Raw genomic sequence first — 131,355 nt, 5'->3', positions numbered from 1 at the left:
TTTCTTTCTTTCTTTCTTTCTTTCTTTCTTTCTTTCTTTCTTTCTTTCTTCCTTTCACAGAGAGAGAGAGCCAGCGAGAGAGGGAACACAGGCAGGGGGAGTGGGAGAGGAAGAAGCAGGCTCCCAGCTGAGGAGCCCGATATGAGGCTCGATCCCAGGACTCTGGGATCACGCCCTGAGCCGAAGGCAGACACTTAACAACTGAGCCACCCACGCGCCCCTCAGGTATTTTTCTTAAAATCAGTGAACACATATACCTGAACAAAGACTTTTATTCAAATAGTCACAGCAACTTTTTTCATAAGTAGTCAAAAGCTGAGGGGCGCCTGGGCGGCTCAGTTGGTTGAGTGTCTTCCTTCGGCTCAGGTCACGATCTCGGGGTCCTGGGATCAAGCCCTGTGTTGGGCTCCCTGCTCAGCGAGGAGTCTGCTTCTCCCTCTCTCTCTGCCTCTCCCCACCTGCTCGTGTTCTCTCTCTCTCTCTCAAAAATAAATTTAAAAAAATTTTTAAATAAGCAGAGAAACCTTGGATTTAGGGTTTTTTTCCCCTCACATCTAGGAGTATTGGCCTTTAATGATTAATGAAAGATTACTGGAGTTGCTCTCACTATACCTTTATATAGATAGAGATAGATAGATACCTTTTTCTACCTACCTTTTTTTTTCTTAAAAAAATCACTTTGTTTTTCTTTTGCCTTCCTCGTTCTCTTGATCTGCATTGTTATATGCTGTTATCCCATGATTTTTTTAAAGGTTTTTTTTTTTTAAGATTTTATTTATTTATTTGACAGAGAGAGAGACAGCCAGAGAGAGAGGGAACACATGCAGGGGGAGTGGGAGAGGAAGAAGCAGGCTCATAGCGGAGGAGCCTGATGCGGGGCTCGATCCCAGAGCGCCGGGATCACGCCCTGAGCCGAAGGCAGACGCTTAACGACTGAGCCACCCAGGTGCCCCTATCCCATGATTTTAATAGAAATAATTTCTTTCAAATATTTTAATCTTTTGATGTCAGTTTGACAAGATATTCGCTACCATTGGTCAGACTTATTTCAATGCAATCAAGTGGTCTCACTGCTTCCTATAAGTTCTTATCTGCCATCCTTACATTTCCTCCCTATGGGACACCTCTTTGGAGGACTTATTTTTCAGAGAGAATACATGCATTTGTGTAATTAATTCCCATGGCCTGCACATATAAATAGTTTGATTGTATATAAAATTCTTGAATCCCATGTTTTTCTTTCAAAGCTTTGCAAATGTTGTATTATATTCTTGGCATAGAATATTTTTATTTTCCTATATTTTTCCTTATAGTATGTTCTGGGGAAAATAAACTGTAAAAGATGCTTCAGGGGGAAAGATTCTGTGATCACATAACTATGGGAAATGTTCCATACACTTGGAAGTGTGCCAGACAAAGCAGCATAGTAAAGGCCAGGAGACACGCTGAGGTAATGAAGATGGTCTAACTTTCTTTTCAGTGTATCCAAGCTATTTGACCATAGTAATATCAAGAAAAAAACAAATGACCAATAATACAGTAATAGCTAAGATTTGTTGAGAGCATCCTATGAGCCAGGCCCTGTTCTAGGACTTAGTCTATGTATATCAGCTCCTTGGATTCTCACAGCAGCTCTATGTGGCTGATCGAATTTTTCAACCCATCCTAACAGATGAGCAAACTGAGGCAAAATGAACTTAAGCAAATAAGCTAGAACATGGTGAATTCAAACCCAACCGGTCAGCTCTGCGTTACAGCCTTAAGAGTCGTCAAGTAAGCGCACAATCAAGGCAACTTCTCTACCTTGTCCAAGTCTGAAACACACAACAAAACGTCTCATTGCACCAAAAAGAAGAGGGAACTTTCCACCCACCAGCCTCTAACAGAATTTGCCGCTGCCTTTCGGCAAAGGTACTTCGGAGGGTAATCTGATTATCGTCAGCGCAAGTACTCAAACTCGGCTGTTGGCCCCCGTCCAGGACCCATCACTGAATACTCGTCACCTCATCAATTCAGCCTCCTCGACTGACGGGCAAAACAACATCCAAATATTCATCGCACATCTGTGCCGGCAGATTATACATTAGCAATTCAAATCTGGCCGGCGCCCCGGCCATTCCTGCAAATGCGTCTGTTTGGGTGAGATGCCTCGTTGTCTGGGACGGATAATAAGGCAACTCGGTCTAATCTTGAAGAACAATCAACCCATCTTGCGAAGGTGACCGGCCGTGTGTGTGCTTGCCCTGGCAGCGTCAGAACAATGGCCCCCCAACGCACTCGACTCAGCTGGCGATGAAGTCCCGTCCTGATTAGTAGCCGTGGCTGGTGTCAATCATCACGGGCTGCACCATTGTCCTCTGGTCCCCAACACAGTTTATTTACAGGAAAACAAAGGCTTTGGGGGGCTATGGCTGCTTCCCAGAGATTGCAAAATAGATTGAGCTGTCAAGCGCACAAAGTAGATGAAGATTAATGAGTCGTGTGGACAATAAGTGGGACGAGATGACCATGAATATGCTAATGGGCATTATCCAGATACACCGTAATTGCTACCAAAATTAAAAGGTGGCAGGAAGACGATGGGTCATGAGGTGACAGGGAGATAATCTTGGATGCTCAAGACACTCACCCCAGATAAGATTCTCCACAGGTTTCCTTCCCCCGATTAAACCATCCCGGAGCATCATTGTTCACAAGCCGTCTGAATAGGCTCCTTTTAAACAGGATGTAAGGGGTGGGGTAAGGGGTGAAGCTGCAAAAGTTACTTTTGGGAAAGGTGTCATTAGAAGGAAGGTGCTGATCAAAGGCGAGAAGCGATCAGCGGCCGGGCTCCCTCCTCCTCTCCCAGGGACAGAATGAGGGACACCACTTCAAACTTGGGAACCCCCCCCCCCCAGCCAGAGCCGCAGGGATTATTACAACTATAAGAATGCTATTTAGATCACCTTTCAGGGAGGAGTGGGTGAGTTTTCAAAGTATTCCAATACTTCCATGATTTTTTTGGAAATAAACATGATAGAGAAATTTGAAGAATATAACGTGTAAAAAGCAAGTGAAATCTTGTTTCCATGAATGATTTGATTTTGGAAAATCCTTATCCTGTAGAATGGTGGCATGACTGATTCCCAGCCAGCCCTGCAGCATAGCCCACAGTCTGCCACGTGGCGGGCTGCTGTTGTCTGTCTCTATTCACCCCTTCCTTCTTTTCCATCCTCACGTCTGTGGATTGCAAGTTTGAAAAATAACATACTGAAGCAATGCTCTGAGAGGCCGTGAAAGCTAGGAAGAGAAAAATTTTCTTGTTTCATAGTTTCTATCCTCCGGGGGACCTGGGACCCTGAGCCTCATTCCCGGGAGGTCTATGGAGCACACCCCTTGACTGTTCAGAACTCCCTTTGCTCCCTCAGGGTAGAGACGAAGCCTGTACTCCCTGGTCTACCCCAGGGAAAGGGCTGGCAGGAGGAAAGCAGGTTTTGGGAAGAAGGCAGAGGGTAGAAGAGAGGAAGCGAGGTCAGGAGAAAGAAGGGGCCCGGGCACTATCTCAGGCTGACTCCGTATGGGCTGAAATCTGCCTCACATTGGGAAGAAAAGGGATTTTGCACAAATGTATGAAGCAACCTCACCAAGAGGGGGTAGAGAAGAAGGCGCCGCCTGAAGTCACTTTGGAAATTCGTGGTTTCTGTAACACTAAAGGCAAAAGGAATGACACGGAAGCCTTTCACTCTAGTTGACAGAGTGGTTTCCCATGGGGTGAAGGTTAGTTCTGAAACTACTCTGTGTGCACTGGAATCGGACAGTTGCGTAAACGGGCAACAGATGGTGGGAGGAGGTTTCTCACTATGGTCATGAGGGTCACAGGTGAGCCTGAGGAGGGCGGAAGGGATCGAGGCTGGAGATAACAGTATGAACTCCTGTTTCACTTAATATAGACACAGACAGTCACACAGAGAAATACGTATAGGGCCGCCCGGGTGGCTTGGTCGGTTGAGCATTGGACTCTTGATTTCTGCTGGGGTTATGAGCTCAGGGTCGTGGGATCGAGCCCCACCTTGGGCTCTGCGCTCAGCAGGGAGTCTGCTTAAGATTCTCTCCCTCTCCCTCTGTCCCTCCCCTGGCTCTCTCTCTCAAATACATAAATAAAATCTTTTTAAAAGTTGTTTTAAAAATGAAGACATACATATAGACATGCATATACACACAGGTTGATATACACACTGCGTGTCCTTGTCTTCTCAGCGGAGAGGCCTCGAAAACGGCCAGAACACTTTGGCAGCAACAAGCCCACAGAGCACCTGAACCATGATGTCTAATTCCATCCACCAATAGAAGGAACCAAAGCTCCATAGAGTAATGGCTGATCCCAGGATGGCACAGAAAATACGCGAGCTGAGCCTAGGGCAACGAGTAATGCCAAAAACGAAGAAAGTGTTAAAAAAAAAAAAAAAAGTTTAAAATCCACATTGACGGAGTGGGAGCTAGGTCATTGAGACACAGGAGCGACAAAATAAATAAAATAGTACCAGATTATAATCCAAAATATAAAGTAAATATCCATGAGTCCATAGTGATCGAATATTGACAAACAAATAAATGGAGGCAGGAAACCAATTTTTCTGGCAGAAGATATCCCCACGTCAAGGAGGTGAATCATAACTCCCTATTTGTTAATTTGGGGGCTATGCATGGTGACTTCCTTCCAAAGGCGACACTATGGAGAGAGGGAACAAGAGTTACTTGATAGTGGGGCAATCTGACCGACACCACTTGGGCCAACTGACCAAGGTCAACAGCAACAGTGACCAGGCATGTTGACGGGATGTATCTTTGATATGCTCTGTCCTCCCCCAAACCCAGAACCCCAATCTCATCAAGAGGAATAGATTGGAAAGTCCCAAAAGAAAGACATTCTACAAAACCTCTGATGAGCACTCCTCCAAACTAATCCTCGAACATGGGGCGAGTCTGAGGACCTGTCCCGGACAAGAGGAGCCCAAGGAGCCGTGACGACTAGATGTAATGTATCATGGATGGGGTCCTGGGACAGAAGACGGACATGGAGTAAAACAGGTAAAAACAAAGAAATCCGAATAATGTTTGGGCTTTAGTTAATTATAACATATCACCAAAGGCTTATTAACTGTGACAACGGAACCACACTAACAGCAGGAGTTAATCGCAGAGATAACGGTGAGGAGTACACAAGAACACTCTATCATCTTAGCAAGTTTTCTGTGTGTCTAAAATTGTTCTAAGATAAAAAGTCTATTTGGAAAAAGAAGTTTGCAGCATCGTTTGTGCTTAGTCATAAGCTAATAGCAAGGCTATTCCTTTCAGTTTTTTAAAAAATATTTTCCTTATTTATTTCAGAGAGAGAGAGAGAGCATGGGGGAGAGGGGAAGCAGATGCCCTGCTGAGCAGAGAGCCCGACGCGGGGCTCGAGCCCAGGACGCTGGGATCATGACCCAAGCCAAAGGCAGATACTTAACCAACTGAGCCACCCAGGCGCCCCAAGGCTACTCCTCGTAGTAATGGGTTGTGCTTGCATGGCCTTCCAAAGGTCAAGCAGGAAGCAGCCCGAGTTCCTAGCTGCAAGTGACAGAAATCTACTCCGGGTGACTGACGCAGACGAGGACTTTGCTGTAGAACATTGGGGAGCACGCAGAGTATGCGAGACGGCCTCAGAGGCCATGCAGCTGGGACAGGGTTGGAAACCACATTCAGAACGGGCCCCGTGGAGACCCCACTGCTGCTGCCATGCCCCCTCCCAGGAGTTCACGCTGCGTAGTTTACACTGTCGGCCCTCGGATGCAGCCCCCAGCCCTGCCCCCTCAGGGACACTGTGGAGCTGCTGTTGCTGCCGTGACCTTGCCAGCAGGGCTTCTGCAGGGTCCCTCCTCCGCTTCAGTAGCTCGCAGTTCAAATCAGGGGTACGAGTCTGCCTTGGCCAAGCCGCGGTCACGGTCCCGCTTGATGCAAGGGAGCCGCGGCCGTGAGTGTTTGGCATTTTCAGTTCCTACAGTGGGAGGCTGTGAGGAGAAGCCTTCAAGAGGAAACTGAGGGCTGAGCTGGGTTTTACTACCAGGCGCGATAAATTGGCGTTTCCTTTCCCTGGGTCTACGGGCAAAGCCAAGGGCAACCAGATAAGATGAGGAAACGGTCACCAATGAAAAGAAGTAAGGACCTTGGCTCTAGACGACCCTGATGGCCCGCCACACCTCGCTAAATGCAACTGAGGTGGGACCAGAATACTTGTGTTTAGTCAAAGCACTGAACAGGTGTTATGGACTGCGTTGTATTCCCCCAAATCCACATGTTGAAGCCCTAAGCTCTAACTATATTTGGAGACAGGGCCTTTAAGGAGGTAATTGAGGTTAACTGAGGCTGTAGCAGTCAGGCCCTAATCCAATAAGGACTGTGTCCTTATCAGAAGAGGAAGAGACACAATAGCTCGCTCTCTCTCTCAGTGCGCATAGAGGAAAGGCCATGTGAGGACACAACAAGAAGCAGATGTCTATAAGCCAAAAAGAAAAGTCTCACCAGGAACCAACGCTGTTGGCACCTTGACCATGGACTTCCAGCCCCCGGAACTTTGAGAGAGTAGATGGCTGTTGTCTGAGCCCCCCATCTTTGTGTTTGTTAGGGCAGCCCGAGCTAAGGGAACAGGTGTTCAGGGGGAGTTATCCTAGAGCTGGCCGTGCTCTTGTTTTCTTGAAGCTCTCATCATGGGTTCTGCAGAATGCTATGAGGAGAATCCCCGTTGTACAGACATCGCCTCCACTGAGCAGAGTCCACTTCCTGCCTCGGTGTCAGCGTTTTTCTCTCCAGTGGTCCCTGCACACAGCAGAAGGGGCAAGGGCAGAGGGCAGAGCTCTTGCTATGTAGTTAGACAAGTCAGATCCAGAGTCCCTGCTCTGCCACTTCCCAGGTGGTGACATTGGGCGAGGTACGTCTCTGAGCCTTTGCTCTGGGGTGAGAGCCTGAGCTCCTCCTGGTGCGGCTGGAAAGGGGAGTCCAAAGGGGCCAGCTTTTCTTACAAAACACGGTATTTGTTCCCACATAAAGGCGAGCCCCGCAGAGCCTGTGACTTCCTTTCAAACAGGACCTTGAGACGCCAGCAAATGCTATAGGAAGAACACAGTGCCATTGGCTATCCTGAGCAAAGGTCATCTTCACTCCAGGCAATTAAAAATACAGCATCAGGGCAGATTACAACAAAACAGCTTTAAAAAGGAGAGAGAGAGAGAGACATTTGAATATAGACAATATTAGACATTTTAGAATTTTTATTGATTTTCTTAGTAATAACAGTATACGGTGATACAGAACTATGTTCTTACCCTTGGAGATTTACGCTGAAGTATATAGGGATAAGGAGTCGTGATGTCTGGAATTTGCTTTCAAATGGTTTTGCAAAACAATTTTAAAAGAAGTAGAAGGCGAGATAGAGCAAATATGGGGAAATGTTAAAGTAGATAATGAGCTCATAGAAATTGGTGACCTTGACTGATCCGTTTTTCTTCCTCCAATCACCATCTCCTCTCCACTCACTGCCCAGATCCGTTCTCCAGTCTACCGGGCACATGGTGGGCACTCGATACATTTGGTGAATTCATATTAAAAATAAAATTCGCTTTACCTGCTAACATTTGCACAGCTAAGCAAAGACGCAGTTTCAAGCCATTTGCAAAGAAATACCCACAACTAATGACTTTCATAAGTAAACATAATCTCCTTAAAATCACAATCGAACATTGATTTTTCCTCCCAGAGTCTAGTGTCAAGCAAGAGCCCACTTGTCCTCTGTCCGAGGATGCTCCCGCTGGACCCCACATTCTCAGGAGACCCGGATTCCGGCACCCCACGCACTTCTCCCAGTGCTGCACGCCCCACTAGGGTCCCTTCCGCGGCAAGGTCTTGGGAGCAAACCATGTGGGCAAAAGCAGTCCCATGGAAAAATGTGCACGTGCAGTACATTTTTTAAAAAATGATTTAAACCAACTGGCATTGGAAAACATTTATTTGCAACCAGCTTGTAAAAATTAAAGTAATGGAAACATTACCCAAGAGGCAATGAACTCTATCTAGTTTCTTGTTTGAGAATGAATCAGACATTTAAAAAAAACAACAATTTTCAGATTCTTTCATTGTTTCAATTCACCTTCTATTGCTCTTTCTTTTGTTACAAAGGAAATTTTGTGCATGATAGAAAAATTGGAAATCAAGGGCAAGAAAAATAAAGTCATCCTTACCTTGAGATGACTGTCACATTGTTGTAGGTCCTTTTGTGTCATCGTCATAGTAATAATAATAATGGTAATAATAATAATAATAATAGATATTACCATGTAGTGGGTGCTTACTGTGCACTGGGCATATTTCAGTCCCCACAGCAGGAATATGAGAATGGTGTATTAGTCAGCTGTTGCCACACTCTTGCTGCCTAACGAACCACAGAACTCGGTGGCATCCAATGATAAGCATCGATTTTTTTTCACTTACACGTCTGTGCTTGGGCTGGGGCACAGGAGGGCGGCTAGGGTTGGCTCCAGGTTCCAGCTGAATTCACATTTGCTCCACAAGACTCCATATTCTCCTCAGAACAGCAGCTGTCAGAGACACATTCTTCCTGTCGAACATCAAAGAAGCACCAGAGAACATGAAAACACATCGTCTCTTAAGGCCTTAGCTCTGCTGTTCACATTCCCACTGGTTTAATCAAGCCTCTTGGCCAAGTCCAACACCAGTGAGGTGGGGAAATCTGTTCTGTCATTCTGGGAAGAGCAAGGTCATAAGATGTTCCAGGTTTAGGAGAAACTGGAAAGAGGGAGAAACTACCTCTTCCCAGGAGCCTTTAAGAAGGCGTCAAAGATGACCTTCACGAAGTTTTGTAAAAATTGCAGTTTTTTGGGGCACCTGGGTGGCACAGCGGTTAAGCATCTGCCTTCAGCTCAGGGCGTGATCCCGGTGTTATGGGATCGAGCCCCACATCGGGCTCCCTGCTCCGCTGGGAGCCTGCTTCTTCCTCTCCCACTCCCCCTGCTTGTGTTCCCTCTCTCGCTGGCTGTCTCTCTCTCTCTGTCAAATAAACAAATAAAATCTTTAAAAAAAAAATAGCAGTTTTTTACCAAATGGCTCACAGAGGAGGGATATTCTGGGTAGAAGTTGCAGGTTAAGGGACCAAGGCGTGGGGAGAACGTACTGAGTCCTGAAAGCCTGGTATGAGGGGAAGAGAGCCAGGAGAGAGGGGCAGAGTCAAATCTCAGAGGATTTTATGAGCCAGGCTAGGGATTCTGAGGGTTGCACTTTGTTCTAGAAACCATGAGGAGTCCGTGATGGGTTTTAAACAAAGAAGAGGCCTGACCAGCCCCGCACAAGGGCCAACAAGGGGCGGGGAGGTTCATGTGGGTCTCCTCACTCCCAAAGCAGCAGTCTTCCCAGGAGGACCCCTACTTCCGGTCACCCAAGGCCCCAAATGCTGGTGTGGCTTCCTCGCCCCCACACCCCCACACTGAGCAGCACCACCAGGGCCTCACCCTCACGGTGAAAGAGGGCTGACGAGGATCTTTCAATGATCCTAGGAACGGGCACTGCCCTGTTTCACGTGACCTACGTACGAAACTTGGATGGCTGTAGACCACTGATATAAATTCCCAGTCTCTATAATATTTATTTTAGTTGGTGACTAGGAATGTTTGAACAGCATACAAATTTACGGTCAGAAAATATTAGCTCCTAAACATGCAACCCTGCACCCCAAATCACGTCTTTAAATTCAGATTGTTTTCCCATTCCATCATTTGCAATCAGTGTTCATCTTGGACAGATTTTTACAGGTCAGCCCTACACCAGGGATTTATTTACGCCCATAAACAAAACCCCGATATTAATCGCAAACTATTTCTGATTCTCGGTTAACATTCTTAAACATCTTGTGTCCCAGGGGACTCTTTGCCCTGTCATATGAAGATGATGTTTCAAGATTTATATTTCCCCAAAGAAGCGAGGAGATCATAAAACCTAATGTATTCCGTGGTGCGGAATGATAATATCGCGAAGAGGTGAGGGAATATTTCACCGCGGATCATTACAACATCCATGTAAGTTGTTAATATACTACTTACTACTTCCCTTTAAATATTCATCCAGCTCCTGTTTACGGACTAGCTCCTAAGCCCCCAGTGTGGGCTGTGGGTGGCTCGGGCACCGGGGACGGGGACGATTAGGACAAAGCTGCAGACTCTGGGTAGGAGGGCTGTGGATGGACATCGAAGGGAAGAAGCTGCCGGAGACAGAATGACCAGTTGTGAAGGCTGGAGAGCAAGAGGGGAGAGAGTTTTGGCAAGGAGAAGGGGCTGGGATGGGGGAACATCAGGGTCTAGGACTGACACTGTACGTGGCCGTGGGACATGGCCAGGGTGGGCAAAGGAGCATGTGTGTTTGTTTCATGGAACCAGAATTAGGACGTTTTAGCACCAATATGGACTCTGTATTTGTTGAGACAGGGTGAGGAGGAGATAATGGTTAGAGATCACCTAGTACGACCTGCCCATTCCACAGATGAGAAAATCAAGGCCCCAGGAGTGTCCCCAGGTTCCAGGTGCATCAGAGGCTCTTCTTCACCTCCCCCCCCCAACCATCACAGCTGTGATCTTTCCCTCTCAGAACCGCTCAGAGGACCACAGGCTGGGAGACGCCCCGAGAGATCCCAACTCCTGACCACTGGACAGACGGCGAGACGCACCTGAGGTCACACCGTGAGGCCGTGTTAGAACAGGGCCAGAGCCCTCACCCCGTGATCTACCACCTATCCTCTCCCAGCTGCCCTGAGCTCTCAGATGTAGGGACGTGGCTCTGTGCCCCTGACCACAAAGCAGCCACCTGCTGTGATACCCCAAGCACGCGGTGGGCTCCTCGATCCCCCCTCCCTCTCCACTACCGGCAGGGTCCTGGCACAGCCACCAGCAGGAGAAGCTGTGATCAGAACCTCTTGTCTGCACGCATCATGTCCTTTAGAGCCCCCTCACTTCCTTCCCTCCTGTCACGTGAGCCACCCCATTTTACAGACCAGACCACTGAGGCTGGGGAGTGTCAGAGCCCATGTGAGAACCAGTCTTCTGGTCTCCCCGGATCAAGTGCCCGGCTTCCTAAGGTACTATCCCTAAACTAGACTGCTCGCTGGGATTGGAATACACCTCTTTGAAAGCGTTTAAAAGCTCAGGGAGTTGGGCCCGGGGAGGGGGTCCCCACCAACTTTCCTTAACAAAGGCATCTTCCACAGCCTCCCAGATGCACAGGGGATGCCCCGGGTCCCTGCGGAAATATCCCATGTGTGGGCGACTGTCGCCCTCTGGTGGCTGAAGGGCAAAGTGCTTCATCGCCGACTGGGAGAACAAAGACACCATCTCCATGCCTCCTTCACTGGCTTCCGGAGAGTGGGGGGGACAGGTTTTTATCCTGGGGGGCCTGGCCTTTGCTGCCGTGGCTCCACTGACAGAGGAGATGGACATCAGCTCAGGAGAGAGCCGCTGAGGCCTGGCTGCGGGGCTGAGTCTGGGGACTGACGTGAAGACGTGGCTTGCCTGTTGCTTGGGCAGGTGCTCGTCTGGGGGGGTGCTCCAGTGCTCGCCAGGTGTCAGTCCCCCTCAGAACCAAACCTGCCTGCCCCTCATTTGCCACTGAAACCCGACCTGAAGGCCCAGCTCTTGCCGTCCCCTGCAGGAAGCCTCCCCCCCTCCCCCCACACTCTCCCAGAGCAGGTGACAGCTGGTGACACCTCTGTTTCCACCTCTGCCACGGGTCAGGGTGAGCAGGGACTGTAGCTGATGTCTGCTCAACTTTAAACTTCTGACGGCAGGGAGTCGTCTTATTTGGCTCCCAGAATGAGGCCAGGCCCAGCTTGGGGTGAGCAAGCATGTTTGCTGAAAGAGAAAATTTCAGCCCAGTCCCGCTCTGCTACAGGTTTGAGGATGAGGCCACAGAGAGAACATCTGGGGAGGGTGGGGAGGACTGAACAAGCCACCTGCCCTGCATGTCCCCCACTTCTCCAAGGAGTCCTCAGAGCCGCGTATTTGGCAGGTGTCCTCCGGGCCAGCCTCGGGAGAGCGAGTCGGCAGGCCCCGGGATGGATTCGGGGGGTTAGCTCTGTGCCTGTCTTCTCGTCTATACAATAGGAGCAGCTCATACCGACTGACCGTTTCCAAACCTTAAGTGAGACAACGGATGGAAACCCACTGACGGCACGGTCAGTCTTGCTGATAACCACCGGGTTCTGGGCCCTGGGTAGGCCTTTCCCACCTACTCGCTCCCTCGCTGCAACTACGCAGCATGGTGGGCCCGAGTCTGGGTGCGGGAACCAGGCTGCCCCCATCTGAGTTCTTGCTCTGACACTCGCCAGCTCTGGCGCTTTAAACGTGTTATGCCATTTCTCTGTGTCTCCGACAGCCCGTCCAGAAAAGGGTGATAACACCGGCGCTCCCATCACAGGGTTGTTTTGCGGACCCAGTAACCTATGAAGGGGCGAGAACAGTGGCTGGCATGTAGGAACGTAAGAATGGTTTGGAAAAGCGAGCTCTTCCCGCATCACTATGTATAAGTACTTGTCGGGAGCCTGGCTCGGCCCAGAATCGTGTCTCTCAAAGACGGAGCTGAGCTGCCTTTTACATAAAGATTGATCTTTCTAATGCACGCACTGGGGATAAGCTTCTTCAGCCCGCAGCCAGCATGCCATTGGTGTGGGAGGAAAAATATTGTAGGCCTTAAAGACATTTGTGGCTCAACGTGTATTGAATTAATCAATGAATTAAGAGGTTCTTTTTTCCTCTACATAGATGCGCCCTCCCTGCGTGGACTGGTAAAGGCGGCAATAATCTATAACAGCAACACTGGTCGTGATCGCCAAGGTCTGCCGGCACCGAGGAGAGACCAGTGGCCGTCAGAGGAGCCGTCCATCTCCTGAGAACCCTGAACACCGCCGTGTTAACCCAGCACCATTTAATATTTTCATTAATGACTTGAAGGATGGAATCGAGACCCAGCTAATCAGATGTCCGCACGACACAAAGCTGGAAGGGATCTTAGCTACTTTGGAGGACAAGATTAAAATACGATCCAAGCTTGACGAATTGCAGAGATGGGCCTAAATCAATAAGGAGAACGGCAATAAAGATAAACGCGAGCTGCCGCGCACAGAGCCGAGGAAATTATCCAGGTACCAAAGGGCGACGAGAGAAGTGAGTCGGGAGGGGGCCGGGAGGAGCTAGCTGGAGGGAAAGTCATCAAGTCATAGCATTTGTAAAGTGGAGGCTCAGCTCTGTCATCTAGTGGCCCTCAAACATCCGTGAGTTTTGAGAATCACCGGGAGAGCTTGGAAAAAGGCAGAGGTCCAAGCCAGGGCCCAAGATTATGGCTCAGTAGGCCTGGAGTGGGGCGAAGATGATTCTGGTGCGGGCCGTCCCCGGGAGGCCAGAGCCTGGCGGGTAAGCAGGCAGCTTCTGACCACCCTGCTGCTTCCCAAATGTTTACTCTGGAACACTTGTCCCATAGGTGCTCTGCAAGAAGCAGCTCCCGTGATCCCATCAGCTTGGAAAAACTCCCTTTTAGAAAGAAAAACAAAAAAGCACAAAGTAAGTAGAGCATGTTTATGATGCCAAATTTTTCTGCAATTAATTGGCTTAAACCAGAGTCTCCCAAGCTTGTGACCAGGGAGCCATATCTTCACGTGACATGGGGCAACGGCTTGTGGAACACTCTTCAGAAAATGGGATTCCCATTCGAGACCCTCCCTCGTCAAATTCTCCAGGATGTCTCGGTCCTTTTCACTGCCCTGCACTGAAACATATCCAGGGGGCTGGAGCTTGAAATCATTTTGACCGCTGCTCTGTCAGACTTCCCTGGGTCCTCTAACGTTTAAGGGGAGGGTGAAAAAAAACTTGCTAGAGGTTTCTATTGCCTATTAACAGTGCGCCATATCCCAAATTAAAGGGAGGGAAGGAGCTTTTCCTTGTTTGTTCATTGTCTTCCTTGAGCTTGCTAGTTCAGAAACTGCTAGTTGCCTCCCCATGGCCTAGTCTCTTTGCTGTCTTAGTAACAGAATCCCCATAGTGTTGAATGAGGCCATGTGTCTCACTATAAAACCACATTTCTCAGCCTCCTTTGCAAATGAAGTGGTCAATCAGATACACGCAGAAGTCACTGGGGAGATTTCTGGGGAATTACTTTAAAAGGAACTTACACATTTGGAAGGCACCCTTTTTGCTCTTCCTCACTTCCTCTTCTTCCTGCCTGGAACACAGATATAGTAGGAGCACTGGAAGCCATCTTGGGCCATGAGGTGAAATCATGGATGGAAGCCACTCAGTAAGTGAGGATGGTATTGCAGAAGGCAGATTTGGATGGCATTGTGAAGCGACCAGAGTGGCTCTGTGCTACCTAAGAGAAAAAGATGCTCCCCTCTTTGGTTTAAGCCATTGCTTTTCAAGTCTCTTATTACCAGCCGTTAAATGCAATTTTGAATTCACAGAGAGCAGAACCATCAAAACCTTTTTGCCGTTTTCACAAATCTCAGCGATGCTGGGCGGCCATCCTGACCATGTCTCTACGTGTCCTTGCTGTGCCTGCGTGTGTGTGTGTGTGTGTGTGTGTGTGTGTGTGTGTGTGTGTTCTTACCCCATCTTTGGCCGAGGCGGTTAAGTGGCTTGGCCTCAGCTGTCTCCTGTGCAGCCATGCCTGTGTCTTTGTCTGCCTCTCCCTTTTCTCCGCCATTGAAATTAAGTACAGAATGGAATCAACTCAGAATGACATTTCTGAGAGCTTCACATCGTTCTGAACCAAACTTCCCTTTTGGAATCTCTGTCTTTAGAACACCTTTTTCTAGAGTTTTGTAAACTGCATTCCTGTGTAAAACCAGGTGAGTGGCTCCTGAGACGAGGGGGGCTACATAGAAACTCCATCTCAAGCATTCCCTTGTATCACCAATGGGACTTGCTGAAAAGGCAAGGAAAATCAGACAATTGTAAAGAAAATCTAGAGCTGAGCAAACTCAAGAGTCAGATACACAGGCTTCACTCCAGGGATGGATCAGACAGCAGAAGGGTCCCCTCTGCAACCTATGTCCTCTCTCCCACTTAGCTGCCTCCCAGGGCCAGGAGCCCATGGAGCTTCTGGGCTGGGCTGCTCAGCTGTTAGCGCCCCCCGGGCCCTACCACGTGGAGCAGGCTCCCGTTGGCCATATAGGCACCTGCCTAGACAGAAAGGGAGATCCACTGGAGTTCCCCTTTGCCCCTGGCCACGTGACCTCACACAAAAAAAGGTCTTTACTTTTCCTGTCTTGTTCTTTGAAAGTCCATTTGCAAGGAACTTTCTTCAGGATCAGACCTGGTGAGGCTGTTGCACTCTCCAAGAGACGCACATGGGAGACTCCTGAGAGAAGGGACTCGAGTCTGGTGAGTGCCTGGTGGCCGAGAGGTGCACACATCACCAGTCGCCTGCACTCCTGCCTGTTCTCCTCCTCTTCCTGAGCCGGCCTCACTAACTTCGCCGCAAGGCCTCTTCACTGTTCACAGTGTGACCCCAACGTACATTCCAAACCCACACAGAAAGTCTATTTTCTCCCAATAATACAGGCCACCTGCTCGCCCCTAAAGACAGGCAGGAGCCTGGTGTCACACATTCCACATTCCCAGTGGCTCCTGGTGATTGAGGAAATGCACGGACACGTGAATGCACGCTGAATGAACACTGAACACATTAAGTACTTAGAAACCTGGACCAACGGGTTACTGCTGCGGGGAAGTTGAAGGCAAATCTCACAAGGTTTTACTCAAGGATAATCAGAATCTTATCCCTGATACTCGACACCAAAGTGGACCCCACTCTTTCTGCACAGCCCCCAGACGGTAGCCTCTCCTTATCAATAAGCATGGCGCCCCATGCTTCGTCTTCGGCCTCCTTTGGCCAAATAAACCAGTCAGGGCTCAATTCTCCAATTGACTGCATGGCTCAGGGAACAAACCCTCAAATCTGATTACAGGAAAATTCATTACTTGAAGTCTTCCCTCAGGGTTCAGAGCTCATAAAAGAAACCTCCAGAGGCCCTGGCTTAAGGGAAAAGAGGCCCCCCTCGCTGCTGCGAGGGTACAGATTGGCAATAATTAAGCTGAACTAATTATGGTCAGGCCCCCCCCGTCAGTCCTCCCAGAGCAGGGCTGCCTCCGGACGAGCTGGTTTGCAGAGCAAGAACTTTTCACTCACACACAGAAGGAACATCCAGTCGATCTTGGTATTAAAGAGCACCACCCAGATAGGGTCCTCCCGCAGGCAAAGCAGGGACAGTTTGCAGGTGCACCCGCAGGGACGCGGTTAGAGCCCCCGTGAGGCGAATGCGCAAGGACGCTCTCCTGGGGAATCTGCCGCCGCCGGATCCATAAGGATTTCAAGGCAAACACGACCACAAATATCAACACATAAAGACAGACAGCAAGCTAGGATCGATATGCACATTTGATTTAATATGTTAACAGATGACACGGAAAATCAGGGACAAAATGAGCACCCCAAAAGCAAAAATAGTCAATTGTAAGGCAAGATTGTTGGCCGCAGAAACAGCAGCTAGCCAGCGTCATCAACGTGGTCTTTGCAATGCTCAACCTCACTCTAGAAATAAAACATGGGAAAATATATCACACACTCAGAGAATGTCTTGTCTTTTGAGATGGGTAGAGCGGTGTCTGATGGTAAAGCACATATTCACAAGGGGGGTGAATCGGGCACCCCCATCCCCTGTTGGTGAGAATAAATCGTGCAACTTTTCGAAGGCAAGTTGTCAGCAGATAACAAAAGTCTTAAAATATGCATGTCCTTTAACCTTGTCACTTTATCCCGGGGGCAGTGGTTCTCAAGCAGGGGCTGTTTTGTCACCCAGGGGCACTTAGCAATCTGTGGATATTACTTGTCAGGATACGGGGGCGGGGGGCAGCTACTGCCTCTCGTGCATAGAGGCCAAGGATGCTGATCAGCCCAACAGGAATGACTGGTCCCTTCCAGAAGCCCTGCCTTAGGGAACAAGCTCAGGTAAGTACACAGGAACATACATCCAAGGCTATTCGATGCAGCACTTTATACAAAGTTAAAAGATTCAAAACGGTGCATGTCAATAGGGGACTCGCTCAATAAATCGTGCTTGGTGCTTGGTGCACACCAGAACGCCACATGGAAATAGAAACATTCGTCGTATACTGCTAAATAAGAATATCTGGTTTCAAAATCACATACCAGGTAGAACACTGCTTTCTTGCATCTAGAGGCACAGAAAACAGTCTGAAGGCTTGAAACCGGCATGTCACGTTCGACAGTGGTTTTCTCCAGGTGGAAACGGGATCGGTGATTTCAATTGTTGCTTTTAGCCCATCAGTGTTTTCTGTTTTTCTTCCAACAGCATGGCCGAGGGGGGCCTTGCCGTGCAGCATTTGAGACCATTTGGGAGTCCGACGCTGACGGTCCTGGCTGGGTCCTCTCCCAGCCCTGGGAAGACCCGACAGACCTGGTACTGGTAAGCCTCATTCCTAAACGCCCGCACACAGCTGGGCTGTCCCCGGAGACAGGCGCACCCGCAGTCCCCATGAAGTCACCTCAGGGCATAGCAATATTTCCCTTTTCTCTTCCTGGAAACCACCCAAAGCAACAATTTTTATTAAACCTGGAGACATTTAAAATTCTGGAACCAAAATTGTTTGTAAGGGCTGCCCAAAGCGGGGAAATAAGGTGGGAAACTGAACAGGAAGAATGCATGAGGAAGTGGAGAGAAGGCCACCAAATAGAATTCTGCAAACGAGAAACACCCCCACATGCAAAACTGGAGTGGCTTATTTATAGCAGTGGGAAAGAGGGGTCACCGGCTAGCAAAAGGTCGTTTTCTGGACATGGCTGGGTTTGAAGAAACGGAGCAGGTGAGCAAAATGAGAAGTCACCCAAACTCGAGTATGTGCAGGAAGCAGTTTTCCTCTGAAGCAGCCCAGGAGATTAAATTTTGCATGGCAAGAACAAACACCACTCCCCCCAGCGAAAGAAACACAAACAAAAACCAGCTTCTTACCTCCACGGGCTGGGGAGCGGTCAAGGCTTAAAGTCATGTAGCACGCCCTGCATTATTTTTTACAACCTCCTTGTCCTGGGGACCTAGTGGTGAAGCGGTCAGCCATGCTCCCTGCCTCTGCAGAGCTCCCAGTCTGGTGGGGGAGTCAGAGTCAGCCACATAATTCTACAAATTCCAAAGCACTATGGGGCGCGGGGGGGTGGGGTGGGGTAGGAGCCGGGGCTTTGGAGGCAGACAAACCCAGGATCTAGCCTCTACTACTCCATGAACCGTCTCAGAGACTGTCTGCTTACCTGCCCAACGCGGGGAGTACCACAGCCCCTAGCTCGTAGGACTGTGGGGTCTACCGAAGCTAACGGGGCGTGTAAGTCAGCCTGCCTGCGGCCAGCATGGAGCAGGTGCTTACTAGGTGCTTGCTGCTTGCATTAACCTGGCTGACAGCAGCAGTGCGAGTATTATGACGGGCAAGCAGAAGTTGTAGGAAGACTCCTTTAGATGGCCGGTCCTGAAAGCCCGAGGAAACGGAACAGGAGTCTCTGGGAATCCACAAAATCCTGGGGGGGTGATTGGGATTCCAGCAGCGTGAGCGCGTGGCCTAGCTGGATCTCAGGGGCCAGGAGACCCCTGCTGACATCTGCACCTATTATAAAGCAGAAGGCCCCCACCGCCACCCCATCCTGCCTCTCCTGTCAGCAGGTGCGAGCAGCCTGGCAGGAGCTAATGAAATGTTTACTGAAAAGATCAGCTTGTCAGTGGAGCCTGGACAGATGGCTATTGATCCTCCGCTCGTCTGTCACCCCTGTGCCATCTGAGACCACGTGTGAGAGCAGGTTCTCTTGGACCCAGAGCCCAGGGCGGGGGCTCAGGCCCCAGGTACAGTGGCATACAGGAGAAGAGGCTTGCAATGTGAGAAGGTCTCTGACATCTAGGGCATGGTCAGAGTGGTCTCTGAGCCCCTGGAAGCCCCCTCCTCTGGGGTCACGGAAAGAGCACAGGAAATCGCAGACCGGTGTTCAAATCCTGCCTTGATTATTTTGTGACCTTGGGCTGTGTGAGGTGCGATGATTCTCATCTGTAAAACGGGAACAATAACACCTGCCTCATGGAGGTGTTTCAAGACCTAAATCAGGAAGTAGATATCAAAGTTCTAAGAACTAACATTGTTGAAGGGATGTTTGAGCTTAAAACGGTGAGAAGTGAGCCCACAATGAGAACTCTTGTCCTAGTCCCTGAATTCTCCTAACATGAAACTCCATTTGGTGGTCTTGGGGAGTCTGGCTTGTAGGATGTTCTGAAGAATTTGACCTTTGACCTGAGGGCGTTGCTGAGCCACTGAGGGGTGTGACTTGATAAACTATGGGTTTAGCAAGATCATTCTGGCAGTAGGGGAACAAGGCTGGAATTTGTCACCGCTAAAGTAATGGCAGTAGGAATACAGAGGCCCCTTGGAGATCAAAGGTATAGGCCTTGATGATTAATTGACTGGCTGATTGGACATGAGAGATGAGGGGATGGATGACTCCCATGTGCATGGTGACCCTTTCAATGAGACGGGAAGCCCCAGGAAGAAGCAGACAAGGGGAAAACAATGAGCTTATCTGGAACGCTGTGAGCGCCAGATGCCTGTAAGACTCCCAAGTAAGATGGTCTCCCAAGTGGTTGGACGGGAGCCTGATGCTCAGGAGTAGTTCTGGACTCCAAAGGGTTCGGAAGTCCTCGCCATCATCGTCATCACCATCGCTTAGTTGGTAATGGAAGCCACCAGAGTGGACAGGGCTCCCAGGAGGATGCCTGATGAGGAGAGAAAGGGCCGGAGGGGACAGGCAGAAGGGAACGCCTGTAAAGGGAAGAGAGGTTTCATGGAAGCCAAGGGAGAGTGAGTTTCAGGAAGCAGGGAGGCAGTGATCAACGGTAGAAAATTATATAGAAAGATCCTATTTTTTTAAAACCCTAAAACGTGTCTTCTGAATTTAGGAACAAGGAGGTTATTTTGAACTTGGGAAAGCGTTTCTGTGGGGCGAATAGGAGTGGGTGGAAGGCGAGACTCTGTGCAGAGGGTGCAGACGGCACAGCCAGGGAGACGGAGAGGGGGGGCTGGCCCTGTGGGGCGCTGCGGGGCACTTAAGACCAGGACCAGGTCTCCTGGATCACTGGGAGTATTGCAAAGTGGGGGAAGAAACCAGCACAGAGAGAGAGGGTTGAGACAGAGGAGTAAGGAAGGAGATCCCCGAGGGCACGCAGACCCTGGGCCCAGGGAGGGGCCTCAGGACCCCTCTACAACTACAGTGCAGCCTTCAGTTAACAGGGAGGGCAGCTGAGCCCCAGCAGGAGGAAGAGACGCTAAGCAGAAGCCGCACCCCTCCCTGTCTATCCTCTTGGGGCGGGAGGTGAGGCCCTCTGATAAGGACATGGAGGGATGGGGTAGGGAATTAACGCAAGGCAGGAACTTGTAAACAGTCGCTGTGAAGAGGCAGGAGGAAGGGGGGCGCAGGAAAGGCCTGCCAGGCCGGTGGAGGACCCCCTGCATAGAATCCTCCGAAGTGAGCGGTGAGCCGGAAAGAAGAGCTGGGATGGAGAGAGGCTGAGGATTCAGACAGGCGGTACCTGGGAGCTGACGGCGGAGATTTTGGGGAGGAAGGTCTGCAAGGACCCCCAACCCCCCCCAAGATTGCCGGGCCAGGGAGGCAGGGAGAACAGGCTGTCTGCGGACACTGGCGCTGCCGTCCACCGAAGCTTCTCGCTCTGCAGGAACGGCGACACAGCTCTCTCTGTGAACGGTGACACAGCTGGCCCCCAGGCGCAGAGAGGGCGCGGCTGGGCACTTCAGACCGCAGGTGCACCTGGCAGGTGGACCGAGGGGCAGGGCAGGCCGGGGAGCGGCTCACTGTTGACCCCGCGGAGCCACGCAGCCCTCTGCTTTCGTCTCAGCCTCAGTTTCCCCACCCAGCCAATATGCAGAGCGTTTCCAGGAATCCCTTAGGCCCCGGATCACGGCGGGCGTTCTGTTGGAGCGGGGCTCACAGGCTGCGGGCGGTGCCGGCGAGGGGAGGGCAAAGAGGCCAGCCCCGAACACCAGCGCCGTCGCGCCGCGTCCGGTTAATTAACGACAGCGGGTCCCGTTAATTAATGGCTTCTTTCGAGCTTAAGTTAGGCGGGGGAGGTGTGCGGCCTTTCTTTCTACTGCCCTTCCCATTAACCGGCGCTTGGCTCGGTAAATGTGAATTTGGAGGATGGAGGAAGCCAGGCCGGGTAACAATGCTGCCTGGAATGCAGGCTAATTGCTGTTAAGTGTTGAGCCAGCAGCCCTGGCCCCTGACGATTAAGGGCTTTGGAGTCCTGGCTGAAACCACGGAGGGTCAGCTGAGGCTTAACCCCTTGGTGACCGGCAGGAGGGCGGAGAAAAACCCCAGGGGGTCCTCCTGGGTTTATGAGCACGTGTGTGTGCTCAAGGTGCCCTGCTCGCCTGTGAGCCGGTTGGAGCCCTTCCACAGGTTTGTCCTGAGGGTCAGGTATCCGTCAAGAGAACGCTGGCAAAAATGTTTCGTGCCTCCATAGCACCAGCTAGGCCCTCCCGTGACTATCATTTCCTTATGCGGTGAGAAAGGTTAAGACTTACTCTCGTAGCGGCTTTCAAGTACGTCCTACAGTATTACTAGCTGTATCACCATGCTGTACGTTAGACCCTCCAAACCGGAAGTTATGAGATCATTATCTTCCTTTGACAAGTATCTTCCATCCTCCTTTCCCACCCCCTCCACTACCATTCTTGGCTTCTACGAATTTGGTTTTTTAAAATTCCACATACATATGATTTACATATGAAATACATACCATGCAGAATTTGTCTTTCTCTGTCTGGCTTATGTCTCTTAGCATAATGCCCTCAAGTTTCATCCAAGTTTTTGGGAATGGCAGGGTTTCCTCATTTCTCATGGCTGGATAATATAACTCATCAATCTTACATACATATATCATATGTATGTCTCACATCTTCTTTACCCATTCATCTGTTGAAGGACATTCAGGTTGTGTCCACATCTTGCTTATTGTGAATAATGCTGCAATGAATATGGCAGATATCCCCTCGAGAAGAGAGAGAGAGCAAGAGAGCATGAGCAGGGGGAGAGGGAGAAGCAGGCTCCCGGCTGAGCAGGACCCTGGGATCATGACCTGAGCCGAAGGCAGACACTTAACCGACTGAGCCACCTAGGTGCCCCCATTTTCTTCTGATACATACCCAGAAGTGGGGTTGCTGGATCACATGGCAGTTCTAGTTTTAATTTTTTGAGGAAACTCCATGCTGTCTCCCATAGTTGCTGTACTATTTGTGGATTCTTTCAGTGTATTACCTATTTGAAAAATAAAATTTTAAAAAGGATATCCAATCCACAAGAAGTTCCTATGCTCCTAAGCGTCCCTTGTGAGTGGAGGGTGTAGTTGTGAGCTGGGCAGGGTCAGACAGAAGGTGTGAGGAAAAAGAGGAAGACACAAATTTGACAGTTCCGTGGTGGCCAAGGCTGCACAGGAAGCAGCCCCTGCTCTGAGACTGATCCTGTCCACCTCACCCCCCAACCCACAAACCTTTTCTCTTTCCCACCAACCTTGGTGGATTCCTGGCTTCTTCCTTCTTTTCAGAAATGGTAGAAGTAGAAAGTTCAGAGTGGATGCTGTCCCATTTCCAGTGCTTTCTCTCACAAGATGGATTCGGAGCACTGGAACCCAGCACACGAGTGGCAGTGGGGGAGGGGAAGATGGATGGAGGGAAAAGAGCTTTCGAGCAGGCCTTCAAGAGTCAGCTCATTCTTCAGCTGAATCATCGACACTCGGAGCTGCCGTAGGCAGCACCAGGGCTGGGATCACAGGTGGGCCCGCTGGGTGGCCACCGGAGCAACAACTCCTACCACGCAGACTCCAGAAAGACGCAAGATGGGGGAAAACGAATTTACTGGAACTTCTCACAAAGATTATTCTGTGTGGTTACAAGATTTCAATAAACCTCTTTTTTTAGAGCGGAAGGAGTCATGAGTCACCTGAGGGACATGCTTGGGTAAGAAACGGTCTCAGAGTGGGCTGGGTTTGGGTTTCACCAGGGAGGCAGTGTGCACGTTCGCAGGCAGAGAGCTCATTTTGCCAGCACAGAAGAGAAGCCGGGCTGGCGGCGGTCACCAGCAATCCTCCTTCTCAAATGGGGCTCAGCCTCTTCAAAAAGTAGCTGTCTGGGGGACACCTGGGTGGCTCAGTCAGTTGAGTGTCTGACTCTTGGTTTTGGCTCAGGTTGTGATCTCAGGGTCCTGGGATCAAGCCCCGCAGTGGGCTTCATGCTCAGCAGGGAGTCTGCTTGAGATTCTCTCTCTCTCCCTCTTGCATGCCCCCCCCAAATAAATAAATAAATCCTTTTCAAAAAATCAGCTGTTTGGTACAATATCCTTTATATAAAAAAGGACAAGGGGCTATATATACGTATGTCTGTGTGTATGTGTGTGTATATATGCATGCATGTATGTATATACATGTTAGTCCACGCATGAAATATCCCTAGAAGGATCCAGCAATGTGTCCACACTGGGCGCCTCCAGGGGGACCTGAGAAGCCCAGAGACTGTCTCAGTTAGGAGATAGGATAGGCGGTTTTAAGAAGTGACCCCAGGATACAAGGCTTAAACAAAACAGCATTTCATTTCCCTCCCACGAACCAGGGCTGGTCTAATGGCAATGAAGTGTAGGGACTCCCAGGCTCCTTCTGTTTTGTTGTCCTGCCATCCCAAGGGTGTTGCCCAGCTCCACACAGACAAGGACCTCTGCACTCCGGCCATCAGGAAAGGGGGAGTCAAAGAATCAGCAGGCACAGGCACGTCCTTCAGAGGAGCCCGGCGATGTTAAGCACGCTGCTCCACTCACCCGTCGTTGGCCAGAACTCAGTCACTTGGTCACATGAGGCAGTGTCCTCGGCTGAGCCGTCAGAGCCTGGCTAAAATTTGGGGCTTTATTTTTAACAGAAGAAGGAAAGCATAGACAGAAGGGAACAACTAGGCGTCTTTTTTGCACTAGGATGAAGAAGACATTTTCTCTTTATATATCCATCTTCTACCCTTCGAACCATGTGCATTAAGAAAACCTTTCGGTTGGAACAGTACGGCACACTGGAAGTCACAAATTGAGCACATGCATCCACCTCTCCACGGTGCCACGGACTCATTAGATGAAAACAGAAGGTATCTTTCAGAGAATGAAATCGTAGCAATACTAGAAAACAAGACGGCATGGCAGCAGATCAGAAAGTGTGAGAAAACACAGGAAGCTGGGAGCAGATGCGAATGGGTTAACTGAGAAAGAGTAAGGGTAAACCACAGCCCCGAACTCCGGGACCAAGAACTTCCTTCTCAAGGGAGTTCCAGAGAAACTCCCAACTCAGACCCAAGAACTCAAAACCAGAAATGCAGGGCATCATCAGAATAATTGAGCAAGGGACTGAACTCAGTAGGGCCCCCACCTTTCTCCCTTGCCCCTACCCCCAACCCCTAAGGAGAAACCATGTTTCTTGGGTCCCTAAGACTCAAAACTTACTTTCCAAAAACTGTGGGTGCTCTATCCAGGAAGGGATCCTAGCATGGGTGTCAAATCTCAGAAGTAGAATAGAGCTTAAAGTCTCTAGATACTCAGCAGGGACATTTTTGTCAGGGGAAAAGGGTATTGCTCGGTCCAAAAGGAAAACATAGTGAAGTGCTCCCGTCCATTACTGAAAACTCTTCTTACAGTGGCAAGTATGGGCATCCCCAGCTTGCAACCTAGAGGTAAGCCTGCTGACCACACAGCCCAACCGCTGCTAGGAGCCTGTAGCCTGCCCTCCCCTACAAGCAAAAGGCCACCTGGGAAATGGGCCTTGCCAACTACTTAAGCAGATTAATCCAGTCCTTCATTTATGAAAGTGAATGGACACCAAACGTTTGAGGAAAACCCATAGCAGGAAAGCTAAACAAAGAAAACTAAAAGGAGCCACCTTGGAAAAAAACAAGACACAGTAGGGAATGTTCAGGAAGAAAACTCTAAGTACCTTTGGACAGATTTGAATGTTAAATCCCTAAAACAAGAGCTAGCTGCCATTAAAAGGGGAGCCATCAAGAGAACAAGAAATCAATTCTGTACATTTAAAGGGATTATCAAAATTTAAAAATCCAGCAAACAGAAGGAATAATATGGCCAAGACTGAAAAACCAAACCAGTTATCTGGAAGTCAATGAAATCTACAACACAGGAAAAAAACCACAAAGCAATGAAAAATGAAAGAGAAGTCCATAGACAGAGGAAAGACCCAGAAGGTTCACATCCATTCATTCAATAGGAGTTTGAGGAAGAAAGAACCGCCCCCCCCACACACACAAAATAAAGAAAGAAAAAAAGAAGAAAAGAAAAAAAAAGAAAAAGGAAGGGGGGAGATCAAAGACACAACAGAAAATTTTTCTTAGCTCGGGGAAAACACAAATCTTCAGATTGAAAGAGCCCATCAAGTACCAAGCAGGATAAATAAAAACAAGATTCAGACTTAGATACCTACTGAAATTTCAGAACCCCAAGAACAATGATAAAAATCTCAAAGTCTTCCAGAAAGAAAAAAAAAAAAATAGGTCAGCTACAAAGGAGTGCAAAAGTGACTAACATCAGACTTCACATCAGAAATACTTTTAAACAGGTCTTTAAAATTCTAATGACCTATGAATTTGAGCCTAAATTATACTTTCAGCCAAACCAGCAGTCAGCTGTGCTGGGAAATCTTATGATGGCGGCACTCAAATTCACAAATTACTCAAGGGGGTACTGCAGCAAAGCAAAAGGAATGCAAGAGTGAGATTTCAAGGAACGTGAGATTAAAACAAACTAGTAAAGAGCAGTGATAGCTGAGTAAAAGTGAGGAAAGTAAAAATGAAATTAAATGGCAGCTTTGACATAGGAACTATAATAAATAATATGGTAACAACTCTGTACGGTGACAGTTGGTAAGTAGACCTACCACGGTGATCACGTCATCATGTATACAGATATCGAATCACTACGTTGTACACCCGCAACCCATAGGATATTGCACGTCAATTCTAATTCAATTAACTTTAAAAATAAAGTGGGAAATTCCATTAAAAAAAAAGACAGATTTGAACCTTGACAATTTTGTGGTTGTCGTTAAGTACACGGGATTTTCTTTATCTCACTGTAGATCTGATTTCATTTTGTTCTGCTGTGATTGATATTTACATAACCACAGTATGGTAAATGCTATTTTTATTGGGTTTAAGTATTCAGAAGTTCAAGCCTGGAAGACTTGACTACGGTTCTGGAACAGAATGTAAATGTTATAAACCTTCACAGTGGGAAGAATGACGATGGTATGTATTGATGTGGAAGAACGCACACTCTGTGAGGAAGCAAATGTAAGTTGCAGAGTAATACGAATAGTGTGACCCCACTGATGTTTATACACATTGTTATAGACGTATTCTACATGCCCAGTCGAACACCTGGAAAACCTTCACTCACTTTTACTTTCTACACTTCTGTATCTTTTTGAATTTATACAGGCAGGCATAGATTCAAAAAATTTTAAATAGAAATATTAATTTGAAGATTGCTTAATTATTAGCCTGCCCGAGGGACTTAGGGTTTTTGGTAAGGCCCAGATAAAAACCCCTCAGTTAAAGAACGACATGTTGTGGAACCCCGCAATCTAAAGCCAGGCAGAAATGTTGGCTGTTCTAAATTTGTAAAAACAAAACAAAAAAAACTGTCTGCAGACCAAAAACCAGTGAAAGATCAACACTGCCATCTGCTGAGGACTTCTTGGAGAGTAGGCTGAGCTGAGAAGGCTTTCTGTTTTAGTAAATGACGGTACCCCCTGAGACCAGCACAATCCTGAAAGCTGGTTTATCTTCTCCCGGGAGCAAGGACTACTAGCAGGATCATACAGAGAGACGCTCGGGAGGGCATGGGCAACAGTTTCAGAAATGGGGTGTGTTCAACCTAGCAAGCGCTGGCCCAAGGGACAACAGGGTCTCCAATATCCGACACGGCTACACTGGGGCAAAGGTTTGGCGTGTGGGACCAACGATGAGGTGGGATAGCATACCCGAAAGGACCTTTTCATAAGTATTCCTCTCCAAAAATAACTTATACTGTCCTGTGAACTAGTGAATGCATCCCTGGTCACTAAAAATGGGTAGAGAGGCAGGGTAACCCTCCATCCTGAGGTTACAGAAAGAATGTCTGTCTGCATTTCTGAGATGTTAGCTTACATGGCCTTGGTGCTCGGGCGTTTGACAAATCCCTACTGGGTGCCTACTATATGTCAAGTAGTGTGCAAGTCCCCTTACAGCCAGAGACACAGATCCATAGACTGGCTTTTGGAATGACGCCAACAGAGCCAAGGCACCAAAGAGTCCAGAAGGAGTCAAACTAGATCTGGTGAGGCGTCTGCCAAACCCAACTCGTGTTTAGCAAGCACTGGATTTCCATATCGCACTCACCCCGCTTAGGACACATTCCTTAAAAACCTAGGCCCTACAATCTAATAAACAAAAGTCTTGTTCCTTTTTAAAGTGAAGTTTGAAAATATCGACATCCCAATAAGATCAAAGCAGACTTCATTCATTGATTTAAAAAGAAACATAAAGAAAAAACTACATCAGGATCACAAAATATTAGAACTGGAAAGACTTTTCTAAAATCATCCGGTTCACTACATTTATAAGCTGGGCTGAGTTCTGGAACGCTGTAAGTAAGCATTCTGAGTGTTTTTTAATCTGAAGGACAGTGCAAGAATAATAGACATGAATGATATGTACAGAATCTGCTATATTGTCAATGCTCAATAACCATTTAAGTATAAAAAATATTCTTTCACTTTAAATAATTTAAATCAAAAAGCCCCAAACTTCATCGTACTAAAAGGTACTGGGTTCTAAAGACAGCCCACTGTCTTAGGGGAAAAAAAAAAAATCAAGTGTGAGAAAAATACGAAGAAAAGGACATGGGAGTAGCTGATGGAAGAAGTGAACAGAACAGCAAGAGGGAAGCCAGGGATTAGTGGGACCACAAGGAAGGAGGAAGGAAGGGAGGCTGCAGGCTGCAAAGCCTGTAAGAAGAGCTCGCAGGCCCTCCATTTGGGGAGCCCCAGGGTGGAAGACTTTGCTTCTGGAAAGTAAATACACAGCTCCATAGCTGCATTCTGTCAGGTCAGTTCAGATCCATCCCGAATTCCTGAAACTGGATGTTCATTCATTCAACAAGCTCTTCTTGGGGCCTGCTCGGAGCCAAACCCCGCTCTGGGTAAGAGGGTCACAGTGAACCACCTGGTCCTTGCTGCGGGGAGGCTCATTTCCAGCTACAGAGGCCAGCCTTGCAGCCGTTCAAGGACAAGGCCTTAGAGGGAAGTGTGCATACACTGGGATGTGGCTTCATAAACAGAACGTGGCTTGGAGGTCTGCAGAGAAGACAACCCTAACCAGTGGAACTGGGTTTCTGACAGGACACCCCAATCACACCACGCTCCTGAGAATCCAAGGACCCAGCAGAGTGAGCCTCCAAATAATCACTGAACCCGCTACTGCTCAGGTGCTAGGAAAGGGAAATGTATGCGAGCCGTCTGCTTCCTTCAAGGCGAAGAGGGAGAGAAAAGTCCTAAAAATCCTACGGGGGTTAAAATGGGAATGAAACACAATGAGAGGTTGTACAATGACTGGGAAATGTTGCAGGGATCTGTGGTCTCCCAACATGTTGCAGTATATACCGGTAGTCCGTCCCTTTTTATTTTTGAATAGTAAACCACTCCATAAATAGAACACCTTTTTAAAAAAAATCAATCCACCAGTTGGGTGGACATCTCGATTGCTTCAATTTTGGGCTATGATGCTGCTATGAACATTCACCCACAATTCTTTGTGTGGATGTTTTCATTTTTCTTGGATAAGGGTTGCCAGATATAGCAAGTTAAAATGCAGGACACCCAGTTAAATTCAAATTTCAGGTGATTTTTTTTAGTATGTCTCAAGCAATATTTGAGATATTCTTATATAAAAAAATTATTTGTTGTTTACCTGAAATCCATCTTGTATTTTATTTGCCAATCCCATTCTGTGTAGAGATGTAAAAAATGGAATTGTTGGCTCATATAGTAGGCTCATAATTGACTGTCTTAAGAAACTGCCCATCTGGTTTCCAAAGGGACTATACCACTTTACATTCCAGCAATATCGGAGTCTAGTTTTTTCTCATCCTCACCAACACTTGGTGTTTTGTTTGATTATAGCCATTCTAGCGGGTATGGAGTGGTTTTCATTATGGTTCTAATCTCATCAACAGTCTTCAGGAAATTGTGTTTATTAGCCATTCGTAGATTTTCTTGGGAAAATGTCTATCAGACTTTTGACCAATTTTTAATAGGGTCATTTGTCTTCTTGAGTTCTAAGAGTTCTTTATGTATTCTGCATACAAGTCCTTTATCAGATGCGTAATTTGTAAATTCTCTCTCTCCATCTTTTGGCTCATCTTTTCATTGACAAAGATTTTTTAAGCCCAAAAGATTTTAATTTTGATGATGTCCAACTTACGGTTCTGCTTTTTTAATGGCTTTTGCTTATGTCAGTTTAAATCTTTGCCTAACCCAAGTTCACAAAGAGCTTCTCCCGTTTTTTTCTAGAAGTTATATAGCCTTTTACCTTTATCTGTTCGCTTTTATCTTTAGGTCTACAATGAAGTTAGGGCCCAAATAACTTTCTTTCTCCCTTCCTTCCTCTCGTTTTTAATATGGGTGTCCAATTGTTCCAGCGCCATTTATTGAAAAGACCGTCCTTTCTCCAATTGAATTGTCTTGGCACATATGTCAAAGATCACTTGGTCATACATGCAAGAGTTTATTTCTGGATTCTCAATACTGTTCCATTGGTCCATATTGCCTATCTTCACGTCAATAAAACACTGTCTTCATTGCAGCTTCATAGTAAGTTTTGAAATTGGGTAAGTCCTCTAATATTCTTTTTCTGTTCTTTTCAAAAATGATTCTGTTTTAGATACTTTGTATTTCCATATGTTTTAGGATCAGTTTGTCAATTTCTAAACAAAGCATTTTGCTGGAATATTGATACGGATTGAGTTGAACATATGGAATAATTTGGGGAGAACTGCCATTACAATAGTACTGAACCCTCAAATCCACAAACATGGAATATTTCTTTCTGGGTTCTCTTTGTGCTACTGTGAGTGGATTTTTTTTTTAATTTGGGGGGGATTGTTCTTTGCTAATATAGAGGATTTCACTAGATCTTTTGTGTGTGTATTGAACTTGTATTCTATAACCTTGCTAAATTTACTAGTTCTGGTTGGGTTTTTTTGTTTGTTTTGTGGGTTCCATAAAATCTTACAGGGCCATGTCATTTGTGAATAAAGATGGTTTTACTTTTTTTTCCTACTTTAAATGACTCCTTCTTTTGGCAAAGGACAGCAGGAGCTGGATAGAACCTCCATTACAAGGTTGAATAGAAATAATGAGAGCGGTATTCTTGACTTGTTCCTGATTTCAGGAGAAAAGCACTCTCCCCCCATTAACGTTAGACGTGGTTTTTCATAGATTGAAAAGTCCTTCATTAGGTTGAAGAAGTTGCCTTCTATTCCTACTTTGTTGAGTATTTATCACGAATGGGTGCTGAATTCTGTCTCATGCTTTTCCTGTTGTCTATTTAGTTGATCATATGGGTTTTATCCTTTCTTTTATTAATAATGTGTAAAAGATTGATTTGGGGATGGTAAATCAAGCTTGCAGCACTTGCATACACTCCATTTGGTCCTGGTGTATAAAGCTTTTTATTTGTTGCTGGATTCAGTTTGCTAATGTTAAGGATTTTGTATCTATCTTCGTGGGATTTAAATTACTTTTCAAATATAGGTATTTAAAAGTACAAATTTCCCTTTCAGCACCACTTTAGCTGTATATCATGAATTTGGATGTTTTCATTTTCACTTAGTTAAAATTATTTTCTAATTTCCCTTGTGATTTCCTCAATATGAGTTATTTAGAAAATGTGTAAATTTGCATATATTTGGGGATTTCTTTCTGTTGGTGACTTCTAATTTAATTTCAACATGGTTAGAGAAGATACTTCCTATGATTTCATTTTGTTGTTGTTGAGACTTGTTTCATGGCACAGCATATGGTCTTCCCCGGAGAACGTTCCATGGGGACTTGAAAAGAATGTGTGTTCTGCTGCTGGTGGGTGGTGTTCTGCAAATGTCAGGACAAGTTGACTAACAGCGTTCTTTTATATGCTTTTTTGTCAAGTTGTCCTATCAATTATTGAGAGTAGGATATTGAAATCTCCAAATATTATTGTTGAATTGTCTATTTCTCCTTCCAAAACTGTCACTTTTTCTTCATGTATTTTGGGGCTCTGTTGTTAGGTGCATATACATTAATAGTTGTTATATCTCCCTGATATACTGACCCTTTTTAAAAAAAAAGATTTTATTTATTTATGAGAAAGAGAGGGAGAGAGAGAGAAAAAGCACAAGCAAGGGGCGGGAGAGGGAGAAGCAGACTCCCCCTGTTGAGCAGGGAGCCCAACAGAGGACTCCATCCCACGACCTAGAGATCATGACCCAAGCCAAAGGCAGACACTTTAACCGACTGAGCCACCCAGATGCCTCATATATATTGACCCTTTTTAAAATCATTTGGAATGTCCTCTATTTCTATTTCTTGTCTCAAAGCCCACTTTGCCTGATATTAATACATAGATACATATGTATTAACATGTATTATATATATGTGATATATATATGTGATATATGTGATTATATATATCACATATATATAATACATATTAATTCCAGCTTTCTTCTTTTGTATACCATTTTAATTTCTCTTGATTTTTCAACTCTTTTTTTTTGAGCATTGTGTTAGTGCTTGGTCTAGGGACTACAATAATATGCATTTCAATTTATCACAGTCTTCTTCAAATTAATACTAACATAATTCCAATAAAACATAGAAGTTTGTTTCAATACAGCACCATTTCCTACTCCCTCCTTTGTGCTATTATTATAATATACATTGCATCTATGTTAGAGTGTTACCATTATTGCTTTATACCATAACATGCCATTTAAAAAAGAAAAAAATATATTTATTGTGTATGCAAATGTTTCCCCAAGATTCCCATCCTTTGGTTATTCAAAGTACTGCCATGAAAGGACTTTGCAAATGAAATTAAGGTTACTAAATGGGGAAATGATCCTAGATTATCCAGATGGGCCCAATGTAATCACACTGTAATCACATGTAATCTATGAACAATACAAGAGGGAGGTAGAAGAATCCATCAGAGAGAAATGCAGTGGAAGAGAGAACCAAGATGGGGCAGGAGAGGAGATCAGAGAGATGAAGTATGAAAAGGACCCACATTACTGTTCCTGGCTTTGAAGATGGGAGGAAAGGAACCAATAGCCAAGAATTGTGAGTGGCTTCCAGAGGCTGAGAACAACTCCTCTGACGGTCAGCAAGGAAATGGGAGCCTCAGTCTTACAACCGTATGGAGCCGAATTTTACCAAAACTTGAACAAGCCTGCAAGTGAATTTATCCTAAGCCTCCCAAAGGAATGCAGTACAGCCAACACCTTGATTTTGACCTTCTAAAACATGGAGCAGAGAACCAACTCAGGCACATTATGCTTGGACTTCTGAACTACAGAAGTGTGCGATCACAAATGGGTATTGTTGTAAGCCAGTACATTTGTGGCAATTTGTTATGTCAGCAATATATTTATATAATCCTTTATATTTACTCACGTATTTACCATTTCCAGTAGTCTTCCTTCCATCCTGTGGATTCAAGTGACCATCTGGTGTTATTTATTTTCATTCTGAAAGGTTTCTTTAAAAGCAGATCCACAGGCAACAAATGGAGTCTTTTTATCTCTTTAGTTTTTTGCCCTCATTTTTGAAAGCCAGTAGTATCCAAATCCTCCCAGCCAAAAATCCCTGGAGCTTCCTGAAAGTGCAAGCATCACCCATGAACCCACAGTCCCTCCGCTGGTCTTGAGTCAGAGATTCCCAAGGGGACTGTTATCCTAAGCAGGCTTTACGATTAGATGTAGAAATACCAGACACTCTGGGGCCTACTGGGGAGAGTGGCAACTTAATTGGAATCTGCAGGCCCTAAATCTGAGTCATAACCACAGGATGGATGTCCAGCCCTTCTGAGCTGGCTAGAGGGGTTCAGGGTAGCAGGAGTCACCTTCCCTACACTCTTTTGATTCCAAGAGTTGGGAAAGGAAGGAAAGATCTGAGCTTGGTGTACAAAAGTCTACTCTGTTGTACCCAGTGCCCTCCCTGAGCCTCCCCTACTCAGGAACCAGAGAGAGTGTGCCTGTAGGCCCTCCATGGCATATTTTGCCTGTACTGTTTATAACTGCTGTAGCCTGTTCAAATCTAGGTAGGTTCGCTACATATTGAGAACATCTAGAATGTTCAGCTTTCTAAGTTTGGGGGGGGGGTTGTTGTTGCTTTTATGAGAGATTTTTGAGGCCTCTCTCTCCTTGAGACTGAGGTGAGCACTAAGGCTGGCTCTGGGGCTTGCCCAGCTGCCACTGGGCCTCCCAAGCTACAAGGCTTTGAACTCCCAAATCAGACTCCCAGGGAACAAACCAGGAGTGAAAGAAGCTCACAAAGTGGAAGGCCTGTGAAGGAGAGATGGCTACTCCTGAGCCTCTTACACATTAGCTGCCCTCTCTGGCCTCACCCCTAGAAATCCACACCCAGTTCACCTTCACGCATTCCCTAAAGGCTCCTTCCAGCCCTCTGTCCCCTCCTTAGGATACTCAGTTAGCCACCATCTGTCCTAGTTGCAAAAATCAGGTGAGATCATACATATGAAAGCACTTGGAAAAACTCAAACACTAGGTAATGACAAGTGCAATCATCTCTTCATGTCTGGAATTAAGTCTCAAAACTGTATTTAATCCACCCCTGAGTGCCCACATCTATTTCAGCTTATGAATCCAATGACCACCTGACTCCTCCTGTGAGTACCATGGGTGCCAAGCAACAGTTCTACTGTTATTTTATGGTTGGCAATGTCCATAACCTTTCCCACATAGCTTTTCCTTTTAAAATGTCTACCACTGGGGCGCCTGGGTGGCTCAAGCAGTTGAGTGTCTGACTCTTAGTTTTGGCTCAGGTCATGATCTCATACGTCAGTGGATGGAGCCCCCAAGAGAGGCACCTTGCTCAGGCTCAGGAGGGGAGCTGCTTGAAGATTCTCTCCCTCTGCTCCCCCCCCACTTGTGCACACACTCTCTAAAATAAATCTTTAAAAAAAAATAAAAATGCCTAACATTGCCAAATAGTTTCTCAATCACACCTCCCTTTAAACAAAGAAACAGACCTCCCTGTACACCATCTACTACATTCAGATCCCAAGTGTTTTGGTGCTGCCTACCACAGCGCGTGCACATTTTATTATCGGTCTACACCAATACTCCCTTAACTTCCAGTTTTTCTTACCCTCTCTCAATAGATTCTTTCCCCTTTGAAATACTTAAGTTGCCAATCCCCCTTTATGATTCTATTCTTTCTAATAGAAAATAGTTAATTTCTTACCTTTTCCATTTCTCTTTAGCTCTCATAAAGTATCCTTTATTTCTGTAATGATTTTGTGTTCTTTCTTTCCCAATTCTTAAAAATTATGCATGGCTGAACCATGCACAACTGAGCCTTAGCTTTTATAACATCAAGTTTTTCTACTCATCTTTCAGAATAGCTCCATTGTTTTGTAAATCCTCAACTGTAAAACAAACAAAAAGTGCAGAGTTGCAAGATATGCCCATAAGACCACATATGTAAAAACATTTTTTCTAAATTCGAAGAGACCAGTATATAAAGCTGGTTCTGCTGTTTCTCTGAATCTATGTGTTAAAAATAATTTCACTTTTTTTCCATCTTTCAACAAAAGCTCTATATCCTGGTTATGTGTCTTATTATGGAGGAAGGGGAAAAAAAATCCCTAAGTCCAGTCTTTGAATTGAAGTGACAGTCTGTAACGCAAGAGCAAGCCAATCCACAAAACCACTCCCGACTGTTAGTCAAGAGTTTGGGGGCCACACCTCCTTATCCACTATCTGCTCAGTTTTCTCATGAGCCAAGTTCCCACTCCCAGCATACTAACTGTTCAAATCTACTTAAAAAAAAAAAGCAAAGCCTATTTCTACAAATTATGCCAATTCTCATAAATCCTTAAATTAGGAAAGATGAAAACACTCTAAATTTCTTTTGAAAATAACTGCAAAACTTTGAGAATCAAAATAATAACATCACTTTAACACAACCTTAGCAAATCTGCTGAGCAAGAGGCAACATAGTTCACAGGCAGGCAGGTCCCAGCCTGCCCACTGACAGATCAGCAACCCCTGCACACATGGGAAGAAGCTATGACGCCCACGGAGGCACCTTGGGGCAGGTGGGCACTTCTCAACCACGTTACAATGTAACTTGTACTGGGGAATAATTTAAAAATTCTAATGTCTATCTACAGCAACTACTTTTCATAACAGCATGGCTCGGGATCCAATATACACACTTTATTTTAAATTACGCCACTAGCACTTGGGAAAAAAGTCATTTATTTGCATTGCTTCCATTTTTCTACTGTAGTGTTAGGACTTCACATAAGCATCGCTCTTCTACTTCCTATTTACAACTCATTCAGAATATTACTACAAATACAATATACATCTTTTAAAAACTTATGGGGAACTGCAGTTTTTGTTTTTCTTTCCTCTTTACAGGTTTCTCAAAATCATTCAACTTAAATGAAAATTTATATGGACATTCTCTGTACACATCTGAAAGGGCAGAGATCACACTGATAAAGCCAAAAGAATTTTGCACAAATACAATAAAATACAGAAAACAAAAACTATAGAAGATGTTATTTGGGGTACAAATATAAACAATACAGTACCATTTGAGTAATTTAGCAACATAACACTCATACTTTATAGAAATAAAACTGCAAACCTGGAGAATGCTCTGACAAATATTAAACATTATATATACAATGAGGTAAATGTACCTTGGTCTCTTGAGAGGTAATTTAAGTTTAAAGCAATTGACATTTTGAAGCATCTCCTTGACATATAAAGAAATATCAAACACCCCATTCCATTGGCACAATGTGAAAAAGGGATATCAAAACACGGTTCATGATATTCAATTCACAAATCTTGTTAAAAAATAAAAACAAATTCACTTAAGTTCTTTTTTTAAGCTTTAAGAAACAGGTTGAATGTTATTAAATACATTCTTTAAAGTCTACAATTACAAATAAGATTGCATAATGGTGTTGAAAAGTTTAAATGTACTGACAATCCTCAGAATGTCTTAGAATTCCAGCATTTCTAGAGAGAGGGCCCATTGGTAGTCCAGCATTCCAAAACAGACACTAGGAGCTACAGATTACATGTCCAGACCTATTCTTTAGGATCTCAGAAATATCTGAACTGGTGTTTCCTGCCAAGCTGTAACAGAATCTCCACCATTTGGAGCCAGAACACTGCCACAGTCAAGAAACAAAAATCAACAGTTGACTTACAATCCCTCTTTCAGCGCAAGGATAAAAATAAACTCTAGATAGGACATGTCTAATGGGATACGGGTTTTGTTCTGCATTTTAATTAGCACTATGCCATCTTGTTTTATAAAATACTCTATGTGGGACAGTTCTCAGATGTAGCGGCGGAACTAACGGTAGCTCATGCATGAGCTGCAAAATGGCCAAGTGACCACTTAAATTTTGTAACGAGAACTGAAACGTGGAATTCTTGATGTTATTAACCATGTCACTGTGCACGGACTCAAGGCACTTCTTGAGCACTATCACTACGGCAGAATTACAGGCTCAGCTCTCCGGACCGCACCCTGTCCTCTAGAGGGTGGGATGTGCCGCTGCTTCTGGCACAGCTCCTACTGCCATAGCTGCTGCCTTGCTGCCTTCCCACTCCTTGGCCATAGCTTAAGTCACAACAGGGCAGCCAGCAGGGCCATCATCCACCCCACCTCCAAACTCAGAGAACCCTCCCAGCAACATCCAGTGACTCAAGGAAATGGAAGCATGTCCCCCACTTCCATCAACCATTTTACTATAGATTTCAAAAGCAGCTATTCAGTCAAAAGGCTGCTGAGGGGAGATGGGCGGGGAAGCATGGCGGCAAGGCAACTAGTCTCTGAGGCAGAGACCAGCAGGAAGGCAGGTTGAGAGAAACTTAAGGTGAAGTTAGGAAGGAAGGACCAGGGATTCCTGTGCCCCACTGGGTCATACCTCCCTCATCCCCATTCCTCCGGGGAACTGAAAAAATGGATGTGGACAGGTAATTGGTCTGAAGGTATATTTTAAACCAAGTTTAATTTTGGAAGGTGAGCATCTGAAGATAGGCAGTATAAACAAAGGCTTGTGTATCTAAATGACAAAATTAATACTCTAGTCAAACGTATCTGCAGTTATGGCCATAGTAATAATGATCTATTTCATTTTTAAGTGACTTTCATTTTCAATATTAACTAATTGGGGTTTATCAAACTGTCATTAGCCAAAAAAGGAATTTGCTGCAGTAATATGTAAACCGAATTTAGAACTAAACTCCAACTTTTAAAAAAATTCCCTGACTCACCAAAAGTACATTTTAACCACTTAGGCAAAAATAGTATAATTGCAACTCAATCTTTGATTTAATAAAGTGTATCTTCAGTAAAAGTTGATTACCCTACATGAAAGTGAGAAATCATGTATCTCAATTTTAAATCAGACAAGAACTTTTGGTATGTTCTTAAAATTATATAAAAATAGTTTTAGCATTGGTCCCCTGGATTTCATAAAGCAGATCTGGTAGGCTTAGAAATGGCCAAAAAAAAAAACAAAAAAAAACCATATATATATACCTAATCACAGAGCTAGAGATTATTAAACAGGAAATACAACACAATTATAAAACAAACCCCTCAAACTCATTCATTTGCTTTGACAAAATCATGGTAGCTACAAAAAAAAGCCCTCAAATTTGGAGTCAAAATATTAACCTCTAAGCACATTTTCCCCATGATGTTTTTAAACACATGAAATTGACACTAAATTCCTATGCATATGTCATTCATTCTAAAATTACTTTGGCTTTAAGACCAAATAGTCTTTCAAATTTATTCTATGTTTAACAGGTAAGACATAATCAGAATGCAGCTCAGTCAGAGTAAATGGCCACTATCTCTTACCAAATACTATAAAGGTTATTCTGACCCTTTCTTTTGGAAATTGATAGCACTATAAAGTCAATGTCTTGCCTCATTGCTATGATAGTTTTTCTCCCATCAGAATAAGATCACAGTGATAAAGAGAGCTCTGAAAACTGTAAAAGCCCTAAAAGACTTTTAACACTGGAAGTAAAAACCAGTTATTATAAGCTAGTTTCGACTTAGTGTGAAGACCATGACGAGTTTGCTTTAAACACTGAATTTGACTGAAAACATCTGTAAATGGAGAACCTATACTCAGAATGTTCTTTAGCTACCATTCTCCCAAATATCAAGGGTGTACTAAACTTATTACCTAATCATATAAATTAAGCAGTGGCAGTATCTGCACACAGAAGGAAAGACTGAATTAGAAGCTGCCTTCCTCAAAGTGTAGTGAGACCTCAGAACCACGCTAACTCTAACCTTAGTTACAAAGACAGAAAGTCCACTGAACACGGACTCCTACATAACAAATGTGACTCTCTTGCACACCTGTTACCTACTCAAATGATTAACTACCTTTACCTCTAGAAAAGGCCTATTATTTAACATTAACCATACCCTAATTTTAAATGTAATTCATTTCTTAAAAAAATAACACTGTCTTTGATCAGATAAAGAAAAAAATGGCTTATAGAATGCCACAAAACTTTTCACAAGCAGCTAGACAAATTTTCCCTTTTAGAAAAATTAGTCTGTATGCTACAAGTTTTAAATTATTAGAGTACTATAAGCATCTACAGTGCCACTTGAATTTTTTAAGGTATACTGAGACAACACAATTTAGATGCAAAAGCTTGATGTGAGAATATTCAAAAATGACCATAACATTTACCAATTAATGCCACTTCATTTCTTTAGTGGTTTAAGCACATTTTGGTAGGAGAAAGGCATTTTCAAAATGGAATACCAAATGACATACTACAAAAAAACCTTCTAATAAACAAAACAGAAAAAGTCTGGGTTACCCAGATAAATAAACTTTTTGAATTAAAATACTACACCTTTTAAGACACACAGACTGTAAGCAATTCTACTCATTTCCATTAGAAAGACATAGAAGCGGCACTTACTGGTATAGTACAATCCCATTTTGAAGGCATGTAATGTTCTGAATATGTGAAAGAACAGTAATAGTATACAAAATACAATTGCATAAATTATGTTCCTCACTACTATATGAGGTCATTTTTAGACTCAAGATAAGAGTTTTATAAGTATTAGTTTTAAGATCCTGAAAATTATAGAACAGTACATTCAAAGTCTGAATCAAGGAAACTCTTTAGTGGTTCAGAATCCTCTGAGAATGTACTAACCAGGAATAAATCACTTTCTTTAAAAATAAGAAATGTTTCGTATAACTCAACAATCCAGCTCCTTTACCCTTAAAGATGATCTTCAGCACAGCAGAGTTAACCTAAAGTTAAGACCAGCAATCATCTTTAAAAAAAAAAAAAAAAAAAAACCCAAGTTTTGTGTTAATAAAAAATAAAGGTAGACTACACAACATTTTGTAACTGTCCTGGGAAAGAAGTGTTCATAGTGCACAGAAAGGACCCACACTGCTGTTTCCTGGGTCCAAAGAAATCCTGGGGAGTTTCTCGTTGACCTTATTACACTGTTGCAAAAGGAAGCAACATCCTTCTATTCCCTCTCAGTGAGGTAGAACAATTGACCTCCCAAATTAAAACCCAGGAGCAGATCTGAAGGAAAAGTAGAGTTCAGGCAAAGCTGCAGAACTACATTTTGATGCCTTCCTGTTGACTGAGTTGTGACAATGTTTTCTTAATCCGCAAAGCCGTAAGCCTCGCCGCTCCGTTGGCATACCAACATTCTCTCATAATTTTAGCCATTACCCTCAAGGCCTGCAAAAAAAATAGAAGAAAAATAATTAATGAGTGCCAACGAGTGCTTGCCATTCATCTGAATAAGATGTTTACTCTGTACATCTTCTTTCCAAGTGACATATGTCCACGTTTTTTGTTTTGTTATATTTCCACATTATCTGTAATAGCAAATGAATAGAAATGACTTCAATTCCCATCAGGGGGATACTGGTGTCAGCAGCTGGAAAGCAGATGGATGAGGGCCAACTTACTTAGCAGACCTGAAAAAGCTGAATCCTAAACCAGAGCTGTCAAGGCAAAAAAGAACCTGACTCACACAGAAACTCCCCTAGAACCAAGGAATTAACTGCACTGAGTTCCTCTGATGTGAAGTTCAAGCTAAAAACAGGAGGATCAGCCAAAAGAGCTGGAACCCCAGATACCTACCCCACCCCAACCTTCACACGGTTGAGCGCCTGGCCCACTCCCACCCCAGCAAAAGACTAGAGGCTGTATCTGAGAGGGTAAAACAGACTTCTAACTTGGGGAACATGGGGGCAAAGTTCCATATTGACAACTCACTAAATGATAAGACCATAGGTTTTCTCCCCAAAACACAGGCAGCAACTTGTAGATACTCCTCCAGGCAAGAGACTGAGAGAGTCTTCTCTGGGAAATGTGAGCCCAAGAGGAAAGATCTGAAGATACCGACACATCGGTGGCTCCCAACCACTGATGGAAGCAACCCAGTTAGGTCACCCTAAAGGTCACAGTGGATAAGCTCCGTTCACACGCACAAAGCTTCCATCAGCTTCCAGTGTTCTGTCATTAAACATGAAGAGAAGAGGAGTTTGATCAGACATCAGAGAAAGCAGTATGAATGCAGAAGCTGATACAAAGAGACCAAAGTAACTTGGACAAAACAGTTGTACAGAGAAGAAAATATCAACAATTTATTATTAATATCCTCAAAGAGATAAAGAAAATACTCAGATTCATCACTGCCAGTTTTTTCTTCTTGTTTGACTTTGGAAAAATATGACAGAAGAATTGGAAAATAAACCTGATTAAAAAAAGATAAAAGTTGATAAACCTAGCAGAAAGTTTAGAAAAAATCAGGGACAGGTAAGAGGGAAAAGATAAGAAAATAGGAAGGCCTCTTCAAGAGGTCTAACATTCAAAACTAAAGTGGGAGAAAGAGAACGAAGGAAAACAGAAAGGAACAAAATCAAAGAAATACTTAAGGGACATTTCCTAGAAATGAACATTGGTTTCCATATAAAAATGACCAAATGTATGTGATATACATATACTCATTCCACAAAATTATAAATTTATGGAGAGCCTACCATTTACCACATACCATCCTAGGTACTGGGGATACAAAAGAGAACACACAGACAAAATCCCTATCCTCATAAAGCCCATGCTGTAGGGAGCCAAAGCATATCATTAATAAACAAGTGAAATACATGGACTGTCAGTGGTAAGTGCTAAGGAGAAACATCATTTAGGGAAGGAGATAAAATACGCCAAGAAAAGAAGGTGATATTTTAAATGGGTATAATGTCTACTAACAAGGTAACATCTGAGCAGAGACTTAAAAGATGGGGGAAGTTGAATTAACCAAGAAACAGGAAGTCATGAGGTCCAGGAAGGAAGATTCATTGTAACAGAGGCAAAGGGAATCCCAGGACAAAAGGTGAGGGATATCCCAAGATGAAAGCTGCACAGTTGGCCTAGGGAGCTACAAGTCCAGACTGGAAAAGACCAGAAGGTTCTGGAAGATACTTCTTCAGTTATTCTATTCGTTTCATGTTCTTAATGTGTTTCAACTACTGAGAGGAGATTTATAAAACCACAGAAAAGTGAAAGACTGAATTAGTTAAAGTGAAATACAGAACTAACCAAATGGAGAAAAAACAAAAATGACAACAATGGCATTAATTCAGCAAGATGTGACAGTAACTGCAAATTGCATCTGTGCTCTTCATATTTTCTATTAACTTTCCTCATGCTTAAAAAGCCATCTGTTTAATAATGTGCTCTATTTAATGAATGCATGAATACTTTGAGTTTGCACTTTGTAATATCAAGATCAAATTTGTAAAAGACAAAATCTAGCCCAATTTCATTTGTTAAACGTGCAAATTCTCTGAGCACGCTAAGACATATTTTTATCTGGGCCTGGATATTTGATTTTGTTGGAGGTAGCTACGGAGCTCTATTGATGTCTTGACTATTGATGCCTACATTATTTTAAGATGTAAAATCAACTACCTAAGTCACCAGCTTTTTATTCCTCTTAAGCTATAAAACTTCACATCTGGAGGAAAATGCTCTGCCTTGTCAATATTATAATAATGACAGCTAGCAATTACTATAGATTAAATAAAATTTGTCTTATGAATTCTTTAAATTTACAAGTACAAAAACATTTCTAAAATTTTTTTTAAGAGCTGGGGTTGAGAATCTCAGACACTGCTAGAAAGCATTTTCCCCATATTCCTGGTGAATGGTCACACAGGCAATCAGATGAGTAAGATGTCAAATCATCGGAACCATCCTCCCGATCACCTTATCCAACTTCCTCCTTTTAAAAGGCATGTTAGGGTCTGGAAAACTGCAACGATTTGCCCAAACTCTGAAACTGGTGGCCAGGCTGGTTTAGAATACAGGCTTCCTAATTTCCATCCAGCATCCATTCTACTGTTCTGGGCTGCCCTGATGAAAAGGACACATTCATTTAAAATGCAGGTGACTTCTATTTGCAGAAGAAGTGATACTATATATAGAAAACCCTAGAGCCTCCACCAAAAACACTACTGGAACTGATAAATGAATTCAGTAAAGTTGGAGGACACAAAATCAATGTACAGAAATCTGTTGCATTCCTATACACTAATAATGAAACCGCGGAAGTGAAATTAAGAATACAATCCCATTTACTATTGTACCCAAAACAACAAAGTATCTAGGAATAAACTTAACCAAAGAGGTAAAAGATCTGTACTCCAGAAATTATAAAACACCGCTGAAAGAAGTTCAAGACTCTGCAAAGAAACGGAAAGACATTCATTCTATGCTCATGGGTTAGAAGAACAAATATTATGAAAATGTCTATACTACCCAAAGCAATCTACACTTTTAAAGCAATCCCTATCAAAATACCAGCAGCATTTTTCATAGAACTAAAACAATCCTAAAATTTGTATGGAACCACAAAAAGAACCAAAGGAATCTTGGAAAAACAAAACAACAAAACTGGAGGTATCACAACTCCAGACTGTCATACTACCAAGCTGTAGTAATTAAAACAGTATGATACTGGCATAAAAATAGACAAAGAGATCAACAGAACAGAACAGAAAACCCAGAAATGAACCCACGATTATATGGTCAATTAATCTTCAACAAAGGAGGAAGATTAATGGGAAAAAGTCTCTTCAACAGATGGTGCTGGGAAAACTGGACAGCTACATGCAAAAGAGCGAAACAGAACCACTTTCTTACACCACACACAAAAATAAACTCAAAATGGATTAAAGACCTAAATGTAAGACCTGAAACCATAAAAATCCTAGAAGAGAGCACAGGCAGTAATTTCTTTGACATCAGCTATAGCAACATTTTTCAAGATATGTCTCTCCAGGCAAGGGAAATAAAAGCAAAAATAAACTATTGGGACTACATCAAAATAAAAAGCTTCTGCACAGCAAAGGAAACCATCAACAAAACTAAAAGCAACATACTGCATGGGAGAAGATTTTTCTAGAGAAAGAGAGAGAGAGTGGGGGAAGGGGCAGAGGGAGCAGAGAGTCTTAAGCAGACTCCGCACTGAGTGCAGAGCTTGACAGGGGGCTCGATCTCACCACTGTGAGATCATGACCTGAGCCGAAACCAAGAGTGGGATGCTTAACTGAGCTGCACCACCCAGGCGCCCAGAGAAGATATTTTTAAATGACATAGCTGGTAAAGGGTTAGTATCCAAAATACATAAAGAACTGATACAATTCAATACCCAAAAAAACAAAGAATCCAATTAAAAAATGGGCAGAAGATGGGGCGCCTGGGTGGCACAACGATTGGACATCTGCCTTCGGCTCAGGGCGTGATCCTGGCGTTGTGGGATCGAGCCCCGCATCAGGCTCCTCTGCTATGAGCCTGCTTCTTCCTCTCCCACTCCCCCTGCTTGTGTTCCCTCTCTTGCTGACTGTCTCTATCTCTGTCGAATAAATAAATAAAATCTTTAAAAAAAAAAAATGGGCAGAAGACACGAACAGACATTTCTTCAAAGAAGACATCCAAACGGCCAAGAGACACATAAAAAGATGCTCAGCATCGTGCAACATCAGGGAAATGCAAATCAAAACTACAATATCACTTCATACCTGTCAGAATGGCTAAAATCAAAAACACAAGAAACAATAAATGTTGGCAACCACGTGGAGAAAAAAAGAACCCTATTACACTGTTAGTGGGAATGCAAACTGGTGCAGCCATTGTGGAAAACAGTATGGGGGTTCCTCAAAAAATTAAGAGAACTACTCTATGATCCCGGAATCACACTACTGGGTATTTACCCCCCCAAAATACAAAAACATTGAAAGGTTTACGTGCACCCCTATGTTCTCTGCAGCATTATTTTACAATAGCCAACTATGGAAGCAACTGTGTCCACTGATAGATGAATGGATAAAGAAGATGTGATACACACACAACGGAATATTAGCCATAAAAAAGAATGAAATCTTGCCATTGGCAACAACATGCATGAAGCTAGAGGGTAAAATGCTAAGCGAAGTTAGTAAGAGAAAGACAAATACCATATGATCTCACTCATATGTGTAATTTAAGAAACAAAACAAACAAGCAAAGAAAGTGAGAGAGAAAGACACAAACCAAGAAACAGACTCAAAACTACAAAGAACAAACTGATGATTACCAAAGGGGAGATGCATGGGGGGATGGGTTAAATAGGTGATGGGGATTAGGGAGCGCACTTATTTAAAAAAAAAAAAAAAAAAAAGATGGTGAACTTAAATCCATCCATACTGATAAGTGAATTAAATGTAAATGGATTGAACATTCCATGTAAAAGACAGATAAAATGAAAATGTAGGTGCCTTCTTCATTGGTAGATTTAAATACTATTCAGATAAACTGATGGCCACTGCCAATGCTCCATGGCCCTTTTGATGTCCTTGAGTTTGAACATGAAAACCAAATTATTCTGTTTTTCACTCACTGGTTTAACTGCCATGGGAAAAAAAAAAAAAAGAAAAGAAAAGAAAAGAGAAAGGAAAGGAAAAGAAAAGAAGCAAATTTTCCACATACTAAGCAGAAGCAGTTTAGAAAATTGTGTAGTATCCAAAATAAATACTCACTTCACAACTCTGCCATCTGTTTGGAATATTTGGCCTTAACTTCTGTTCACAAACAACTTTTCTCATTTCTTCAACTGACGGATCAGAAGGTACAAGATCATAATAAGGCAGCTGGTAATCTTCATGAATTCCTATATTGGTCAAAAAAAATTTCTTTAGAAGAATTTACTTAGATAATGCCAGACCATTCTTCGCCCAGGAACACCCGAGAGTTCTATTTCAGGGTTCCATTAATTAATTAGCTTAGTGGAACAGGGCTTATAGCTTGCCCTATCTCATCCACATCTGCATCAACCCATCTCTCTGAGTTGGTACTGGGCCCACACCTTGAAACTAAATATCACTATGGGATCAGCAAAGGTTATTTTAATGATGGTTAACTATGAGCTGTAATGACCTGATTGATATTTTCCCAAAGAACCCTCATGTGCAAGAAATGAGAGTTTTTATTCTGTGAGTTCTCAGCCTTGGTACAGGGATGTACACTCTACCATGGAGATGTAAAACTTACAAGCAAATCTGAGGTGCAAGTTCTTTACCTCTACTTGGATCTGTCCTTTTTGCTATAATACAGAGACACGCTCTCCCTCTTACTGCCACATAAACCTGAGACCCTAGTCTCAACCAAGCCTGGGCCCGCAAGGATGAGAAAGTATTGCTCAAGTAAATATCCAAACTGCTCAATCTAAAATAAACTTAAAATAAACTTAGCTTAAAAAGTAGTGTAATGGCAATGTAACTGTATTCTGTATATGTAACTTCCAGCTAAGAAGTTAGACAAAATAACCACACTCTCGGGAGTGGGGGGAGTGGCAGTGGGGGAATGAGTTTGACCCAGGTACATGCTAGAAACAGCTTCCTGGGTGGTCTCTCAAGTAGTCATCCATTCTAAATAACTATATTCCAAGATAACAAGGCCTTGGTTCCCGATGCTTCCCAAGATTCAAATGGAAATAGAAAAAGAATACACTAGAATAAGCGTGTCATGTCATTTCCCCTTACTGCAGGTTTTATCTCCTTTATTTTCTTTGGCACTCTCAGTGATCACCTGGTGAACATAATTTTGGACTGTTGGTGTGTGTAATTTCATTCAATTAAAAAAAAAAAGGCTATTCTGAAACAGCTTCTGTTCATGACAAACTGCTGGGGGAGGGGGAGAAATTTACCACCAATGGAACATCGTCGAGCTATTTCCCAGAATACTAAGCCCATTGCATAGATGTCAGCACGTTTGAAGGATTCAAAGTGTTTCATATTTATGGAATCATCTAGAACTTCAGGGGCCATGTACCTAAAAAAGAAGTCAGCAATTTACTTTATGAAATGGTGATCACATTACTTTTGAACTGTTTCATATATTTGCTTTTTCTCCTGAGAATTTTTTAAAAAATTGGTATGAAGACTTCTCTTTCCTTTCAGCATGGTTCTGTTACTTTTTAAAATGATTCATACTTCGTGGGGCGCCTGGGTGGCACAGCGGTTGTTAAAGCGTCTGCCTTCGGCTCAGGGCGTGATCCCGGTGTTCTGGGATCGAGCCCCACATCAGGCTCCTCCACTATGAGCCTGCTTCTTCCTCTCCCACTCCCCCTGCTTGTGTTCCCTCTCTCGCTGGCTGTCTCTACCTCTGTCAAATAAATAAATAAAATCTTTAAAAAAATAAAATAAAATGATTCATACTTCTTAATTTTCCCAAAGTTCATAAAGTACAAAGTGAAAAATCACTCTATTACTACTACCCAGTGTTAACACTTTGATCAACATTCAGATACCTCTATACATATATAGACATATATACACAATATAACTAAGATCATATTAAACTCAAGAAAAATATTAAATATCCAAACTGATTTGAAAATTAATGATATCAACTAAATAAATGCCATGAAAAGCTGAAACAGCAATTTCATGCTATTTACCTGCCTTAGGATCTTAGTTTCCAATGAAAGACACATCTGTAACAATAATGACTATTATAAATGTCTCAACATACACCACCTACTTTGTCAAGTACTATGCAGGGACCATATATTTTAATCTGGAAGTCTTCTCACTAAAACAGGATGAAAGGAAGGATGAGGACATAATCCAGGGAACAAAATAATAGATAAAAAATGAATGCCAGTCCTCCTCCTGATGCTACATTTTAGGGTTCTGAAGTTTTAAAAACCCTACTGAAGTTATGGATCAGGATTCATGAAGACCTACAGCAACCACTGTCCTGGGTCCCTAAGTCAAGAGTTCTGAGAGTCCTTGCGGTATCCAGAAATCATAAATACGACTGAGATAGAATGAAGCTTGGCTCTATCCAAGGCCGAGGCGGTAACGTGAAGATATGCTGTAGCAACATGCTGTGATAATACACAGAGTAACGCCTTTTGGGTCAGAAAGGCCTAGGTTCAAATCTCAGCTCTTCAGGTTACCATCTGTATGAGGCTGACCCCATTACTTAACTTCTATGGGGCTGTTTCCTCATCTGTGAAATGAGGGCAATGTCACCTATCTAGTCATGTTCTTTAGAAAACTCATGAATTCAAAAATATTTACTGAGGATCTACTGTAATGGATTCTGGGAATACAAGGCTGCTCTCAAGCAGCTTGCAATCCAATGGAATATATCAACAAATAAATGGAGAGTTATAATGTGCTAAGAGCCTGAACGGTCCAGGTTTAGCCTGCTATGAGAGCCCTTGGTAAGGGCACCTCAGTCCAGAAAGAGCTTCCTCTGAGAAAGGAAGGGTGAGTACAAATCGGGAAACAGCAGGGCAAAGTCTGTTCTAGGATACAGTACATGCAGAAATTCTAAGGAAGAAAGAAAGGTGCATTTCCAGACACTAAAAATCAGAAAATAGTTCAGCTACAGTATAGCATTTGAAGAGAGCATTAACTGAGATTATACACACACACACACACACACACACACACACACACACACACACATATGACACATTAAAATGATTGGCACATACTGGGCACCCTATAAACATGAGCTACTATTGTTATTATAATTAATATAACAAATGATAATATTTTCTGGAAGGGCCACCTTTCATCAGCAGGCATCTTTAAAAGTCAGGTAACCTTGGCTTCAGAACAGGCAAGACCATGAGATCTTCTACCTGTGGGCAATCTAATGAAGTACAGGTTTGAGTTTCAGAATATATGTACATACAAACGAGAAGGAAATGAAAAAGAAGTTGATTTCAGAAGATACTGAACACTATTCACAAGCATACCTTTTTGTTCCCACTCTGTGATTTGGAGCAATATCAATCGTATCTGTGGCTGAATCGTGTCTCACTGCCAGTCCTAAGTCTGCAATACAGCAAGTTCCATTCTTCTTTACCAAGATATTCTTGGATTTCAAATCTCTATGAGCAATGGCTGGTTTCCCTAAAGAAACAAAAAGTAAATACAATTGCTTAAAAGGTGATACCAATCACTACTCTCCCCTTTAGGTTCAAAGCCTCTACTCCTGTCCCAGGGTCAGAGCATTTCAGCCCACATCGCCCACAATACCTGGACAATTACTAAACAACCTCAAGTGAATCGGTATACCAAAAGTTGCTGAAATCACATTTCTTCATAGAAAATAGAGAAAATAAGATGCTCCAAAAAATGGTGCTCAAAAAAATGTAAGTCTAACAACTCAAAGACTGGGTGTTAAAGATGTTTGTTTGTTGATATCTCATGAATTATTTATGGAACTCTTGTCACAGACTGAATTTCAGTCCAAGGACCAAGCATCGACACCGCTTCCTTTACCTACCAACTGTAATGTACTCCGTATTAAATTCACAATCTTTAATACTAACAGTGGAAACCCTGAGTCCTCCTACATTGCTGGTAGGAATGTAAAATGGTGCAGCCACTTTGGAAAAAAGAGTCACAGTCTGGTAGTGCCTCAAAAGCATTAATTACTGTATAATCCAGTAATTTCACTGTATAAGAGAACTGAAAACACATACCCCCCCACACACACAAAGAGTGTACACCAATGTTCATAGCAGCATTATCCACAAAAGCCCAAAGTGGAAACAACCCAAGTGTCCATCAACTTGATGGGCAAATGTGGTATATCCACACAGTGGAATATTACTCAGCCATAAAAAGGAAAGAAGTACTGACACATCCTATAACATGGATGAACCGTGAAAACACGCCAAGAGAAAGAAGCCAGTCACAAAAGACCACATGTGATACAATTCCATTTGGAGGAAATGTCCAGAAGAAGCAAATCTATAGAGCCAGAAAGTAGATTAGTGGTTGCCCAGGATTAAGGAGTTTGGGAGGAAATGGGGAGTGACTGCTATGGGCACAGTGTTTCTTCCTGGAGTGATGAAAACATTCTAAAATGGACTGTGGTGATGCACAACTCTGTGAATACACTAAAAGCCAGTGGACTGTACACTTAAAATGGGTGAATTGTATGGTATGTGAATTATAACGCAATACAACTGTTATTATCAACAACAGTAACAATAACAAGATGAGGGAGGCTAAGATGTGAAAGAGCACATGTGTGTAGTAAAGTGGGGAGTGAGGGAGCCACCAGGTGGCAAGGGAATAATCACTAGAGGAGAAAGATATATTGGCACAAAAATCATACCATTAACAATTTCATAACTAAAATTTAGTATATAATTTTTCAACTATAAAATGATCTCATGCAGTCTCCTTATCTCAGGGTCAAATATAATTATTAGATGGCCAGACAACAATAGGTGGCATGTTGATTTTTAAAAAGGATTTTTCACATTACATTTGATAGTATACATAAAAACACACATTCTTTCAGACTTGAATTCTAAAATCGAGACCCTCAAAAATCACAAGACTAGATGCTACTTTTAAGAACTCACACACATATCAGTATTGTTACAATGACTAGAGAATCTCTAAACAAATTCTCATATTCCTAACTCCACCTGAGATTTCCAACAGAAAGATAAAATAATTTCATTAAAAATCTCACCTTTCAAACATCTTCATTTAGGCTGACTTCTTGCAAAAATTTTCTAACAGACATTAGATTCATGGGAATTTAAAGCTTAAATAACATAAGTACTTTGAGTTACCTTGGGTACCAACGATCTCCATGTGGAGATGGGCAAGTCCACTTGCTGTGGACAAAGCAAGTTTTATCATTCCTTCCACAGTAACTGTGTATCTGTTCAAATAATCAAAAAGGGATCCATGCTCATGATAATCTGACACCAACCAGAGCTGAGTCCATGTACCATTGTCTGTAGAGTAGAATAACATGTTTCAGATGGGTTGCAGAACATCGATTTATCTATTCAAAAGTTACCACTTTTTACTCTCAATCCTGAATTCCACAACTGCAACATGACGACGGTACCTTAGGTTTGTATATTATTTCTTTCACATTTTCACTTTGTCTTACACTTTCACCTACGTATCTTTTAGATCCTCTGAGTAAGCCCCCTATTCTTGAGATAAGGCAAAGATAACTAATCCCATTTAAGAGATAAGGAATCATAGTTCAAAGATGGTGATTTTGAAACTACACAGACGGTAGCAGAGCTGGTACTCCTGAGTGGCTAGAGAAATGTCTGGTTCAGGTTGGGTGGTCAGTGGTTGTTTTTGGAAGGAGGAAGGGAAAGCGGAGCGGGAGGAAGATGAGAAGTATCTGGAGCCTAGTGTGGCCACAGTAGGAATGGAATAGTATAGGACAAAACTGAAAGTGAGCTTAAACGAAGAAATGCAAGCTTTAATCACAGACTATACATTCAGTTCACAAAGAAGCCAGAGAAGAGGATTATGATTCCAAGGTTTCTAGCTTAGAAAAAATATAAAAATAGTGGTATCATTGACACATGGGAAAACCGGGACAGGAACTAACATGTCAAAGAGGAAAAAAAGCTAGGGCTGAACCCAGTTTTACACAAGGTGATTCTGAACCTCGACAACTAGGAGTATGTATTCCCAAAATTTGTAAACTAATACGTGGATTTGAAACGTGTTTTCCTATGGGAATCATGGTATAGATTTCGGCCAGGCTGCTGGTTGAGGCTGGTCCACAAAAGCCTATTTAACCGAGGAGTAGCAAGAAAACCACATGCTAGGAAGCAGCACAATTCAGTAAAAGATACACATTTGGAGTCATTCTGACCTGGGGTGAAATCCAGGGCCCAGTTATTATTGACTATGTGACCTCAGATAAACTTCTTAACCAATGAGGCTCTGTTTCTTCTTTTACACAGCAAGAATATCTTACTTTTGCAAAACTGTTAAGAAGATTTAAAAAACAGGACAACTAATTAAGCATTTAGTGGAATGCATGGCTCATAAGAATTTAAATGGGCTGTCTCCTTTCCTATTGGTTGTAAAAACAAAACAAAAAGACTCCACAAGAACAAAAACCCACCCCAATTCACATAAAACAGATTCTTTATTTTGAAGGTTGTTACTTGAAGGAAAGCAACTCTGATTAGATGAGATTAAGAAAGGTATTTTCAGAAGATTCGGGAGGGGATTTCTGGGTACTTTCAAAGAATTTAGATACTCATGACACTAGTTCTTTATAAACTTTATATATAAACAAAGTTTATTCTTCACAAACTTTATAAACTGATTCTATTCAAACTTGTACCTTTTCTTTTCCCTGATACAAATGCATCACCATTTTTATCTGCATGCTTATTAATCATGACTGAATTCTGAAAGGCTGACAGATAAAGAGGAACACAGGCAGATGGAAGAAAAGGAGGTTTTCTGAGGTAATTAACAAGAGAGGCAGAAGAAGGATATGTAAAAGGCTGTCTGATATAAAGGGCTGTCTGAGGTGGAATTAACTAAATCAGGAGAATAAAGATAAAGGAGAAGGGAACTAGGGTGGATGGGCTAGGTTCTGGGAAAAGTCCATTAACCCCTGAAAAAGAAGAAAGAAGAGGGTAGAGAAGACCCAAGAGGGTTGGTCAGCCAGTTCTCATGGTGACCACCAGATGACAGCACCAGCTTGTCTGTTGCCTGAGCAAATGGGAAAAGAAAGTTCAGGGCAGAGCAACAAGGGCATTTTGTGCCAGGGTGAGGTTTGAGCCCCAAAAGACAGATTTAAAAGCAACCACCACAGTGGAGTTTGAATTATGCACGTGGCTAAGTCCTTCAAGGGAACTATTACTGTTTGTAGACTTAGAGCCTTCATACAAATCAGTAAAAAGACTTTTAGAAAACAAACACAACTACTAAGAAATAATAAATGAACGCAGAAAATCTAGAGTCACAGAACATTGTAAGATTTAAGAGTTGGGAGGAAGCCAAATGGTGCCAAAGGCAGAAGAAAATGAAAACTAAGGACTTGGTCAAACTATGGTCACTGCTTTTGTTTATTTGTTTTGTTTTTACATTAAGTAATACTGAATTGGTAATAGCCACTGATAAATCACTGACTATATCCATCACATCCATCACTGCCCCTAAGTCACAAAAAAGAGATAATCAAGGGGCCCCTGGTGGCTCAGTCGGTTAAGTGTCCAACCCTTCCTTTTCGGCTCAGGTCATGATCTCAGGGTTGTGAGATCAAGTCCCAGGTAGGGCTCTGTGCTCAGCAGGGATTCTGCTTGAGATTCTTTTCCCTTCCCCCTCCCTCTCTCTCCTTATCTGCTCCTCCCCCTGCTCATGCTCTCTCTCTAAAACAAAATCTTTAAAAAAGAGAGAGAAATAATAAAATATTATATGGCTCCTAATATAATATTGATATATATAGATATATCAATATATATATCAATATATATCAATATATAATATACAACATGTTGTATACAATATACAAGTATATAATACAAAGTATACAATATATAGGAAGGAATACAATATTTTCAGGAAACCAATAAAATTACTCAGATTTAATCTCTAATCCTAACTACCAGTTTTTAAATACAAGGAGCAAGTTCAGAGATACGAGAGAAATTCAATCAACACAATCCAGAATGTGATAAGCCCTACAGGACAAACAATCCAGTTTTAAGACACTGCAAGAAGAAAAAAAAAAATGAAGAGGAACAAAGGAATTTTAAGGGATTTAAGATAAATATCAACCAAATGCCATGTGTGGACTTTGCATCCTAAAGTGGGTAACAAATTGTTTAAAAAAAAAAGACTATTCAGAGGGGAGAGGGTAGGGGAATGGGATAGGCCGGTGATGGGTAGTAAGGAGGGCACGTATTGCATGGAGCACTGGGTGTTATATGCAAACAATGAATCATGGAACACCACATCAAAAACTAAGGATGTACTGTGTGGTGACTAACATAACATAATAAAAAATTTTAAAAAAAAAAAGAATACACAACTGCAAAAATAGGAAACTGACAGGATACTGATGACATTTCAAAAATTGGCAACAGTAGTGTGGTCACATTGCATTAAGATTCCTTAATCTAAAGATACAAATGAAAAGTGTTTATGGATAAAAAGATATGCTATCATATCTTTGGCTTCAAATAATTCAAACAGAGCAGAGGAGGCGGAATCCGATCAAATATGATTGGCAATAAGCTAATCACTGTTGAAGCTGGGTGACAGGTGTTCATTATAATCTACTCACTCTACTTTTCTAAATATTGGAAATTTTCTGGAAATAAACTCTAAAAAAAAAAAAAGTAATACATGCTAGTGGGAATAAATTTGAAAATACAGAAAAGCGAAGGGGAAAATCATTAAACAATATTCTGAAGAAATAAATTTTGTTGAGAAAAATTGGAAGGGAGAAGAGGAAAAAGAGGACCATGGTTCTGGCCAATCTCAAAGAGAAAATGATAAAATTTTTTAAAAGTAGGAAAGCTGGGAAATGCAAGTGATTGCAGGCAGGGATGATGAGAGTTCTTTTTTTTTTTTTTTTTTTAAAGATTTTATTTATTTATTTGACAGAGATAGAGACAGCCAGCGAGAGAGGGAACACAAGCAGGGGGAGTGGGAGAGGAAGAAGCAGGCTCATAGTGGAAGAGCCTGATGTGGGGCTCGATCCCAGATCGCCGGGATCACGCCCTGAGCCGAAGGCAGACGCTTAACCGCTGTGCCACCCAGGCGCCCCGGGATGATGAGAGTTCTAACACGAGTCTCTGATGAAGCCACAAAAGCAGGAACTGTGGGCACAACCGTAGGAGCCGAAGCCAAGACAGCAGATGAAGTACAGCGTGAAGCCACTGCTCCTCGTCAGTGCTCATTCTGACTCTCCACTGACATGGCTTCCGCGCTTCCTGCAGCATCGGACTGAGCCAGGGCCCCAGGCACCTGTACCACAGGCAAGAAAGTGTCTAGACGGTTGGTTATCAATGGGCACAGTGGTCCTAGAGAAATTATTGCTCTATTTAATGGAATTGATTTAAAAGTTTATTTATTTAAAAGACTACTTAAACCCTGCCAACTTAAAACAGAATACACTGAGAAGTTATTTTTACTCTTCCTATAAATAAGGTCATTAGTATCTATTAGAATGCCCTAATGGTCATGAAGAAATTTAAAGGAAACAGGGCTCTAACTCTGGGCTCTAACTTATCTCAAAATTTTGAGCAACCGGAGTTTATAAAAATTCTACTTTTTCTATGCTATGACTATACTCAAATAACTGCCTAAAACCAAAATAACAAAAGCACATCACTTTTAAATTTAAATATAGCTCTTTTATAAAACAATTAGAGATTTAGAAACTTAGACTCTTGTCAAGAGTCAAGAAAATCTTTTAAGTTCCTGTTTGTAAAGGTTTCTAATATATTCTATTTCACTTAATGGGTCTAATCTATATGACAAACATTTATTTTTCATCAAATCTGACAATGTTTAGTAGCCATATTTGTAGAAAAGCTCAAGTAGATTTCATTATACTCACAGGAGAAGCAGATGTTACTGACCTTTATTGTCTGCTGCTATAAATCCCAAGATGTTTTCATGACGTAACATTACGGTCTGATAAATCTCTGCCTCACGGAACCATGAGCGCTCTTCTCTAGAGGAGAATATTTTAACAGCAACTTCTTCTCCTCTCCACTTTCCTCGCCAAACTTCTCCAAATCGACCTTTGCCAATACTTTCTTGTAACACAATAGTTCTTGCAATTGTTCTCTGAACAAGCAATGGTAAACCTAAAAATAAAAATAGGCATTAAACAGTGACAGAATAACTCCAAAAGCTCTGTCTTTAAGGAACTGAACAATCTCAAGAGCGACAGACTACATTTGCAAAAATAGTAATTCATATAAAATGAAAATAAGATAACAAATATAATAAAAGAATCTAGAAACTCCTGCTAGAGGGTCCAGGTAGGCTTTACAAAGTAAATTGAATTTGACTGTCCTTTACAGAAGGGATAGGATCACAGGAGAAGAGGAGAGAAGGTTTTCAGGTAGGAGGAATATTAAAGCACAGGTAGAAGAGGGAAATGAATGGATGTTTATAGAACCAGCTCAGTTAAACAGAAAGCGATGTGTGTGGTAAAGCAGTGGAAGAGAAGGGAAGCTGTCATCAGACTATGAAGAGTACTGATTGCTGAGCTCAAGATGACTAATGAGAGGGGCGCCTGGGTGGCTCAGTCAGTTAAGTGTGTGCCTTCAGCTCAGATCATGATCCCAGGGTCCTGGAATCAAGCCCTGCATCAGGCTCCCTGTTCAGTGGGGAGCCTGCTTCTCCCTCTGCCTCTGCCTGCCACTCCCCCTGCTTGTGCTCTCTCGCTCTCTCTGTCAAATAAATAAAATCATAAAAAAAAAAAAAGATGACCAATGAGAGCTGTGGATGAAACAGGAACTATTAAAAATGTCTAAAAAGAGTTCATGAATGAGGAGAAGCAATTTAAAAATCTTGTTTTAGGAGGATGAATCTGGTAACGGTTTTATTGATGGGAGGAGAAAAGTATGTGAACACAAGAAACATAAAATCAGTATGTACAGACCACACTGATTTTAATAAATCAGTAAAAATGATCACAGAAACCATTTCAAGACAAGCAATTTACATGCTAGGAACTGGCTGCGTAGGCAACATTAGTATCTTAAAGAATGATGCCAAGTAACTTAACGTTGGTGTGATGGGACACTGGCATTATTTCACTATCTGAACATGCCCTACTCTAAAATATGTATTTTTAAAATATTGCCACACTCACTTGTTTACAGAAAAGGATTTATGACTACCTACAACATTTAAGTATCACTATATGTGGGACTATTCCAATTCACTTAATATCATATCCCCTTATGAACTAAGTAAGCGTCATCTCAAATTATCCTGACCCTGACAATAAAAATACCAGTATAAACCATGTTCTACACTAGCATTTTTTTCATACAATCTATACACATAAATTTGTGTAACTTATAATTTATATTCAGAGTTCCTTGCTAGACCAAATTAACCCAATGCTAGTAAATAAAATTATGTGCTCTTTGGTTTCCTGATGTGAAATGCTTCTATATTCAAATATTAAGTCTTTAAAGTGATCAGAAGTTTTTCCTCTTTTCATCTATAAGTTTCTCAAATGGATCATTTTCCTCTCCTTGCTCTCTATCCTCCCCACCTCCTGCAAAGGAGTTAGCAGTCTAATTATAAACAATTGTTTTTATGTTTATAAGGAGGCTGCTAGCTAAAAATAGATCTGTGAAAAATCCTTATTTAAATCAAGAAGTTCTTATATCTTGAAGATTCTTAATTATGTTGTTTAGTATAGATACTAAGTTGTAAAATTTTCTTACAGCCTTTGAATGGGGTCATACCATATACTTGAAGATTTAAAGTATACCTAAAAGTTAACTTCAGGAGGCTACTCTGGAAGTTAGAAAGGCAAGGAATACAGGAAAAAGGGAAATTATAAATGGGAAGTCTGAAAATGTCTAACACATTCAGGTCGCATGTAAATGATATGGTCAAGAAAGGCTACCAGGACAAGGAAAGTTTCTGTCTCCCCATTATCACTGGACTCTAGATCCCAAACTAAAATTCAAAGTCAAATCTAGATTCATCATATTATCTATATTTAGTTACCATAACCCACATGAATACATGAGTATTTTTAAAAAGTACTAATTTTCTTCTAAAAAGAAAAATAAATAGGCCTAATTCAAATCTCTATGTTCTCTGCTTTCCTCTCCTGTATCCTTAGAACTGCTTGAGAGAAAAACTTCAACAGGGAAACAGGGTCTGAGCAGCTTTGCACGCAGTGAACAATAGAAATAAGACCCGAATAACCCCCATACATTATAAGAGACCTTAAGCATGAACAAGACATAATGAACAGTGGCCTAAAAGGCTCACTCTCTTTCAAAAACTGGCACACGTGCACATGCACGCACATACTTTACAATCTAATGACAGCTTAAATAAGGGCACGCACACACAACCTGTGATTCAAATTTTTGCAATAGAGATTAGGTTAGCTTCAGGCGTAGAACTGCCCACAGTTCCCAAGTTAAAGATACAGTCTTTGAGAAATAGAGATCAGGCCTTTCCTCCACTATGGTCATGGTACTGAATAATAAACATATGAATTCATAACATGAAATGTTTAGTTTTACCTTTTCTCAATGAGCGAAAGTACTAAAAAGGGTATTACATAAAGACATTTTACTTACTCACCGTCATGAGTCCCATGCATGAGACAGCATTAAGGCTTTATAATGAATAGAAAGGAAACAGGTGGCATTTTCTCCTATCATTCAACATTCGAGAGCTTCTGTCTCAATAAATTTGGAGGCCATTCAGCACATAATGAACTATGACAGGGAAAGGAGGCCTTCAACTAAGTTTTTTTGGTACAATGCAGCAAATTGATACCATATGTCAGTTTTTCTTCCAAATATCTTTCCAATAAGAGTAACACCTGTCATTTGGACATAACTACAATTTATCAAAACATCTTGTCTCATTTGAACTTCACAACAATCCAATGACGTGCACAGGGCAGGGTTCATTACTTTCATTTTAAAGATAAAATAACTTGGGCATGAGACATCAGCTAACTGCCTAAAGCCACAGAGCTAGGAAAAAATGTAGACAAGTTTTTGCTGGGTAAGGCATAAAAGGAGAGAGAGAAGCTTTCAGACAACAGAGCTGTGGTTCCTGATGCATCTAAAAATACAGATAAAATGGAAAAAGAGTGATTACATTCTTGACTTCATGTCTGTATCTTAAAAAGTAAATAAATGTATTCTTATTCAGAAATCAGCTGTCAACCAGACGGCAATTTCTTCTAATCCTTTAGGTAGGCTTCTTCCCCTGGAGGCCTGATACAGTACTACTGTGCCACGTGGCACGAGCAGCTGTGATTCCCCTGCGTGTAAGTTTGGTAACAATGGATTCATTCCAAATGATCTGTAGCCACCCTGATTTTCTGTGACTTTGGTCTTTGCTTATCATAGTTTTTTGATCTAGGATGACTTCTAGAAAGAGCCAGATCTCCTTTGGGAACTCTTTAGATTAACTCAGAATCAACTGGAAACCCCAGGGAAGCCCTGAAACAAGCTCTCTCCACTTCTCTACCACTCCGGTCTGAAGATTGTCACATCTTCAGTGCCAAGGCTATTCCATCTCAATCCAACCTCTCGCTGCCTCCCTGCTCACAATGGTCTCAGGGGTCCCTGAAGGCTCCCTTGAGAGACCTGGCTTCCAGTGCAAGCCTGTATGTGTCCTATTGTCATAGACAGAAGTCACTTACTGAATATACATGGCCAAAGTCAACAGATGACTTCAGGCCAAGAAGTCGGTTTCTTCATGCTTACAGGACTCAACAGATACACATATAAATCAATATATATTCATTTCCTTAAAATAAATAGACATTTGTCATTGTGAACTTTATGCACTATCAGATGTGATTTCATGCTTCAGTCATATTCTTCTTCCAGTAACAACTTCTGCTTTAATGTTCGTTTAGTCACTTGATTAAAAAATTAGTGAAATTTTAATTATGTGTATTTTCAAATCTTCATTTTATCCATGAACCTAGGCTTTCTTTGAAGCTGATTTATATTTTTCAAAAGACAGTATATCTCAGTCTCTGTTCCATATCTGTGATGAGGAACCAGAAGCCCAAAAGAAGAAACATGGTTTAACCAAGGTCAGAGCCAACCAATGACAAAACTTGCACTGGAATCTAGATCTCTTGACTCCTAGCCCAGTGTCAAATTACAATATTGTAGAGGACAGGGGTCTTCCTCTCTTAGCATCCTTTCAAAGCACATGTAAGTGAAAAAATAAATCCCTTTCAGTTTAAACATGAAGCACTGCTATATCAAAATCCACTTCGAGGGACGACTCTGGCAATTAGCCAGTCTATTTCTGAAACCACAAGAATCAGCAAATGGAACTGAGAAAAGCAAACATCACAGAGGCCATGGATCCATAAAGCTATATTAAATAACAAGGTGGTTAGACATTTTCTAAAGTGAGAAAATCATTAGTTTAACAAAAAAAACTAGGTCTGAGCTAAAGACAGCAATTTCATATGTTAAAAAAGCAAATAACCTTCACAATTTCAAACATGTTTTCTGTCATGCTTGCTTTCAAATATAAAAATAAAGCTGCTAAACAATCCTGAATAGAATGGGTAGTCATAGATCATTTGAATATCTATGAACTTCAGCCTCATTAAGAAAATAATTATCCTTATTCTTTCTATCTCATGGAATCATAAGAAGGTGAGAAAGCTTTGAAATTTATACAAACATGAAGCTGACTTACAAGTACATTCTAATTTGTCTATGCTAAACTAGTCATAGTCAGACCTTTATTGGGCTTAAAGTTGGAATTAGTATTCACACTACCCCAAGTTTTAAACGCACTAAGCCAAAATGGCTTAGCCAAATAATAAAATAAATACTACAGTTAACTTTTAAAAGACTTCTTAGGAAAAAGGAAAAATAATTCCATTACCTGATCCAGAACCTGATGTCGTCATATCATAAATTAAATCTTTTAATGTAGTGCCCTCCGAAATAAAAGGACGATCTAAGGAAGGATCCTCTTCATTTGGCACTCGATGGTGAATGACAGTACGGTTATGGCAGATATAAACCATCAACATGAGCGAGATGCAGACAAAGCAGACCGGTCCAGCAATGACAGCTGCCAATTCGACGGGACCAAGGCCAGATGATGGCTTTCCTGAAAAAGGGCCTCAAATGAAATAAACATCAACAATAGCAAAAACACTGAAGGTGGGAACCACAATTTCCTAATCCTCCACATTTCCTATACTTGGCCACTACTCCCATTAGTCAGAGAGCCTCGTTCCAGAAGCTCATAGGGCTCAAATCCAGAACAAGTGAATCATCCAGTCTTTACCCACTGGCCCCTCTTTCATGATCACCAGCTCAGTCAACATCCACTTACTCTTCCTCTGCTCTTCAGCCTTCATCTAAGGAAGTTTAACTTTCCCATTCTTGAGATCTTAATTTGGATTTCTTACGACAGAATCCTAATTCTAGTAATTTCTTTTAAGAAGAGTACATGGGTCCTTATACACTGAATACTTAATTATCTACATATGGCTATTGCTTTTATATATGGAAAATCTTGGCTGACCTAAAGAATTTTGGGTAACAATAAACGTTCTACCGCCTTTAGGTATTTAAAAAAAGAAGAAAAATCTGAACTTTTTCTTTTAGAGGTAAGCAGTGTTACCTTGTGCTAAATGCATAAACAATTTTTTTCTTTATTCTTGAAATTGACATTTTATTGTATGTAGTTGGTTAAGTATTTTTCAATAACTTCATTAATTTTGCTAGCATCTTCTTTTCTGTCTGCTTGTATGTCATTTTCTGGAATTTTTGTAGTAAGCATATTGGATCACTTAGATTTATCCTCTATATCTCTTCATTTGCTCACTGTTTTTTCTCCCTGAATTGTAACACAATTTCTCAAGGTTGTCTTGCCTTAAGCTTGTCTCACACTAGGCTGTAAAATCTTGGTCTCCACTCTGCTACTCACTTTCAATATTACATTTTTAAGAATAATTCATCAATTTAGCTTTTCACCTAAGAGTGATCTTTAACTGAAAATGGACTGTGGACTGTCTGAAAGTTCTTCTTTATCATGAGGTAAGTCTTTTTCATAGGACGACATCTACTCTGATTTACCCAGTTCAGTTCACTTCTTTTGAACCACCAAATCTTTCATTTGGTAATTTTTTTTGCTGTTTGCTTAACAGAGACCTGGGAATGAGGGACTTATGTATGTTTAGCATTAGAAATGAAGTAAGTTCTTCACAAGGCTTTATGAGCCTTCATTTAGATACTTCAAGCCCAAACAATGGAAATGGGAAATTCTGGAATTGTAATTTTCTTTGTCATATTAGAATTGCAGATACCCTAAACAGAAGTCAGAAAAATTATAGTCCGATAGAAACTTGCCCTGGGGAAGCTTCCCTATAATGCTGAAGATCTGGTTTTACTTTGCTGTTACCACTTGAATGGAGGACTGCCTCCCTCTGTAACCTACAGAACTGGCCCTTTTCTGCTGGGCCACAGTGGTGCTTCCTACTTCAGTTAGCATGACACCTGGACCAACTGTGAGTGGAGAGTGAGCACTGTGGTCTGCCTCCCTGAGCAATGAAACCAGGTGCTTCCTCCTGAAGGAGAACTGAGCGTTTACTCCTGTAACCTCCTCACCCCAAACCGCTCAGCTTAAGGTTTGGTGGGATTTTGTAAGAGGTCCTTTCACTTACTTCTTTTCATATGGGTAGTCAATCTTCACTAGTCTGAAGTTATCTGCACTATAAATTATAGAAGTTTCTCACAAGTGCAGGCATGAGGGTGGTATTCTTCCATCAATTTGGCTAGCATGAATATGGGTTTCCCGCATTTTTATATTCCTTTGAGTATGACAGTAGAAATGTGGGATTTGAGGAAGGTGATGGAGGAGTTAAATACATGTGCTCAGACCAACATCTCAAACCAGAACCTGAAAATTAAACTAATCCTAAGAGTATATAAAGCCTTCAAATTCCTAGCTCTGCCAGGACATTGTAAAATGTAAACTATGGCAAAGGACCAAAAACCTAGAAATCACATATAATGATTTATACATAAAGATCACAAAGCAAGGTTAAATTGCAAAATGAAGGCATCTGAACTATTTAGTGCTGCTCTCAATTCCTGCCCATTAGCAATTGCTTTAAGAGCCTGAAGCATTATACTAGGAAAAGAAATCCACTCTGAGGACAAAGTAGGGACCCCCTGAGGACGTACTGCTATGGCAGCTTTGTCAGAATTCGCCTTTAAGAGGCTAGCCTTTTAGGCCTAACAGACCTCAGAGAAAGTCTATTATTGGAACCACGTTGTCAAACAACACACAACCAGAAGTCGGGATCTTGACTACTCCTGTGACTCTACAACTATGGACAAGTTCCTTCTTGCCTCAGAACTGAATAAGCTGACAAAGTCTACAGTTAGACAAAGTTCTATAAGACCTCTTTCAGCTCTAAAACATTAGTCGGAATCAGCTTTTCTTGTAGTATTAAGAAAAAAAATCTTATACGACAACTTACCAACAGTTGGGAGTTCTATTTTATTGCAATGGTCCTGGTTGCAGCAATAGGTTGTAGTAACAGACCCAGTTTTTGAAGATGGTGCACATACAAATGGTCTGTCTCGAGGAATTAGGTCAATTTCAGCTATACACATGCTATTGTGTATAACTTTGTCTGTGGTCTCTGTGACAGAGACAAAGCAGAGCCCATCTGTCACACAAGTAAAATTATCTTTTGTACAAAGGTGGCAGAAACACTGTAATGCTGGAAAAAGAGAACAAGATTCTATTAGAAAAAAATTCTCCAGGTTAACAATGTGAAATTATCCCATATTCATTAAAACAATACATTCCTGATCCTATTATAATCATACAATTTATTTGCACTGTTCAAAAAACAAAACTCTTATTACTCTCAGAGGTTCCAAATTCTGTGAGAACCACACATACGTAGGAGCCAGTATGATAAAATCTGGACCCACGTTTTTTTTCTAAAACTTTTTTGCTTCCAAGTATAGAAAATTCTTATAAGTAATTTCATTAAGTTAAGGCAAGCATAAGCCCTCCTATTTGAAACACAGTACATTTAAATTTTTAATGGTTATACTTATTCTTACCAGTTCAAAACTATGTATTCACATACCCCCGTTGGGAACCAACATGTGAAAATACTTCTACCTACTCATGGTAGGTTGGAAACGCCATTTGGGTAGATTTATGGCAATGGAATAAAAAGGAAATAGATTTGTACTAAGCCAGATACTCTCTCCTCTTGTGCAAACCCTAAGAAAGACAAATATCTTCTAGCTAGGATTAGTGTACTTGCTCAGTAAGCCAAGGAGACTGCACCAGTAATAGATGAATGCTCCAATCACACACCCAACCATAGACTGGAGAAACACTAGCTCTATGCCCACTTGTATCTTTTGATCTTTATGACTCAATTCAAGAGGTGACTCCTTTAGGGAAGTCTTCCCCTAATTACCAACACCTTCCATATACACAGACACACACACACTCCACCATGCTCTCCAATGAGGTTAAATGCTGCCCAAAGCACACACTGCTTACCAGAATTGCTAATTTTTTCTCTCCCCTATGAAACTATAAGCTCACTGAGGGCAGAGATACACAGTAATCATTTCTGTAAATCTGTATTTAACACTAGGTCTGGTACATACCAGCATTCAAAAAAATTTTTTTGAATGATAGAACGGGTACTTACATTCCACTACAATCTCATGAAACTGCAAAACACAGATATGTCCTTAAATCCGAACAAACTTGCCTATTACTTGTTGGAGAGGAAAAAGTTACAGTCCAGATATGTAGTACATAGAATGGCTACTTATGATAAGACCAAAGAGGTCCACAGAAACTGTATATCTAGAAAAAGAATAGCTAGGCAGGCAGGATTAACTCAGCAGGCTTGAGTTGCTCAAACCCTGCACATTCCCAAGAAACGCCTCTCTTCAGGCCTGGCCCCTGGCCTGGCCCTAGGAAATGAGCTCTGAGCCCTTGAAATATTCTCCCTGATAAGAATGCTACAAGCCTGTGTGACTGAGCCCCAATAACAACTCTGGACACCACGACTCTGCTGTGCTTCCCAGACTGGCAACACTGAGCACGTGCTGTCACACTGCTGCTGAGCTACAGCACGCACCTGTGCTACTGCACTGGCCGAGGACACCTGGAAGCTGGCATCTGGTTTCTCCTAGGATTTGCCCCATGTGCCTTTTCCTTTTGATAATTTAATATATATCTTTCCCACTGTAATAAACCATAACCATGAGTACAGTAGCTTTTCTAGTCCTATGAGTCCTTCTAGCAAATCACTCAGCCTGAAGGTGGTCTTGAGGACCTCAACTCACTTGCTAAACCCAAACTCAGGAATGTCAGGATCCCCTCAAGCAAGTGCTTCTTGGTTGCTGGCTTAATTAATATACTTGTTTATTACCTTTACAAACCAGCAAAGTTTTACCTTAGTCATTATTAAAAAAAAATTTGTTCTTCTTAGTTAAACTATTTGATTTAACTCCTTCCAACCATAAGAACTCAAAAAGACTATTTAAAGAGACACAATCATACCCTAACATTTAAAAATTATTTTTAAAAATTTAAAAATTTGTTATTTAAATTACATTTAGTTAACATATAGTATTATTAGTTTCTGAGGTAAAATTTAGTGATTCAGGGTGGCTCAGTTGTTAAGCGTCTGCCATTGGCTTGGGTCATGATCCCAGTGTTCTGGGATCGAGCCCCACATCACGCTCCCTGCTCAGCGGGAGGCCTGCTTCTCCCTCTCCCACTCCCCTGTTTGTGTTCCCTCTCTCGCTGCCTCTCTGTCAAATGAATAAATCTTTTAAAAAAAAATTTAGTGATTCATCAGTTGCATATAACACCCAGTGCTCACTATCAAGTGCCCTCCTTAATGCCCATCACTCAATTACCCCAGCCCCCCACCTATCTCTCCTCCAGCAACCCTCAGTTTTTTTCCCAGAGTTAAGAGACTCTTATGGTTTCCCTCCATTTTCACCTTATTTTTCCTTCCCTTCCCCTATGTTCATCTGTTTTGTTTGCTAAATTCCACATGAGTGAAATCATTCTAACATTTAAAGATAATTAAAAGAGATGGTGGTTATTCATGGTGAGGTTTAGGGGTGATTATAGGTTCAATTTCCTAAAGAGGAATTCTGAATAAGAAACCCATGGACTGGTTTCAGGGATATATGAATGCCATGAAACTATCAAATGTTGTATGTATTTACATTTTGGAGGTCATAGCTTTCAATAGAATCACAAAGGGGTCTACCACCCACAAAAGATTAAAACCACCACCATCGGAGATTATCATCATTCTCTCCTGAATCTCCTTTACTCATGGTTAGTTAGTCAACCAATATTTTCTAACCATTAGCTTTATCAGTTATTGTACCAAAAGCGTAGTGTACAAAGATTGATAATTCATAGTCACAGCCCTTGAAGAGTTCCAAGGCCTATAGAAAGAGAACACCATAATACAATGTGGTAATTGTATATATAAAAAATATTGCCATGAATACTATCTCAGTTCTAAGATCTTCACCTTCTCCCTTAGCATATAAGAAATGAGACCTAAACACTTGGTCTAACATTAAGACTTTTACTTTTGGGGCCCAATTGACCACTCACATTACAAACACAATCTAGGGCCACATGCTTCTCACAACAATCATGTCTTTCATGACCATGGTCTTTACACATACTATCTCTCTGCCTAGTCTAAACCACCTCTCATCCTTTAAGACGCTATTCAAACAAAATCTTTTCCATGACAGGCTCTCTAAACTCTCCCCTACCCTTAAGTGGGAGGTCCTTATAATATGTTCCCATAGTCCTCTTTGTATACCTTTAAGATAGAACAAATCAATCAATTTATAGTTTGTTGTAAAAGGGTCTCTCATTACACTAAGAAGGGCCAAGGTTTTTTTTAATTTATTTTCCCACCAGTGAATCCTGGACTCTTAGTGATCACAAAAATATATGCTAAAACAGTGTTTCCTAAAGAGGAGGTCACAAGAATGTTGGGAGAAGAAGGGGAGTCTAAGAATTGTGTACAAAATTTCGTTAATGTTTTCATTTAAAAGATAAACTAAAACGAATGATAGGGGCGCCTGGGTGGCGCAGTCGTTAAGCGTCTGCCTTCGGCTCAGGGCGTGATCCCAGCGTTCTGGGATCGAGCCCCACATCAGGCTCCTCTGCTAGGAGCCTGCTTCTTCCTCTCCCACTCCCCCTGCTTGTGTTCTCTCTCTCGCTGGCTGTCTCTGTCAAATAAATAAATAAAATCTTTAAAAAAAAAAAATAAATAAAACGAATGATAAAAATGCTGAACCATAAGTAACCACAATGTAAATAAGTACTGTCAGTAGGCTTTCACTGATGCTTCTTCAGTTGCGTTAAAATCTCCTTCAGGTGAAATGTCCTGATGGCACACTGTAAAAGCAAAGCTCTCATAGTAACTAACCAACAGTGAAAAATACAGGAAACTAGAATCATCAGAGCATATGACAAAACAGGTATGGTATATTCAAAGCCAAAAGTCTAACAGCTAATACCATATATATGCTACAAGTATTAATGGATCCTATCTTTGTAGTACAACTGCAAAAGCTCATTAGCAGTAAATGTGATTGGAAGTATCCAATGACATTTTTCCATTCTCACTTCCAGCATGAGCTAGTGTAGACAGCCATTTAATAAAGATTTCAGTAATGACATAACATTAACCTCATCTTCAAATGAACACCACAGCTGACATCTCATTAAAATTGGCATTTGAGGAATGTTTGCTGGCAAGTGTTTTGGTTAGATTATGAGGTCTGACTATCCTGAACTTACGAACAAACCTTGAAGTCATTAATAGCACCTTGCACAATATTACTTATGGAGAATGGGTACTTGCAGCTTTTAGTATCACTGAAGATAAAATACAGAAACAGATCTAAAATGGAATGAGACCTAAGGCTACTGTTTTTCTACTGTGAAACCTAAACATCACCTGTCACACTGAATAATTGTATTAATTTGAAATTTGTTAGTTTTGTAGTGTCTTTGTATTTAATTTGCAGGCTTGGTTTATAGTTGTAAATGAGCCAAAAACAAAAATTTTATATCTAGTTTCATAGCTATACAATTTAAGTAACATGAAAAATACATTCTGTATGTTTCCTTCCAAAGGGGTCATTACTTATGGCAAGTTTGAGAAAGTCAGTGCTAAAGGGCTTCTCTTAACAAGTCTTTCAGTAGGAACAGGTAACTGGACAAATATAAACATTACTTAACATAAAGCTTAACCAGGTAAGGGTTTATTTCTTGAGGAAATTTTAAAATTCTATTTTACCACTTTAAATCAGAGTTGAGATGGAATACAAGATTGCTGTTAAATGTATGAGATGCAGCAATATAGTTTAGGGAAAAAATAAGACAATTTAAAAATTCCCAGAATTCATGAACTTTAATTCCCATTTTTAAAAAATTCAAATTTATCTTATCAATAGATAGCTCTGACCCCTAGTTATCTCCCTTTCTTAATTAGGTTGTTGTTTTGTTGATTTTTAAATGCACTTACAGGGCAAAATTTCTACCTAACAAAGGTATACAATGATGTCTTCTTCCCACCCCACAGCTCAAATTTCATGCCCCACCCTGCAGCATCCTTTAACACCTCGTCAACTTCACTCTTTCATTTAATTCTGCCATTTTTCGTTGAGCCTCTCCATATGCCAGATGCTGCGCAGGACTGAAGGAGTTCACTAGGGTGGAAGAGTAAGCCATTAAACAGATCACTGAAATCCAGAGTCTGGAAGAGAATGATCAAAGTGCTTCGAACTCTGCCAAGGTAGAAGGGAAGGCAAGAAAAGCTTCACAGGACATCCAAGTCAGAACCTGGAGAATATGTAAATCTGATCAATAGTTTAAGGTGAGAAAGTTGTCCTGACAGGGTTTTCTTTTCTCAGTGGCAGGATTTCATTCTTGGTGGCTATTATCCCAAGTGTTAATGAGACCATCACATTTAAATAAGTATTCAAGATACTAACCGTAACGGTTTCATTTCATCAACAAAATGAACATAATACCTTCCTGACCTATTTCATCATCTCAATAAGATCGTCAAATGAGATACTGTACATTAGCACATTTTGGAACTACTAATATAAATCGTATGTGACCATACAGAATTATCAAATATAATAAATGGCAGTGTTTATTTGTAGGCCACTAGAGAAACACATCTTCCCAAAAGTAACATGTAAAATTCCACTCTACAATCCTAGACAGACAGGGCCATAGGAAACCTCAAGATCATCTCATTTTAATTCAGTTCTATCATTTTACTAATGAAAAAACCCAAACCTAAGAGTATCAAAATAAGTTATAACAATATTCTACCCATATTACAGGTCGATGTGAATTCCCACTACATTATCATCACAAATGTGATGGTGTTGGTATCTGTATGTTTCTTTTTTTTAATAATAATTTTTTATAATGTTATGTTAGTCACCATACAGTGTATCCTTAGTTTTTCATGTAATGTTCCATGATTCATTATCTGCATATAACACCCAGTGCACCGTGCAGTACGTGCCCTCCTTAATACCCATCACCGGCCTATCCCAATCCCTCCCCCCCAATCTGTATGTTTCTGTGTTGGTATCCATATGTTAAATAACTCAAACCTTTCAAGACTCCCCAGTGGTTCAATAGTACGGCTTCCTGTTCAGACCTCTAGAGTTTGGCTCTTTTGCCTGACACCAAAGATAAGAATCAAACTCCCTGTTCAGGACCTTTCTCCTACCTTGGCCACCTTTTGCTTCTGTGCCCTAGTATCTACCAGCAGCCACAGCTTCTCCATTCTAAAACGCACATTTTCCCACACTTTAACTTCTGAAATCTGCATCTGCATTATAATCAAGGTAAAAAGAAAACTCCAGTTTCTGGACAGAAAGTTAAGACACGACACAACTGTTGGAACCTCTGCACGTGCAAACGTGGCCATGTACGGAAGGGATTATTCACTTAATCACCACTTTACTCATTTGCATTGGTAGCCCTCCTAAAACTAAAATTTAGCTTAACCTTAATCCCTATTAAAGTCTTCATAAAGATTTCACTATGGCTCAGCACTACAATGAAAAACGGCTGTAGTCACAGAAAATTGTCAATCCCGTGCCAGAAAATACAATTACTAGCAATAGAAATTTCCAAAGATTGTAGAATAAATCACAGAATTTTCAAAATTTGAAGATGTTGGTGTGATGTGAAAGACTGTCAGAAACCAAATATCTAGCTATCATCAAAGAAAGTGACAACAGTAACGAGAGAGAGCAGGATCCTTATCATCTTCAGTGATGGTGATAAATCCCAAGTTGAGATTCTGGCTCTTGGTCCCACCTATAAAGGAAATTTCCATCACTGCCTCATTTCAGTGTTTCTGGAGGTCAGTCACACATCAAAACACTATTACTTCTACCTAGTGCTTGGGCCACCAAGGGCTGATTCACAAGCCTACATATCTGGCTAGACAAACGGAAAAGTAGACAGCCGGTGAAGAGTATATGGATCAGACATATATGACCTCTGCTGATTAAATGAAAACTAGTACCAGAAACCTTGTCTTCCCAGGCCAAGAGTGATAGTGTCTATAAAACTTATCCCCCTTTTTATGTATATACTTCAATACTCTTTCCTTTTTCAATGCTTATTTGGTCTCTCAATCCTTCTTCCACTCCATCAAGAACTTGACTGAAACATCTGATGAAATTCACTAGTGAATTCACAATATTTTTTTCTACAATTCTTTAGGATATGAGATGCACTGACACATCTTTATTAGTTTACATGACATCACACTTCCCTAACTCACGTCCACAGTCAGCCCTTTGCTGCATTTCAGATCTACATCTTTACACTTCTTGACCTCATACTTGAGTTCCAGACTCATATTTTTTTTTTAAGATTTTTATTTATTTATTCGACAGAGAGACAGCCAGTGAGAGAGGGAACACAAGCAGGGGGAGTGGGAGAGGAAGAAGCAGGCTCATAGCGGAGGAGCCTGATGTGGGGCTCGATCCTATAACGCCGGGACCACGCCCTGAGCTGACGCAGACGCTTAACGACTGAGCCACCCAGGCGCCCCCAGACTCATATTTTAACTGCCTTCCAAGAAATGCTCTGCCTGGCTTGCTTTTTAGTGCAAAGTCAACACATTTAAAACCAAATACAATATTATTCCTCTAATAGTGGTATTTGTGATAAAAGGGCCTCTGAAAGGACCCCTAGATTCTTTCTTGCTGAGACAGTTCAGCAGTTAAAAAGGAACAGAGGGATGACGATTTCTCTCACCAGAGACTGAATTCCAATTTTTTCACCACTCTGACTTTGCTGGTCATGACCCTTCTTTTCCTTCCCCTTCCCATTATAACACAATTATACTCTACTACATAGTGAGAGTATTTCCAAATATTACAAATATGCACCAATGGGCAGGTGAAGGACATGCACAGTGCCTTTTATTCAGTCTGCTTAGCAACTGTTAAAAACAGAAGCTCATGGGGCGCCTGGGTGGCACAGAGGTTAAGCGTCTGCCTTCGGCTCAGAGCGTGATCCCGCCGTTGTGGGATCGAGCCCCACATCAGGCTCCTCTGCTATGAGCCTGCTTCTTCCTCTCCCACTCCCCCTGCTTGTGTTCCCTCTCTCGCTGGCTGTCTCTATCTCTGTCGAATAAATAAATAAAATCTTAAAAAAAAAAAAAAAACAGAAGCTCATACCGCTGTTGGCAAAGATGAAGGCAAAAGTTAGAAGTTGTAACAAATCCTTTCAGGTACTAATGGCAACCCCATTACAAGCTAGTCTATATCTCTACTCCAGTTCTTCTGCCTTCCCCTCTTCCCACTGCGCCCAATGCCATGCCCTCTCTCAAGGGGACTTGTCCTCTTCTACCTGGTTCCAGCTCTGGGGGAGGCATATGTATGTTCTCTTCCTCTTTAAAAATATGCTGCAAATCTCTGTAAACAAGGCTAAAACCCTGGCCACCAACTGAGTTTTGTTCTGCAAAGCACTCAGTGGTTCTTCTCAACTTCACCCCTAACTTTAAAGTTACCTGGCAGCAGTAATGTCAAAGTCAGCTTGTCAAAACACCAAGTACCATACGATGTGAAAGTGAATTCTCTAGTCTAGTCCAGATAACACTGGACTCTCAAATTAAGGGCTTCAAAACAAAAATATGATTTATCCAGACATTTCTCCAGAAAGTCCAAGCACTTAAGAAACATCATTTCTGATTCAACATACAATTCCAACCTGGAAGACTAGAGGCACACCTAAATTCTCAATCACTTGTTTTTCCACAATAATTTCATTTTCTAGTCTCCTGAGCTCCAAGGAATTAGCTGATATAACGTTAACTGATATCAGAGAAAAGCACACTAAGAACAGGCTGCCTAAACAGCAAGATGAGATTTAATAGGGGCAATTAATACAAAGGCTTTCATTTAGGCTCAAAATAAAATAAACTGTGCAATACAGGATAAAGATTTGCTTAGCAGATTTGGGGAATCTGTTTAACAACAGATTTTAAAAGGGTCAACAGCACTTACTGTTAACTGTAGCCATGGTGATGGGGGAGATAGAGGGAGAACTGGGCACAAAACTCCACAAATGTCCAAATAATAAGTAATCAGTTAAGTGTTACTTGAATATCAATCTGCCGTGTAAATATGAGTCAGAAAATCAAAGAACGAATTCAACAAAGTTCGATCTGAAAGGTGTCCTAGCTGTGGAGACAATCACCTCATTTTATAGATGTAGTGCCAATTTACATTACTCCAATATTAAATCAAATCATGAGCTCAGGATGTGGCAAATTTCGTTTCATAAAAATCACTTCCTAACTACAGCTCCTCCCTACAATGAACCGACTGCCTCACAGAAGATTATGCGTTCTCTGTCATTAGCGGTATTTAAGCAGAGGCTTAATAACCAATAGTCAGAATTTGTGAAGTAGGGATCTCCTACACTAAGTAAAAGGTTAATCTAAAACTCTACAATTCTTTTTTTTTTTTAAGTAGACTCCAAGCCCAGCGTGAGGCCCAGCATGGGCCCAACATGGGGCTTGAACTCACGACCCTTCAATCAAGACCTGAGAGCTGAGATCAAGAGTCGAACACTTAACTGACTGAGCCACCCAAAGGCGCCTCTACAGTTCTATAAGTAGTAAGATTCTATTATTTTACAAGTTACATCAAATATTAAACATTGATGTTTTCATTTTTTTTGACTAATTGAACTTAAGTTGACATCTTCAATGTACAGCGATTACGGCAGTGCATCTCATTTTATGATTGGTTTGTTCATCTATTTCCTTCATTAAACTGTGAACTTCTTTGGACCAGGGCCTGGGTTAGTATCTTATGAGTACTTTATGCATCTCTACATTCCTAGATCCTGGCACATGGGAAAGGATCTAGTAATTTCCTTGAATAAACGTCCCAGGAGTGTCTCTTTAGTATGTGGATGGTCGCTACCACCAAGGTCCTCAATAAAATGGCCAAGCAAGCAAATTTTCTCTTTTACCCTTTACCACCTTCATCTTTGAAGTCCTTTTCCCATCTCTCAATGCTCTCTTTTCAACTGTCAAAAATTCGCACTTAGGTAGCTCCCTTGAGCCCATTTGATGTATCCAGAATAACCTCTTCCTCCATATAAATGGAAGGCAAGCTGACACTTTCAAAATGACACAGGAACATACCCTCTGACCCAGAAGGAATGTACCCTATAGATACACTTTACGTGTGTAAAGTGCCTTACATACATGTTTATTAATTTCCTAAGAGTTTATACTAGATTGTTTCTAATCTTGGCTATGAATCTATCAATAAAACCAGTAAAATAACATGATGATATCACTATAAAATAAAAGACCATAATATCAAAAAAATTGATGTTCTCTACGTATTAATGTAGACTGACCCCTACGATGTATTAAGTAAAAATCTGCATCGTGTAGAATAGTGTGTTTGATATAGCAACATCCGTGCTAAACAGCAAAGGAAGGAAGGGAAGAACGAAGGAAAATGCACACACACAGATACTACAAAGTTCCTCTCTGGAAAAACAAAAGAAATAGGTAACACTGGCCTCCAAGGAAGGGAACTGGGTACCCAGAAGACAGGGGTGGGTGGAGACTTTTCACTATGCCTCATTTTTTCCTTTTGAATTTAGAAAAATGTGAGTGTATTAGATCTATTCAAAGTTACAAAAAAATTAAAAATGCCTTTCATGATCCATCCCTCTCCCCTATACTATCTTCAAAACTCCAACTCAGGGTATTTACTCTATGGAGTATAGACACTTGATGCTGATTTCGAAACTTTAACGTTTTTTCTAGAAAACAATTTGCCAAGATATAGTAAGAGCCTTTAAAGCCTAGTTCTTTTTAATCTAGTAATTCTACTTCTACTTGTTCCTTAGTCTAAAGGAATAACAGGAGATAAGAGCAAAGATAAAAGCACACAGATGTTTGTTACGGTATTTTATGGTTGAAAACAACCTGTATGAATGACAATATGGCAGTGACAAATTATGATACAATCATAAATGGGATACTATAGAGGCATTTAAGCTGATATTTTAGAAGCATTTCTAAGGACAAGGAAATGGTCATACTATTAGGACTATATACAATGTGATTACAATTTCATCGCTATCGAGTGATCATCTTGTTTTATTCAACGACGAGTTGAGGGGGTATGTTGGCATATATAACAGATGTATGCACTGTGCCTTACCCTAGCCTTTAAAAAGAAATGGAGAAACTTTCATTTCTGACAGTTAATGCTAAAACAATAACTGAGTATCTTGTTTTTCCTCAATCTAAACACACTTTTATAGTTTCTCATTATATTTTATGTTGACTAGTGGGTATTACAAGAGTATAGTAGTTAATATAACGGAACTCAGAGACAAAAAGACTTCAGTTCAAATCCTATCTCTGCCAGACAGCCTCTAAGTAATCTTGGGGAAACTGCTTAACTTCTTTGAGTCTGTTTTCTAAATTTATTACAACAGCAATCTCAGAAGGTGAGGAATGAAATAACATATACAGATACAAGAATACTTAGAATAGTACCTGGCACATAAAATGCTCAACAATTCATTTATGCACTCATTCAACAGGTGTTTAATAGCACGCTTACCACATGCCAGTCCCTGCTATATATGCTGGACAGAGAATCAGAGCAAACCTTTACACAACCTTAGAAGACAACACTGACACACAATATACAGTGTGCACATAAAGCAGTGAACACTACGAAGCTATTTCTGTATCTCTCTCCACTCACAGATACCATTACAGAGTTTTCAGCAATATGACTGTTTGAACAGGGTTAGGCCCAAGAGCTTCACTATAGTAGCATGAGATGTACCTACAAGAAAGTTTATCTTCAGTTCCAACCCAAATTAACAAACTGTTGGAACACATCCAGTGTGCACATATCCCTAACTAATAAAGAATCATAACTAGCGGCACCTGGGTGGCTCAGTCGTTTAAGTGTCCAACTCTTGATCTCAGCTCAGGTCTTGATCTTGGGGTCGTGAGTTCAAGCTCCATGTTGGAGCCTACTTTGGAAAAAAAAAAAAACTCATAAAATGTTCATGCTAAGAGCACCCTGATAATTTCTGATCTTAACCTTGTATTTTACAGATGAGGAAACAGAAGTGCCCAAAAAGTTACATCAACATAATGTAGATATATTCTAAAAGCAGAGGAAAAAAAAGATTGTTAGAAAATCTATGGTGATTTCCCCCAAGTAGGATAAGATGGAGGACTCAAGCCTTTCCCTCCGGAAAGCAAGAGTGGCTATAGTTGATGTGACTTGGTTGCACAGGTACTGAGGCACAATGATGAACCTAAATGAAAGCGGCAAATCATTCCGGGCTTGAATGAAGTTGAAACAGCACTGTGGTAAGAGAAGGAAGTGGCAACCACCCACGAGCTGCCTTTGAATTAAAGGAAGAGGAGAGTCACACCTGGGCCTGCAAACAGCAAAAGGCCTACTGGAGCCATCGTTGAAGAAACAAGTTGGGGGCACTATGCAGTTCATAATTTTAGAAGCACAGGGTAAGGCCTACTCATCTTTTACCAGAAAAGAACAGTGTACGCAACCTGTGTGGGAACAAAGAATACAACTTGAGGAGGACAGAGATACCTAGGATGAGATTCCTGCTCTCGAGGAATTCACAATGTAAGGTAGAGAGCAACATGTTACGGACAGAGGGTAACACACACAAAGTGCTGAGAGAGCAGAGAGAAGGGAAACTTCTCTCAAAGATGGCACCTCCCCTGAGGCTTACAGAAGGCTAAAGAAGAAAGGAAATTCGTCCCAGGGAGAAGCTGTACAAAGATATTGTATATAGACTCAGAAATAAGAGACTTAAGTAGTTTAGAAAAATGTAAATAGATCATATAATCATGACATAAACAAAAAAAATTAACAAAATTCAGCACCTGTTCATGATAAAATACAAAAGTCACTATATAAAAAAGTCAGCTTTTCTTAAACCATCAATAACTAGAAAACAAAAATTCGGGACACCTGGGTGGCTCAGTTGGTTAAGTATCTGACTTCGGCTCAGGTCATGATCCCACGGTCCTGGGATCGAGTCCCACATCGGGCTTCTCACTCAGCAGGGAGCCTGCTTCTCCCACTGCCTGCCACTCCTCCTGCTTGTGCTCTCTCTCTGACAAATAAATAAAAATCTTAAAAAAAAAAAGAAGGAAAATATATCATTTACAAAAGCACCCAAAATCAAATACCTAGGAATAAATCTAAGAATATGTAAGACCTGACCTCTAAAGGGAAAGCTTCAAAGCGTTACTTATTTGACATAAATTACGAAGGATATAAAATGAAATTTATGTATTTATACATGGAGGAACATGCCAGCCTCCTCACTGTAAGATTCAATACTATAAGGTATCAATATTCTGCAAAGTGATCTATCTGTAGATTTTAAAAAATCAAGTCAAAATCCTACAGAGTGTGTGTGTGTGTGTGTGTGTGTGTGTGTGTGTATGAATTCACAAGCTGATTCTAAAATCTGTATGGAAAAACATCCCAAGAACAGCGAAAGCAATAGTGGAAAACAATGATTTTGGAAGACTTACACTATAAGATATCAAGACCCATCATAACATCATAATAATTAAGACAGTGTGGTATTGGCAAAAGAACAAATAGACCAAAGGAAAAGAACAGATTCCAGAAACAGATTCTCACATATAAAACTACTTGATTTATAACAGTGACACTGCAGTGCACTGGGAAAAGGAAGGTATTACCAACAAATAGTGCTAGATTAACCAGACATACATATTTTAAAAATAATAAAATACACACACACACACACACACACACACACATATACACACAGAGGAATATTACTCAGCCATAAAAAAGAATGAAATCTTGCCACTTGCAACAACGTAGATGGAGCTAAAGAATATCATGCTAAGTGAAATAAGTCAGAGAAACACAAATACCGTATGATTTCACTCACATGTGGAATTTAAGAAACAGAACAAACGAGCAAAGGGGAAAAGAGAGTGAGGCAAACCAAGAAACAGACTCTTAACTACAGAGAACCAACTACGGTTACCAGAGGGGAGGTGGGGTTGGGAGATGGGCTAGATGGGGGATGGGGGCTTAAGGACTGCACTTGTTGTGATGTGCACCAGGTGCTGCATTTAAGTGCTGAATAACTAAATTCTAAACGTGAAACTATTATTACACTGTATGTTAACTAACTGGAATTTAAGTAAAACTTAAATTAAGAAATTATACACTGGGGCACCTGGGTGGCTCAGTCGTTAAGCATCTGCCTTCGGCTCAGGGCGTGATCCCAGGGTCCTGGAATCGAGTCCCGCATCGGGCTCCCTGCTCCGCTGGGAGCCTGCTTCTTCCTCTCCCATTCCCCCTGTTTGTGTTCCCTCTCTCACTGCCTGACTCTCTCTCCCTGTCAAATAAATAAATAAAATCCTTTTTAAAAAATTATACACTGATTGATATATATATACATATCATCCCATAATGAAAAATCAACTCCAGATGGGCTTTACATCACAGCATTAAAGTTACAGCAAGAAGCCTTTTACATGAAAACATAGGAAACATTTTCAAGACATTAGGTTGAGAAAAAGTAATCAAATAGGATTCAAAAAGCCCTAACCTTTAAGAAAAAATAACAGATGTTGGACTACCACTACTTTAAAATGCATTAAATTTTGTCAAAAAGACACCATTCTCCTTTACCACTTTTCTATTTGTATCTTTTTCTTTTTTAGATTTATCAAGTATTTGTCTATTTTGGTAATGTGCTTAAAAAGAACCAATTTGGTATTTTATAGATCAAATCTGTTTTTCCTTTTTTTCTAAATCCTTATTTCCTTTATACACACTTAGTTGTTCCTTCTCCGGGTTGATCTGTATTTAGTTCCTTCTCCAGCTTGCAATGTTCTTGCTTCCAAATTTCCCTGTGGGTACTGCTTTAGCAAAACTCCCACTAGTTTGGATACATAGAGCTCCTGTTGTTGTTCATTTCTAAATGGTTTGTAATTACAACTCTAACTTCTTCTTTACCCCCGGGATTAGTTAGAAGAATAATTTTATATTTTCAAGTGGATATATTATTTATTTTTACTTTTAGTTGTTGTGAATTTCTAATTTGGGTATTTTTTGTAGACCTTCATATCATCAATTTCCTGAAAAACTCAAGAAGTATTTTAAAAGAATACTGTTCATCATTACAAAATTGGAATGCATGAAATCTTTATTATGTTATTCAAAAATTATTTTCTTCATCTATGCTGAATTTATCAATTTCCTCTTGGATTTTTAACAGTTTTGACCTTATATATTTTGACACTCTTAGTTGCATAAAGATTCATGACATGTCTTGAGAGATAGTACTTCATCAATAGAAAATACACACCTCTTTCTTCCCTTTAATGCTTTTGTAGCTTGGATTTTGTCGGGTATTAATCTTAACTGTATTTACCTTTTTGGGGTCAGATTTGCCTTTTTCGGGGCGCCTGGGTGGCACAGCGGTTAAGCGTCTGCCTTCGGCTCAGGGCGTGGTCCCGGCGATCCGGGATCGAGCCCCACATCAGGCTCCTCTGCTATGAGCCTGCTTCTTCCTCTCCCACTCCCCCTGCTTGTGTTCCCTCTCTCGCTGGCTGTCTCTATCTCTGTCGAATAAATAAATAAAATCTTTAAAAAAAAAAAAAAAAGATTTGCCTTTTTCTATTCTACTATTTTCAACATTTTCACATCATTTTAGGTGTCTTTAAAAAAAAAAAAAAAAGCTATTTTGAAGGCCTCTGTGTACATATTAATCCAACCAACGAATGTGACTTTTCCAACAGGGAAATTCAACTCTTTATTTTTATTAAGCATTAATGGACTTATAACTGCCATACACTTACCACTAATTTTTAAAACTTAGGTTTTATTTTTATTAAAGTTATGTATGTATAGAGTTTAAGGTGTCAAATAGCTCTACAAGACTCTTGCCCCACCCAACAAAAGAAGATAGCAGCTCCCCAACACCCAGCCCTTCCTATTTCCTGCTCCACAGAAGCAATCACACTTTCTATACTTAATTGAGTCTCTTGGTATTTAGCTTTATGTCATTCCCATACCTTTTCAGGACAAAAACTTACTGAATTTAGCTAAAATAGGGATGGTAGACACACTGCTGGAAATTTCAGAAACTTGATGAACCACACATATAGTTACACAAGTTTTAATTTCTTGACTTCCTTAGTCTGAAATGTTCGTCTCCCTTGTCAAACAAAATATCAAAGCAAGCAGCAGTTCAATTCTGGTTGCAGTCTCCTAAAGGAATATGGCTAAATTAAACCATGCAAGGACAGAAAAGGCCAGCCAAAATGGAGGGACTTTTATAATATTTTACAATATTCATGTTTTTATAATATTTTATAATATTTCTAACCATTAAATCCACTACCTCTTTTGGGGCATGAGGATGTGAGCACTACTGTTGTCTGAGCTCCTTCTAGAAGAACCAACCAAAGTTTTCAGATATCACGATACAAACGTCCAGAGGCTTAGCACTGTGAATATGGGTTTCAAACTGCTGTTAGCATTGATGCTACCTAGCATTTTGACTACTGAAGAAGTCCTCTAGTAGGGGGTTGGTTATTAAAAGATAAGGGTTTGCCAGGGCTTGATGATATTTAGCCTTTGGAGAATTGAAGATAACAACCTAGAATTATGCTGTATAGAATTATGCAGCATATGTATAGAATTGATGACATCTCTATAGAAGTCAATCATTACTAGGCCCTAGCAATGGTTTAGAATGGTTCATAGGTGATTGTACCCATTTGCTCCATGAGACTTCTCCAATTCCAGGATCTCTAAGCTAAATTAGATGCAAGCACCCAATTGCTTAGAACAGCTATTTCCTTAGGGTATACCATCTGTTTGCAATGCCCAGCTAATTCTGAGTCTGTTGCTCCTTGAAAACTATCCTCTACAGTTCCTGCCTGACTCCTAAATCCAGATTTATTGAAACTCCTCCCTCCTTCCTCTTTTCCCACCGTAAGGCAAGGGAAGGCTAGATCTGACAAAACTTAAATGATCAGTAAGTAAGGGTGGAAAGTCCGTAGCTAAAAGAATATGTGGCCTTGTTTTTTGGGTTTTTTTTTGTTTTGTTTTGTTTTTAAAGAATAAAGTGGAAGAAACAATTGTGATCTTGGAAGAAAGACTACATGAGGGCAGAGAGAGAACCAAGCTTATAAATGCATTATAAATAAGGAAGAGAACAAAAGTTAAAATTTACCATGGGTAAGGTGAAAGCAAAACAATGGAAAGAAAAAAAATACAGCATTTGTTCACAGGAAAGTGATCTACAGTGGTAACTGTGTTAATTGGTTTGTTTTTTGGTGATTAGGGAATTTCAAATTTGCAACGCACAACTATCCTTTGTAATTTAAAAAAAAAGAGAGAGAGAAAAGAAAGAAAAGGAAAAGAAAAAGTCATGACAGATCTGTGCTTCTCAATCCTTTAAGAATGTCAAAGAAAAGGCCTAGAATGTGTATCCCAGAGGTGCAGGACCCTGGTTGTTTTCTTTCCTTTGGCTATATCAAATACTGATTTGTCTATATTTAGAGAGATCAATGACAGAAACACATCTGGGATGAGGAGCTATTACAGATTTTTTTTTCAATTATCCTCCACCAACTTTTTATTATGAAGATTTTCAAAACATTCAGAAAAACCGACAACTGCGAACACCTATATACCTACCACCTAAATTCTGTAGTTGTTACTATTTTGCTATATAGACTTTATCATTATTTATCCATCTATGTATCCATCTGTGGAGGTCTGATTTGATAGCACTTAAAGAGATCTTGCATAAATTTAGTCAATTAAAAAAAAATCCTTCTCCCTATCGGAGACATGGGTCAGAAAACGGATGCTAAGTGAACTTCTAAGTGAGGAAGATGCTGGATTCCTGTTTAGTCATTAGCTGAATTATTATCCTGGAATTATCCTGACTATCCTGAAATACTAAATACCTTCTGAGCCCCCGTTTCCTCATCTGTAAAATAAAGTGAGACAAAATGATAATCATGATCCCTTTAGTTATGATCCTTTCTAGCCTAAAAATTCTGTTTCTGTGAAAAACAATTTTCTTAATAACTGCCATTTACTTTGTGTTTTTTATGTGGCAGGAAGTATGCTATTATCTCATTTAATCTTCACAGGTCCCTTAAAATTTTTGAGATACCACATTCATGAAAACTACCAACTGTTTTTAGTAGCACATAGCCACTCTGACCTATTTCCAGGTGCACTTCCCTTTCACATTTTCAGTACTTTTTACTGCATCAATTCTGTACTGCTTTGGTGGAACTAGCTGGAACCAGCAAACAGAAATTATCTTTGCTCACTGAGAAACATGAGCAACTCTAGTTCCTGGTTTGCAATCTTTTTTTCCAAATGTAAAATGAGATAAAACAGCTAAAACTACTTTAACTTGTTTATTTTGGTAAAATAATTACGTATAATTATTGTTGAAGAAAATCTACAATACACAATCTTGGTGTTTTTATTTAAATCTGTTGCACATTGAAAAACAAAATTAAAATGTCAGTTTTTCAATTGCAGAAAGTACTCAAATCAACAGCCATGTGCTAAACAAAGAGACTCAATTAGAGCACATTACGGTTTGATCTGGGAATGAATACATCAAGTAAAAAAAAACAACAAAGACCATACATATATCGTCGTGTCTGTATAAATGAAAAGCCATAGTTAACTGACTTTCTACATTCCTCTTCAGGTTTAACTATCTCCTCCATGTTCATTACTCTCAAATATATATATTAGTTCTCCCTTCTAAAACAAAAAAACATTTGTTTTTGCTTTTTTCCATGGGAGCTATTTGTATTTCAATGCATATTTAAAGATCTTATATTGTAGAAATGTAACAGGATGCCTGCACAAGGTGTCCTAGAACTATAAATACACACTATTATGTAATCAGTGAGGTTCACACCTAGGAAATCTGGATGGAATGGTTATCCTGAAGCAAATGAACAAAAATAAGGAGTTCAGCCCTGTTGATTAGAAGAAAGAAACACTGGAACTGCAGAATAAGGAAAGTGAATCTACTCAAGTCATGGACAGTGATAAACCCAAACTCTTCACTTGATTTCCCATGCCCCTTATACAAAGAGTTCTATGATAGATTCTGCTCAAGAGCAGGAAGGAACTTGTTTTTCCCAATGAAATCGGCATGTCTCTAATTAAAGAATACCCTTCATGATGACATATGTGGGTATCTTTGATATGAATATTGGGGTTACTATGCAACCTATGCGTGTAGGGACACACTCTCTGAGTAAGTGTGGTCTCTCCAAAAGGAAGCCATCATTCCCAACATCCATCACCCAGAAAGGAGGCAGCTCTTCAAATAGGAAACCCAAGCAAAGACAGTCTCTGGACCTTGCTGTTTTGGCCCTGTTTGAAGAAAGATAAATGCCTGGTGGCAGCACTCAGATGATGTCTGCCAAATGGAGACAGGCCAAAAGATAAGGACATGAGGAAAATGTCTTTGTAAGCCAGCTTGAACAGTTTCATGTTGCTTTCTCTATTCATTATCCTCCAGCTTTTAGCAAAGCTTGATTTAAACACTGCAGCCTTACATCAGCTGTTCAGTGGCATTAGGCTAAGACCAGTGTGTCCATACTCGGATCACAGCCTTAGCATGAAGAAGAAAAATGGTAGCATGCTCCTCTATACATGTTGAAGAGGAAACCTGAGAAGGAGAACCAGAGCTGAGGTCCAGCAATCCCTTACCACTTAGAGATTCTCCCTGCATTGCATCTTTGTGTCTGGGCTCCTTATTATTAAGGAAGGTGGCAGCCTCCCATAAATGCTCAATAATAGGCAATGAGATGCAAACTATCAGGTTCCCTTATTGCTCCCATTGCTGGAAAACTCAGAGCTGACTATTGTGTTCAACTACAAAAGCTTTCCTCAGCTAAAAGTTATGGATAATTGTTCTTTCTTTTCCCCTTTTATTCGTTGGTTCTTATCTTTCTGATCATTAGTTCTGGTCTTAATGCATATGTTTTTATTTCAAGTTTCCTAAATCCTTTTTCGGAAAACAGCCAGAGTACACAAGCCAATCAGCGAATAAATTTTTCCCATACAAGAAAGTTACAAAATAGGAGCGCCTGGGTGGCGCAGTCATTAAGCGTCTGCCTTCGGCTCAGGGCGTGATCCCAGGGCTCTGGGATCCAGCCCCACATCAGGCTCCTCCGCTGGTAGCCTGCTTCTTCCTCTCCCACTCCCCCTGCTTGTGTTCCCTCTCTCGCTGGCTCTCTCTCTCTCTCTGTCAAATAAATAAATAAAATCTTAAAAAAAAAAAAAAGAAAGAAAGTTACAAAATAGTGTTCATCTCAAAGCTATGAATGCTAGAGAGGTTGAGAGCCTGTTTGCTGGACTCTCTTCTACCCCACCCAGGAACCAGAGCAGATTCCCAAGAGGTCAAAGAGAGCCTGAAGGCTAATGTCAGTACAATCAGATCACAAATAACTCTGAATACATACTTCTTTGGCGTAGGAAGGGGTAAAGGGAACAAATCATGGATCTGCAATCCAGGAGAGAATATATCAGTGAATGGAGCAAGGCTCCATATCTAAGCTAGGAGTTCAGTGTCAAAATAAATACTCCACTTAAGGTGGCTTTTTAGGGCACCAGAAACAAACAGAGAGAGAGAGAATGAAATGGAAAGCAAATGTTGATAACTGGTTCTTTGCCCAAGATTCTCTCCCATTTCCAACCATGTTCCAGTCTTACATCTTTGCTGCCTACTCCTTTTGACTATGCTACCTCTACCTCAAAATCAACATGTTCAAACCAGATTTCATTTCCCCTTAATCTTTCTTTCAGCAAATTAATTACTAGTTAAAGGTATTATCCGGGTGTAAAAATCCTGGTCATTCTTTTTTTATTTCATGCAGTCCTTAATTTTTGTACTTCAACTTTCTACAACTAAGATCTACTGCCATTCAACAAGTATTTACTGAGAGCCTAAGATGCACCAGGTACTTTCTATGCACTATACACTGGTGAACAAAACAAAAATATCCATTATCATAGAGCTCATATTCTAGAAGGAAGGAGGAGACAACAGACATAGTAAATAAGTAAATATGGGTAAGTAAATAAAGGACTTCAGAAGGTAGTAAATGTTACAAAAAAGAAAAAGTAGAGTAAGATAATGACAATTTTTAAAAGGGTGGTCAGGATAAGCCTCATTGAGCAAGAGGTAACATCTGAGCAAAGATGTGGAAGAGGTGAGGAAGGAGGCTGTGCAGGTATGTAGGGAAGAGCATGGAGGCAAAGCGACAGCCATGCAAAGGCCCTACTACCAGCTCCTCCAATTTCTTCGAAATGTCATAGAACCAGCCTTCTACTCCATTCCCAGTGCCATCACACAAAGTCCAAAATCTCCTAGGTAGTCACCCTGCTCCATTTCCTGTGTGGTGCAGTTAGACATTCATTTCGATTATTAAAACTATTCACCTGATTTTCATGGTCCATAATTCTTTGAAGCCACCCCTTATATCATGAACCTCCACTCCTTCCTCTTAAAATTCTTGAAACTTAGCATGTTCCTTCATATGCATCATCCTCCCCTGCCTAGGAGAGCTCTCTCTCTGCCCCTCACCCACTCTAAACTGTATCCATCCCACAAGGCAGGAGATCAATTCCTACCGCTTGTATAAAGCAGTGCCTGTGGTTGCTATTATTGAATCTGTATTTATCATATTTCCCAAGCATCCTATTTCTTGAAAGCAAGTCATCCTCTTTTCTCTACTTCCCATTGTATTGGTCACTACTAAATATTCGTTAAGATTAAATGAGCTATTTCTCCTACAAAGAAGCTCTTTGCCAACTTAAAAACACTTTTTTAGAGGCGCGCCTGGGTGGCTCAGTGTTAAGCGTCTGCCTTCGGCTCAGGGCGTGATCCCGGTGTTCTGAGATCGAGCCCCGCATAAGGCTCCTCTGCTGGGAGCCTGCTTCTTCCTCTCTCACTCCCCTGCGTGTGTTCCCTCTCTCGCTGGCTGTCTCTCTCTCTCCCTGTCAAATAAATAAATAAATAAATAAATAATCTAAAAAAAAAACAAACAAAACACTTTTTTAAGAAGATTTTATTTATTTATTTGACAGACAGAGAGAGAGCACCAGCGAGGTGAGCGGCAAGGGGAGAAGCAGGCTCCCCACTGAGCAGTGAATCCAACGTGGGGCTAGATCTGGAACTCCAGGATCATGACCTGAGCTGAAGGCAGATGCTTAATAAACTGAGCCACCCAGGAGCCCCTTAAAAACACTCTTATTAGTGGGGTGCACCTGGGTGGCTCCTCAGTCCGTTGAACATCTGCCTTCAGCTCAGGTTATGATCCTGAAGTCCTGGGATGGAGACCACATTGGGCTCCCTGCTCAGTGGGGAGTCTGCTTGTCTCTCTCCCTCCCCCTCTGCCTCTGCCCCTCCCCGCTGCTTGTGCCCTCTCTCACTTGCTCCCTCTCAAGTAAATAAATAAAATCTTAAAAAAAAAAAAACAACACTTTTACTAGCTTTGATAAACTACTGAAAGAGAGAGAATCATTAAAAAATGGTTTTACCATATTAAAAAAATGCATGGGGGGTAGAACAAGCCAAAGTGTTCATGATAGACAGTGATAGCTTTTTTCTTTTCTCAATTCAAATTTCCAGTTACTTTCAGATCTGTGCTCATGCTACTTTGAAAAGCAAAGAGTTTGCTATGAAAATATATTAATCAATACAAATAGAGAATGATCAACTACCATTAGACTCATCAGAGAGATTCAAATTACCTAAAAATATAATTCAAAGACTGTAAGCATCTGAGTAACCTGCAGTTGTGAGGAGGCAAACTATAATTTAAACAAGCTGAAGCAAATTCTCATGGTTAAAAAAAAGAAGAAAAAAACCTTCCTCATGGAGTGACCAAAACAAGGTATTTAATGTATATGAAAGCAGCATGATGTACAGGAAAGAGTACATCCTCTGAAATGCTCAAGTGCAGGGTCCACCATTTATTAACATCATGACCTCAATTTCTTGGTCTGTAAAGTGGAAACACAGAAGCTCTTCTTTTCACAAACTTTCATAGTTACAAACTAAGTTCCAACCTGAGCAAAACTCCAGTTAACTCTGCCTACCCAAGCAGATGGAGTTAATGGAAATGCACAATCATTTGAACCTCGGTGGTTAGACTACTGTTAGTCTACAGACCTCTATTCTATCTGAAGCAGTGTCTTTTTTAATAAATATATTTATTATTAAAAGATGAAAGAATATTAACATCTTTGGATAACATCTAAGAGAGCTGAAAAGAATCCTGGGTTGGAACCAATGTCATCAAACCTACAGTTACCTCTTGAGCATTGGTCAGCTGGACCTAGTAACAAATGGACTTAAAAAAAAAAATCTTTTGGAATGGGGCACCTGGGTGATGCAGTCATTTGAGAAGCGACTCTTGGTTTTGGTTCAGATGGTGATCTCCATCCAGTCACAAGATGGAGCCCCACGATGGGCTCCACACTTAGTGAGGAGTCTGCTTGGGATTCTCTCTCTCCTCCTCTGCCCCTCCTGCTTGTGCTCTCTCACATGTGCTCTCTCTCTCTCGCTCTAAAATAAATACATCTTTTAAAAATTTTTTTGGAAATTAACTGGCACATAAGTAAGAAGATTTTGTGCTTTTATACAACTACCATCCAGGGTTGGTTATGAAAATGAAATGACATTTATTTATTTATTTATTTATTTATGAGCACAAAGCAGGGGGAGTAGCAGACAGGGAGGGAGAGAGAATCCCAAGCAGACTCCGCACTGAGTGTGGAGCCCTACGAGGTGCTCCTGCTTCATCTCACAACCCGGACATCATGACCTGAGCCCAAACCAAGAGTCGAGGCTTAACCCACTGAGCCACCCAAGTGCCCCTAGCATGTTTTTATAATATATTCTTTTCAGATTGATAAAATGGTACATGGACCACTGAATCTTCAAGAAATGTCAAAGCAACCTGTGTGTAATATTTTTTTTTAAGTTAAAAATCATTCTTTATAATGTGTATTCTCTTGGAATGCCAAAGTAAGAGAGTGGCTTTACAAAAGGCCAGATCTGATCTATAAAATTGGACCCATACAAATGGAATCCAGACTTACTCCACTTTCACTCTTCATAGTGTTTGAGAAAGTGTTTGTCTAAGGCAAAAAACCTACAAATCAACCAATCATAAGTCCATATAAAAAAAAAGGTAACCGTAAGAAACCTACCTGCATTACCTGGGTCAAAACTATACAGCTAAAACTGGATCTACTGCAAAGTAGGAACAAATCTTAATGTTTATGAATAATGCTTGGATTTGATACTGAGGAAATTCAGTTAAGAAAGGCATTAATTATCCTAAGTATTGGAGTTAGGCTGGGTCAAAATAGACCGTAATTTTTAAGAAAATTCCGAAAGTTTTCTCAAGCCAGTTCTATGGGACAAAGCATGAAAATCCCTGAGAAACATGCCAGCATCTGCCCTCAATTCCAGAAGCAGGAAGCAAAGATGTGACCCAATCACATGATAATAAACCACAGTCCATCTGTTCAGAGAACTTGCATTATGTAAGCCACAACCAAGAAAGAACAGCAAAAGGCAGGCAGTTTGTTGACATGTGCAGAGGGCTCTGTGGTTAGGAGAGACATATTCTCACATCAGAAGGGCCATCCATAAAATAATGGCAAAACCCAAGGCATTAGAAATGAACATATCTGATGCACTACAAAGGTACTACCAGAATCTGAGTTCAGATTAACTGTTTCAACAGGCCTAGAAGAACCTTGCAGCAAAGGTCTTCTCCACATAAGCAGCCCTCCCCAGAGGAACAGATTTATCTCCCTCTCGATTACTTTGATCATGTCAGTTCCCTACTTAATTTCAACAACAAAGGAGATCTAAAATTCTAAACCTAGACCATTGAACTGCAAGGCCTTTCAATTACATCCATTTTAATTAAACCCCAAACCATTTTACCATCTTTTAAACTACTAAAGCCTACTCTTCTCAGTCAATAAGCTCTACACCAGGTCTTTTTATCAACAATATAAAAAAAGATACTGACCTTCTCTTGAGGACTTTTTAACCACCACCACCACCACCCCGCCTCGCCCAGTCCATCAAAAGTCACTTTTCATAAATTCTGTGAAATTCAAGATAACTTCATGTAGGTAAGTCACTCCATTAACCCTGCCCTTCCCCCTCCAAGTCCTTCATACTTTAAAGAGCACAGATTTGGAATGAGATCATCTAAATTCTTGTCTTAGTTCTGCCTGACCCTGAGAAATTCACCTAATCTCGATGTCATTTTTTTCCCTTGTAAACTGAAGTGACTTAGAACTTTCACCAATCGAACGCTTACCCCTGGTGGGCAGCCCATAATACTATTTCCCTTATGCACCCCACTTAGATTACCCTTTTATTTTGTTTCCAGTCACATACTATAGAGTTCTCAGAATCGGGAGAAAGAAAGAGTCGTTAATGCATCCAAACCCCACAGTACAGAATAAGGAACTTAACTCTAAAGAGGAACTTGCCAGCCGGTCAATACAAGTTTTGGTTCTGCCTTGGAGTGGGCCCCAGGACGGCTTACCACTCATCAAATCCTCCTCTGCCCATCTGAATTCGAGCTACCCTTCAAAGTCAGTGTGAGTCCTAAAGTGTCCAGAAAGCCCCCCTCAATCACATCAGCCTGCATTAATCATTTCCCTCTTTGGCTGCTGGTGCCTCTCTGTAAGGGTGATATTAAAAATACTTAACAACTGACTCCACAATGGTACCAACCAATCAGAAAGGATGTCAATCAATCAAAACACACGTGGCCCAGGGGAAAACTGCTGGTTAAACATCAGCCTTACCTATTACTATCAATATAAAATAGCAACCTCAACCTCCAATACAACTTTCTCATTTGGTCTTCAAGACCTCTTGAAAAAGTAGGTACCATCTAGATTTTCTGCATAACTAGAGGTGAGGTTGGGACTAATAATCGAATCTAATAACCAACTGCTTCTTTCTTCAACATCACACAATTTTCCCATATTATATACACAGAATTGTCAATTAAAATTGCATAAACTGTACTTACATAAAACAGTATAAATACTAAAGGAATGCTCAGTCAAATGAAATTCATTTAATCAACAAGCATGTAAGTGGAACAGAATATAAACACAGTGCTAGGTTCTGAGAGCATAAAGGAAAGAAAAGGCCTATCTTTGCCCTGTGGGGACCTATAACACATTCAAACGTAGAGATAAATAGCAGCGCACGATGGCAGAAATAAACAACACAAACTGTAACCCTAAGTGCTACACAGTTCGGAGAAATAAATTCAGGAACTAAACCAGTACATGAAGCCAGAACTGAGAACTTCTCTCCTCATACTCCCAAAAGGGGCAAAATTAAGTATATAGTTAAAAGGCTAAAAAAAATCAGGAGTCAGTGGAAAAACAAAAATCCCTGGAATTGAGGGTTTACAGTAGTAGCAAGAAGCGAGATCTTTGGTTGAATACTCAGAGATGGCTCTAATAAGCCTCTAAGCACCGAATACAAATGGAAAATCTTGTAAACCCTTTGTGAGGATGGCTGAGGAAGATTAGCTTGGCAGTAGCCTATAAAAAAAATCTAGATGAGAGAAACTGGAAAGCAACTAGATTCAAGGCATAACAGGTAGGACTAAACTGACGGCTGCATACAAAGAAAGGAAGAGACATTCAAGAGGCATCTATATAAAGAAGAGTTGGGCTCTAGGTCTGTTTTCAAAGAAAAAACTTACGTGATGGCAGAAAGGAAACAGGATTCTCACATGGGATATATATGTAGACATACTGGTACAGTACTAGCCTGTGTACTAGGGACAGGGAACCAACTTCCCTAGAGAAATCAATATTAGAGGAGAAGCCGGGCAGAGAAACACAAAACTGATACCCAGACAATAAGGAAAAACTGCAAGGTCTTAAAAAGGAAGCCAAATTATAAATTTAAAAGTGCATTTGAGCTTCTTCAGAATGTATGAAAGATCATCATCAACATCACCAACAAGCGTGGGCAGACCAGCTGAGGTAGTCTAGACTTAAGAATAATAGCACCTGGATCAGCTTTGTATTGTATGCATGCCAGTGTAGTCTGTAAGCTTCTCCCCAGCATGGACTGAGCAATGTTCCTTATGTCAATTAAGTCTATTATTGTTACTTCAATACATGAACACTTAGTGTGCCAGGCTAAGTGGAAAAGAGTGAACTATGCTATTCGAATTAAGAGTGGTGCAGAAATGTTACTTTTGCTTGATACATAACTACTGACTCTCCCAATTGTCCACATATTTATCTTGCCCCCACTCCCTAGGCCAATGTCAAAAATCCAGTTTCCTCTAATGTAGGCCCAATATGAAGGGACTCCAGGAATGTACTAGGAGTCAGAAGGAAGCTAACATGACTTTCATATTGTGAGGGTAAAATAAAAAAATGAATAATAAAGACCAAGTGCTCATTAGTGAACTGAAAAGAAATATGAGCTGTGCCAGATAGGGTGTATGTGTATTCACACATATTGGTGTGTGTGTGTGTGTGTGTGTGTGTGTGTGTGTATGTATATGCCATATATATAAAAGCGTGCGGGTTTTGGAAACACTGAACTCTGAGTGCAATCCTAACTCCAATCCTTAGTAATCGAGTACTTAACCTGTTCGAAATTCAGTTTTCTCATCTATAAATGGGGCAAAATGCCAGTAACCCTGAGGGTTTCATCGTGAGCATTAGATAATGTACTTTGGTGTACTTTACGCATCTACATCATAGTAAGCTCTTAACAGACAGTAGCTATTGGCACTCCCATTCTTGAGTTTTTTGCTTTTTAAAACATTTGGTATTCAATTTTAGAGACAGAAATGTACTTTCACTGTAATTTAGCTTCTAACACTAAGTAAGGATCTATATTTCAGTTTCTAGTATTTTAGTCTCTATGTTAACAAAGTTTTTCACTGTTCTTTCCACGGAGATTGGTTATGACCACGTACCCCATCCTGACTTCATATTTTGGAAAACGGAGCAAACATTCTTCCTTGAAAACCAACTACACAGAGACTACTGATTCAAACTATTGTCACTCAAGAAAAGGAACAACACTAGTAATAGTCCTTCGAAGAAATAAAGTGTTTGATCAATTCACAGAGTCATTCCCATTCAAACATTCCAAACCCCGCAGAGTGAGCAAACGTTCAAGTTTCTACTACGAAAACAATCTGTAGCCTTCTGGTTACTGGATTCACTTCAACAGTTCCCAGACGCACGAAAGAAGAAACATTCCGCACATCTTCATGCCTCCTTCTTCTCACACAAAGCTTCCCGGTTCCCCTTCCAAAGCCACCCCTGGCTGGAGAAGCAACCCCTCTTGGCAGGGTCGGGCCGGCGCCCACAGCCAGGGCGGCCCTGTGACCCGGGGGTCTCCGCCACACATCACCCCCTCCCACCGTCCGGCAGGCTCAGAGTTCCTACCCGGCCCGGGAATCCCCCCGCGACCCCAACCCCGCCCCGGGCCCCGGGAGCCTCGGGCACCCTCCCGCTCCGGGTGGGGTGCTCAAACAACGCCACACGCCGCCCCAGCTCCGCCAGGCCCGGCCAGCCGCACACCCCCTGGCCCTCGGTCCGCGCCCCCTCGCTCCCCAGAAGGCAGCCCGGCCCTCGGACCGCTCCGCCCGACGCCACCTCCCCGCTGGGAGCCGGGAGCAGGAGCCGCCGCCGGCTGCTGGGCACGTCCACCCGCGCTCGGACACACGCCCCCGCCCCGCCCCGCCCGCGCTCCCCGCCCGGCGTTCGCGTGGCGGCAGCCAGGCCAGGCCAGCCCGGCCCCGGCTCGGCGCCGCCACCTGCGCCCCCGGCCCCGCGCCATGTTTGAGAAAGAGAGGGAGCGAGCCAGAGGCCGGGCCCGGCCCGCGCGCCCCGCAGCCGCCCGCCAGCCCCGCCGCGCCGCCGCTCACCCGTCGTCCCCGGGACTAGCGTCGCCGCCGCCGCCAGCACGAGGAGGAGCAGCCGGGGACGCGGAGCAGCGGCCGCCGCCTCCATGGTCCCGCCGCCACCGTCTGTGGCCCGGTCCGGCCCGGCCGCCGCCTCGCCTCACCAAGCCTCGCCTCGCCCCACCTCCCGCCGCCGCGGCGGCCTCGCTCCGGCCCTTTGTAACTGCTCGGGGGCTGCGCGTCCATTGGCTGCCGGGCTCCCGCCGGCCCCGCCTCCCGGCTGTCTGCGAGCGGCCGAGCGGGACCCAGCCTGGAGCCCCGCCTACAGGCCCTCTGGGCAGCCAATCCGCAGCTGCAGGCGCCGGCCTCTGGCCACGCCCCCAGACTCCCCAGGGGCAGTGCAGCCAGACCCCTGCCCCAGCCAGAGCCGTTCCCCTCTAGGAGGAGGCCGGATGGGGGCACGGTCTAGCGCACCCCGGCCTGACCTAGCCACCGGCCCCGGAGGGCTAGGGTCACTCTAGGGGTGTGTCTGGGTGTGAGTCGCTTTCGGAAAAAGGCTGTGGCCGCCCTACGCTCTTTTTTTGTAGCCTTCTCCAAGCACCTAGGATCTAGTACTGACCCCAATCCCAAACCGACCCCCATTCACAGCCCTGCACCATCAATCCCCAACATGTTCACCCGGATCCGCGGTATCGTCACGCAGGCTTCAACTTCCACTTCCCGGATCCACGCCTCAACTTTCAACATCCCCCCAAAATCTTTCCTCAGTGCCTTCCATATACGACTCAGTCTTCTGTTTCCTCCCGCTGTCAGTGTCTAACCCCCACCAAATTCCAGGCCCTGAAAGTCCTGAAATCCTGGCCTCAGACTTCATTCAGATCCTGAGCTCCGACACGCCCCCGAATAGCCTCTCTCCCTCTGGAACAAAGAGCAGACCCAGAACGGGGCTCCAAACCACACTCCTTCCTTCTGACCTCTTCCTGATCCAGGTGGGAAAGGGAAGGTGCCCACCCCCACCTCCAAAAGAGTAGGACCCCCCTTCTTAGCTCGCAGCACTCCTCCTTTGGCGAAGGGGGGGCAGTCAATACTTCGACTTGCCTCTGACACGCCTGCACAATAATTCTGAGGTGTCACTAGAAACCCAAATAAACTCAGCTACGTTTTCATTCTGAATTCGTAATTTACTGTGAGACGCTCCACCCACCTTCCCTCTGGGACACCAAAATGAGCTCCAGATTTGTAATTCTTCCTGTCAGACTAGTTCCTCTCTTCAGACACAAACACAGCCGAGGAGGCTGTTACATAGAACAGAGAACATTTTTCCACAGAACCTTTTAAGGAGAAAATTTTATTTTCTGTGTGATCTGAGCTTGAAATTAAATAAACCTCGGTAGCGGGAGTCAGAATCACCCTCTAGCATCGATTTGTAAATCACTTCAGCGCTGCTCCTCCGTGAGCGCTTGACCTGCCTGCGAAGACTTCCCGGCCCGAGCTGTAAAAGGGCAGCGTGGGGGTGTAGGAGCTGGGATCGGACACCTGCCTTGTTCTCCTCCCGGGTAGGACCTTTACTTGAACAAGTCCGTTAACCTTTCTGGGTCTCCATGTCTTCTTCTGTAAAATGGAAATAGTATCTACCTCCCAAGGTCAGTGAGAGGACATAAGATTGGGGGTTCCCCTCCCCCTCTCAAGTTCTACTTCTAGGCCCTCCCTCCAGACACCTCATCAGCTCTTCCCTGGACAGGTAAGGGGGGCGGGGGTATACACTGAACTGCCTACCTAGGGTTCTAGTCGCTACTACCGAAAACACCGCCTGGCCTGCGCTCCTGGGCGCCCTTGGCCGCTGGAGACCATGGGCAACAGGCTCTCGTCTTGCCCCCGGCCTAGGGCCGCCCGAGCAGGCGGAGACTGCTTCCGGCTGGCTCCAGTCCCGATCTGCTCTCTCAGTTCCAGTGTTTTCACTGAGATGTGGAGGGTAAGTCAGGGTCTTACGATACCTGAGGTCTGTAGACTGTTTTTTCACTGCTCTATTCTCAGTGTCTTCCATGAGAGCTCAGGAGGTATTTATTGTATGTATGAATGAATGAATGAATGAATGAATGAATGAATGAATCACTTCAGATGAGTGAAGTGTCCTTCTCTCATTAGATTCTTCATCGCTAAATGAAATATTATACCTACTCTATTTATAAATAAAAGGGATTGAATCACACGTCTTGGGCCCCTTAGATGAGGTAATGTGTCTGGAACAGCGTCTAAAACATAGTAAATACATTTTTTTTAGAACATGGTAAATATTTAGTTAATGCCATTTCCTTTGCCCAGCCCCTTCAGGCTCTGTGTGATTCTAATCAGCATTCATGTTCTGTTCACCTGTGCCTCCGCCTTGCAGAGCCTCAGTTAATCAGTGTTAGATTATCTTCTATGACACACTTCCAGTTCCCTAACATTTTCCAAGGAATTGAGTGTCTTCATTAGAACACTGAGGAACGGGAAGGAGAAAGAGACTATTTTTAAATTTTATTTTTCCTGATATTAGGAAGAAATTTCCATGAGCCATGGATCCATAAATAAACTACATTGGAATGGAATGATAAATTATAAGTTTAAAATCATGGTTCTCAAACTTTAAAATGTCTCCAAATTAGCTGGAGAACTTTTTAAAATGCAGATTCCTGGGTGTTAGCCCTAGAGGGTCTGCATCAGTTCATCTGAAGGAGGTTCAGGACTCTGCATGTGTAAGAGACCCCACGTGATTCTGCTGCGGTGTCACCAGGCCACACTTCTAAAGACACTGGTTTAGAACGTGTTACCTTGAAATTCAGTAAATAAAAATGCATGTACTCATTTCACCTTTTGAGAAAGGAGGGCAATGGAAAGAAGCCTCTGACTTTGGAGGCCTAGCTGGAATTCTGGCTCTACCATTTACCGGAAGTAGGATCTGTGCACACTCTTGATTTTTCTGAGACTTCACATCCCCCAGTGTGAAATGGGATAATGACACTGACTCATCTATTTGTTGTAAGGTCTAAATGAGCTATTGCACATGAAGAATCTATCATAAATGTTAATTCCCTTCACAGTCTCTATAGGTTCTGAAAAAGGCTTGTTTACTCTGTCTTGATTTAATGGGGAAGAAACTGAGGCAAGTCAGCTTCAGAGCCAAGACTAAGAGACTCTCACTCCAGTGCCTTGTCCTCTGCACAATGCTACTTCTCAGTCTTCATGCCAAGAACGTTGTTTGCTTTTCCTTTGGGATTATTCCCTCAGGTAAAATGTTTTCTCCCAAATGGAGAGCAGAGACGGTTAGCTGTCTAAACTATAGTCATTCCTACATACACTTTATGAACAGAATTCTCATTTCCTTTGGGAAAGCAGTTCACCTAGCTAAAAATCTCAATTTCCCAGGCACCTGGCACCTAGATATGACCACGTGACAGAGTTCTGGCCACTAAAATATAAGAAGTCTACCCGGTAGAGCTTGTCTGGAAGATACTGTTTTCCCTATAAAGAAGAGATAGACTTGTCACATTGTCACCTTCTTTCTGTCTGGAACAAAGTTGCAACAGCTGGAGGTACAGCAGCCATTTTGTGAGCATAAGGATGGTAGCCATAACCAGGGCTAGTAGAGAGAAACTAGGAATGGATAGAGTAGATAACTAGGAATGGAGAGAGTCTGGGTCCTTGATAAATTCCTTGAGCAACTGTACCAGCTCGAAATGCTTACCACTGAAGTTCATATTATATGAGAAAAATAAACATCTCCTTTTTTTTTAACCTTGAAACACTTAAATTCTGGTCAATGCTATCTATCATGTATTTTGTCTCTATCTTATTTTTTAACCTACAAGCTAGTATTGATTTATACCATAATAATGGTATCTATTACTAACTTCTTACTTACTAACTTCTGGGCTCCTAACTAAATAACAAATCACCTCAAAACTTAGTGGCTTAGAATAATAACCATATATTATTTCTCATGAGATTGTGGGTAGGCTGGGCTGTTTTTCTTGGTCTAGGCCAATTTAAGCTGATCTCAGCTGACCTCACATATGAGTCTGCTATTGGGTGGCAGGTCAACTGGGAGCTGAAAAGATCTATAATTGTGTAGTGCAGCTCCTTTATGTGGGTTTTCACTCTCTAGCAGGCTAGCCTAGGTTTGTTAACATGACAGTTCAGGGATCCAAGATAATGAATGGCAGTGTACAAGTGGCACATCATTTCTGCCACCTCCCATTAGTTTGGACATGAATTAGGCCAAGCCCAAATTCGAAGGGTAGGGAAATAGATTCCACCTCTTGATAAAAGAAACTGCAAAATCACATTGTAAAGGGGCATAGATACCAAGAGAGACATAAGTGTGGCCATTTTTTGCAAACACTTTTTACCGCTTTTTCTGATCTTTTTTTTCCCTTATCCCTAGACTTTCCATCTCAAATCACTTTAACCCCAGCTGAAGTATATCCTTTCGAATTCCCGTTAGAGGGAGCTGATTCGGTAGCAAAAAATTTTAGTTTTTGTTTGACTGAAATGACTATATTTAATCCTTATCTTTGGACAGTGTTTTCACCGGCTACAGAATTCTAGATTGGCAATTGTTTTTTCTCAACAATCGAAGCTATCATTCCGCTGTCTCCAGCTTCCATTGTTGTTTATGTGAAATCAAGTATTAGTCCATTTCTCCTTTGTAGGGAATTGGTCTTTTCTGTCTACTTTTTTAAAATAGACTTTATTTTTTATAAATAAAAATATTTATAAATGTTATAAATAATAAATAAAACATTCATTTTTTAGGTTCATGGCAAAATTGAGCATAAATTACATAGAGTTCCCATATATTCCCTGTCCCTACCCAGGCACAGTCTCTGGCACTGTTAATATCCCCTATCAGAGTGGTACATTTGTTATTATCAATGAACCTGCCCTGACACATCATTATTACCCAAAGTCCATAACTTACTTTAGACTTCACTCTTTGTGTTGTATATGCTATGGGTTTTAACAAATGTTTAATGACGTGTATCTCCCACTCCAGTGTCATACACAGCAATTTCACTGCCCTGAAAATCCTCTGTGCTCAGCCTACTCATGCCTCCCTCCCCCGAACCCTTGGCACCCACCGATTTTTTGCTGTCACCACAATTTTGCCTTTTCCAGAATGTCACATAGTCAAAATCATACTGTAGCCTTTTAAGATTGGCTTCTTTCACTTAGTAATATGCATTTAAGTTTCCTCCCTATCTTTTCGTGGCTTGATGGTTCATTTCTTTTTAGCGCTGAATAATATTCCGTTGTATAGATTTACTAGAGTTTATTTATCCATTCATGCCCTGAAGGATATCTTGGTTGCTTCCAAGTTTGGGCAATTATGGATGAAATGCTATAAACATCCCTGTGCAGGTTTTTGTGTGGACATAAGTTTTCAACTCATTTGGGTAAATACCAAGGAGCATGATTGCTGGATCATATGATAAGAGTATGTTTAGCTTGTAAGAAACTGCCAAACTATCTTCCGAAGCGGCTGTACCATTTTGCATTCCCACTAGCAGTGAATGAAAGTCCTGTTGCTCCATAGCTGGCTGCTTTTATTTGATTGAATTTTTCATCTCTAGAAGTTTCATTTGGTTCTTTTAAAAATCTTCATTTCTCCTCTCGTTATGTCTCCATTTTTTTCTTTATATCCCTAAACATATGAAGCATATTTATAATAGCTGTTTTAATGTACTCGTGGGATAATTCCGTCTACTCTGTCATTTCTGGGTCTGTTTCTGTTTACTGATATTTTAGGCTCACATTTTCCTGCTGCTTCTTCCGTCTAGTGACTTTTTACTGGATGCCAGACGTTGTAAATTTTAGGGTATGGAATGCCTTATTTTCCTGAAGAGTCTTGAACTTTTTCTGACAGTGAGTTAAGTTACTTACAGATTAATTTCACCCTTTTGAGGCTAATTTTAAAACTCCTTTGGGACAAGTCCAAAATAACCATTATCCTAAGACTAATTCTGCATCACTTGTACGATATGTTCTTTCTGGAGTCTCTGTTAAATGCTCTATAGAGTCCACAAGGTCTCTCTGCGCTGCCTGGAGAGGACTCAAATGGTTCCTGAGCTGGTCTGAACTCTGAGAACCTGTTTTATAGCTTCTCGGTATTTTTTCTTTCCTCCAAAGTTGTTCTTACCGCCCTTGTGGGGTTTCACTCTCTGCACGCACGGATTAGTATTCCGCCAAAGGATCCAGAGGGCCCTGATGCGGAGTTCTCAAACTCCCTGCAGAGCTCCTTCCTCTCCCGAACTCGGCCTTGCGCATCTAGCAGCGCAGGGTCCCTGAGCACTGATCCCGAGCTCCTCAAATCAGAAGAAACGCTGAGCATCTGTGCTTGTTGTTTATTTGCATATCATCTTCTGCGACGAGCCTGCCCGAGCTTTTTGCTCCAGTCTCATATTAATGATTCATAGGAGTTACCTATATAACCTGGATATGAGTCTGTTGCCAAATGTGTGTATGGTGGATCTTTTGTTCTGTTATTTTATTAATGTTATTTTTTAAGGAGTAGTAGTTTTAATTGTTTTTCTTTTTAGTTAGTTCTTTTTGTGTTCTGCCTAGAAAAAATTGCCTATCCTCAACCACACAGATATTCCTCTATGTGTCCCTCCGGTTGCTTTAAAGTTTTAGCTTTTCCATTTAAGTCTTTAAGCCCCCTTGAATTAACTCTTGTAGAAGATGTGAGGTATGAGTCAAGGTTTAATTTTTTCCTGTACTGACATTCGGTTGATCCAGTATGATTTGCTGAAAAAACTTTTCTTTCCCTTTGAAACTACGCTGGTAACTTCTTAAAAATTATTTGTATGTTTGCAGGCTTATTTCTGGACTCTCTTTTCTCTTACATTGTTCTAATTGTCTATCTTAGTGCTAGTATCACTGTCTTGATGACCGTACTTTATGGCAAGTTTTAAAATCATGTAGAGTTTGCCTCCCAAATTTGTTCTTCTTCTTCAACATTGTTTTGCCTGTTGTAAGAAGTAAATTATAATGATAGTTTGTCAATATCTACCCAGAAAAAGCCTGCTAGAATTTTTACTGGGAATTGCACTGAATCCGTAAATCAATTTTGGGAGAACTGACATCTTTACGATATTGATTATTCTAATCTACAAGCATGGTATCTTTTTCCATCTATTCAGGTCTTTAATATCTCTCAACAATGTTTTATAGTTTTTATTGGGAGAAGTCACTCATAACATTGTTAAATTTATTTCTAGCTAAACTTTTATGTTACGGTAAATGGGATTCATTTTTAAATTTCATTTTCTAATTGTCATTTCCATTGTTTTCTAAAATTTTAAGTTTTAATTCTACTGTAGTTAACACAGTGTTACATTAGTTTCAGGTGTGCAATATAATGATGCAACAATTCTCTACATGACAGTGCTCATCATGATAAGTGTCCTCTTAATCCCCTTCACCTATTTCACCCATCCCCCCACCCACCTACCCTCTGGTGACTAGTTTGTTCTCTAGAGTTAAGGGCCTGTTTCTTGGTTTGTCTCTCTCTTTCTTTTCTCTGCTCACTTGTTTTGTTTCTTAAATTCCACATGTGAGTGAAATCATATGATATTTGTCTTTCTCTGACTGACTTATTTCACTTAGCGTTATACTTTCTAGCTCCACCCATGTTGTTGCAAAAAAAGATTTCATTCTTTTCTGTGATCGAGTGATAGTCCATCACACACACACACACACACACACACACACACATACACACACACACACTTCTTCTTTATCCATTCATCTATCAGCGGACACTTGGGCTGCTTGCATAATTTGGCTATTGTAAATAATGCTGCAATAAATTTAGCGGCGCATGTATCCCTTTGAATTAGTGTTTTTGTATTTTGGGGGCAAATACCCAGTAGTGCAATTACTAGGTCATAGGGGAGTTCTATTTTTAACTTTTTGAGGAAACTCTATACTATTTTCCACAGTGACTGCACCAATTTGCATTCCCACCAGCAGTGCATGAGGGTTCCTCTTTCTCCACATCCTCACCAACACCTGTTGTTTTCTTGTGTTGTTGGTTTTAGCCATTCTGACAGGTGTGAGGCGATAGCTCACTGTGGTTTTGATTTGCACTTCCCTGATCAGGAGTGATGTTGAGCATGTTTTCATGTGTCTGTTGGCCATCTGGATGTCTTGTTTGGAGAAATGTCTGTTCGTGTCTTCTGCCCATTTTTAATTGAATTATTTATGGGGATGTTGAGTTGTATAAGTTCTTAAATATTTTGGATATTACCCCTTTATCCAATATGTGATTTCCAAATATCTTCTCCCATTCTGTAGGTTGTTTTCTAGTTTAGTTGATTGTTTCCTTTGCTGTGCAGAAGCTCTTTATTTTGGTGTAGTTCCAGTAATTTATTTTTGCTTTTGTTTCCCTTGCCTCAGGGGTATCTAGAAAAATGTTGCTGTGGCCGATGTCAGAGAAATTACTTCCTGTGCTCTCTTCTGGATTTTTATGGTTTCAGGTTAGATCCTTAATCCATTTTGAGTTTGTTTTTGTGTATGGTGTGAAAAAGTGGTCCAGTTTCTTTCTTTTACATATGACTGTCCAGTTTTCCCAATGCCATTTGTTGAAGAGACTGTCTTTGTCCCAATGAATATTCTTACCTTCTTTGTTGAAGATTGATTGTTCATATATTCATCGGTTTATTTCTTTTTTTTTTTTAAGATTTTATTTATTTTATTTGACAGAGATAGAGACAGCCAGCAAGAGAGGGAACACAAGCAGGGGGAGTGGGAGAGGAAGAAGCAGGCTCATAGTGGAGGAGCCTGATGTGGGGCTCGATCCCATAACGCCGGGATCACGCCCTGAGCCGAAGGCAGACGCTTAACTGCTGTGCCACCCAGGCGCCCCCATCGGTTTATTTCTAAGCTCTCTATCCTGTTCTGTTGATCTATGTGTCTCTGTGCCAGTACCATACTGTTTTGATTATTACAGCTTTGTAGTATATCTTGATACCTGGAATTATGATACCTCCAGTTTTGTTCTTTTTATTATTTTATCTTATTCTTTTAAACAGTTTTGTTCTTTTTTAAAGATTGCTTTGGCTATTCAGGGTCTTTTGTAGTTCCATACAAAATTTGGAATTGTTTTTTCTAGTTCTGTGTAAAATGATATAGGTATTTTGATAGGGATTGCATTAAATGTGTAGATTGCTTTGGGTAGTATGGACATTTTAACAATATGTGTTCTTCCAGTCCATGAGCATAGAATGTCTTTCCATTTGTTTGTGTCATCTTCAGTATCTTCCACCAATGTTTTATAGTTTTCAGAGTACAGGTCCTTGGTTAACTTTATTCCTAGGATATCTTATTATTTTGGGTGCAATTATAAATGGGATTGATTTCTCAATTTCTCTTTTTGCTATTTCATTGTTAGTGTATAGAAATGCAATGGATTTCTGTATATTGATTTTGTATCCTGTCAACTTACTGAATTTATTTATCAGTTCTAATAGTTTTTTTGGTGGAGTCTTTAGGTTTTCTATATATAATACCATGTCATGTGCAATAGTGAAAGTTTTACTTCTTCCCTGCCAAATTGAATACCTTTTATTTCTTTTTCTTGTCCGATTGCTGTGGCTAGGACTTCCAATACTATGTTGAATGAAAGTGGGAAGAGTAGACATCTTGTCCTTTCCTGAACTTAAGGGAAAATCTCTCAGTTTTTCACCATTGAGTATGGTGTTACCTTGTGGGTTCTTCATATATGGCCTTTACTGTGTTGATGTATGTTTCCTCTAAATCTACTTTGTTGAGGGTTTTTGTCATGAGTGGATGTTGTACTTTGTCACGTTCTTTTTCTGCATCTATTGAAATGATCATTTGATTTTTATCCTTTCTCTTGCTGATATGTGTATCAGGTTGATTGATTTGTGAATATTGAACAACCTTGCGGGCCAGAAATAAATCCCACTTGATTGTGGTGAATGGTTTTTTTAAGGTATTGCTGGATTCAGTTTGCTAATATTTTGTTGATGATTTTTGCATCTATGGTCCTCAGAGATATTGGCCTACCGTTCTTTTTGTTGTTGTTGTTGTTGTTGTGTCTTTATCTGGTTTTTGTATCAGGGTAAATCTAGTCTCATAAAATTAATTTGGAAGCTTTCTTTCCTCTTCTATTTTTTGGAACAGTTTGAGAAGAATAGGTATTAGCTTTTCTTTAAATGTTTGGTAGAATTCACTTGTGAAGATGTCTGGTCCTGGGGCTTTTGTTTATTGGGAGTTTTTCGATTATTAATAAATTTCATTGCTAGCAATTGGTCTGTTCAAATGTTCTATTTATTCCTGATTCAGTTTTGGGAGGTTATATGTCTCTAGGAATTTATCCATTTCTTCTAGGTTGTCTAATTTGTTGGCATATAATTTTTCATAATATTCTGTTATAATTATATTTTGTGATTGATTATACAATTTTATATTGTAATTGTTATTTCTTCTCTTTCATTTATGACTTTATTTGAGTCCTTTCTCTCTCAATGAATCTGACTAAAGGTTTGTCAATGTAGTTGATCTTTTCAAAGAGCCAGCTCCTGGGTTCATTGATCTGTTCTATTGTTTTTTAAGTTTCTATTTCATTTATTTCTGCTCTAATCTTTATTTCTTTTCTTCTACTTGTTTTGTTTATTCTGCTTTTCCTAATCCTTCAGGTGTAAGGTTGTATTGTTTATTTGAGATTTTTCTTGCTTCTTGAGGCAGGTCTGTATTGCTATAAACTTCCCTCTTAGAATAGCTTTTACTGCATCCCAAAGATTTTGGACCATTCTGTTTTCATTTGCATTTGTCTCCATGTATTTTTTCATTTCCTCTTTGATTTCTTGGTTGACCCACTCACTGTTTATTAAGATGCCAGTTAACCTCCATGCATTTCCATTAAGTTTTAATTTTTTTTTCATTTGTAGAAGCTATATTTGGATCTTTTCCAAATCTGTTTGGCCTTCCCTTACTGTTCCTTGTTTCCAATGTGTGTTTTTCAATTTGATCTTTTTTTTTTAAAGCATTTAAAGCATTGGTGTTTTTAAAAAACATTGCAATCACAGGTATTTCATAATTGTGTCTGTATATGATAATGCCAGTACTCGAACTCTCGGGGGCCTATTTCTGTGTCTGTTCCTCATTCACAGTGCATTTGTATACATGTTGTTCCTTTTCATTGAAAGCAGTACATGTTCCTTGGGATTTTATTTGCAGAAATTCTTTAAGGTCTGAGGTAAAGGTTGGGTTCTCTGTGGAGGATTTACATTTGTTCTTGCAACGCGCACCACGAGCAGTCTTGAATTTTGGGGGGTTTTAATGTGTTTACTGTTTAGAACACATAGGTAATATGAATTGGGGCTTTAGAATGCATGAGGGACAGCTTATGCGTCCAGATTCTCAGTGAAGACATTATTTTCTCTTTTTTGCGCAGCACCCATGTTCTTGCAACTCCCTGGTGGTTGATGAGATTAATCGCTATTTCTGGTTCACCTTTTCGCTGGGAGTGTAGACCTCTGGGGTCTCATCTTTATGCAGGAGGTGTCAGAGGCCTTGCATGGCCCCTGATCTTTGTGCTCTGTGATTCCCAGAACTCTGTGAGACCAGACATCAGAAAGTCAAGTTCATCCGGTTCAGTAAGCGCCCTCGGAGCCACAGCCAGCGGCAGTGCTCCAGTTACCATGATGAGTCCCTTCGTTCACTTAGTATTTTGGCCCAAGAATCTCCTTACTTTCTTGCCAGCTGATGAATGCATTTTGGAAGATATATTTCCCCAGCATTTTTAGGTTTATTCCATGGGAGGGTCAATTCACCAATTGTCAGGAATGAAATTCCTACTGCCTAACCTCCTCTGACGCAGCCATTTTAAAAATCACTATCCAATTTTCTGCTGCCGCGTACCACGGTTGTGACTGCTACAGGTATCAGAGGGGATTCAAACAAAAGCTATTTTGCCAATACAGTGCAAAAGAAATTCGGCTTCTGGCGTTGTCTCTGCTGCTTTTCAAACATTAAAAATATGCTCACAGGCTGTCTACCCCACTCGCCTCTGTCAAGCTGGCTTCCCCAAATGCTTGGGTTGCTTTAAGAAAATGTTTTGTTTTGTGTTTTGTATTGTTTTGTTTTCATTTAGACTTTTGTTATGGATGTCTCCTTTTAAACACACTATGGATAAAGAATTTGTCCTCTGGACACTTTCTCTGCTTTGGGGACTTTATTTATTTGTTAATTTTTGATTAATTTTATAAACGCCCCATGGATAGTGGGAAACAGAAGTGGGCTCTTTTGTGCACGTGAATTTTGGTGTGTGTATATGTGAGCATTTTTAATCCTGGTAGTTAATCTTTGCTTCATTTTGACTGCTTGATCTGCAAAGAACAGACGTGCATTAAGCTCTCCCCACTGCCTTCCCTGTCTCCCCAGAGACACATCCTCTGGCCTTTACCACCCCCGTTACCTTGTCATAAAACTGTAAAGCAATGCCAGCTTCCTGGCCCCTGTGATTTAGGGCTGAGGGCTTGCAGGCTTGAACCGTCTTCTCTCTGACCCTGAGAAGCAGTCCCACGGCTGCATGCCACGGCTCTGTTTGTACCAGTCTTGCCCTCAGGGGGCCGGATGGTAAGCAGTCCCAGCCTCCCTCTCCAGGACCTCACCTCCAGTGGGAAGACAGCGAGGTTTCTGCCTGTGCCCATGTCTAAGCTGAGCTGAGTGGGTGCGGCATGTAGCCGCAGGGGCCAGGCTCTCAGAAGCATCTCACTTGCATCAAAAGCTATGACCAGGACAGACTTTTAGGAGAGATTTCGAAGAGCCTGAGCATTGGATGAGCACTGCTCAGGTAGGGGCGCACCATGCCAGCATCACCAACTCTGGCCCCCAGAGTACAGGTCTCCATTCCTCCTTCGGGCCCCAGAATGCAACTGAAACTCTTTCCTCATTTCTGGTAAGACGGTGGAGACGACGAGGTACTTTCCAAAGGAATTTAATTGTGAAGCTTAAGGAAATAAAAGAAGAAAATGTCGTAAACCATCAAGCTTATAGAATCTATGTGATTCTGTTTCTGGAAGGTTCTGCTCCACACCGTATTTGAGAGTTCCATTTATATATGACTTCATATTATTTGAGATGGGCTCCTTCCTCCCAATCCCAACAAAAAGCCAGTGTGGGGGGAGAGGGGTCAGGCTTCCTGGATGCACTGCTTTCTGTCTTCCAGCCCTCACGGGCCGGGTTGAATGGGGAAGGGCAAGGGGCCCCTGGAAGGACAGGACTAAAGCATGAGGTCTTTCCATGCAACTGTTCTTTCCTCTCTTAAACATGGATAGGTCACCTCCTTCCAGCCCAGCCCTTGTTTTCCTGCTAGGAGCTCACAGTTAAGTGAGGGAGAGGGCTGCATACAATTAACTTATTGTAGGGTCCTAACTTCAGTTATCTCCAGACCACCTCCCAGATCCTGCATCAGGTTTCATCGAAGAAACAACAGTCTGACTTCCCAAAGCACACACACAAAAAGTCATTTACATTTTTATTGAAAATGAAATTTTTAATGGTGCCAGAAAGATTACATTTAAGTGACCAAATGTGGCCTATGCCACCCCATCCCCTCCCTCCCTCCCTCCCTCCCTCCCGGCCCTCCGCTCATGCTAACATCTACCCAGTTAGGCTTCTCCCTCCGCTTCTCCCACTACCTAGATCTCTATCATAAAAGCCCTGGGCGTCTGGTGGGCAAATGGACAACAGGTCTTGGAAGGCTGCCAGAGAGGGCAGGCGGGACAACTGCTGCTGTTTGTGTCCCCTGCGGGACGGCGGGACAGGTGTGGCGACGGTGGCCGTCTTCCCTCTTACCATTTTCTCTGTCCATCCCCAAGCACTATTGCTCCCTAGGATCTGTGCCGGGTCTTTCCACTTCGACTCAATTCACACCTCTTCCTGGACAACCTCAGATGCTCCCCCGGCTTCCCCTGGCGCGGACATGCGGATGACTCCCAAATCCCCATTTCCCCAGGAATTCAGCCTCTAAGTGCCCAGGTCCTTCCAACGTGTAAACTCCTCCCTGGGGGAACCTGGAGCTTGAGAGGGACCCGTCTGTGGTCACCTACCACACTCTCTTTAGGACAGCAAAACCATGGCTTTTATAAGTAGGTTATTGATGGTGTAGCTTGGAAATCACCCTGTGTCTTGTTTGCTTTTTGGTCTTTCTTTCCTCCCTGGCAAGTTCTGGCCTGGGATGGGGGTAGAGTGGAGAGTGAATAGCCTTTTTGTGTTTCAGACCAGATTGGGCATCTCCAAAGCATTTATTTGTAATGTTTCCGGGCCCATCAAAGGATTCGGTTGGATTTCCTAAGAGACAGATCCCTGGATTAATTGGGTCATGTGTCCCCTCACTGTGGCCATGGAGTGACATATCTTAATCTTGGCCTGGGACTACTGCCCACCCAATGGACCAATCACAGTGGCAACTGATTGAGATTACAGTAATTGGTTTACGTCAGTCGATGGATACTCCCAGAGCTCGCCCAAACCACACAGCTACCCCACTGTGGAGAAAGAGAGAAGAGGTAGCAGGTGAGTAAGCAATCAGTGTTCTCTGCAACGTTCCTCTTGAGCAATGGCTTGCAAACACTTTTTTGTACGTGATCCGTAGTAAGCAATACACTTTACATTGTGACCCAGTACCCACCCCCACCGGACCCCCACACAGCTGTAACTGAACCTCCACAAACCGATATTTACCCTTTGCTTGCTGCTGGGACTACCTGCTGACATTCTGTAGTCCTGGCTTCTTGACCAGGTAACACTCAATTCTATCTCAGTTTTTTTAAACTTCTGGTCGCCATGCACTGGATTGATTTCACAACTCACTAGTGGTTCACAGCCCACAGTTTGAAAAATGCTCTTCGTAAGGTTGCATGAACCGCTTGCATTGTTTAAATAGTTGTTAAAATGTGTCATAAATTTTCCAGGAACGTAACAGGGAAGTGTGTGAGGAAGTGGGAGTTGAATTAATGGAGAGTACAAGGCTGGGAAGCATAGAGGGGCGGTGCTTGCCACTTCTGACTCGGAAAGCAGGCCTTGGGAGCGGAGAGTTTTGAGTTCCAAAGTGGGACTCCAGCTTCAAGAAGCAAGCAGTCGACAGGACTTAAGCCTGGAATAGATCTGACTGTGGCCACAAAGGCCTTTTCTGGAGGCGGCGTGGGTATGCAGTACAGCTGGGTGCCCCAAGATGTTTTGTTGCGTGATTTTTGTTACCCAGAACCCAACTCCAACCTCTGACCCGACTCTTTAACCCCTTGGTGACTGGATTATTGTGAGGTGACAGACGCTTTTTGATCATGCTAAGGCCAGGCTAGCCCAGGCATGTGTCTGTGTATGACGTGGAGACCGTGTGCGGGCGGTGAAGATAAATGGGCCGCGTACCCATTTATATAACGTTAAATGACATACACAAGTAAATAATATATTTTTAAGGACACATTAACATGATAAAATAATTCAGAATAGTAGTTTAGTAGATGGAGAGAGAGAGATACAGGGAAAGGACACAGAAGGGCCTTCAACAGGGATGGTAAAACATTTTATTTCCTAATCTAAGTGGTAGATATGTGGCTGGCTGTTTTATCATTCATTAAACACTAGAGACGCAATGTACACACACATACATACGCACACACAGCTACTGGCGTATATGACAAGAATATAATAAGCCACGGACCCTGTGTTACGTGAGCTCACAGACTCAAGCGGAAGACAAACATAATCACGACTACTATATTACACAATGAGATCATGAGAGACATAAAGAAGGAATTCTTTCTGGCTATTTATATGACCTTGGGTAGTCATTTTATTTCTTGAAGCCTGAGGCTCTTCTGATACATTTGATACATACACGGATAGACAGACAGACAGACATATACCATAGGTTTACTGCGAGACCCAGTCGATATGTACTGCATGAGAAAATGTCTGACGAACTGTAAAACATGTGAGATAATATTATCACTCTGGGCATCTTTGCAACTGCTTATTTCTTCTGTGAAACTGCTATCCCACACAGTTTTGTGCTCAAGTGGCAGTCTGAGGAAGCAGGTTGTAAGTGACTGTAAATTATTCTCAATCGCACATATTTTGCGTCTAGCACAATGAGGGACAGAAAGAAAGGCAGCACGGACTACTACTGAATGGCTCGAGATTGCCAGAACAGGGACTTGAAGCTTCAGAGACCCCGGGGAGGACTAGTCTAGGGGGACCAGGACTTTGAACTTGTGGGCTACGGGGGGTTAGTGCTGAGGGGAGAGGACTGTGCCTCCCCTTCCCCAGGGGCTCTTTCAGTCCAGCTGGCAGACCCCCACTGCCATTGTCAGACGAGGCCCTGGCAGGTGCTGCTCCTTCTTCGTGCCCAGGCGGAAACATGGACACAGATCCCTTCCCCCGGCTCTTAGCAGCCTAAGAAAGTGCAGGAGCACTCCGGCTTCCACCGCTTGCAGGGTAAGCTCTCCGTCAGGATTCCCAGCCCAGTTCCTGCCCCTCTGCCATGTGACACACCTAGCACCGTCCAGACAGCAGCACAGCTCAGCGGGCTCCTCGCTCAAGCTCCTGATTTCTGGCTCTTTGCCATCTCCACGTGAGGAGTTCCACCCCAGAGTCTGGAGGTTTGTTCTTGGGCATAAAGTGAGAATTCATTATAAAGACTTAGGAGTCTCGGTTCAAGGCCGCTCCAGGCAAACTGACTCCTGAACTTAGGCTCTGGACATTGTCTCTCTTGGGATAGAGTATGTCCGAGAGATGATGGGAGACTGGAGTCCCGGGTTGGAGTTAGGTCGTTGATCAGTCCGAGGCCCAGCCGAACGGGTGGCACATGCAGATGGGGTAATTTGAAAAACGTTTAATAAAAGGACTGTTTTCGGGGCGCCTGGGTGGCACAGCGGTTAAGCGTCTGCCTTCGGCTCAGGGCGTGATCCCGGCGTTATGGGATCGAGCCCCACATCAGGCTCTTCCGCTATGAGCCTGCTTCTTCCTCTCCCACTCCCCCTGCTTGTGTTCCCTCTCTCGCTGGCTGTCTCTATCTCTGTCGAATAAATAAATAAAATCTTTTAAAAAAATAAATAAATAAAAATAAAAGGACTGTTTTCAAAGGGGTGGCAGGCGACGGAGAAACCACGAGGGAGAATGCGGAAGCCCACAGTGCTCCTTGAGGCCCCAGTAGCAGCAGGTGCTGGTACCAGCCCAGGCCTGAACAGGTGCAGGAAGAAGGAGCTCCGGGCACCTGGAGAGAGAGGCCTGCACAGGATGCCCCTTGACAGGAGTTGCGCGGTTTGATGGAGGGATGCAGCCAGACCGTGGAGAGCCCAAAGACGGGAAACTGGCAGATAAATCCCCAGACCTTGCACTCCTCCCTCCCCCCATCTCTAGCCAGTTGGCCTAACCTACCTGGGAGTACAAGGAAACCCACTGCTGTGTTCCAGGTGATCAGAATGCAGGGCACAGAGCCAGGTGGGTCTGGAGGAGCAAGGGACGCACACGGCCTCACTGTGCAAGTGGGGGGGGCAGGTCGAGGGGGGCCAGTCTGAGCAGCACGGCCCACCAGTCAGGATGGGGGAAACCAGACGGTATCAGAGATGACAAAAACACTGTCAAGCAGTTGATTCAGGAAGACCACCTTCAGACCACAGGAATTCAGAGACCCAGAAGGCCCCTGGGAGGCCGGGGCATGTCCTTGATGGCTGAATTCAAGTGTCCCTGTGTTTAAACAAGGATAGAGGCACATCTTTGCGGAGATATTTTTGGCATGCAAGAATCGAATTCATCTAGCAATTTCCCTTGCAGCAGCAGGTTGAATTTCCCATCAACTGTTTTCAAGGATATTTAGAACCAACGCTGTAGCAGACGCTCGTGATTGACTTTATGAAGCAGTCTGGAGTGACTTAGTGGCATGAATCAGGTGCAATGATGCAGAGGACCTGGGTGTGAGACTTCACCTTGCCTCGAACTCGCTATGGTTGTTTCAATTACTCTCTTCCCCTCTCTGGGCCTTAGTTTCCTTTTCTGCTGTGTGACAAGGTTGGCTGTGATCTGTAAGATCCCTTCTGATTCCAGCATGCTGACTTGCACAGAAACTATACGACCAGACCAAGCCTTGACACACTGGTCTTGGCGATGATTTTTGGGGATAGGAAACCAGAAGCTCAAGCACCAAAAGCAAAAATAAACAAGTGGAGCCACGTTAAACTAAAAAGCTTCTGCTCAGCAAAGGAAACCATCAACACAGTGAAGGGGCAACCTACAGAACAGGAGGAGATATTTGCAAATCATATATCTGAGAAGGGGTTAATATCCAAAATATATAAAGAACTCATACAGCTCAACAGCAACAAACACACAAAAGAGAACCCTGATTTTAAAAATGGGAAAGGACCAGAATGGACATTTTCCCAAAGAAGACATCCACATGGCCAGGAGATACATGAAAAGATGCTTGATATCACTCATCATCAGGGAAACGTATATCAAAACTACAACGAGATATCACCTCACACCCGTTAGGATGGGTATTATCAAAATGACAAAAGATAACTAGTATCAGAGAGGATGTGGGGAAAAGGGAACTCTTGTACGCTGTTGGTAGGAATGGGAATTGCTACAGTCATTACGCCAAATAGTATGGAGGTTCCTTGGAAAATTAAAACTAGAACCACCATATGTTCCAGCAACCCCTCTTCTGGGTACATATCCAAAGGAAATGAAATCAGTACCTTGAAGATCTCTCTGTGCTCCCATGTTCACTGCTGCATGATTCACGATAGCCAAGATATGGAAACAACCTAAACACACACACACGCACGCACACACCAGAGGAATATTATCCAGCCTTAAAAAAGAAGATAATGCCATTTATGACAACATGGATGAACCCGGAGGGCATTATGTGGAGTGGAATACGACAGACATAGAAAGAAAAATCCTGCATGATCTCACTTATGTGTGGAATCTAAAAAAAGTCGAATTCACAGAAGCAGAGAGTAGAAGGGTGGTTACCAGAGGTGGGGAGGCAGAGGAAATGGGGAGATGTTGGGCAAGGGGTACAAAGTTGTAATTATGTGGTATGAATAAGTTCTAGAGATCTAATGTACAGGGCGGTGACTACAGTTAATAATATTGTATTATAGGGACGCCTGGGGGGCTCAGTCGGTTGAACGTCTGCCTTTGGCTCAGGTCATGATCCCAGGGTCCTGGAATCGAGTCCCGCATCAGGTTCCTTGCTCAGCAGGGAGCCTGCTTCTCCCTCTGCCTGCCGCTCCCCCTGCTTGTGCTCTCTTTCTGACAAATAAATAAATAAAATCTTTAAAAAAGTACTATTGTATATTGGAAATTTGCTAAGGCAGTAGATCTCAGGTGCTCTCACCACACACACACAAATACACACACATGGTAACTATGTGGAGAGATGGATATGTTAATTAGCTCAACTGTAGTAATCTTCACTATGTATATGTATGTCAAAATGTTGTACACTTTAAATATACACAGTTTTATTATTTTTTTTTAAAAGAGCCAGTCCTGACATACGAGCACAGCCAACTTGGCAGTCACTCTGCGATTCCATTTTGTAAGTTACAAAATTGTTTCTTTGAAATCTCTCCTTAAAATTGCTCCATTTCTCTGATGCAGCAAGAAGGCAAGAGAAAATAATTGCTTTCCAGTGGACTCATGCCCATGAAAACAAACCCAAGTGTACTGCTGCTAAAAAGAATCCAGTCTGCCACACTTCCTATTTATTTGGCTTTGGAGAATTGCGCAGAGCCGAACCGAGGAAGGCACGATACACCGCACTGAGTCATCACCTGAAGCGGCCTCCTCCTCCCAGAGCCTCCTGCCGGCTGGTGCGAAGGCAGGACCTCCTCTCCCCGCGAACCGCTCGGTCCTACGTGTCTCCACCGAGGAAGCCCCGGCGCTCACTTCCTCATTACAATTGCTGCCCGCAACGTGCGCTTCTGGTTGAAGTTAGCAAACAACACAAAGCCAGCCCGAGTGAGCACTCTTTCTTCGGTTCCTGGACTGCAGTCAATCCGATTTCTGTTGTGTTTGCCTGCCTAGCGCCTTTTCCCGACTTTCTCAACAGACACCGCAGTCTCACCTCCTTCTCTTCAAAATCTGCCGGGGTTTGGCGGGTCTGCCGGGCGCGGATTCCCGACCCCCTCCGGGTGATGACGCAACCGAAGCCTGACCAATCACAGAGCCCCTTCCCGCCGCCTGGAGACTGGGGGCGGAGACCGGCGGAGGCTGGTTGATGCCGCAGCTGGGACTTAGATCTGGTTAAGCACGGGGAGCAGAGAGCAGCCTTCTTCTTACTGTTAGCTAAAGAACAGGTCAGGAGCTTCTGGTGCCCTATCCTCGCCAGGATGAAGCCATCCCAAGTAAGAGAAAATGGGGCATGAGCACACAGAAGAGTCAAGATGAGTGATGCAGGGAGAGGCATGGGAGTTGAGGGCAAAAAACTTGACAATACAATTTGTTTACTTGGACACAGGGATCCCAATGCCAGGCCCCCCACTTTGTACAAGCATCAGTAACTCTCCTGTCCTAGGTAAGCGAGAGTTAGCTGGATTTCTGCCCCACAACCAAGGAAGCCTGAATAATACAACAATTGGTCCCTGCAAATGGAGATTTGTAAGAGACCCTAAAAGGTGGGACTGGCTCAGGCAAGGTGGTGCAGATTCACAAGGATTCCTCTTTCCTCGGGGGAGAAGCTGGCATTCCAGGCCTTGGGCTGTCACTGGCTGTTACAAGAAGTCTAGGTCTTGTCAGGATGTTGGACCGGGTCGTCCATGCACTACAAAAAGGATGCTTCCATCAAAGCTGAGCTGTTTGAAAGTGGAGGGGAATTGGCAGGCAGATAAAAGAGAAGCAGCCTAGGGCCTGCGTAGACCTTCCTCATCTCTTGGAGCTTCAAGCCAGCTCAGGCCAGGAAGCTGAGTCCCCAGGAGATGGACCCTCCTCCAGACCTGTGGCCAAGAGAAGAAATCCCTCCACTATGGGTTCTGGGTCTGGTTTGCTCAGTGAAATTCTCCCAAGTCCCCCAAGAGGCAGGGCCAAGAGAAGAGCAGGGGAATTTATTCCTCTACCAGAGAGGGAGTTTTTGCCATCCCTGTCCAGAAGGATGGGATATAGGTAGTTGGCTGATGACAGCCAGAATTGCTTCCCCGTTCCATTTTTTAAAAACAGAATTTTGCAAACATATCTGGAGTGGTTTCATGCATCCTTTAGTCAAAGATAGCAAGACTCATCGGCCTCTCAATAATACCCTGATCCAACTATTGCTTTTTCAATTATTCTACACATATTTATTGAGCACCTACTAACTGGCAGATCTCTTTTAGATCCTGGGGATACAACAAGGAAGAAAACCACCAACCAGCCATGACTTCTGACTTGGGGAGTCAGCCATTTGCCTCCAGCGTTGCCCCACAGTCCATTCAGCTCACAGAAGTCACAGAGGTCTTTGCAAAACAAAAAAATCAGTTCATACACTGTCAAACCTAATGGATCTGTTGAGAGAAAACATCTAGATCATTGTATCCACGTCAATAATAAAATGAATGCTCGCAGCAGGAGGCGAGTACACTTGTGACTCTGTGTATAGGAAGAGTCAATGCTGGTTTTGTGTTCTCTGGCAGCGGAAAATATCATAATGATACATTCAATTGTATAATCTGCTGCCTCCAAAAAATAAATAAAACCAGTTTGTGTCCCTCTCCTGCTTAAAACCCTCCAGTAGCTTCTCAGAGGGACCAGACAGAAAATCCAAACGCCTTTCCTTCGTCAGCGGGAGCCGCGGTGATCGGCAGCTGCCTACGGTCCTCCCTCGGTGGGCGCCGGCTTCCCCCTCACTGCCTCTTGCTTCAGCTCTACCAGCGTCTCTCTGCCCCTGGGACATGCCAACCGAGCTTGCATCTCAAGGCCTGTACCTTTGCTGTTCCTCCTTCTTGGGACACTCTTCCCCCAGATCTTTGCAAGCCCATCCCCTCTGCATTGTTCAAAGGTAACAGGATACTCAGTGGGACTTTTCTCATTGTCCAGGAATTCCAGCTAAAGCCCAGAGATGAGGACAAAGAGGTTCTAAACATCCACCGGTTCAAGAGATGGGGAGAGCAGTGTTCGTGATGAGAGCTGACGCTCCCCCTAAGCCAAATACTAGGGAGGCGCCAAGGAATCAGCCATAGAGAGGGGGTCCCCGGGAGACTGCTGTTCCCAAGCTGAGGATCATTTTCTAATCTGCCCCTAGACTTCTGTGAGGAAGGTAGGAAGGCGGGCGTAGTTTCCAGCTGGAGGTAGGGGCAGAAGAGGAGCTACTTGTACTCCCACTGCTGTCTGGCAAGACGGTGGGGCGAAATGGACACTAAGAAAGGGGGCTGGGCTTAGGTCCTCCGGAGGACTCAGCACCATTTGAACACCTGCCACAGAGAGGGCGTCCGTGGCCACTGAAGAAGGAAGCAGGAGAAGCCAACTTAGAAAGAACAGCAGCTGTGGCCAGGTGAGTAAAGACACTCTTGCCCAGTTTCCTCTCCCTCTGCCCCCCCCCCCCGCACACACACTGGGACAGCAGGGCCTTGCAGAAGGATGGGGGGGATAACCTGACTGTACTCGGTCCCCATCTTCACTCCCAGCCGTCAGCATCCGAGCTCAGGAGGGGCAGGGCAGATTTAAACCACTTGAGATTGAAGCGTAAAGGCAGACTGGACTTGTAATCAATCACCCAGGAGGTCATGCAATCTTCCCGGGTCCGTCCTGGGCCCATGTGCCCTCAAGGTACATTTCTCCCCCTTTCTTTTGTTTTCACTTGCCAATGTACGTTTTCTTTCTTCAAGGAATTGCTCTCTATCCTGGTCATACTATCTCAGAACGCAGAATTTGGAAGAGATGACCAGATTTGTATAATCTTTTAAATTTCCCTTGTGGTTAGAATATTTATTTATTTATTCTATTTATTTTTGCATCAGGTTTGCTTTTACATTTTCACAGCACATTATCCATTATATCTATGTTTTAAAACTCATACCCGTAGATTGTATGTAGGATCTTTTAATTTTTAAAATGACTTCTAGGTCAGTGGTTTATAGACTTTTTCGTTATAATCCTGTGATTCAGTGAACCACTTCAATCCATAGATAAAACTCTTTCAGCTCAGGAAATTTTCTCTCATTATTTTGTTAATTAATATTTCACTTCTGGGGCACCTGGCTGGCTCAGTTGGAAGAGCATGTGAGTCTTGATCTTGGGGCCGTGAGTTCAAGCCTCATGGTTGGGTGTAGAGATTACTTAAAAAAAACTCAAAAAAACTATCCATTCTTCTTCCTGATTCTAAGACTCCTGTTACGTAAATATTGGAACATTATTTCTATCTTCCTCTCTCTTATTTTTCATCTGACAGATTTTTCTTTTTGTCTGTGTTTTGAGGGGATCGTGGTAATTCTTATGAGTTTATCTGATAACTCACTAAGTCAGTTTTCTATAGTCTGTATGCTACAGTTCTACTTTATTTGGGGGCACATACAATTATTTTGTCTTCAGGGATTGTTTCTTGTTCTCCCAGTATTCTGTTTCGTGCTTCCTCTGCCCTCTGTCTTTTCACCGAAATGCAAATTTGAATTGCTTTAAAAGTTACCTCCTGCTTTCTATAATGATTCTTCTTAATTGGCTCCGATCGATCTTCTGGTTCCATTTTGAGGCCACTTAGTCTCCTCAGATGACTAACAGATGCTTGTTATTCGCCGGTATTTATAAATATGAAAGTCTGTACTGAAAAGGCCTGACGGGTCTTCCGAGCGCGGGGAGCAACCACGCAGGTCGCTGTGAGCTCTCCTAGCTGCTCCCGGAGCACGTGTGCCTCCAGCCCCTGCCGGCACCGTCCTGCCGAAATCAGCAGCCGGACAGACTCACAGGCAGACACTGCCTTTGTGGTGCTTGTCAGATACTTGCTCAGGCCAGGTTTCCATCTCCCAGAAAGTTCTCGAGGTTTCTGCCTGGTTGGTGTTGTTCTGGAAACAAAACCCATTAGACGGAGCGTGATTTAGCAGGTTTTGCGGGGCCCAGCCTAGAGACCTCCAACTTGCGATTGCAAGAGTCTCCCTAAGAGCTTTCTCAAAAGTACTGGAACTTAGTGCACCCCTGCCTTTCAGTGACTGATGGGGTCTAGTTACCACAGCTCCCTTGTCCCTCAGGCGGTGCCTATTGATTGCGTACTGGCTCCCGGAGTTCCTAAGAGGAGAGCGTGACCTGGCCATCCACAGTAGCGGCCAGATGCCCCCTTTATAGCCTGCCTTCCCTTCTCTGTCTCACCTCCCCACTTCCCTGTCGGGTGTGTCCTAGGGTCAGCTCCCACCTAAACTACTTGCAAATGAATGCTCATCTAACCGTGACCCCAAATGACAGAGTGTGGCAGGCTCTTTAGAAAGTTCTCTCTCCTGGTGTGGAGAATGAACCGGAGAGGGAAGCTGGAAGCCAGGAGATCAGCCTGGAGGTGTGAGCAGCAGTCCCACAGAAGGTAAGAGAGGAGCCAACACCCCAGTGTGTCTCAAGGACCAACACCTGCAGCAGAGCAGAGAGCCCCAAGATATTGGTTAAATATTGTGACATTCAGAAGAATAGAAATAGCCATCGTGGAACTATCTAGACTTTGTTGAACATCCTAGCACTTACCTTTATGTTTTTTAAATTGTTGTTGTTGCTGCTGTTATTACTACTACTTCTAAGGAAGCATTCGGTCCATATTTGTTGAATGATGAGGGAATGAAGAGATAAATGACTCCTTGGCTGCTGGCGGGGTGGCAGCGCAGTCACTGAGAGAAGGCCCGGGGGAAAGGAGCAAGTCTGGGAGGAGGGGTGGGGCAGGCAATCTCCTCGACAAACAGATCAGATAACAGGCCACTCTGGGTACTTTTTGGAACTCAGGGTGCCGGGCAGGCGGAGGGAGGGCAAGCCTCAGTCTGTTTCATAGTCATTGCAGCACGTGCTCCTGTCCATCAGGAGGACTCCAGCCCCGGCGCCGAGCGGAAGCCTGGAGCCCTACAGAGCCAGATGATAGCACTTTCCTTGTTGGATTTCGGGGAGGAGGAGCAGAGGGCGAGGGCGGGCGGAAGCGTGGGCCTTTCACCCACTTAAGGGCTTGGGGCAGTGGATCGTCACCCACAGGTGTAACTGCAGCAATGTGGACGGGCTGAGCCTGAGCCCTGGGCTTGAGTCAGGCGGATTAGAAGACATCACCCAGCAAGGCAAGCTCCCCAGCTCCTCCTTCCTGAGACACATCAGGGCAGGCAAAAGACAGTGAGCACTTATGGACACTTACTCAGTGTGAGAAGACCCTTTCTAGAGCTTTCAACAACTTAATAGTAGTTCTCGTTACTATCTCTTTTTTATGGGTGAAGAAACGGAGCTGCAGGGAAAGGTTGAGTGTAGGCGACGATTTTCTGTAACTTGCCTATGGTGACAAGGCTCTTCGGGGGCAGAGACCAAATTCAAACCCATACGAAGGCCTGCCTATGCGAGACTGCTCTGTAGGTAGGAGTACAAGGTGGAAAGCAGAGGGGAAGTCAGCCAACGGGGATCAAAGCGCTGCGAGGAGCTCAGCGGTGTCTCGGTGACCCGGGAGCTCAAGGAGTAATCAGGAAAGTACTTCTCCAGCGGCTGGGGGGCAGAGGCTGCACACACACGCTCGCCTCAGCTGGTGAGGTCTGTGGAATTGGGGGAGAAGGAGATACACACGAGGTTTGCAAGAGTCTGTGGCACGAGAATGCCTTCGGCGAGTTTAAAAAATGGGGAGCATCATCTGTCTTCGTACTTCCAAATCCGAACATAGGCCTGGGTACAAGGTCATCATTCAAAAAGTACTTCTGAACGGATGAATGAATAAACAAAAGACCTACCTGATTTTTCTCAAAGACTTGAGCCCATATCTCATCTTCTTAAAATCTTCCCAACACGTGCCACCAATCGCGGGATCAAGTTCAAATGCCTTATCCTAGAATTCAAGGCCAACATGATCTCACCTCCATCTATCATCCACCACCACATCCCCCACGCTCAGCCCTTCCCTGTGTGTGCTGGAATTTTCGTTTGTGTGCTTGTTTTTTCTCAACTTCCTGAGTCCTCATTTTCTGGTCATTGTAAACCTCACATTTTGGGGGCAGGAATCGTTCCTTCCGCACAGCTCATCCTGGGTGGAGCTGCCAATCCCAGTTACAGGCACACAGCACAGGTGGGACGGATCAAATCCTTTCCAGGAATTAATATAATCCCAGAAGGGAGACGTCTCTTTCCTCAGGCCAGTCTCTGCGGTGGTGGGGCAATGTAAGCCTGGGGCTGTCTGAGCAACCCCCGCCATGCGAAGAACTCTTATTCCTCCCTGGAGGGAAGGAGGCCAAATACAGAGAAAAGCAGAAGCAAGAGAGCAGACAGACAGTCAAACACACACACACACACACACACACACACACACACACACACAGAACAAAGTGACCACATCACTTGAGTCTCTTGCAATCCCCGTCCTTCCTCCTGATTTCCAGAGCCAATACATTCCTTTTTGTGTGTTTGTTGTTTTGTGTTTTTGGCTTATGAATTTGGCTTGTGTCTCCCTTACTGACTAGTATTCAGTTGTACTGGATTGCTGACAGGTCCCTGAAGAGCACGCTGTCTCCTTCTGGCACTCTCCACAGGTTCAGACAAGGTAGTGCGCGCCATAACGAAGTCCAGAGGGTGCAGGACATGTGACAGTGGCTCTTGTGATCCATCCTCCTTGTTTCCTCGGTTCCCCTTCCGGCACCAGCACGCGGCCACGCTCAGATTGGCAGACAATATCACCCTGGACCTTCTCCTTCATGCTTGTGTCCACCGCCGCCCATACCTTCCCAGTCTCTCGGCTCCTCTGGGGCCTCCAACGTCTGCCTCTTCGGGGCCCCAGCCCCTCATGTATGTTGACAGCTGCTTCTGTCATTCTGGTTCTGCTTCTAGGTGGGGGATCTTGGACGCTGTGGGCTTCAGACCTTGAAAGTCTACAGTACAGACTCAGATCAAGTACCCAAAGCCCTCCAGCACTGTAAGGATGAACTCTTGGTGGCATACTCCTTCCCTTAGTGTGCCTCCGAGCGTCGGTCTGTTTCTTGGCCTGAGGTCCATTCAGGAGCAGAGCGAAGGCTTAGAGACCTTTCAGCCTCTGTGTTTCAATTGTGTGATGAGAACACCAGGTGTTCAGAGGAGGAAGAACGACAAGAGGTGGACAGGTTCAGGGGACTGGGGGATGTTGGGGACGAAGCAGTCTGCACTGGCTATCAGCAAACAGTGGTGACAGCTGTCCCGACATGGGGTGGGACACGAGCAACAGCCTGGCCGAGGAGCCTATGTGACTCATTTAAGTCTCCATGAGGACACTGAGCTGGTGGCCTTTGGCAAGCGACAGGAAAGCTGATGTCCAGTGAAGGGTCTGGAATGCCCAGGATTTTGACCTTCGTTGTCAGACACTGAAAGGGCTCAGGTTGCTTCAGGGCCTCTACCGGGAGGACCAGTGGTTATATCTATTCCAGGGCACAAGGAGGACGGAGAAGCCAGGGCGGGAACCTCAGTCTCCCTTCCTGCGGTTAGCAGAAGGAGTCGCTCCTCCTTCTGGCTGTCCCCGAACTCCCCATCTTGCCCTGCCCGCTTTGTGACCCGTGGCCGTGGTGGGCTCTGACTAAGATGGATGGCATCTTCACTCTGTGACCTCAGGAGCCTCCTGCCCCCCTCCTCTCTAGTTCCTGTCCATGCCAGGCAGCTCCCAGCCCCCCATCACTCGGTAGGTGGGCCGGTCCTCAACAATGCACTTCTGGGGCTTTCCAACCTATAACTGCCTTGTTTATTCTATGACTCATTAGAGATTCTCATCACTCTTCCATTTAGGAAGCCCCTAAGTGGAGGTTCTGGGCTGTGCGTGCTTTTGTTTTGTCCTCAATTTCCTTCCTACCTCAAGGACTATTTGGGTGGATTCACTTTGCCGAGTTTCTGGGCCAGCCCCGCTGAATGGGAGGAAGCATCCCGGCATGCCCCTTGCCTGGTGATTCTGTTTCTCCTGCAGGCTCAAGCCAAGAGCCAGAGCATCACAGACTCGGAGCCGCAGGGAGCAGACAGGCAGCCTCGTGCACAGGCTCCTTGCAAGGAGCTGACACAGACCGAGTCTGAAAGGAGCTCTACCGCTCCCCAGATAGGCGACCTGGAACAAGTGAGTTCCTGGGCCTTGACTTTTTTCTTTTTTTCATTTGTAAAGTGGAGGTGAAAATACCTACCTTGCAGGGTTATTAAGTAAGGTAAATGGGCCTTATAATAAGGCTGATGTTTAATAACCGGGAGCTGATATTAGGGTTCTTTTGTCCCCACCTCCTTGAAAGAACAAGGCAGGCTTGCCCAAGGTCATGCGTGGCACAGGCACAGTTCACCGTGGTTCTCCTGCCCACCCCACGCTGCCCCACCAAGGGCGAGACAATAGGCAGGCATGCAGGAGCATGACGGGAAAGCCTCCTGTTCTCCGATCATCTCCGAGGGCTGTGTCGCAGCGGCAGCGTGAGCACACCCGCCCCCGGGCCGCGTCCACATCAGTGGTGGAGAATAAAGGAACCAGGGGCAAAGAGTCAAACATTAGAAAATGCCTGGAAAAGATGTTTTTATGTTCACTTACATGGAAAAAAAAAATCAAAGTATACAGCACGAAGATATATGTGTCTCAGAAAACTCATCCTCATGAACCTGTTGGTTCAACGGCAGTTGGAGTTCGAGAGTTGCCCCATGGAAGTCGTAAAATCAGGGGGTGGGGGTGGGGGGAAGGGCCGCCAAGGGAAAGGTAGCCATTAGGCGCTATTTCTTGTCTAGCTTCAGACCATTTGGAGCTTAAACTTTTCCAGCAAGTCAGTTATATAAACAGATGCCATACTAAACTATGATCGTGTAAAAATATCAAACTCCTAAAGCACGATGGCAGTAATATTTTAGGAAGTACACATTAAAGTCTGGTAATATCAGAAAATACGAATGGGATCATTTGAGCAGTTCTGTCTCTCTGTATGAACAGCCAAGGACGGGTGTGTGTTATGGATGCATGAAGAATAAAGCATTCGGTCGGCACATAACTTAGATAGGGGAACATGTCTAAACACTGACTTTGTGAGAAAACATGAAGGACATCTTACACTCAGCAACAATGGTTAAAGAAGGAAATCACTTTCTGAAGGAGGCAGTGGGCAGAATGCCAAGGCCTTTGTTTTCAGCTCGCTCTTAACCGTGCTGGGATGCGTTCACACTGCACGGGGTCTCCTGCAGAATCTAGCACCAAGAGATGGATCAGATTTTATTTGTGATCTGAGTCCTTTATGTCTTCAGTTCTGAGTGTATTGAGGTATGTTTTCTTTGGTTGCTGTTGTGACGAATGTGTAATAAAAAACTAATATTTACAACATTTAAACCTTTTAGATTTCAGTGTCAACTCTTCACATAAGAAAAACTGGAAAACTCTTAAGAATCATTGGAAGGTCATTACTTCCTGGCATCTGTCATGAAACTGTTTTCGATACACAGAACAATGAGCCTATTAGCACAGCCATAAGTTTTCTGGTCCAGAATCTTCCCTGCGCTCAGTGGGGAGGCCTGTCCCGTGACCGCCATGTCAGCGGTTCGCCACGCTTCACAGTAGTTATCCACAAGACGCACTCCGTGGGGGCTGGAGCCGTGCCAAATGACCTTCTGGGGCCTGCAAATGAATTGTGCCACATTACTTTCGAGATCTCACTTCTTCGTGGCGTACCTCATTGAAGAACAGATTGACATAAGTCATGAATCAGGTGCAACTCCTGAGCCGTTCATGGCCTGACCCCACCACTGGGAACGTCACCCTTTCCAACTGGCTGAACGCCCTGTCTTCCAACCCCACCCAGCTCGTAGCTGTTCTCAGACCATACTCTCTGCTTTCGTGAATCTGAGCCTTTGCTCACAAGGTCCCTTAGTCTGGAGGCTTCTCTTTCATTTTCAGACCAGGGATTCCTTCTGGTCTTTCAAAGTCCATTAAATGCCTCTTCTTACAGGCAGCCTTCTTGACTGTCAGCCCCAAATAAAGATAAATCCTTCCTTTGTGCTCCCATCATCATTATCTGTTTCTCCATTTTACAATTACAGTGTTCTGTCTAGAACTGTAGCTAGTTGGTGACTGTCCTCAGTGAGCCTTGTAAAGGTTTGGGGTGATGTAGCTTATTATTATGGCTTCTGGGTGGGCATCGGGCCTGACATAGGGTAGACATTGAGGAAAGCTTTGCCAAGTCGTTCTAATCTTTTATTTATTTATTTTATTTTTTTAAGTAGGCTCCATGCCCAGCGTGGAGCCCAATGAAGGCCTTGAACTCATGACCCTGAGATCAAGACCTGAGCCAAAATCAAGAGTCAGACACTCAACTGCCTGAGCCACCCAGGCACCCCAACCAAGCTGTCTTGATCTTAATAGCATGTACCATTTCCACAGAATTAGAGCACAGCTCACAGCACAGGGTTACAGGGTCACCAAGAACAGCACTCCTTGCCACTTGCCGAGTGCCTACTGCGTGCTAGATGTTCTCACACCTGTCATTTTACGCTCCCAGCAATCCTGTGTACAGAGATGGTTATCTTGCCCATTTCACAGTGAGGCAGCTGAGGCTCAAAGAGTGGAGGAGGCGTGAAAGGTCCCTTATTAAGGTTCTGGCCTCAGGTCTCCTGGCTGCAAAGCTGGGGCTCTCTCATGGCCCTCAGCTGCCTCGCTGAGGCTCCGGGCCAGCAGCAGCCCAGAGGGGCAGCTGGTAAGAGCATCCCATTGTTAGAACGTCTCCTAAAACTGTCTATCACACCACCTGCTTTGAGGGCTTACCCCCTGCTTACCAGGAGGGATCCGTCATCACGTCTCGGCCATCAAAGGAGTATATCGGAACATGCGTATTGAACTGACCTCCGTGGCCAGAAAAAATTGAGTCCCAGTTGTTGAAAAGTACTTGGCCCTGTGGAGATAGAAATGCCGCATTGAAGTCACTGTGCTATGGGCCTGCGAGTGACTATTTATTCATTCTTCAAGGCCGACAGGCTACCCCATGTCAGAGCCACCAGCCCCCATCCCAGGGCCTGGACAGAGCGGGAACTCAGGAAATGTTTGTGGTTTGATTTTACAATCCATCCTTGAACACTTTTGGTTTTATAGCTTATTTCTTGAGGTAATTTCTCTTATTCTAGGTATATAAAGGCTCCTGTCCATCAAAAGTATGTTTTAGATCTTTACTTTTATTTTTATTGATTTATTTATTTTTTAAAGATTTTATTTATTTATTTGACAGAGAGAGACATCCAGCGAGAGAGGGAACACAAGCAGGGGGAGTGGGAGAGGAAGAAGCAGGCTCCTAGCGGAGGAGCCTGATGTGGGGTTCAAGCCTAGAACACTGGAATCACGCCCTGAGCTGAAGGCAGACGCTTAACGACTGCGCCACCCAGGCGCCCCTAATTTTTATTTTTAAAAATTTTCTACATATATACCAAACTTCAAATTCGTGCCAGGGCATGTGCCGCTCTGTACTGTAGGTGAGAGGGAGACGTCTCTCTCACTCCTTTTCCTGAAGGAGCCCAGTTCCCTTCAGTTATTTGTATTCCAAGAATACCAGTCATGTGAGTGGGTGAATGTGGCAGAACGGAACCTTAGGGAAAGAGACAGAAAGGGCCAGGTGTGGGGTCCAGATGGAACTTGCTAGCCTCGAGGTACCAAATTGGAGCACGGGGGTCACAGGAACTTAAGGGTCTCGAAGTATCCGTGAGATATGGTGAGAGGTCAGGATCCAGGATGTGTGTGAGCAGTGACAGAGCTGTCCCTCTGTGGCCTTAAAGGAGCCGGCTATTTCCATGGCGGAACAGGGGTCCTACAAGGCCCTGCCTTGCCAGCGAAAGGCGGCAGAGAAATATCTGCCAGGTTTTAGCAGCTTAGATGTGCCGAGAGGACCAAAGTAGGGGGCAGGACAATGTGGCTCTGCTCTGGGACCAGTGCTCACCAGTTCTTCTCTGGTGCCGTCTAGCCAATGCCCTATTGAGAGCAGCCTCCGGTGGAACTGAGAGTCTCGGACTGGGCATCAAGAACCTGACTTCTGTTTTCTAGTGGCTTCCGGCAAACTCCTTTCTCCCTCTGTGCCTCAGTTCCCACACTGACAATCTGAGAAAAGGATAACTCCCTCTTTTATTGGAAGTGTCTGTGAAGATAATGGATATAAAGCACTTTGTACTTGTCTGCTCTAAGGGTCCTACTGTCCAAGCAGGAAGGGCCATGGTAAATATCAGGAAACTGAGGCACAGAGAGGTTCAACTGACCCACCCAGCCACAGAGCTAATCAGGGACAGGCCGGGGCTGGAACCAGCACGCTTCTGATGATGTCAGGGAGTGGCAGCTGCCTACTGTCCCTGCGGAGACCAGTGCCTCCAGGAGACAATGGGAACACTGTTTTTTTATGTTTACCTTGAGGTTCACGATCGGAAGGCTGTATCTCTCTGCTTTCCTCACAACCGTGGAGAGGTCTTGCAGATGGGAGGATAAGAAGGCCCGGTAGGTGGACAACAGCCCCGCAGCCCGGGCCTGCTGGAAGCACTCAAAATCAGCTCGAAGATCCCCAGAAAATGGCGTGTTCAGAGCAACCAAGTGCAGCTAAGAAAAGTAAGTTAAAAGAGTTAGAAGCAAACTCCGGCCGGCATACTCATCTCAGGTTGCTAGTAAGACCCCGGACTTCCTGGGCCGGAAGGCGCTACAGGTGGTCTCCTTCGTCTCTGGGCAGGAGAGCTCGGAGCCCAAGCAGCGGGCTGAACCACTCTCGACGGTGGCAGTGTCTTCCGTGCAGGAGAAAACAAAACAAAACAAAGCACTTCAGAGATCTGAATCCAGTGTGCGGGCCATTTGCTGGAGACTCCTGGGTCTGCCCTGGTTCAGCTTCCAAGAGGTTTTAAGCCAGCTTTGGTCCTGGATCCCAGAGCTACAGAAAGCTATCTGGCCTTGCCCTTTCCTCTACTGCCCGAGTAGGCCTGGGGCCGATCATGAGGGGCCAGAGGGAAAGGCACTGAAAGGAGAAGGTCATGACATTTCTTGCTAAGACTGCCGGGTAGACCCTTTTAGAAACTAGGGGTCACACAGTAACTCGAGCCTCACATTCCTGCCACCTTGGGCGGCAGCCAGAATAAAAGTCCTTCCATAGTCTGTTTTCTCCCACACGTTCTCTCCCCAAACCCATCCCTCTCTCCCGGCCTTCATGCTGTGCCGTGTAGAATGCATTCTGTGGCATGTGTCCAGGAGTAGCCCTCTCCCTCCTCGACGTCACCTCAGGAGTGACTTTGCCCTCACCAGCAGAAAGCTGGGGAGGGCTGGTGCAGACCCTAGGTCCAAGTCTCCAGAAAAAAAATATTTCAAGATATCTTAAACCAAAAGACGTGAAATGAGCCCTGTGGGGTGAGGCAGGAGGTGGTCTGCGCTGCCTCTCTGGTCTGAATGTCCCCGGCACCAAGCTTCGGTATGGCTCCACACCGAAGGTCGCCATATTGGCATTCTCCAGCTCATCAAGGGTCCGGCCAGGTGGGCAGAGCTCACCATGAACCACAATATCCAGACCGCCCCATGCAGTCACTGCACTTCTCGGGACATTCTTCTCCATCTCACCACCCCTTTCCTTCCCCATTTTGAAGAGAAGAGACCCCATGCATGCCATACCTCCCAGTCTCCTCCTGTTTATTCATTCCTGGTTCTGCCTGTATCGCCACACTAGCTAGAGGTCCAGCTCAAGCACACCCCCTGCTCCCCAGCTGAGACAGGGCTTCCCCTGCAGCCCTCCCAGCAGCAGCCTGAGGAGGGGGAGGCGGCTGCCCCACACTGCTCCCTCACCCGACCACTTTCAGGCCACCGGACTTCCAGCCCCACACACCAGCTCTGTCTTCCTCCCTCCCATGGAGCTGCAGACAGCACCCGAGGGACGAGACCCTGTGGTCTCCTCACCCTCCAACCAGCAAGCTTCTGGTGGCTACACCCAAGGGTGTTCATCAGAGGATGGCGTCCCCATACCAGGGGACACCTAGGGAGGGTGACAGGTACATGCAGGGCTTCCCCGCCGGGCCTCCAATCCCACCCATCTCCACCTCTCCTTTTTTACAAAGATCCATAAAGAGATGTCTGGAATGATGGCTGTTTCCGAATGGTGAGACTGGGGGCTTTGTGCTCTCACGTCTGTATGTCTCTAAGGGCCGGGACATTTTTAATAACGAATATGCTACCATTTTTATGAAGACAATACTGTTTCAACAATCAAATGTTAAAAGGGTGATCCGGGGGATGGTTGTAGTTTTGGTAAACTTATCAGGGATTTACTGTTTGCTTCTCCATTCTTTTTATTTACTGTCCAAGTTTTCTACAAAATACTTATGACTTTAGAATTTATAAGATACTATTTTAAAAATCCTTCAGCTGCTGCCCTAACTTCTCCCTTCATGGCTGAGCTTTTGGAAGGGTTATCTCCACATGCTTCTCTCTTTCCTCATCTCACCTCCATTTATTCCTCAAGCACCTGGAATCTCGTTTGCACCCCTCCACGCCCCAGATATGCTCTTCTCTGGCTTCTAAATTTGGAGGCCGCCATTTTGTTCTTTTGATGGACCTCTCGGCAGCGTCTGACACTGCTGGCTTCTGCCTTGTTTGGCATTCTTTCTTCCTCTTGGGCTATGGCTTCTATTCATTCTCGTGGTTCTTCCATCGGTTCCTTTCTGCTTTTGCTTCTTGGACTCCAATCTCTGCTCAGGGTGCAGACTCTCTTTTGGGAGTCCTGCCACCCCCTCACCCTTACCATGGCTCGGCGGAAGACTCCCAGGTCTGCATCTGAGGACCAGGCCCCCGATCCGACTCCCCGCGGGCGGCCTCCACTCACATACCCTACGGGTACCCCAGACTCACTGTGGCCCGGATAAGGTCCTGCCTAACGAGTGGCAAAACCACAGAAAACACATTTGTGGTGCGAGCCCAGGCTTGTTCTTTGAAAATGCCCCCAAGACACTCGCCCGAAAGAGTGGCCTTAGGCCATTCAGTCTCACTCTCTTGGCTACGTTTGATTTGGCTGGGAGTAGGCGGTGAGCCCAAGATGACCCGTGTAGACGACCTCTCCCCAGACCCCAAACTGAGCCAGGTAGTACTGGGCTCTGTAGCCGTAAGATCACCTGCAGTTAGGGCCACGATCAGTGCCACGGCAACCCAAAGTGGCGTGCGAGCTTTGTGGACATGACCTATGTGTGTGTGTGTGTTGGGATGGAGGCGGAGGGAAGGAGGCAGGAAGAAAGAGCTTTGCAGAAGCTGCCCTGCACTGGAGCAGACGAGGAGCAGGGACGGGAGTCCCACAGGCCCCGTGGGACATCCTGCTAGTAAGTGTCAGGAGGTTCCTGCGATTATCCGAACAAGATCTTCACTTAAGCTAGCAAAGGAAAAGAGTCAAGAGTTTTAATTCTGGCAACAAAATGACCCTCAGGAAGGAAACCAGCACCACTCAATTATCCAAGCAGAAACCTGGGCATCGCTCCTGACCTCCCTCGCCTCACGGCCCCATATCCACACCACAGACCAAATCTGTCGCTCCTGCCTTTTTATTTTCTCTCCAATCTTAGTTTTCTACACGTTCAACGCCAATCTTAGAGACTCTTTTCTTATTTAAGACCCTTCAGTGGCTCTTCATTGTCGGCTGGAACAGGTGAAAGCCCTTAGCTTGGCTTACAGGCCCTTGCCCTCTGCCAACTAAACTTCTCCCTTCTCGGCCTTAACACCTGCCTCTTCAGCCAGACGAAGTACCTGCCGTCACACGAAACCCCAGTGCTTCCCCTTGCCTCCCTCTGTTCCACATCCCTTCGGCCTCGAATATGCCCACTGTCTCCCTCCCACCGGGCTCTCTCCTGCTCTCAACCCTCCTTTAGGTCTGAGTTCAGAGGCTCCCTCCTCTAAAGAAGAGAGGATTCTTTGACGTTCCTCGCACCGCCAGCACCCCAGCACCGTGAGCGCCTCGCCCCGATGACTTAGCAGCTATTGTAACGACCTGTTGTTCTGGTTTGCCCTTCTTGCTGGTCTATGGCTCTCGGGAGGGACCGTGCTCCAAGCACGGGGCGAGCACACGGTAGACACGCACGCGGCATTTGCCTCTCGTAACTGACACTTGAAAGAGGCATCAGCGGAGGCGGAGGGAGATGTGGCTGTTACATAAAAGAGGAAAACAAACGGTCCTGAATAAGCATCCAGTCTGTTCCTCAGGGTACACCGAGGAGCAAGTGTGATACTTCAAGTCATCTGCCCCCCCACCCCCCACAAAGACATGATGCTCAGGAAGGGAGGGGACAGTCCCCAATCTTTTACAGAGAGCCACTGAACCGACGAAGCGCGAGACCCGTGTCTTAGAGCCAACTCATTCACTTCATAGAGCAGTCAGCAACTCAGAGCCTCAGTTTCCCGAACGGCAGGGTGCAGATGGCAAGACCTGCCTCAAAGGGTTGCTGTAGGGCCGAAAAATGGACAAGGGAAGTTGCCAATGTTCTTATCAGGCAAAGAAGTCTCAGAGTGCAAAAAGTAAAGGGCTCTTCCAGATCTCGTATGCCGACCGTGATTTCACAGGGAGTAAACTGAGGCCGAGGGGTTGGAAGCCCATTGCCCAAGAGGATTCAGCTACAACATGGGATTAGCAAGTCTCCAGCCTCTGGGCCCAGTTCCTCCTCTGCTCTCCTGTGAGAACATTCTGCTGGCACTGGGCCATTTCTGGCCCTCCGCCAGACCTTAAACCATGCAGAGTTGGCTGGCCAGAGTTTGGAGAGCTCGGTTCTGGACACCAAGGGGGACTTCACGGATGCTGACGAGGGAAGGAGCGAGAAGTAAGGCAGGGCAGCTACTCACGTTGCTGGAGAGCGCGGGGGGCGGCGGGCTGTCGGCGGGAATGGGGATCAGTTCTCCCAGCTGAACGGAAATAATATGTTGAAAGTGAAACATCAGCTAGAGATTGTTAGCCTATTTTCCAAACAGAAAAATGGCATTTCCAGGGGTAGATTATAATTTCTTAGAGGGTCTTTGGAGGCCGTTTGTTAAAAAGAAGCTTAAGGATTAACCTGTAGTTTCTTCCAACCATCGCGGACCCGAATGAAGAACTCGGTGCTGTCCCTCAGGTAGATGAACGTCCCTTCAATAACCAAATGTGCTTTCTGCAACATGTCATCCATGGTGCTAAATGCCGTCACCTGTCAGAAGATTTGCCATTCCCGGCAGTGCCGTTATCGGTAGAGCGGCGGCATGATTTGAAACAGCGGCCGCCGCGCATGCAGGCAGGAGCCATCCCCCGACAGCCCGTGAAAAGGCTCTTTGTGCCTTAGAGCCATATGTAACGTCACTAATAGCCAAAGGACATTCTTTATGAGGAAACAAACACACCAATTAGCTTGGAGCACAAATCTGAACTGTAATAAATAAACGAGAACAGGAAGATGATCTCCCAGGAGCACAGAGCCAGTCAGAAACTGCACACAGAGTTGTCTTTCTTGGGTCTTGGTATTAGCAAAACCATGGGGACGTTTTGCCGCGTGCATCTGTGTGGCCGCTGGGTGGCCCTGACATAGGTACGTGTATTTAACTCCTGCCGTTCCTTAAAGAGTTTTGCGTCTGTTTTCATTTGGAATAAGAAACGCAAGCCGGTGAGCAATTGTACTTAGGTTTTGAATCTGTGTTGCCCAGTTGGGTAGTCATAATACTAAATACGCGAGAGGCAGTGGGGGTCTGTCATTTCTCGGTCTAGAAAATGGCCACACATTAGCCATCCCGCTTGGCACAGCCGCAAAGCTACCAAAATCTACGGAAAAGCATCACACCTCCGAGAAATACCGGCCAAGAGAGCTTTTAATGTTCATCTCAACTGAGAAAGATCATGAAAAGTTAATTTTCACCTAGCCTTGAAAATAATGACTTTGTGCACTGAAATGGCCTTAGACATGCCCCGAAGGTGCCAGGTATCAACATTCCGTCAGCTGCTGGATGGTTTTTGCCCTTGGCAGCCACATTTTCCAGCTAAAATCCAGCCAAGCTCCCAGAGCGTTCCCAGGACTCCTGACATCCTTGTGAGGTGTTAGTCCCTCTTCCTGTGCATCGTCATAATCTCGAGGGCTACACTCTGTGCCCATGGTGTGCAGGGCAACGAATGTACGAGAGATATCCCTGCGCAGGAGAGAGAAGGCAGAACGCGCAGGGGAGATCTGACCAGCACCGGGCCTGCTGTGATCCTGTTGACCCTCTGGGGCTTCTGTTTTCAGATGTAATCGAATCGGGTCTTGTGACAGCTTAGTCAATTAAGGATTAGAAGGGTGGAGCCGAAGTCAGAAATGTTTTTATAGGGGCGCCTGGGTGGCACAGCTGTTAAGCGCCTGCCTTCGGCTCAGGGCGTGATCCCGGCGTTATGGGATCGAGCCCCACATCAGGCTCCTCTGCTATGAGCCTGCTTCTTCCTCTCCCACTCCCCCTGCTTGTGTTCCCTCTCTCGCTGGCTGTCTCTATCTCTGTCAAATAAATAAATAAAATCTTTTAAAAAAAAAAGAAATGCCTTTGTATTCTGTATCTTTTTACTGGGTAAATCACCTAAAGAGATCATAAATAGCCTCTGTATGTGGAATTTGTTCCAATTCTACGGCCATGGAGGCCTAATTCTTACCTAAAAGGTGGGCCAGCCCGTACACACTATGGCTGAAGTTCTAAGGAAACCCACCCAGAGCAGAAGGAGGACCGCACACGGATAATAACACTGACCAGGTTTCTGGATCCGGGAAGCCCGGGCTGTCCTGGAGGGCCGGGTGGGCCTGGAAGCGCCACAGCTAAGACAAAGCAGAAAAGAAGAGTTACAAAAAGGCACACTCTCTGCAAAAGGCCTCAGATGTCGGCTGGCCACCGAGGGGAGCATTCACAGCCCCGTTCAGAAGGCCGCAGAGCACTGCACCTTGCAACCGTACCGGGGGGGGGGGGGGGGGGGGGGGGGG

At 43.3% G+C, this 131,355-nt stretch overlaps 2 protein-coding genes and 1 long non-coding RNA gene across 7 annotated transcripts in view; all 3 read right to left on the bottom strand.

Annotated features, from left to right (window-relative positions):
* Positions 1 to 16,486: 16,486 nt before the first annotated feature.
* LOC121103084 lies at positions 16,487 to 19,411 on the bottom strand. Its single transcript, XR_005835216.1, has 2 exons — positions 18,089 to 19,411; positions 16,487 to 17,657 (listed from the first exon to the last, which is right to left on the bottom strand). It is a non-coding gene; the product is annotated as an uncharacterized LOC121103084 (long non-coding RNA).
* A 15,710-nt stretch (positions 19,412 to 35,121) lies between these two features.
* TGFBR1 (transforming growth factor beta receptor 1) lies at positions 35,122 to 92,448 on the bottom strand. Of its 2 annotated transcripts, none has more exons than XM_040631660.1 (9): positions 92,284 to 92,448; positions 63,109 to 63,354; positions 60,495 to 60,737; positions 55,487 to 55,717; positions 50,693 to 50,860; positions 48,851 to 49,007; positions 46,781 to 46,905; positions 45,615 to 45,745; positions 35,122 to 40,266 (listed from the first exon to the last, which is right to left on the bottom strand). In XM_040631660.1, exons 1-9 carry the CDS (start codon positions 92,366 to 92,368, stop codon positions 40,141 to 40,143), a joined length of 1,512 nt encoding a protein of 503 aa, XP_040487594.1. In that variant the 5' UTR covers positions 92,369 to 92,448; the 3' UTR covers positions 35,122 to 40,140. The 2 variants fall into 2 exon arrangements, with proteins under 2 accessions (XP_040487594.1, XP_040487595.1); XM_040631661.1 differs by having other exon boundaries at positions 60,495 to 60,725.
* A 28,501-nt stretch (positions 92,449 to 120,949) lies between these two features.
* COL15A1 (collagen type XV alpha 1 chain) overlaps positions 120,950 to 131,355 on the bottom strand; it is a 100,905-nt gene continuing 90,499 nt past the window's right edge. Inside the window, exons 35-41 of one of the 4 annotated variants that reach the window (XM_040631659.1) lie at positions 131,129 to 131,193; positions 129,448 to 129,576; positions 129,239 to 129,298; positions 128,482 to 128,547; positions 124,805 to 124,990; positions 123,199 to 123,314; positions 120,950 to 122,044 (exon numbers count right to left, since the gene is read on the bottom strand). In XM_040631659.1, the coding sequence (XP_040487593.1) occupies positions 121,831 to 122,044; positions 123,199 to 123,314; positions 124,805 to 124,990; positions 128,482 to 128,547; positions 129,239 to 129,298; positions 129,448 to 129,576; positions 131,129 to 131,193 (836 nt within the window). In that variant the 3' untranslated portion in view covers positions 120,950 to 121,830. The other 3 variants (XM_040631656.1, XM_040631658.1, XM_040631657.1) reach the window with 3 other exon arrangements.

Source organism: Ursus maritimus, unplaced genomic scaffold, assembly GCF_017311325.1.
Source record: "Ursus maritimus isolate PB19 unplaced genomic scaffold, ASM1731132v1 scaffold_17, whole genome shotgun sequence".
Taxonomy (NCBI): domain Eukaryota; kingdom Metazoa; phylum Chordata; class Mammalia; order Carnivora; family Ursidae; genus Ursus; species Ursus maritimus.
The sequence above is the reverse complement of the archived record's forward strand: the minus strand, read 5'-3'. Positions and strand labels throughout refer to the sequence as shown.

Bases quoted from the DNA above. Each gene is read 5' to 3' on its own strand.
- TGFBR1 (XM_040631660.1), bottom strand. From the start codon at position 92,368: ATGGAGGCGGCGGCCGCTGCTCCGCGTCCCCGGCTGCTCCTCCTCGTG. The intron at 63,355-92,283 runs GTGAGCGGCGGC...CTCTTTTTCCAG, and splicing joins GCTAGTCCCGGGGACGACGG to CATTACAGTGTTTCTGCCAC. The intron at 50,861-55,486 runs GTCAGTAACATC...TCTACTCTACAG, and splicing joins TATAGCAGCAGACAATAAAG to ACAATGGTACATGGACTCAG.